Consider the following 144179-nt stretch of genomic DNA (forward strand, 5'->3'; position numbering starts at 1 on the left):
CTAAAACCAGAGGCCGAAGCAGGCATAGAACCAATCATAAAAGATCTGGCTAAAGCAGGGATCATCATAGAATGTCCTGATTCACCCTGTAACACACCTCTGTTTCCAGTCAAAAAGGCAGCACCATCTACAGGATGGCGCATGGTTCAAGACTTGCAGGCTGTCAACAGAGCTGTGATACCAAGGGCGCCCCTAGTGCCAGATCCACATACACTACTAAATGAGTTAAGTCCACAGGCCAAATTCTTCTCAGTTATTGATCTAGCGAATGCTTTCTTCTCTATTCCAGTGCACCCAGACTCACAGTTTTGGTTTGCATTTCAATACAGAGGAAAGAAGTACATTTACACAATCAATCAATCAATCAATCAATCAATCTTTATTTATAAAGCACTTTTCATACACTGAGTGCGCAGCACAAAGTGCTTTACACAAAAATAAAAACAATAAAGTAGACACCTCCCACCCTCCATACGCACACCCACACACCCACGCACCCACATACACACACATGCACAATACCGGCAACAGGGAGACATGGCAAGGCACTGAGAATTGAGGAAGCGCCGTCATTGGGGCCATCCACGCTGGGAGGAGTCACAGACCGTGCCACGGGGGGCGCCAGTGCCAAGGCCCTCCGACCCTGACAGACAACAGCTGGTCAGGCCGAAGGGACCCGAGGACAGCACCCCCAGCAGCAGCCCGGACTCAGCTCCCAGCGTGGAGGACCCCCCTGAGGAAACTCTGGAGTAAAACCTTAAAAACTAAAGACATTAGATAGAATAAAAACCATGACAAAAGATAAATAAATGAAGTGAACGGTTAAAAGGATAAGAATAGGTAAGATAAGAAAGAAAATGAAAAATTGTACCATAGGTAAATAAAACAAATTAAATTATTTAAGATTAATATCGTCGAAAAAAAATAGGCTAGAGGAACGACATAAAATATGACTACATAAGAATGGAATAAAAATGCAAATATTAGTTAAAAGCCTGATTAAAAAGGTGTGTCTTTAACCTGCCTTTAAAAATGTCAACAGTCTCTGCAGACCTGAGGTTCTCCGGCAGGCTGTTCCACAGGTGGGGGCCCTAGTGGCTGAAAGCTGCCTCACCATGGGTTTTGGTTTTTGGTTTTGGTATCGATAAAAGGCCGGTGCCAGAGGACCTCAAGGTCCGCGAGGGTTGATATGGTAAAAGCAGTTCAGATAAGTAAGAGGGTGCAAGGCCATTAAGACATTTAAAAACCAGTAAAAGAACAAGGATCCCTCAGGGATATTGTGAAAGTCCTACCATTTTCTCGCAGGCAATGTCATCAAATCTAGCCAAATTGAACCCACCAAAACAAAGTCAAATTCTGTTGTATGTTGATATGATGATATTTTGATAGCTTCAAAAACTCAAGCTGACTGTAAAACAGACACTCTGGTGCTGCTGAAGTTTTTAGCTGAACAAGGTCACAAAGCAAGTAGAAACAAACTCCAGTTATGGAAACAAACGGTGAAGTATTTGGGTTTTAACATATCTCAGGAAGGAAAACATCTCGATGCAAACGTAAAGAAGCTATTCTGCAAGCTCCAAAACCAAAACCAAAAAAAAGCAAATGATGTCATTCTTAGGCATGACAGGCTTTTGCAGGCAATGGATTGCTAATTACGCTGAATTAGCACAACCACTGCGGAGTGTAATCTATGATCAACCTATGGCAGCCGGGGATAATATAATTTGGACACAAGAGGCAGAACAAGCTTTCAAACAACTAAAACAGGTTTTAGTGAGCACATCAGTATTAGTACTCCCAGACTACAAAAAACCTTTCATCCAAACATGTGACGCGAGACAAGGATTCATGACCAGCGTTCTAACACAGCCTTTTGGACAAAAACTACGACCGATAGCTTACTACTCTTCTAAAATCGACCCCATAGCCAGAGCTATGCCTCCATGCTTACAGGCAGTGCATGCAGCAGCTATTGCTGTACAGAGTTTAGCTTCACTCGTGTTGTTTCATCCATTGACATTGAAGGTTTCACATGTGGTTTCTGTACTTCTGATGCACAACAAAGTAGCTTTCATGTCGCCAGCACGGCATCTCAATTGTATGACAATACTAATGGTGCAGCCACATTTGACGATCGAAAGCTGCAACACATTGAATCCATCTACACTTTTGCCACACGAACAGGACGGTGATAAACATGACTGCTTAGCTAAAACTGAGGAGACTGTTTTGCTGAGAGCAGACCTGACTGATACGCCACTCACACATCCAGACATAACAATGTTTGTTGATGGTTCCTGCAAGAAAAATCCAGATGGCACGAATGCCAGTAGTGTGTGGTGGTGACACAGGGGAGGGTGCTGAAATCCTCACCTTTGCCATCACATTTCTCAGCACAGGCAGCAGAGACGGAGGCATGTAGATTGGGGGAAGGGAAAGCTATCACAGTCTACACAGATAGCCAGTATGCATTCTCCACACTGCATGGAAAAACAGAGGCATGGTAACATCTACAGGCAAAGCTATTCAACACAAAGATTTGATACTAAATTTATTGGATGCTATTCTTCTACCAAAAGCAGTTGCAGTCTGTAAACGTGCAGCGACAGAGGGACGGGGCTGAGATTACATTTGTGTAGCTGATAGCCCATCCTTCCTAAAACCCTTTATAGATTTGCAGCTATTTTGAGCCATGGAATTACCCATGTCTCAACAGGAGGGATGGTGGCAATGATAGGTAAATGTTTTACAACATATGGATTCCAAAAATAACTCTAAAAATGTTTGTGCATCCTGTTTGATTTGCTCCAAGCACAACTCACAAGGTAGAATCAGACCTAAAAGAGGAGCATTCCCGAAAGCTGAATATCCTTTCCAAACAATATGCATGGACTTCATCGAACTAAACAAATCAGAGGGGAAGAAATACTGCCTGGTAATAGTAGAGATGTTTTCAAAATGGATTGAAATCACACCAACAGCAACAAACAACGCTATAATGGTAGCAAAAGTGCTTGCTACTGTTATTGCACCAATATTCGGATTCCCAGAAACCATTTATTGCTATAACGGTCCACATTTCAGAAACCAAGTCATGGCTAAATTATCAGAAATGTCTAATATTCAACTAAAAGTTTCATTGCAGTTATCATTGGTATCACTGGTCATCTCCTCTCTGGGAAGGTCCATATCAGGTTCTGCTATCTACACCGACAGCAGTCCGCATCGCGGAGAGAGGAACGTGGGTTCATCTGACACACTGTAAGAGAGCATACAGCACTCCAGAGGAGACAGATAAGTAACAACACCACACCATGGCCGATAGACCATGGAATCCATACCGAAGGACGGAATGCGGTATGAGAGGAACACTGTGTCTAATCAGTCTGGTAGCATTGATAGTGGTAGTTCCGATACTCTGGGTACACGAACTTCAGTCTCAACAATCGAATGGCAGCTGAATCACAGATTGGAAATTCGACACTAGCCAATACAACACTAGCTAATTCAACACCAGCCAAATTAAGAGCTAAAAGAGAAATCGGACCGCAAATTGTATAACTTTGTGTCTCTACCCGCTGACAGGAACTGCACCACTGTACACCAATTGTTTCCCCCTTTGCCAACTCACACGGGGCCACCCTGGTTTGAGCCATATGATGGCAACTACACCTGTCTGTCTAGAGAAAAAGGTACGGTTAGTGTAGGAACTAGGGGCTCCCTGTAATCTAACCCTGAAGTTATCAGCAGGAGAAGGGGGTGTGCAGGATGCGTGGGTGAGAAGACAACTTGTGACCAGGGCGGACATCTGGTGGTTCTGCGGTTAGACCAACATTAACAATTGATTGGATTAAATATTTGTATTATAGTCAACAGAGGTTCATCAATTACACCAGAGACAGCTGTGACGGCCCTAGGCCTTGGGCCAGTCTTTGTTGTCCTTTTCCTGTCTGTGCTTCTCTGTTCAGGTTCTCCCTGGCATGGCTCCGCCCACCTCGTTGAGGGATTGGTGTCACCTGAGCCTTTAAAAGCCAGGGGATTCCAAGATGGCGCTCTCTCTCTCCCCTGGAAGGCTGGTGCCTGCCCGGGCATTTCATTTGGTTTTGTTTCAAGTTTTGATTATGTTTAGTTTGCCACAGTTAAGTTCCTTTTAATAAATGATTTTGAGTTACTTAAGAAGTTACTGTGTGGATCTCCCTTCCTTGTTGTGTGCCGGTCTGAGCCGGGCATAACAAGTGGGGGCTCGTCCGATTTTGAACCAGAGCCATGTCAATTTCTTGAGTGAGTTTGAGTGGTGTAATGGTGTTGGGAGGCCCACAGTGACAGTTTGGTGGGGGGAAGTTGAGACAGTGTGTGCTGTTAAGTTGCATGTAAGCTGGGTATCCAAGGAGAAAGGTCAGTGTGTGTTATGCAGTATAGGACTGTGGGGATGATTGTAGCTGGATAGCTGTGTCATAGGTGCTGTCTGGCTGGAGCATTTATTGTTTTCCCCAGGTAGGCTGTAGCAGCAGTCATCTCACAAGGAGAGGTTGCTGGGTTTTTGTTTTCAGGGCTGTTTTTGTGTGTGGTCCGTGCGGTTAGTAGCATTTTGCTCGGGAGCACCCCGAAGTATTGGCTGGGACAGTGGGTCTTCCCCAATACAGACGGTTTGTAGGTGCATAAATACCCACCGCCAGTACTCGCATGAAGACTAGGGTGCAGTAAGTCAGTTTGGGCTAGGCAGTTAGGAGGGGGCGCTCCATAATCACTCAATCTCCCTGTGGTTGTGTACTGGGTGACTCAGACTACCTTATATTGTTCCTTTGGATTTATTTAACTCTGGCTGTTTATCATTGCAACAGTATTGAATTGCATAGTAACCATTTGGTCTCGGAGTTCCTAAAACGACCATCTCGTAGCACTCTGACTCAGTTTACAAAGGCAGATTTGGTTGATTTGGCAGTATATTTGGGCTGGTCTGAAATGGAAAAGGTGCCAAAGAAGGCTGAGCTAAGGGCTATTGTGGAGGGGCTAGCCATTTCTGCCAAGCTTTTAGAGGTAGTTCAGACTCCAGGGGCTCAAAGAGGTTCTGAACTTTTTGGTGGGACTTTGTCATTTGAACAGTATATGCAATTAGAGCAAGAAAAAGCAAAAATGGAGAAGGAGAGACTACAGTTTGAGTTGGAGCGTGAGAGATTGAGGGGGGCGGTAGCAATGGAAAAGGAGAGACTAAAAATAGAGGAATTGAAATTAGAGCTGATAAAAGAGGGAAAAGCACAGGAGTCATTGATGGCAATGGGTAGAGGAAGTGAGTCTACATGTGGGCATACTGGGTTTGATGTTGCAGGAAGTTTGCGTCTAATGCCTAGATTTGATGAAAGAGACCCAGACACATTTTTTGCATTATTTGAACGGGTGGCAGAGGTCAGAGAATGGCCAGATAGTCAGAAAACTTTGCTGTTGCAATGTGTTTTTACAGGCAAGGCCCAGAGTTTTTTCTGCCCTTACTTCTGCTGAAAGTGGTGATTATGCTACAGTTAAAGGTACCGTTCTAAAAGCATATGAACTAGTTCCTGAGGCATATAGGCAGAGATTCAGGAATTGGAAGAAAGGGGACAAACAGACCCATGTTGAATATGTACAGGATATCTTGACTCAGTTTACTCGCTGGTGCTCTGCTTCGGAGGTAGGCAATTATGGTCATTTGTGTGATTTAATTGTGTTGGAACAGTTTAAGGGTTCATTGCCGGCCCACCTGGCTACTTACATCAGTGAGAGAAAGGTGAAGACAGCATATGCGGCTGCAGTTCTCGCAGATGAATATCTTCTGACACATGCTAGTGGCTCAGTGTTTGGTCAAGTCTACAGGGAAGGTCAGCAGAGGGAGAATTTTGGGGTTAGGCCTAGGAAGACTCTAGGGGTCACCCAGGAACCCGCTCATTTTGCAGTGAGGCATGTACCAGGGACAAATGGAAGGTATGATCCCACCAGAATATGTCATTCATGTAAAAGGGGAATGTCCGATCTCTAGGGCCGGCAAAGAACCCGCTGATTCCAGTGTGTACATGAAGTCAGCTGGCCTAGTGTCCTCTGCACAATGTAGTGATATGTCCCAGTCTGATTGGCTTAAGACAGCACAAAAAGGTATTGATGAAATCTCCGATGGTTTTGTGTCTTTGGATGGGAAGAACAAGATACCGGTTAAGATTTTGCGGGATACCGGGGCTACGGAGAGCCTCATTGTGGAGAGCATTTTGCCTTTTTCGACCAATACAGCTACTAGTGGAAAATCACATGTGCTTGGCATTGGGTTAGTTCCTCTGTGGGTTCCCTTGCATCATTTTCAGCTTTTTTCAGATCTGGTATGTGGAGAGGTTGAAATGGGTGTTCGTCCCCAGCTGCCAGTTCAAGGGGTTGACATTATCCTAGGGAATGACTTGGCTGGGGCGAGGGTGTGGAAAGAGGGTCCACCTCTATTGTATGTAGGTTCACCCTTACAGGAATCTGAGGAACCAGATGAGTGTGCTAATCAACATCCTGAAGTGTTTTCTTCCTGTGCTGTGACACAGGTAAGGAGTAAAGCGAAGTCAGAACAGTATGAGGTGTCTGAACAGATTCAGCTTTCTCAGGCAGACATTTCTGAGGGCAAGGAGCTGGTTAAATTGTTTGCGGTCCCATTGCTGTCTCTGTCTAGAGAGGAGTGTATCAAAGAGCAAGTTGCAGATCCCATGGTGAAACCCTTGTTTGAGTTGATCCGTCCAGAAAGGGAGCTCAAGGGTGTTCCTAGTGGCTACTTTCTTTATGAAGGATTGCTGTTAAGGAAGTGGGCTCATGTAGTGAACGGTGTGCAGGTGGACAGGGTTGTTAAGGTTGTGGTGCCCTCGAAATTCAGACACCTTGTGTTGAGCACAGCACATAATGGAGTTGCAGGTCATCTTGGGGTGAAGAAAACTTATGACAGAGTGCTCCGCCATTTCTTCTGGCCTCTTCTGAAAAGGGATGTAGCGATGTTTTGTAAAACTTGCAACACCTGTCAGTTAACTGGAAAGCCCAACCAACAGATTAAGCCAGCTCCATTGTATCCGATTCCAGTCGTGGAGAAGCCATTTGAATATCTGCTGCTTGATTGTGTGGGTCCACTTCCAAAAAGTAAGGATGGGAGTAATGTCGGCCACAAACAACACCACCCTGCCGTGGACCGGCTCCGCCATCGCTGGATCGCCGGCACCAGCTGTCGCCGAGTCCCGCTGGCACCACCTGGGAGCCAAGCCGAAGGGAACGGCAGCCTCCACCTCACGCCTCCGCCTGCCGGAATGGCAGTGCTCCATCAGGGAGGATGGAGCGGTGGCCCCAGCACCGGTGAGCTCGACGCCTGTCAAACCGAGGGACCCGTGGTCGGTGGTGGGAAGGGGCGCCGGGGCTCGTCCATCTCCCCCGCCTCCGCCCCCGGAAATCCCGCTCGACAACAGGTACAACATCCTAAGCCTGCAGGACTTCCCTCCAGTTGGCACCTGCTGCAGCCCGCCGCCAGGAACCGACCACCCGGCTCAACGGTCGCGGAACCGGGATCCACCCGCCCGGTCTTCACCATCACCTCCATCCCGCTCGGGACGAGCAGCGGCACAGCGCCGCCACCCGCGGGTTCCCCCCGAGGAGCGCAGCGTCTCCAGGCGCCCGGCGACGGCCGCTCCGGCTCGGCGCACTCCCGAGGTGCTGGTGGTCGGGACCTCGCTGGTGAGGCACGTGTCCGTGCGCAACGCACGGACTTTCTGCCGGCCTGGTGCCTGTGTCACGGAGGTCACATCCTCCGCTCAGCAGGTGAGTGCCCAACATCCCTCGGCCTCCACACTGGTCGTGGAGGCTGGCATCAACGACCTCAAATTTCAGCAGTCGGAGGTGCTCAAAGCGAACTTCGTCGCCATGGTGGATAGCGTGCTGGACACGGGGAAGCGGCTAATTGTTCTGGGTCCGCTTCCCCCGCCCCGCTACGGTGATGTCATCACCAGCCGCATCCGCCAGCTGCACCTGTGGCTAAAGGGATACTGCCTGGGCAACAGTATCCCTTTCGTTGACAACTACGCGGCCTTTTTAAACCGACCTCAACTTTTTAATCGGGACGGCCTTCACCCCAACCAGGAGGGATCCCAGCTTTTATCTGTGAACATTGACCTGACCATCCGCTCATGCACCACACCCACCTCTTGACTAACACACGGACACTCTGCCCCACGCTGTCCCTCCCACCCACATTCACCCCCCACTCCCTGCACCATACATAGCCCACACATCCACCCATCACCACCCCCATCATTTTAACCAGCTGGAGGACCCTGTGAGAACAGTGAGGAAACGCCATCTTACTTCTGAAGTGGCAGCAAATTTTATCCAGATTTTAAAGAACACTCCTGCACAAATTTTACCAGCACCATGTGATTTTATCATTGACAATTTTACTCACAAACTAAGGTCAACACTTGACTCAGTGGCTCCTCTTTTAACTAAAACTATAAAAACAAGACCAATGCCACCATGGAGAAATGAAGAAATCAAAAAACTGAAAAGAACGTGCAGGAGTGCTGAGAGGAGATGGAGAAAATCAAAGCTGACAGTACACTACGACATATTTCGTCAACACCTCAAAACATACAATAAAACCATCAAACTGGCAAGAATTTCACATTTCAAAAATCTAATCTCCGAAAATAAAAATAACCCCAAATTTTTATTCTCCACAATTGAGTTTTTAACCAACGGTGACCGGAACAGGTCACCAATAACACCAACAGACTCCGTTTGTGAGGCGTTTGCTGACCACTTCAGAAGTAAAATCGATAACATTAGATCCAGTCTTTTATCTCACCAAATCTCAACCTCCGACATTCCTGGATCAATGCTTCCACCTGAGGAGACTCTGGACTCTTTTGCCCTGGTTGACGCAAGGACACTTGGTCGAGTCTTCTCCCAAGTGAAGCCCACAACCTGCCTTTTAGACCCAATTCCCACACGCTTTTTTAAAACGTTTTATGACGTTTTTGAGGAACAGCTTTTATACATGGTGAACTGCTCTCTTCAGACGGGTGTCTTCCCCACATCCTTTAAAACGGCGGTGGTGAAGCCCCTTCTGAAGAAGAGTGGCATAGACCCCACCATTTTTAATAATTACCGTCCAATATCCAACCTACCATTTTTAAGCAAAATTTTTGAAAAACTGGTTTTTACACAGATAAATACATTTTTATATTTAAACAATACATTGGAGAAGTATCAGTCTGGTTTTAGGACAAACCACAGCACAGAGACAGCCCTTTTAAAGATTTTAAATGACATCAGGTTAAATTTAGATAATCATAAACTCACAGTCTTGGTTCTGCTAGATCTAACCGCCGCCTTTGATACAGTGGACCATCACATTTTAATAAACCGTTTGAGGAACCTGGTTGGTCTCTCTGGTGCTGTTTTAAATTGGTTCTCCTCTTACCTCACTGACCGAAGCTTCTTCGTAAGTCTGGATACCTGTTCCTCCAAAACACACAACCTTAAGTGCGGGGTTCCCCAGGGGTCAATTTTAGGCCCAACCCTTTTTAATCTCTACATGCTTCCCCTGGGTGATGTCATCAGGAGGCACGGCATCAGCTTCCACAGCTATGCTGACGATACACAACTGTACATCGCTGTGTCTCCTGATGACACAGGGCCTTTAGATGCCCTTTTTAATTCCATTTTAGATATCCAGTCATGGATGGCAGCAAACTTTCTACAACTCAACCAGGACAAAACAGAGGTTTTAGTCATAGGTCCTGAAGGCCAGAGAGAGAAACTTTTACCAAAATTAAATAATTTTAAATCATCGAAATCTCTGAGAAACCTGGGCGTGATTTTAGACTCTGAGCTCAGTTTTATTCCACACATTAAAAATGTAACAAAGGTAGGTTTCTACCACCTGAAGAATATAGCCAGAGTCCGCCCGTTTCTCTCACAGGCCAGTACAGAGGTGCTGATGCATGCTTTTATTTCCAGTCGTCTAGACTATTGTAATGCCCTGCTCTCTGGTCTTCCTAAAAAGAGCATCCATACTCTCCAACTGCTGCAAAACTCAGCCGCACGCGTGCTGACGAGGACCAGAGGGCGGGAGCACATTACACCAGTTTTAAAGTCGCTGCATTGGCTCCCTGTCTGCTTCAGGATCGATTTTAAGATTCTTTTACTTGTTTTTAAATGTCTTAATGGTCTTGGGCCCTCTTATTTATCTGACCTACTCCTATTATATCAACCCTCACGGACCCTGAGGTCCTCTGGCACCGGCCTTTTAACCTTTCCACAAGTCAGATTGAAAACACACGGGGAGGCGGCTTTTAGTTATTATGGTCCCCGACTGTGGAACAGCCTGCCGCAGAACCTCAGGGCCGCAGAGAATGTTGATGTTTTTAAAAAACGGCTCAAGGCTCATCTTTTTAGTCTGGCTTTTAATTAACTTTCTATTATTTTAAGTCTGCTATTTTATTCCCCAAGTTTTAATCTATTATTTTAAGTTTGCTTATTTTAGTAGTTTATACTGATTTTATTATATCCTATTTAGCTATTTAGCTTTTTTATCTAGTTTTTGCTATTTATTTTATTACTGCTATCTTGTTCTATTTTACATTATTTTATCTCTTTTACCGTCGACTGACGGGAACCAGAGTCCCTCATGGTGTGGATGGCCTTTCACTCACCGATGTCTCAGTGCCGAGCCATGTCTCTACAGTTTTAGCCAATGCAGTGCGTGGGGGTGTGTGTGTGTGTGTGTGGTGTCCATACCCGAGTTGCGTGCATGTTAGTGTGAGTGTGCGAGTGTGTTCCGGGTGGGGGGTCGGGTCTTTCTTTCTGTTGTTGTTGTTTTTATTGTTGTTGTTGTTTTGTTCTTATTTTCTAAATTTGTATTTTCTGTACGGCACTTTGTGTTGCATTTACCTGCATGAATGGTGCCATATAAATAAATAAAATTGAATTGAATTGAATTAAGTACTTGTTGACAGTAATGTGTAAAAGTACTCGCTATCCTGCTGCTTTTCCCTTGCGCTCCATTAAAACAAAGCCGGTACTGAAAGCATTGACTACCTTTTTGACTACCTTTGGTATTCCAAAGGTGGTGCAGACTGACCAGGGGAGTAATTTTATGTCTCGCACTTCAACATCAGGTGTCCAGTGCATACCATCCAGAGTCTCAGGGAGCCCTGGAACGTTTTCATCAGACAATGAAGTCTATGTTGCGTTCTTACTGTACAGAACTATCTCAGGATTGGGAGGAGGGCCTGCCATGGTTGATGCTTGCAATACGGGGGGTGTCACAAGAGAGCACAGGTTTCAGTCCTAATGAACTGGTGTTTGGCCACACAGTTCGGGGTCCACTAGCTGTGTTGGGTGATGAGTTAAAGAATGCTGAGCCGCCAGATAATGTTTTGAACTACGTTAATGGTTTTCGCCGCCGACTTCATATAGCCTGTGCCACTGCTCATAGAAACCTTAGTGGTACACAGAAGAAAATGAAGGAGTATTTCGATCGCAAGGCCGAAGCCCGTCTGTTTGAGTCAGGGGACCAAGTTTTGGCTTTGTTGCCTATGATAGGTTCACCATTCCAGGCAAAGTTTAGTGGGCCTTACACAGTAAAAAGCTGTATGTCATACACATATATATATATACACACACACATATATATATATACGTATACATATATATCGTTAGCCTAATAGCATAATTGCCTAAGTCATTTTTTGGCCAAATTGAGATATCTGCCTAACCTTCCTCTCCTACCACTGCTGCATCACCTTGCCTTATTGGCTATGTCCTCAACCTATCAGAACACTTTTTAGAGTCCAAAATCACTATCTGCCCAAGTCATCTTTTTGACTTAGGCATGTTTGCCGGTATAAACAAACATGGCTGATCGCATAAGAAAGTTTAACAGAAGTGAAGCATTAGATCTTCTCTTCAATTCATTTGGTAAGCTGGTTTATTCCTTCAACTTTCTAGACAGTAAATGTACTCTCAGTCAATCAAGGAGATTAGGAACTGTGTGTTTAAACTTTTAATCACAATTCTGCAACAAGATATGATGTAGTGTAAGAGCTAGCTTATGCTAGCAAAGCTTAATTTGAAGTGTTGATTTTAAGTGTTTTGACAAGAAATACAAGAAGTATTCTTGGTAATATGGTCTTTTTCAAGTCTAAGTCTTTTTCACTTTAAGAATGTGGCTGCATTATTTGATTTAATCATCAATCATCATATTTGCATTTTCATTCTCATGATCTGCAAAATACAACTTAGGTAAGGTTAAAAGAACTTAGTTAAGGTGAAAACAACTTAGGTAAGGTTAAAACAACTTAGTTAAGGTTAAAACAACTTAGTTAAGGTGAAAACAACTTAGGTAAGGTTAAAACAACTTAGTTAAGGTTAAAACAACTTAGTTAAGGTGAAAACAACTTAGGTAAGGTTAAAACAACTTAGGCAAGGTTAAACTTTAAAACAACTTTGTTAAGATTATACTTTAAAACACCTTAGATAAGGTTAGACTTGGTTATGTTATCATTATATACATATACTGTAAGAGAAAAAAATGCCTAAGTCATGACATATTCTGCCTAAGTCACTTTTATTTGTAATGGAGTTGATGTTGTGTCTTTTTTTTTTTTTCAAACTTGTTCACAGGTCTGGTTGAACTTGCTGTTACATTATCAATAAAAAATACCAATCTGCTTGCTAGAAATTGTGTTTTTTCTCTTTTTCCGAAAACGTTCAAATATGACTTAGGCAATTATGCTATTAGGCTAACGATATATATATATTAGAGTTGAGCCAGATACTCGGCTGAAACGAGTATCCGGTACGGATAAAGCACTTTTGCCGAGTACGAGTATTATACGAGTAATACGAGTCAATATCTGTGCTCGGATTAAATAAAAATCCTCATTGGGTAGCTGACTGTGTCTGCGTCCTGTGATATACTACAGCCCCTCCCCTACACACTCGCAGATGTGTTGTTGTGTCCGCTCTGATCACTCACACACAGAACAGCTCTCTGTCTCTCCCTCAGTCACTCAGGTTCGCGGGTCGTTTTCCGTTAATGTTTAGGGTTTCTTTCTTCAGCTTCAGGTTTGTTATTACTTAGGTTGGTACTTACTTATGAACTGGTAGAGTTCTGGTACTTCGTTCAGACGTGGTGCCGACTCGCGTTGCGTCTCTGCCTGTCGGAGATTTTTCTTTTTCTTTTTTTAACCGTCATCTGGCTGCCTGGCTCTAACACTTTCTTGCTGTATTTCGTGAAAAAATAAAGCTGGTAGTGGTATAAATATTGGAAATCAAGCTACACACACACACACACACACACACACACACACACACACACACACACACACACACACACACACACACCTGGTGTGGGGAAAACCCCCCCCCCCCAAAAAATATATATATAAAAAAAAAAGATCACACTGATCATAAAAAAAATTAAAGTTAAAAGAAAAAAGTTATTGTTGAGTATGAAAACTCTTGTTCATTACATTTTACTTGATAATTGCAGCCGCATGTGTTGTATTCATTGTTGCAAAACTTGTTCTGTAAATAGTTCGTTTGCTATCGTGATCAAAACCATTGATCTGAAGCTCAATGCTGATGCTGTCCTGTAAATAGTTTTCTAATCAGCAATAAATAACAATTTCTGATCAGCCCATATCAATTGCATGCTTAAAATAACATACCAGTTAAAACCTCGCTCATTTCAAGACAACCAGACCCACTTCCGGGTTAAATCCCGCCCATTTCCGGGTTAGGCCCCGCCCTCTCTGAGTACATGTGTATATACACTCAACAAAAATATAAACGCAACACTTTTGTTTTTGCTCCCATTTTTCATGAGATGGACTTAAAGATCTAAAATTCATTCCAGATACACAATATTACCATTTCTCTCAAACATTGTTCACAAATCTGTCTAAATGTGTGATAGTGAGCACTTCTGCTTTGCTGAGATAATCCATCCCACCTCACAGGTGTGCCACATCAAGATGCTGATCTGACATCATGATCAGTGCACAGGTGTACCTTATACTGCCCACAATAAAAGGCCACTCTGAAATGTGCAGTTTTGTCTCACAGCAAAATGCCACAGATGCCACAAGCATTGAGGGAGCGTGCAATTGGCATGCTGACAGCAGGAATGTCAACCAGATTTGTTGCTCGTGCATTGAATGTTCATTTCTCCACCATAAGCCGTCTCCAAAGGCGTTTCAGAGAATATGGCAGTACATCCAACCGGCCTCACAACCGCAGACCACGTGTAACCACACCAGCCCAGGACCTCCACATCCAGCAGGTTCACCTCCAAGATCGTCTGAGACCAGCCACTCAGACAGCTGCTGAAACAATTGGTTTGCATAACCAAACAATTTCTGCCAGACTGTCAGAAACCGTCTCAGGGAAGCTCAACTGCATGCTCGTCGTCCTCATCGGGGTCTTGACCTGACTCCAGCTCGTCGCCGTAACAGACTTGAGTGGGCAAATGCTCACATTCGATGGCGTCTGGCACGTTGGAGAGGTGTTCTCTTCACAGATGAATCTCGGTTTACATTGTTCAGGGCAGATGGCAGACAGCGTGTGTGGCGTCGTGTGGGTGAGCGCTTTGCTGATGTCAATGTTGTGGATCGAGTGGCCCATGGTGGTGGTGGGGTTATGGTATGGGCAGGCATCTGTTATGGACGAAGAACACAGGTGCATTTTATTGATGGCATTTTGAATGCACAGAGATACCGTGATGAGATCCTGAGGCCCATTGTTGTGCCATACATCCATGAACATCACCTCATGTTTCAGCAAGATAATGCACGGCCCCATGTTGCAAGGATCTGTACACAATTCTTGGAAGCGGACATGTCACCCATTGAGCATGTTTGGGATGTGCTTGACCGGCGTATACGACAGCGTGTACCAGTTCCCACTAATATCCAGCAACTTCGCACAGCCATTGAAGAGGAGTGGACCAACATTCCACAGGCCACAATTGACAATCTGATAAACTCTATGCGAAGAAGATGTGTTGCACTGCATGAGGCAAATGGTGGTCACACCAGATACTGACTGGTTCTGAGTCCCCAGAACGCCAATAAAGCAAAAAAATGCACATTTCAGGGTGGCCTTTTATTGTGGACAGTCTAAGGCACACCTGTGCACTAATCATGATGTCAGATCAGCATCTTGATGTGGCACACCTGTGAGGTGGGATGGATTATCTCAGCAAAGCAGAAGTGCTCACTATCACACATTTAGACTGATTTGTGAACAATGTTTGAGAGAAATGGTAATATTGTGTATCTGGAATGAATTTTAGATCTTTAAGTCCATCTCATGAAAAATGGGAGCAAAAACAAAAGTGTTGCGTTTATATTTTTGTTGAGTGTATATCACTGATTCTTGAGATTAGGGACAAAAGTACTTTTGAAAAGTGACAAACAAAAAATCAATGTCACATTAATTTGAATTGGATATCTTCATAAACACAGGTCTCATCTATCTACCATGAAAAGGAACAGGCAATTTATTTAACACATTTTTATAAAAATTGACATTTACTCAGTGAGTAACTTGACATTTGTCAACTCCGTCGGACACATGAAAATGTTTTTTGTGTGTTTGATCAATTCACCAACACTGTGAAATTTTTAAGTGTGTAGAAATGGTGTGCCTTAACAAGCTTAAGTGATACATTTTAATACTATTTTCCATTGTTTTGAAATGAGCCGATTTAAATTACCTTCATTTCGTTGAGTATTTTTTTCATTTTTATATATACAATCAGTGGTTTTGTGCACAAAAGACACTGATGGATGTAGATAAGTTTGTGTTTTAATATATGAACACAGCCAAATGGGCAACAGAAATATGCATTTTTGTATAAACATGAAAAACCTCCATCTTACGGTGTTGACACACAACTGACGGTGTTGACACACATTTGACGGTGTTGACAAATGAATGGAGAATCAAACTAATTAAGGATATGTAGCATGTTCTGAACATGGCAAAGGGAGAGACTATCAAGGGAAAGGGTATCAAACTTCAAACAAGGAGTACCTGGTCACAGGATCTTTAAGGCACACATGAAAATGTTAAAATGTTCCTGGGGAAATTTTGAACGGACCACAGGGGCCACTGCCGGAGTGTGTACATTATGATGAGATTCTTCAGAGATTTTAAACGAGACAGAGTTGTTTTAGAGGCAAATACAGAGACTGTTTGCTGAAAAACATGAATTTACCTCTAAAACGGCTCCGTCTCGTAACGTTACATTTTCATCACATAGCGTGGTGAATGTGCAGGTCACAACTTGTCCAAGAAAGCATTTTGGAGTTGTTGGATTGTGTATTTGATGAGTTTGATGAGGGAAACCAGGAAATCCCATTAGCCTCCTCAGCATAGCTCTGAGCAGCTAAAAATAGTTTACACCGACAAATAAAGGTAATGAACCTACTGCTGTGAATATAGGGATTATGGCAATGGGCCAATTTGCCAAAATGTTGAACTGTCCCTTTGTTTTTGTTTTGTTCTGGCATAGACACCTTTTATTTAGCAGTGGTCAGAGAGGAAACATGGGAGAGAGAGGGGGATGTGAGATGCAGCAAAGGACCTCCGGTCAGGATTCGAACCAGGGTCCGCTGCATATATCAGGGCTGCCAACTTTTCAACAAACCTTGGAGTGAGATTTGGTGGGCCAACCAAGATTTTACCGCATACACGGCCATATTTTGTTTGGCCCATCCAGCATCATTACCATACAGCAAAAACATTTTTTAATACCGTTTATCAGTGGTTCTCAATGTATTAGCCTAACTCAGAGTACAAATAGAACCTATTGACCCAACAGTAAGATACAAGACACAACATGGCTCATTTTGTGCATGTTTACTTTGGGATTCTGTATAAAAAATAAAGTAATCAAATACCAAAATCAAGTCCTTGAGAGCTGTGTGCTCTGTTGTACTTCTGTACTTGTTCTGGTCTCTGCTCTATTGCTTCTTTTAATACTACCACTACTGCTAATGCTACTACTACTATACTACTTCCAACACCAAATGCAGTTGGAACCCAAGGGCTGCACCAGATTTCTGCCTAAAAGCCTATTAAGGCAGTTTTTTCTGGCCACTGTCGCTGTAACGCTTGCCCCTGGGTGATGTTGGGACTTTGAAAATATATTGACTCTGAACATCATGAGCGTATTCTAGTCCTGCTCAATGTGTTAAGTGTCCTAAGATGACTTCTGTTGTGATATGACACTATAAATAAGATTGAATTAAATTCTGACCATATTGGTTCCAACCAAAGAGTAGGCTGAACAGGGCGAGATCCGAGCTCCACCCCCTATGAACTATGAAATCTGTTTTCATTTTTTCCAGATTCTGTGTTTATTTTTTCCCAAGTTTCGTGTTTTCTGTTTTATTTTTTCTTAATTCTGTGTCTTAAAATGAGCATTCTTTCCATCAAATGGTGTGTAATCATGTGGTTGATGACTACAAATGCAATAAATCAATAAGAAAATATGAGAAATGTTTTGAAGAAAAATTCTAGTAGTCCTTATCCCTTGTGATTCACAGACAAATGTGCATAAAATATGTAAGTGTATGTTCAATCATTTATGGAGGAGTCACAACATACCACCCACTTTTTCAAATCCCCACAAGGACTTTCACCATGTCTTAAGTCTGCGCATGTGAGCTCGACGCCTGTCAAGCCGAGGGCCCCGTGGTCGGTGGTGGGAAGGGGCGCCGGGGCTCGTCCATCTCCCCCGCCTCCGCCCCCGGAAATCCCGCTCGACAACAGGTACAACATCCTAAGCCTGCAGGACTTCCCTCCAGTTGGCACCTCCTACAGCCCGCCTCCAGGAACCGACCACCCGGCTCAACGGTCGCGGAACCGGGATCCACCCGCCCGGTCTTCACCATCACCTCCATCCCACTCGGGACGAGCAGCGGCACAGCGTCGCCACCCGCGGGTTCCCCCCGAGGAGCGCGGCGTCTCCAGGCGCGCGGCGACGGCCGCTCCGGCTCGGCGCACTCCCGAGGTGCTGGTGGTCGGGACCTCGCTGGTGAGGCACGTGTCCGTGCGCAACGCACGGACTTTCTGCCGGCCTGGTGCCTGTGTCACGGAGGTCACATCCTCCGCTCAGCAGGTGAGTGCCCAACATCCCTCGGCCTCCACGCTGGTCGTGGAGGCTCGCATCAACGACCTCAAATTTCAGCAGTCGGAGGTGCTCAAAGCGAACTTCGTCGCCATGGTGGATAGCGTGCTGGACATGGGGAAGCGGCTAATTGTTCTGGGTCCGCTTCCCCCGCCCCGCTACGGTGATGTCATCACCAGCCGCATCCGCCAGCTGCACCTGTGGCTAAAGGGATACTGCCTGGGCAACAGTATCCCTTTCGTTGACAACTACGCGGCCTTTTTAAACCGACCTCAACTTTTTAATCGGGACGGCCTTCACCCCAACCAGGAGGGATCCCGGCTTTTATCTGTGAACATTGACCTGACCATCCGCTCATGCACCACACCCACCTCTTGACTAACACACGGACACTCTGCCCCACGCTGTCCCTCCCACCCACACTCACCCCCCACTCCCTGCACCATACATAGCCCACACATCCACCCATCACCACCCCCATCAGAACCACAGGACATCCATCACATTGAAACACTTATCACTCACAGACATCAACCCAGGACTGTTTTTAGACCGACTTATTGTTTTAATGTCCCCATAAAGAGACATACTGAGCGCACAATCAATGAAGACATCAAGATGGCCCTACTAAATGTGCGCTCGCTGTCTAACAAATCTTTTATTATAAATGATGTAATTTTAGACAGAAAATTAGACGGTATTCTCCTTACTGAGACATGGCTCGGCACTGACGCACGTGTTGTTCTCACAGAGACCTGTCCTCCAGATTTTAACTTTTTATTTTCAACAAGGGTGGGCAGGAAAGGAGGGGGAACTGCCTCGATCACAAGATCAACATTATCACCAAAGGAAGCTCCTTTTAACAACAATTTATCATTTGAATACCACGCCTTTGTTTTTAGCAGCCCTCCTATTCTTTGTTTACAGACCACCCCAGCACCCTACTGCTTTTATCAGCGACTTCTCAGAGTTTTTAACCATCATTCACGCTAAGTATGATAGGATTTTAATAACTGGTGATTTTAATCTACACATCGATAAGACCTCAGACCTAGCATCTAGAGAATTTTTAAACCTCCTTCACTGCTTGGATTTTAAACAGCATGTCTGCCAGCCAACCCACGACAGGGGGCACACCCTGGACCTGGTCATAACCTATGGCCTGTCTGTGGGTGCGCCCTCTGTCGTGGATCTGGCCGTGTCAGACCATTTTTGTGTGTTTTTTAATATCACCAGTGTTAACCAGCTGGAGGACCCTGTGAGAACAGTGAGGAAACGCCATCCTACTTCTGAAGTGGCAGCAAATTTTATCCAGATTTTAAAGAACACTCCTGCACAAATTTGACCAGCACCATGTGATTTTATCATTGACAATTTTATTCACAAACTAAGGTCAACACTTGACTCAGTGGCTCCTCTTTTAACTAAAACTATAAAAACAAGACCAATGCCACCATGGAGAAATGAAGAAATCAAAAAACTGAAAAGAACGTGCAGGAGTGCTGAGAGGAGATGGAGAAAATCAAAGCTGACAGTACACTACGACATATTTCGTCAACACCTCAAAACATACAATAAAACCATCAAACTGGCAAGAATTTCACATTTCAAAAATCTAATCTCCGAAAATAAAAATAACCCCAAATTTTTATTCTCCACAATTGAGTTTTTAACCAACGGTGACCGGAACAGGTCACCAATAACACCAACAGACTCCGTTTGTGAGGCGTTTGCTGACCACTTCAGAAGTAAAATCGATAACATTAGATCCAGTCTTTTATCTCACCAAATCTCAACCTCCGACATTCCTGGATCAATGCTTCCACCTGAGGAGACTCTGGACTCTTTTGCCCTGGTTGACGCAAGGACACTTGGTCGAGTCTTCTCCCAAGTGAAGCCCACAACCTGCCTTTTAGACCCAATTCCCACACGCTTTTTTAAAACGTTTTATGACGTTTTTGAGGAACAGCTTTTATATATGGTGAACTGCTCTCTTCAGACGGGTGTCTTCCCCACATCCTTTAAAACGGCGGTGGTGAAGCCCCTTCTGAAGAAGAGTGGCATAGACCCCACCATTTTTAGTAATTACCGTCCAGTATCCAACTTACCATTTTTAAGCAAAATTTTAGAAAAACTGGTTTTTACACAGATAAATACATTTTTATATTTAAACAATACATTGGAGAAGTATCAGTCTGGTTTTAGGACAAACCACAGCACAGAGACAGCCCTTTTAAAGATTTTAAATGACATCAGGTTCAATTTAGATAATCATAAACTCACAGTCTTGGTTCTGCTAGATCTAACCGCCGCCTTTGATACAGTGGACCATCACATTTTAATAAACCGTTTGAGGAACCTGGTTGGTCTCTCTGGTGCTGTTTTAAATTGGTTCTCCTCTTACCTCACTGACCGAAGCTTCTTCGTAAGTCTGGATACCTGTTCCTCCAAAACACACAACCTTAAGTGCGGGGTTCCCCAGGGGTCAATTTTAGGCCCAACCCTTTTTAATCTCTACATGCTTCCCCTGGGTGATGTCATCAGGAGGCACGGCATCAGCTTCCACAGCTATGCTGATGATACACAACTGTACATCGCTGTGTCTCCTGATGACACAGGGCCTTTAGATGCCCTTTTTAATTCCATTTTAGTTATCCAGTCATGGATGGCAGCAAACTTTCTACAACTCAACCAGGACAAAACAGAGGTTTTAGTCATAGGTCCTGAAGGCCAGAGAGAGAAACTTTTACCAAAATTAAATAATTTTAAATCATCGAAATCTCTGAGAAACCTGGGCGTGATTTTAGACTCTGAGCTCAGTTTTATTCCACACATTAAAAATGTAACAAAGGTAGGTTTCTACCACCTGAAGAATATAGCCAGAGTCCGCCCGTTTCTCTCACAGGCCAGTACAGAGGTGCTGATGCATGCTTTTATTTCCAGTCGTCTAGACTATTGTAATGCCCTGCTCTCTGGTCTTCCTAAAAAGAGCATCCATACTCTCCAACTGCTGCAAAACTCAGCCGCACGCGTGCTGACGAGGACCAGAGGGCGGGAGCACATTACACCAGTTTTAAAGTCGCTGCATTGGCTCCCTGTCCGCTTCAGGATCGATTTTAAGATTCTTTTACTTGTTTTTAAATGTCTTAATGGTCTTGGGCCCTCTTATTTATCTGACCTACTCCTATTATATCAACCCTCACGGACCCTGAGGTCCTCTGGCACCGGCCTTTTAACCTTTCCACAAGTCAGATTGAAAACACACGGGGAGGCGGCCTTTAGTTATTGTGGTCCCCGACTGTGGAACAGCCTGCCGCAGAACCTCAGGGCCGCAGAGAATGTTGATGTTTTTAAAAAACGGCTCAAGACTCATCTTTTTAGTCTGGCTTTTAATTAATTAACTTTCTATTATTTTAAGTCTGCTATTTTATTCCCCAAGTTTTAATCTATTATTTTAAGTTTGCTTATTTTAGTAGTTTATACTGATTTTATTCTATCCTATTTAGCTATTTAGCTTTTTTATCTAGTTTTTGCTATTTATTTTATTACTGCTATCTTGTTCTATTTTACATTATTTTATCTCTTTTACCGTCGACTGACGGGAACCAGAGTCCCTCATGGTGTGGATGGCCTTTCACTCACCGATGTCTCAGTGCCGAGCCATGTCTCTACAGTTTTAGCCAATGCAGTGCGTGGGGGTGTGTGTGTGTGTGTGTGTGGTGTGCCGAGTTGCGTGCATGTTAGTGTGAGTGTGCGAGTGTGTTCCGGGTGGGGGGTCGGGTCTTTCTTTCTGCTGTTGTTGTTTTTATTGTTGTTGTTGTTTTGTTCTTATTTTCTAAATTTGTATTTTCTGTACGGCACTTTGTGTTGCATTTACCTGCATGAATGGTGCCATATAAATAAATAAAATTGAAAAACTGAATTGAATGTGTAGATCCACTCGCCGCTATTTAAGTTTCACTTTCAGTTGTGAATCAGTTCATTTCTGACGACGTGTTTTTTCTTCTCTTTCGGCTGAGGCGCGGTGACAAACACTTATCATGTAGAGAAGACGCTGATGCTCCGAGAAAACAGATAACACAATAGATTTGTTTTGTTGCTGGATGGAAACTTCAGTGTGAGAAACCAGGGTTGTGGCATGAGAGAGTGTGAAATCAATCAAATACGTGTGTCTCACGGCCAATGCGTGAGAGTTGGCAGCCCTGATATATGCGTACATGGCATGTGCTCTAAACACTAGACCACCTGCGTGGCGGTGAACTATCCCTTTCACTGTAGCTGTGGCCTGAGACTCAGTTAAAGGGTTACCGTGGCAACTTGAAGTCCCCACCAGACTAAGGGAGACAGAAACGTGGAGAAAAAGAGCCGTTTTCTGCTTCTGCGCTGGTCTCACATTTGGGCTGTTTCTGACAAAACGGTTGGTCTTATCAGAAAAAAAACACACCATCATCGCTGTAAGGACTTTGTTTCTGCATACAAATACTTGGCAGACATACTGGGTGGATCCCCAAGAAGACATTATGAATGTTCTAATGGATGCAAAGGATGGGGAGGTGGGTCGTGGGCACTGACCTAGAATGGGTGGGAATATTCAAATGTGCCTTATTCCTACATCAGAGTAAGCGCCGAAATTGACAGGCTCATCTGAAAAAAAGGGCGGGGTATTTTCAGAAATCCGTTTCTCAATCAAAGAAGCATGTGCGGTCTTATTTCACCAAAGACCCCAAACAACACCCCAAATCCGAGAAAAAGTGGGTTTTGTCATCATATGTCACCTTTAATTCAATCAAAATGTATACTTAGATTATATTATCATGTTATATAGTTGTTATGCATTAATTAATAAGGATTTGGGAGCACTTTTCCACTCCGTCAGCTCACATGTCAACACCGTCAGACGAAATATCTGACGGAGTTGACGTCTTACGGAGTTGAAAAAATGACATGTTTTTTCAAATTACTCATATCTAGTAAAAGGTAGCCATTTAGATTTTTCTCAGTTGTCAGATGCCACTAAATTAAACCTAAATACCAACTTTTATTTCAAAATTATTGATTGAAATCACTCCTAATTTGAAGACAGTGTTGACACACACTAGCTGTGACCTCAGAGATTTCAACTTGTTTGCTGAATATTTTTAAAAATGTAAAACTTACGAGACCATGGCTGTGTCCGAAATCATTCCCTACTCCCTACTCCCTAGATAGGGTAGTTCTATGGAGGGCACTATATAGTGGACTCAAAGGCAAAATGAAAAAACACTTTCGGACACTACTCGGGGGATTTCTTTCGGCGCCGTTGATGACGTTGTCCTGACGCATAATTAATACGTGTCAGATTCCGCCAACGGCTCTTAAGTCTCACGCAGAGAAATGACCAGGATAATTATTTTTTAATACATATTAGTTGCGAAAATTTACAAAACCAAAAGAACGAGTCCTCCAGCAATAAGGGGATTCCGTGGCCGTCTCATTTCTTGAGAAAAAAATAATTTTCAATAATGAGACGATCACTACATCATACATATAATTTTTATTTTCAACGATCCCGATCGGGTCCAGGTGGACTTCAGGACCAGGTTGCAGCACTACCGGCACCCCACATCTCCGCGATCCACCAGACCTGAACAGGCTGCAGTCCGTCCCGATCCCAAACTCCTCGGCGATCGCTCGCCACAATCTGTCCCTCATCTCCGCATCTTTATAGTTTTCAGACTGTCATACGGCGCTTTGGTTTGAGTGACGGTTTTTGACGGACGAAGACCCCGCCGCCGCCTCTCGTCGGCCGGCCAGCCACCGCAGCCTGTCGCCGGTGTGGAGAAAAATGTAAATACATGAGCTAATCACACATGTTTTAAATTACTACACACACATACACACACACAGGCACAGGCGAGAGAGCAGCAAGGGTGGGGGTCAAACAACATACCAAGGATACATTCCTTAGCGGAAGCCGCACAGGGGAGGAGTATATGATATATGTGCATCTCGACAACATACACACACATACATAGATGACAGCACCCAGAGGGATGGATCGTATGAGCCAGTGTGGGTGGAGATACCCAGCGCTCCAACCAGGCCGCGGCATGCTACAATTACGCTCCGCCTGCATCTATTGACTGAGCCAATCAGACTCATGTGGAGTCTCATGAAATAAGCTGCGCATTCTGTTGTAAGCGCCTTTTGAGTGAATTCAACCCTATGTTGAGTTGACTATTAGGTCCGTGCACGTATAACTGCCGGAATATGTTTTCCTGATTTTTGTGCTAATAAAGCGCTGTTATTGATATAACCCATAGACTCTCCTCGTATATTCAAGCTTACTGTTTTTTTCACAACACCGGCCACTGCAGCCACTGCAGCTTATTCTCAGCCTGCGGTGGCCTGTTGTCGGCCACTGCAGCTTATCGCCGGCCGGCCGGCCGCCACGGCCACTGCCGCCTGTCGCCGGTCACTGCAGCTTATCGCCGGCCGGCCAGCCGCCACGGCCACCGCAGCCTGTTGTCGGCCACTGCAGCTTATCGCCGGCCGGCCGGCCGCCACGGCCACTGCCGCCTGTCGCCGGTCACTGCAGCTTATCGCCGGCCGGCCAGCCGCCACGGCCACCGCCAACTGTCGCCGGCCACTGCAGCTTATCGCCGGCCGGCCGGCCGCCACGGCCGCCGCCAACTGTCACCGCCAACCGCCGCCTATCACCGGCCGCCGCGGCCACCGCCGCCGGCCACCGCCAACTGTCGCCGGCCCCTGCCGCCTGTCGCCGGCGCCGGCCGCCGCTCGCCCAAAGTCTCGTATAAATAATTAATATATATCGCGTTTTTTTTTAAGTAAATAAAGGAAAACGTCACACTTTGGCCGTTTGTGTCGTCTTGTTCTGCTCTGCAATACATATATTAAATATTAACATTTATTATTGTACGATTATTCATATTTCCTCCGCTTTTTCCTGCTCTCTCTCCTCTCGTCCCTTCGCGATTTGTCTTTCAGCGCAATGCATGATGGTAAAATTTGCTCGGCTAGTGACCATCGGCTGTACACTACTTTTCACGATGCATTGTGGGACACTTTGAGTGCACTATATAGGGAATAGTAATGCTCACTACACATTCGGACACCCCTACAAAATGGCGAACTCCCTATATAGTGCACTATATAGGGAGTAGGGAGTGATTTCGGACACATGTGTTGGACTGCTGCATCCATCAGCAGTAAGGAGTCAAAGGGGGTCCTCAGGGTTAAGGCTGACCAAAATATGCCTGATTTATTTAGAATTTGAAAAAATATCTTACGGAGTTGACATGAATTAAGGACATACTTTGAGAGGCTGTTGTAAATGTATAAAATAATGGAATGTCCACTTTAAATGTTTTATGGTATTTTATTTTATTTACAATTAACCTCATATTAATATTTGGACATTTTGGGCATTTTAAAACACTTATTTTCGGCAGTTTGATACTGTGACCTCTACGGAGGACGAGTTCATTTGCATGGGTTTTCATAGTACAGTGCCGGTATTTTATCAAATTACTATGAAATAATATAAATATATAGAAAACTAAGGGTGTACACATACAAAAGTCTTTCATATCCAACTTTTAAAGCCTTTTTAAAATAAATAATTTATTGTTTTTTAAGAAAAATTGCAACATTTTGATGTGGGACATGTTTTGTCCCTTATCTCAAGAATCAGTGATATATATGTGTATATATATATATGTGTATATATATATATGTATATATGTGTATATGTATGTATATGTAGAGGGTCCTGGGTTCGATTCCCGGGTCGGCCCGGGTTCCTTCTGTGTGGAGTTTGCATGTTCTCCCCGTGTAAGCGTGGGTTCTCTCCGGGTTCTCTGGCTTCCTCCCACAGTCCAAAGACATGCAGGATGGGGATAGGTTCATTGATGACTCTAAATTGCCCGTAGGTGTGAATGTGAGCGTGAATGGTTGTCTGTCTCTACATGTCGGCCCTGCGATAGACTGGCGTCCTGTCCAGAGTGTACCCTGCCTTCGCCCAATGACAGCTGGGATTGGCTCCAGCCCCCCCGTGACCCTAAAAATACAGGATAAGCGGTAGAAAATGGATGGATGGATGGATGTATGTATGTATATGTGTATATGTATATATGTATATATGTGTATATGTATATATGTATATATGTATATATGCGTATATGTATATATGTGTATATATGTGTATATGTGTATATATATATATATATGTGTATATGTGTATATATATATATATATATATGTGTATAAATGTGTATATATATATGTGTATATATGTATATATATGTATGTATGTAAATCACATGATGGAAGGAAGTTTTTAATGTTTTATTGTTTTCCACGAGTCCAGGGTGAGATTTCCTAGGCAGGGTCAGGTTCAACTAACGGGATCGATGGGTTGACCAGCCTGCGTTGAACAGTTTTGTTTTAATTTCTATTCTTCCTTCCTATTAAACTTTAAAGTACTAGAGGTTAGATTTACTAGATGTGCTATGTATAACTCTGTTTTGATTCACTGTATCTTCCCAATTGGACTTGAGTACCATAGGGCGGTCGCCTGTAGGCAGAGGGGCCGTGAGAGAATTTCCCTGCCCGAATGTAAAGATGGATACTGAAGTAGTTAAGAAGCTGCCTGACAGGGTTTTCGCTCTCACACTCCACAAAATGTAACTAATGATTATGCTTGAGATAAGCATAAACAGGAGGGAATGTTATAAGAATTTTGTATAACCTGATGTCTTAAAGTTTTCTTTGTTCAGGTTACAGCCTTATGTGTTGAACTGTTTATTACTTTGGTATCCCCATTGCTGACCTAAATGTTATCAGAGGCCTGGTAGTCATGATGTCTTGTTCTGCATGAAGGTTAACTGTCAGTGACGCGTCATCTCCTCTGCCTTTAAAACACTCAAGTCACGACAGTGATTTGAGCACTTCCTCTGTAGCATCCTCACACGTTGTTGCATTGTAACTGCTCCTCTTGTACAAGATTAAAGTCAGACGTCGACTTTACTTATGTCTCCGATCTCCTGCTTGGGTGAATTTATTCGTTTACGGGAAAATTCTTTTAACAAGATTCCCATGAGTTTTGGCGTGACAGGTCAAACAATCAAGCATCGTGGTGTGATTTCTGTGGGGATCTACCAATCCAAGTCTGTAGAATACGATTTATAGGCCTGCACATCTCAGCATCGCCATAATGCTTAATGTGGAATGGCATTTTGATACACATTTTCCTCTCGAAAATATTTGTAGCTTGTAAAATTACGATTCATTTATCAACATTTTACCCCCTCCTGAAACAGATGCTGCTTTAAAAGAACTAAAGAGACATCTCAGTGCATCACACTGTGATGTCGGTATTGACGATGTGGACACCAGCACACCAACAGCAGCCATGGACTGGAAAACCAGGAACGCTTTCTCCTCGGTGAGATGGAAGGAAGCCAGACAGATGCTGTTGGACAACATGCTGAAAGCTGAAAACAGCATTAAACCAAGGCTCTGTCAAAGATGCCTCAGCAAGGAAGCCATCATAAGATGTCAAGAATGCATGCCTATGCAGTATTACTGTTGTGATTGTGACATACACCATGAGTCCCAGGCACTGCACAATCGGCAATCAATGATTCATGGCTTCCACATGCCTCTGCCACCAACAGTTGTGGTTAAGGAAGCTGCAGAAGGGGGCTATTCCCATCACACATGCGGTACTATATATATAAAATCTTTTTCTTTTCTTTACAAAACTGTATTTATTTTTGGCATCTTGAAAAAAGATGCCACACCAGATTTGTGACTGCCCCCCAGAGAACGTTTCTGTCATTCCTGGGAGGCCTGTGGTGTTCATCAACATGAAAGGTAACTCCTTACCATAACCTCTACTTCCCTATGGTTTTACCCCCCCCCCCCCCCCCCCCCCCCTCCAATATAACATGAATTTATGCTTTTTTCCCCCCAGGACGATATGATCTGACCCTCACAGAGCTGCGATGTGGTGGCTGCTGTGCCAGCTGGACCCCCAGGGCTGTATGATGTCCAAGTCAGTGGCTACTGGCCTGTCACCATCCATTTCCATACAATATACGATGTAGCTATTTTTCAAGCTTTTCGGGAGATGAAGTTGGCTGCTCCAGGGATTTCCCGCCTGACCTTCATGAGAATGCTGGAAGCGAAACAACAGCGTATGGCAGGGTGGGCTGGCCTACAGTACACAATATTTACCATTACCTCCTTTTAATTCTGCATGTTAGTATACATTTGTCTTTGATGATTCTTTCAACAGACTGGTAAAGTTTGCTCGGACACATTTTTCAAGAGCTTCATGGAGTGGGTCATCAGCTCCTATGAAGTGGACAAGTTGTGCTCAGAGCAACCATTCGCCGGCACAGCCTGTTCTCCTCAAATGCTGGCTGTGTCTGTGGATGGAAACAGGAAGCACTACCACTTCAAAAAGGATGGACAGTCAGTTTATATTTTATATGTTTCTGGTCTAGGCATGTCCACGTATCAGCTCTCATTTGTTACACCAGTGAGCACATGTTAATTCTTCAGCAAGGCTAACATGAAATGATTGCAATCATCCTTGCAATTTCCATGTCTGATCTTTAGGTCTGAGGAAGGGGGTTATTTTGATGGTGTGCTCATCTGCAAGGATGACGAGGTTGCAGCATTTGTGGACAACCTCCAAAAGAGGGCCAAGCATGTAAGAACATTTATTTATTTTTAATGAAATATATTCTCATTATACTTTGTATACCTTAAGTCAAATTTGATTTTAGGTAAGAACTACTATTGGCTATTATTTACAATTACATGCATTCTGCAGTTTGATGCTGTAGAATTACACCCCAAACTGTTAAATAAATGAAACATTAATGTGACTATTCTCACTTTGTCCTTTTTGTAGTTGCCAGGTAAAGGCGTTTGTGGCAGGTCTCAGCTGAACGCAGCAAGCATCCTTGTGTAAACGGGGCCTCAGTAATATTTAGGACTGCTGTCAGGGTGGGGAGGGGGGTGAGGAGGTAAGAGGGGGGAGTGACGCTGAGGGGGAAATCGTTGAGTAGGGCGGAGGGTAGCTCCCGGAACTCCAAGGGGGTGGAGGGGGGAGAAAGGTTTAGTTGGAGAGAGGGAGAATGACAGAGACCTGGATGGGGGCTTGGGTGGGGTGGGGGAGGGATCCACATTCAGTCCTCCGACGTTTCTGATGATCTGTGTTTTGTCTTCCTTCTTTGTCGGTTCCTCTTGTCTCTTGTCCTTGGCAGTGGTGACAGATGGATGACGCAGGTAGTAAGACATGTTGGTAATGAATAGCTTTGCTCCCATCTTATTTAGGTAAAGTCCGTTTCAGAAAAAGCTGAAATTGTCAATAAAATGCATTGAGCGAGCAAGAGATGCAGTTGAGGGCCATTTGTTGAGCCAAAACAGTCTAGGACCACTGATAAAAAAAACCCTAGCATTCACAGAGCTTACTGTTTCAAAGAGTTTATTGAAGTGCTCTCTCAACTCTCTTGATTGTTGTTTTTCAATGTCATTAAAACCAATGTGCAGAATGATATTTTTCAGTTTACAGTTGGGTGTGCAGCCACAATTTCCACGATTCTTTTTTCCAAGTCAGACACTGTATTGTTCGGAAAGCAGAGTACTTTGGTGTTATTACTGCTTTTCATATCTTTCATACCCACAATCAGATTTTCAGGCCCTGTCGTTAGCTTTCTCTATGGCTTTAAGTCAGCAAGTCTTACCTTGCTGTGTTGTGGTGGGGGGTTATCCAGCCAATCAGAGGGGGATCCATGGTCCTGCAAAAGTGGAGCAAACCAGTTCTTTAGTTGAACAGTTGTTTGCTGGGGAGGTTTCTTGGTAGTTCTCCTCTTCTCAGCTGTCCACTGCTGTGTCCTATGAGGCAGTGGGGTTGAGGAGGCGCTGTGCCTGGATGGAGATGGTAATGCAGGCCAGCCAGTCAGATCACAGATATCGGGGCACTGGGTCCTGCCAGTTATCCGTTCTCCCCTTGTCGCTGGAAGATGGTCTTCTCTTTGGCTTCACACCAAGTATGTTCCAGGGAGGATTATTGCTGGTAGATTTACTACCATGTACAGGGTCCTCCCGTTTCTTCATAGCTTCATTATTGCTAGTTAGCTGGGTTCTAGCATGCTCCTGTCCACTGTTTTGTGAAGGGAGGCATCTTCTGCTAATTACCTTTAGCAATGCAGCTCAGGCTCATCTTGTTTGGTAGGCCTCCTCACGTAGCATTAAGGAAGTCGTAAAAATATTGAAAAATGCCTGTTTTATCTAAAAGAAAATATAATCCCACTGGTTTTGTAAGTATCCAGGAGCTGCTGCACTTTGTTTCCGCAGGCAGAGGTGAGAGCAAAGAGGAAAATCGTCTGCACTGCAAGAAAGCCGGAAGCACGGTACTAGAGCAAATTACTTACTCAGTCAGACTCCAAAAAGAGCTAGGTGAAAAACGATGGCTGAAATGTTAAGCCTATCTGGCCAATGAGTGAGACGGTATGCACGTACTGGGTATGATACTTTGTCTTTTGGATTTACTGATCACCCTAGGACCTTGAATATGGGTAATTGTTCAATGCTTTTTATTTGTCTTTTGTTTTAACTTTCTGTACTAAAAGATCTAAAATGATCTATAAATAAAGAGGTTTTTTTTTTAAAAAGTAACACAAGTGACAAGACCTAGAGACATAGCCTCCCTCAACAATGTAATTACTGCCACATTTTGTACTGAAGGGTTCGGAAGGAACAACTCAACATCAGTGGCAAGAGGACTCTCATTCTCCTTCGCACCATGGGCCAAGATAAATGTGTTCCATCACATATCATAACAGGAATAGAAGTCTCAGGACTCAAAAAAGACAAATTCATCCCCCTGCCAAAAGTATTAACACAGAAAACTATACCACTGACAAAGACTAACATTCCAAAACAGGACTTGGCAAAATAGCCTTATTTAGATAAAGTGCATATTCCAGCTATTGATGCCAAAGTAGAGCTGCTGATTGGAACCAATGTTCCAAAAGCTATGGAACCCTGGGAATTGATCCATAGCTGTGAAGAGGGACCCTATGCTGTGAAAACCATGTTGGGTTGGGTAATTAATGTTCCACTAGGTGTCAGCGATGGCAGCAACAAGTACAGCTGTCCCACTGCACTGTGAACAGAATATCTCTCATAGAAGTGAATGAAATTTTGATCAATCAATATAATCAAGATTTCAAAGAAAAAATCAGATGACAAGCCAGAGATGTCAATAGAAGATAAATTAGTCAACTGTACTGAAAAATGGCCATTACCAGCTAGACTTACCATTTAGAAAGGAAGACACTGTTATGCCAAATAACAGAGTGATCGCAGAACAGCGTCTGGTGAATCTGAAAAGAAAATTAAAAAGAATTAACACTTTCAAAGAGAGTACACTGATTTCCTTTCAGATGTTATTGATCATGGATATGCCGAAGAGTTGTGTTTGACTGCACTGAAACTTACCAAGGAATGTCATTAAACACGGAACTGCTGGAGACACTTCCTCCCCCAGTTGTGCAAGTTTTGCATTAAAAAGAGTCGCAGAGGACAACAAGAACAGTTTCCCCCATGCAATAACCAACACTGTCAAAAGGAATTTCTATGTTGATGACTGCCTAAAAGCCCTACCCTCTGATCAGGAGGCCATATAGACCTCGTAACCATATGCCACAAGGGAGGATTTCACCTCACAAAATGGGTGAGCAACAGCCGAACAGTGTTCCCTGTCATTCCAGAACAATACAGGGCTAAAGGAGTAAAAGAACAGGATTTAGACAAGGATAAACTTCCCACTGAAAGAGCACTTGGTTTGCAGTGGTGTATGGAAAATGCATTCAAGTTTAACATCAAAGTCAAAGAAAAGCCACAAACCCGAAGAGGAATGCTATCTGTAGTGAGCTCAATCTACGACCCTCTTGGGTTCTTGGCCCCCTTAAACACAGCCTGCTAAGTGTTCTCCTCCAAGAACCACCCTCCAAGAGCCACCCATACACAAGATCACAAAGTAAAGTGACTAACTCACAGCAGATGGGAAAGAAGGCTTTAAGAGAACAAAACTATTGATGATCTTGAAATGGCAGAAAAATCTATCATCTGTTTGAGCCAAAATCAAGTATTCCCAGAAGAGATGACCAGGTCTGAAATGGCGCCATCTGGTGTCAAAAGGACAATCCCCTTTACAAGTTGGACCCTGTTTTGGAGGATTCGATTTTGAGAGTGGGAGGTAGACTTGACAGATCAGCCATGCCTCAACAAAGCAAACATCCTATCATCCCGTCAAAGAACATGCACATTTCCTATCTTATCCTTCACCATATACATGAAAATGCAAATGCATGTATGTATGCAGGCGTGGGAGAGGAAGACCAGGAGAACAGAAAATGGCAGGTTTACTTGGAGTCATTCGTCTTCGATTTCTTTTTAAATCCGAAATCTGCGAGTAGGTTTCCCTGTTTTCTTTTAGACATGACTGAAATTGAGCTGCTCCAGCTCAAATGGTCCAGAGCGGGTCTTTTTTTTCTCCGATGTCTGATTTAAAGTTACGTTTAAGACATAGCGCCCCCACGCTTCAATGGTGAGGACAAGAATTGCATGCAGGCCGGTATCTTTATTAAAGTGAAATAGTGATCAATCACCCTCATGCGCAAATCATACATTAAAAATAGCCTAATTTTACACATGATCCATGATTATGACAAAACAAAAAAACAAAAAACAAAACAAAAAGGAAATGCATGGGAAAAACAGCATTTTGCCAATATTTTAGAGACCCCCCCAACTTTCACAAATCATGTTTTCAGAGTAGCTCATGTCTCATTAAGGGGGGCTGAGACCAGGGGCGTAGCCATCATTTCAGAAGTGAGGGGGACAAATTGTTCTGAGGTCTATTGAGTGATTTATCATCATCTCCTTAGTGGCTAAAGAACCAAATAACTAAAAACAGCACAGCACCAGGGGACCGACTTTTAGTTCTTTAGAATTATATACTATCAAAATCTAAAGTCAAAATCTAAAGCTGAGTTGACACAGAATGACTCTCTAACATCTACAGGGTAAGTAGCCAGATAATAATTGTGCGAAGCAACATTTATAAATAGAATTAAGAATAGTAGTGGTGACATAGCTGTGGAAATTAATCGCAAAGTCACTTTTATGCTATCTATATTTTTTCTCAGCTAGTTATATTCTCTTCTCACCTGTGACCCTGCATGATCATCCTGGCTGGCATCTGGTCCACTTTCTCTGCCCTGACGCTGCTCTTTCTATTATATAAAGATTAAAAAAATATGTGCAAAACAATAGTGAGCACAAGTTCTGTGCAGAAATTAAGGAGGAGTGGGTATATTTCTAGGTGGTAGAGTAGCCAAAAATTGTAGTCAAGTAAGAGTGTTGTTACTTCAGAATAATATTGCTCAAGTAAAAGTAAAACGTATTTTGCAGTAAAACAACTCTCAAGAGTACAATGTATCTAAAAAAAGTTACTCAAGTAAATGTAAAGGAGTAAATGTAACTAGTTACTACCACCGCACCTAGCAAGCGATTCAACATAACTAACAGTTAACAATTGTTAACTAGCTTAACTTGATAGGCCTATATTGACATGTATTAATTAGAAATCATTGAGCTAAACATTATCTACATGCAACAGAAATACTCAACTTACATGGTTCGTTTGGAAAAACAGTAAGGTTTTTTGCCTCTTGGCTGCTGGTTTGCTGAACATGGTGAACAAGATCTGAATCAATGTCTGTGTGATTGAAATCACAACACGACAGCGGTGTTTGCCGCCTGGCTCTGCCTGCTCATGGTGCGTTCGAAGGCGGCAATTCAAATGAATTGAAGGGTTGTAATGGCTGTAAAAAGTGCGGGGGACCCGCGTCCGCTACGCCCATGGCGGAGACCCCCCTGGCTCCCCCGTGGTTGGCACCCTGCCCCCAGGACACTTTCGAAAATCAGACCTCTATGCTTGACGTCGCTGGAAACAGATCCAGTATAAAGCAAACTGCTTATAATGGGGTTGGGCAGACTGCCAGGTGTGGCTGACTATACAGCAAAAAGTTTTTCTACAATGGCCCACATTCTGCTCTTTTGTTTGTTTTGAGTATTAGAAGTAGGGCTGCAGCTATCAAATCTTTTTGTAATCGAGTAATCTACCGATTATTCCATCGATTAATCAAGTAATCGGATATAAATTAACATTGTATATAGTTCTTATATATACGGAAGCCCTAAACGGTCATGCATACATACATTTTATTTCCTCTGTTTTCCCGTGATAACGAGATAATTTTCATCCGTTTTCTCGTGATAACGAGATAATATTCATCCGTTTTCTCGTGATAACGAGATCATATCATCCGTTTTCTCCTGATAACAAGATAATAACAAGATAATTTTCCTCTGTTTCCCGTGATAACGAGATAATGAATGAAACGTGATAGGAGAGATTTCAAGTTCGGTAAAGTTGGAAAGATATTCACAGATTAGAACCTCCGGGATCAATAAATCAGAAATTAAACACAAATTCTCCGTTCAGTTCGGAGGACGGCTTATTTATGTAAAAAATCTGGGTTTTGGTCCTTGTAGCTCGTAGTCTATGATATTACAGTGGGACAGAGGCATCATTTGTGTGTCACTTCTGATTTATTGATCCCGGAAGTTCGACTCTGTGAATATCTTTCCAACTTTACCGAACTTCGAAATTATCTCGTTATCACGGAAAAACGGAGGGAAATTATCTCGTTATCAAAGGAAAACGGATGAAAGTGATCTTGTTATCACGGGAAAACGGAGGAAAATTATCTTGTTATCACGGGAAAACAGAGGAAAATGATCTCGTTATCACAAGAAAACGGAGGTATTATCTCGTTATCACGGGAAAACAGGAAATAAAATGTATGTATGCATGGCCGTTTAGGGCTTCCGTACTTATACACTGTTAATTTCATAACACATTCGGTCAATGACTATAAACAGCAATAAAGATAAGAAAAAAGAAAGCAGAGAAAAAAGTTTTTCTTTATTTAAATCTCAACACAAACAAGAAATCAAAATTAAAACTGTGAGCAGTGATGCACGGGCCCTCGCATGGCACGTAACTCGGTTAGTGCTACGACCGCCTTCCGCCACGGCGCGGGTCGTCCCCGGCCACCACCACGCCGCCGGTCGTCCCTTGCCTGAATCCTCTCTTGCCTGAATCGTCGTGTCGATCATTGTATCACACGATTGAAGTCGTCGTGCTCGACTGGGGTGCAAAGTTTCACGACACTGGGACCGTGTATATAATAGTTATAATAGTTTTGATGTTTATGGCGAAGGTTCAACTGAAAGCTGTCTGAGGTGCATGTAAAGTTTGGAACAGATTACACAATGTATAAAGTCATTAGCAGGTGTGGAAAGTTTTATGATAGTTGATCTGGTGGAAAGCAGACTGGAACTGCAGTAAACAGAGACAGAAGCTCCTTCCATTCCCCGTCTGTTTACAGTCACAGAGCTGACAACCTTCTCCATGTCTCACTGATAGACCTCTGCCTCCCCTTAGCGGTTGCTGCCTGTGTGTCTGTCCGCTCTGTACGGATTAGTGAGTGAGGGGAATGAGTGAGTTACGCACTGGGTTTAAAACATTGTTTTTGCCCCCTTCATGTTGACTTTAGGCGGTGGGTCCAAGAGGATTTTTTGTACATCTCCACATGGTCTATCTAGCAAAAAATATTTCATGCACGTACGCCCAACCTAAAGGGCGGGCTGTTACTCAGAAAAAGGGCATACAATCGGTCACATTTCATGTTGGCATTATGTGGCGCTCTGATTGTGAGTCAATATTTCAATGCAGACGCGTTCAGGCTGGCACTCTTATCAAATGAGAGAAGTTTGAACCAGATTGGACAATGGACACTGAAGTTATAACAAGTGTTGTGAAGCATGAAATTCATCCGCATTCGTGGGGTCGTCCTGGTCACGCCCTTTGACTTATGTAAGACCTTTCGATGATTTTTAATCATTGAGGCCTCTAGAACAGGCTCATAAAGTTTGGTAGGAATCGGATCAACGGTCTAGGAGGAGTTCGTTAAAATATACTGCATGAAAGAGGCGAAAAATCGCTTAAAATTTCACATTAAATGCAAAATGGCTGACTTCCTGTTGGGTTTAGGGCATGGGTCCAGGAGGCTTTTTTGTACATCTTTACATGTTCTATGTACCTACAAAGGTTCATGCAGGTACGTCAAAGTTAAAGGTGTTCAATATCCTAAAAGGAGCCGTAAAAGTGTAAAAACCTAATATTTCCAGGTATCATCAGGTGGCACTCTGACCAAAGGTCAATATTACAGTGCATATGTGTTCAGGGTGAGACTCTAATCAAACGTGTCAAGTTTTGAGCAGATTGGACATTGTATCCTGAAGTTACAACAACTTCCTGTACACTGGCCAAAACGCAAGCTCTGGCCACGCCCTTTGACCTATGCAAGACCTTTCGATGATTTTGCATTGTTGATGTCTCTAGAACGGTCTCAGAGAGTTTGGCAGGAATACGCTGTAGGAGGAGTTCGTTAAAATACAAACCCTTCAATGGGAAAAATAGCCTAAAATGGCTGATTAACTGTCAAGCAGATTGGACATTGTATCTTGAAGTTACAACAACTTCCTTTACACTGGCAAAAACGTCACGCACTGGCCACGCCCTTTGACTTATGCAAGACCTTTTGATAACTCTTCATCATTGAAGTCTTGAGAATATGATGACGAAGTTTGAGGTGAATCCGATAAAGCTGCTAGGAAGAGTTCGCTGAAGTATAAAACGTAACACTTTCTATCGCCAGTAGGTGGCGGTCTGAATATCAGTCAATATTGCAGTGCAGATGTGTTCAGGGTGGTACTCTTGACAAACGTGTGAAGTTTTGATCATATCAGACAATGTCCATTGAAGTTATAACAGTTTAGATTTTTGTGGTCGAAGCATGAATTTCGTCCATGTTCAGGACACCGTACCGGCCACGCCCTTTGACTTATGTAAGACCTTTCAATGATTTTGCATCGTTGAGGCCTCTAGAACAGTCTCAGCGAGTTTGGCAGGAATCGGATCAACGGTGTAGGAGGAGTTCGTTAAAATACAAAGCCTACAATTGGCTAAAATGGCCCAAAATGGCTGATTTACTGTAGCGCCCCCGAGTGGTCAATTTCAATAAAACTTCCAGGAAGATATGTCAACATATCCTGCAAGTTTTGTGATGATTGGGTTAAAGATTATGGAGTTATGTGTATTGATTTCTAGAGCCCCGCCCCTCTGATGTTCATTGGCTTATAACTTCTAAACGCAACAATGTTTTACAATGCCCTTGATAGAACTTGATCAGCTAGGTCTACTGATGATACACAGCAATTTTCATGAGAATCGGATTACGGTTTAGGAGAAGTTAGCAAAAACGTGTTTTTCACAAAATTCAAAATGGCGTTTGGTGCTCCACAAGGCTTTTTGTAGAGCACACTTGCCTGCACATGTGTGCCAAATTTTGTGTCAATTGGAGTTACGGTGTGAGGGGCGTGGCCTAAAGTAAGTTGGCGCTAGAGAGACACTTTTTTGTGGCCAACTATGAAACCTTTAAAATATCAAATTTTTCGCCAGTCCCCATCTGCACGCAAATTTGGGTAAGCTAATTATTTTGCTAAGGCTCTCAAAAAGGCCGTCGAACTTGCAAAATAAGAAAAAGAATAAACAACATCATTTCAATAGGGCTTCGCAGCCTGACGTTGTCGGCGCTCAGGCCCTAATGACCTAAATAGTTTAAAAATAAACTTAAAATGCTAGTCTTTGGTGATATAATAAGCACTGTTAAATGATCATGTCTGACTCCTCACTGCTCCGGTTTGTCGCTGTCTGGCGCTGAGACGCTGCGGGGGGGAGGAGGGGGGCTGCTCGGCCAACCATGCACCTTTCCCGGTACCGTTTGTGTTTCTGGTGCTTTTTTAACGATTCTGAACGACGATGCTCCGACAGTAAAGGCAGCATTCCCAGCCTGGCTCTGGCCGTACTGCACAATGTCGGTCTGTCCACGGCGAACCGGAGACCGGATCAAACGACACCGTCTCAGACGGAGACGCATGAAACAGGACCGGTATCTTACAGCGCGAGGGGAGACAAGTGTTACGGGCAGGGCAACTTTCTGTACAAAAAAAACCTTTTAGAGCGGGGTCAGAGCCAATCAGAGATGAAGGCCCGCCCCTACTCGGCCTCTGATTGGCTCAGACCGTGGTGATTCATCTCTGTATGCTGTGGGGGAAAAAACACGACGCTACACACATAAACAGACCAGCTAAATGTTAGGAGCACCGGTGCGACCAAGGATCATACAGGGTTGCCAACTCTCACGCTCCTGGCGTGACACTCACGCTTGCCGTGACAGCGTGAGACTGATCGTTAAAGGGTGTGTGTCACGCCAGGAGCATGAGAGTTGGCAACCCTGATCATATTCAGCTGCACTTCACTGATTTTTGGTCGCATGTGCACCCTAAATGGTCATTGTGGAGCCCTGGCTTCCTCAAAAATGCTCCGTGTGGATGTTCCCTGCTAAGCAGCCGCATAATGCCGAGATAGGAATTTAACGGAGCTTAGACAGGACTTTTTGCCTCAAGCATTTTTTAGAATCGAGTTACTCGAATAACTCAAGTAATTGTTTCAGCCCTAATTAGAAGTCAGTTTTCTTTTGTTAGGCTATAGTTAAATCAAATCACAAGACCTTCTTGCAAACTCAACAAACTTCTGGACATTATATTCTTGGATACCTTATGGCAGGCATCCCCAAATGGCGGACCGCGGTCCGGGTCCAGACCGATTGATTGTTCTGTCCGGACCCATGACCAATCTCTGATGAATTCCCGAGAATAGATCATTTTCATAGAGCATTATCTTCTTTTTTTTCGACGGCTGCGGCTACAGTGGGCGCAGCTACTCCAGTTAATACGACAATGACTTTACTGAATTGAGCCAATCAAATCGTTTGTTTACCCTCAGCGCACCAGAGAGAGCAAGAGAAAAGAGAAAGACAGCAATGGCAGCATTTCTTGCTCCAAGAGAAGGAAGTTTGATATGGAAAACCGTTGTTTTCAAGATGAATGGACGGAGAAAGATATGTTCATTCGTCCGGCAGGCAGTTCCAAACCCATGTGCCTCATATGCTGCGAAAACGTGGCATTAATCAAAAGCAGCAATGTGAAGCGCCACTATGAAACAAAGCACAGATATTTTGAGCAAAGTTATCCACTGAAGTCCGAGCTGAGGGCACGCAAAATAACCAAACTGCAAGGCCAGTATGACAGATCTACCCAACTCATCACGCATTCATTTACAGCCCAGCAACATGCAAACGAATGTTCGCTAAAGGTATCGTGGATTTTGGGGCAACATAAAAAACATTTAGTGATGGGACAATTGTGAAGGAGTGCTTGAACGCTGTTGCCGAGACATTATTTGAGGGGAAACAAAGAGACGAGTTGTGTTCTGTTTTTAAAGGCCTTAAGTTCATTCGCTTAGGACTATTTTTATTTGTGGTAAAATATCTAGTTGATTACTATAGTGTTGCAAAGTGTTGAAAATTGACAATGAATATTGTTGAAACCATATGAAAAAGTGGGGTAGGCTATAAGATATAAGTTGGACTTGTGAGGTTCGGACCTTCACTTGGAGGAAATTTTAGTAACTGGACCTGAGTGACTTTTAATTGAATACCACAGATTTAGGGCTCAAGGGACGTTCACACCAAACTCGTCCGTGTTTGGTCGCAGGATCATTTGTGTTTATTTGCATCGTCTGGGTGGGCTGGACCAACCAGAGAGGAGGCGGGGCTGAACTGAAATAACCACTATTGCTGCTTTGTACATGTTGTGGAAGTCAACACCAGCTTAAAATCGGCATCCTGCCTAAGTTCATAACATCACACAGAGTTGCTTGGTGAATTCCATAGAGCTGTATTCACTGTGAATAGCAAGACACACCTGGTAAACTTCAGCGGTATATGGCAAACTCAAAAAACGTGATTTAACTGCAATAAACGGATAAAGATTATGCCGAAGTTATGATTGGTTAAAAATCAGGAGACAATAAGCAAATAACTTTTAAAATGGTTGTTTTGGCAAAGGCATTCTGATCATTCAGAGTTAGGCTATGCTAACATTGTAGCTGCTCCGTAAACACTGAAAATTACGTTGTCTCGGCATAAATACGGCAGCGACCTTGTTGTTTGTACCACAGACAGCCTCTGGTTTGTACTCTTGTTTGGTTCGGTCTCTGTATGAAACATAAGATACCATGGTATAGCTCCGGGAGACCACAGACAGCTACGCTATGTTTTGCCACCATTACTGATTCACTGACGAGTGACGACATGAGGGGAATCTCAAGCCACAAGTCAATCAGCTTGTGGTCAAAACGTCACATGCATTTTTTTAAATTAAAAATTTCACCTCATTGGTGTCAGTTGTGCTGTTCAAATTTGCAACAAGTCGTCTTTTTGCATTGACTTTATTTGTAATTTGGTCCCGTAAATAATTTGAGTTGCGTTTTCTGTGAATGCCTCTACCAAAAACATTTAAACACAATATAAAAACAAATCATGCACAAATACATATTTGTTGAAAAATGTTGGAAATAACACAATTAATACAAAGAATAACTTGTTTCCATTGTGGTTGTTGTTGTTGTTAAACTCTGGTCTGTGAGCTGGTTATTAAGTGCAGGCGGGAACATTAACGCAGGACTGAATTTGAATTTTGGGTCCTCCATCGGGCGCTGAGCCGCAGTCGGCTTGTGGATTCCCAAAGAATGTTGCCAGCTCCTTCAGACGGCCAATGGTTGGACTGAAAACACACACACACATAATGTTATATATTCTTATAAACGACAAAACCAATGTTAGGTTACGACGGACACAGCATGTGGTGTCCAACATCAGTCTGGTGGTTGAAAGTCCTGTGTTATTTGACTCATCCACCTCCCCACCAAAACTAATTTTCTTCATATGTAATACTACATCAATAGCTGTGGATGTTACATAGTCACATGGACGTGGGTCCACCATGAAAAAGATCATAATTGCATCAGCACTAAACTCACTTGTAGTCACTGTAATCAGGTTTACAGGATCTCTTCCTGAAACGTCTAGAGTTTTGTCCACAGGAGGGATTACACAAACTCCATGGCTCCCAGCCATCCCAGCTGCCCTTCACTAAAACATACAGAAAGATAATAAACTTGATTCATTTCATACAAGGCATGTGATTTGTTGTGGGTGAAAATGATCAATTAAGCCACTCGGTCCCATCTCATCTCTGGAGAGACCTTTTAACATTTATAGGAGGCATTCACCTGACCAATAAAAAAAATGTATCATTACATTGTTGCCTGAATTCTTTCACAACCTAAACACATTTATTCGAGACATTTACCAATACACTACAAAATAATATACAAAAATATATACAGAGAAGCCTGCCAGAAAGCATAACAAATCAAGTCGATATAGCTTAAGATAACTAGTAGCAAGATGCCGCCCTTCTCCACAGATGGTTTCCACAAGCTATTGCAGAAGATTATATTGCTGGAAACCAAAATTCACAGGTTGGAGGTAATTGTGGAGGTTAATTGGCATTGTGGAAATGACAACACTTTACCCTTCACACAAAAAGGCAAACAACAGAATTCTAACAGAAAGCTTATTAGCACTGATAAGACTGCAAAGAGACAGGATGGTTCTGTGTCTTAAAGTCCTCCCTGGACTTTGTCCAGAGTTGGTGGTGGACTTTGGCATGTGCATACACCTCCTGTACCACTGAGCATCAAGGGAATGGACGTTGAGATGAATGTACCTGAACCATGGAGGAACCTCATCCTGACTACACCACCGCCGTGGGCTTGTTTGACTCTTACTGCTAGTATTTTTAAGGCGGCTGACTATTAGCCCCTTTTCTACAGACGATTCCACTGTAATGGCGGAAAGGCGAGTCAAAATGTTGCGAACCGGACCGTTTATTTACAACTTTCTTTGCGGCATAACGCATGGTCACATGGTCTCTCCATTATATAGCACCCCTGTTTTGCAGAACGAGAGGGCGTTATGTACCGCATCAGTGCCTTTGTGATGTTTTAAATAAGCGGTGGACGCCAGCAAACCATAACAACAATGGAAGCGGAACTGAGAGTGGACGTACTTTTCACCTCGGTGAGCGTTCACACTGATGGCAGAAAAAAGGCGTGATACTCCCGCAATGAAAAGGCAGTGTAAAAGGGGCTACTGATTAAAGTAACTAACTCGACTCCTCTCGGGATTACTCCCGGGAGTCTGGCTGTGCTTTCTTTTCCAGCAGACTCTGCTGAGGTCCTGACAAACTGCTAACTGGCCTGATGATGGTAACACCATATTGTAGGTCCACTTTTTTTTTTTTTTTTAGATTATTATTATAATTTTTTTGGCTAGAGCGCCATTGAGCCTTTTATTCATATTTCAGACAGCGTGGAAACGAGGAGAGAGAGAGGGAGATGACATGCAGGAAATGCGTCCCGTGCGGGAGTCGAACCCGGGACCACCGCATCGCGGACATTTAGCCTCTGTACATGGCACAGCCGTGCCCTAACCACTACGCCACCGGCCTCCCCGGTCCACTTGCTGCTGTGATGCTGCTCATCATTGACTGCTATCGGGTCCGCAGCGACATGTTGGAGATGGATCCATCTCAGAGTGGCTGTGCCTGTTAGCATGGACTACTACTGTTAATACTACTACTACTACTGTTAAAACTATTACTACTGTTAAAGTCCCAGTCGGTAGCATTTTTTTGATCATATTCACTGAAGCCGACACTATGCTCCGATAGAACAACATAAATCACCCGGTTTTAGAAAAAAAAGCGCCCCTCTACGCGCCTCTACGTGCACGTAGAGCCTGTTGTTTGTTTTGCAAAATATCAACAAAGCCCGGGTCATCCTGTCCACTCAGCATGCAGGGCTGTGTTCGTGCACACAGAGCCCCTCTTCCCTCGGGTCGTACCACTATCACAGGGTGGAGGCGGAGGGAAGTAGCAACAAGCTTCTAAACCCTCGGTTAAAAACCAGTGGAAAATAAGGGAAAAAAGAAAGATTGCGATTGTGCCCGTGATAAAACGAGAGTCAACATCGGACCCGCGTTTCAATTGTGGCGTGATCTAAGGGATTTCAGCGGTCGAAGGGAAGGAGCTCGGTGGTCGTGGGGGAGGAGCGTGAGAGTTGTAAACGTTCAAAATCTGACAGAGTGCCCTCGATCCGCCAGACTTGCCGACTGGGACTTTAATAGTACTTCTACTGTTAAACCACATGTAGATAGAACCCAAGGGCCTGGTCTGCTCCAGATTTCTACCTAAAAGCATATTAAGGCAGTTTTTTCTCGCCACTTTTGCTGTAAATCTTGTTGATGTTGTGACATTGAAAATGTATTGACTCTGAAAATCATGATTGTGTTCTCGTCCTGCTCTGTGTGTAGTGTTTTGGGTCTATAGTGTCATATCACAGTTTGTGATATGATACTATAAATTAAATTGAGTAATTGAATTGAATCCAGTGGAGGTGGTGGGGGAAAGGAGAATGATGGTGAGCAATCATTCCTGATGAAGAATTTGACACAGGCCCTGCACTGGACATCTTATAGTAAATATTTTGTATTCTGTTTAAGTTCTGTGTAAGTGTTTACTGTAAATCCTCTAATATAGGCCTTTATTTACTCAAGCGCATCGCGGCCCAGGCCTTTATTGGAAGGCCAGAATTAGAGACAGGCCTCTATTTCTATTTGAGCAAAACGGACTACCAGTAGAATTAATAAAAACGAGATTTTGTGTCTATTTGAACCTATAAAATACTTGGTTCATTTATTGAAAAAGTCTCCTCTTGGGCTCCGCAGCTGCCATATTACCGTAAACAACGTTTACCTCTTGCCAGTAGGCGTGTGAATCTTTGGCTTCACAGCCATTCGATTCGATTAACGATACAGTAGTTAGCGATTCGATTCAAGGACGATTTTTTTTTTTTGGAACGATTCGATTAGATTCTGTAAACCACGATTTGATTCAGTAACTTGTAACCAAAATTCTATATCCATGAAATTATCATGCAATAATGCAAGTGAGACTATCTGTATTCTTCAGAATATTCTGAAAAAAATAAACAGACCACAGAATTACTTAAACATATTTGTTCTATAAAACAAGTAGTCCTGCATAATATTTTATGCTGAATACAAAAATGTAATGCTCAGTTATTTTAAACATTTTTCAATAGACTACATGCTGGCAGGGCAGAGAGTGTCTTAAACGTATTAAAACATTAATCATAAGTGAGGATCAAGATTCATCCGATTAAACGCATTCATATCGATTATTGGTGAAGCCAAAACGATTCATTCTATTTATTTATTTTAGCAGATCGATTTAGTTGAATCGGTAGGACTGACAATCGATTCATCGATTAACGAATTAATTAATTAATTAATTAATTAATTAATCGTTACACCTCTACTTGCCAGTATTGCATGCTTTGTGGGCTGCCACTAGGAGGATGATTGACAGGTGCTCTCCTTCATACAATCACGCGCACACTTCATGGCTGCACCTGATTGGACGAACGCTTTCGCTGCTGTCCTTTCTGCTCCCGGAATTCAAACTGACCAGCATGGCGGCTCGTTTGGAAACTTTCTCCTATTTTATGACAATAGTTCACCTAAATGTGTTTCTGAAAAAAATGTTTGCGAGAAATAAGCTGTGCAGTTACTGAATCTGTCTTTATTTTAGATTGACAATGTTCAGTTTAAAAGATTTTTGAGAGCTTGCGGGAGGCGGCGGCGCCCGTCTCTCGAAACTTGCCGCGACGCGAAGGCATTGCATGGCTTCTTACATACTGTAAATCCTCTAATATAGACGATGGGACGCATGGAAATAACGCTGCCTGTGGACACGTACCTTCAGCCCCGGCCTCCATGGAGACCGGCCGTTATTTACCTCAGCCGACAGCGAGACCGGCCAATTTCAGAGACCGGCCGGTAATGAAATACAGGCCAATATTAGAGGATTTACAGAAGTTCAGTAATGTTCAGTGGTAGTCAGTTTCATGAAGTAAACTTATTTAGTGATGTCACCCACAGTAACAGTTGCTGACATCATAGCAGACCCGTCTCTCCGTCAAAGTGTCCCCGCTGCAGATGGACCCATTGTGAGCACGATGAAGACACTGACGCTCTCGAGCCTGACTGCCGCCCAGATGCTTACAGCGGATGTCTCGCCCACCAAAAGGGTATTTACAGGCTGTCCATGGAGACCACTCTGACCACATCCCGTCCACTGCAAATACACAAAAGCCACAATCATATATTCCAATCAAACTGTGGAAAACTTTTCATGCAATGAAACACAAAGACCTGGTTTGTACCTGGACAGTGGACATTGGTCTTACAGATGCTGGTTTGACGTCCTTCTCCAGGACATGGCTGGCCACCATGTTTGGGGGCAGGATTGTCACATTTCCTCTTTGACACCTGAAGCCCCACCCCACAGGTAACTGGACAGGATGAGAAGGGAGACCAAGACCCCCAACCTCCATCCACTGTACCAGAGACAGAAAGGAAGACAGAGAAGGACAAATCGGAGATGTTATCATCTCAAAATCAACATGGATAATGGGAGTATATAACGTCTCTACGAGTCTGTTATCAACTCTATGAGGGCTCTTGCAAGTTGTTATTTTTTTCTAAGAGTACCCCTGGGAGTCATTATCATCTCTACTAGTAGACCTGGGAGTTGAAAGAATTGTCTCTATGTGGACACCTGGGAGTAAGCGCCTCAACGAGGACACCTGGCAGTCATTATCGTCTCTTAAGAGGACACCTGGGAGTCTGTTATTGTGTCTATGTGGACAACTGGGAAACATCATTTCTACAAGGACACCTGTTTGTCTCATACAGCTGTTAAGTTCCATTTTGATTGTTGATAGTTATGGTATTAGAGGTATGGTCAGACAGGTAGACAGAGAAACAGGTGTACCTGGACAGTGAGGCAGCTGGTTGCAATTTTCTGTCCCGCTGTCATCCCCCCGGCAACCTACTCCGGGCGGGCTGGATGAAGGGGCGGGATTAGAACAGGAGCGGTGGCGAGTCCTGATGGGAGCTCGGCCTTGTGGGATACAGAGAGAGGAACACTCACTCCAACTGGACCAGCCAGACCAAAACCCGTCAACTGTCAGAGACAGAGAGAAAGACAGAGAGAGACAAAGGGGTAAATTATATCAAGGCTTAAAGTTATGCATCATTAAGGCCTATTTGAATGCTGCTAGATATCTGCTAGGTGTCACCTCAGCTAATTCAGTCACTGAAGAACCTCGCAGTCATGCTGTGAAGTTAATTGTACGATGGGCTTCCAGCTACCAATTTCGGGCTGTTCGATGATGAGCTGATGCTCGGTGACCTCTGTGCACGCATCAGTTTTCAATACGACATAAAGAACTGTAATGTGAAACTTGGCTTAATCCCGAAATACCGGATGCCGCCATTCAACAGTGAGTCTTTTTTATGTACTGATCTGACAGAACAGAGGAAATGCTGTGTAACCCTGTACAAAAAAAGTAACAAAGCTTAAAAAAAGAATGAACAGTATAATAACATGCTGTGTTAAAAAACTTCATAAATAAATAGACCCTCTGGCCACTATGGCACCCTTTTTGGGCTTTGCAAGACATGTTTTTGCTCTCATTATGGCAATTATTATGCTGAGATGATATTTGACTAAGGTGTTCATTTTTCAATGAATTTTGGAATTTCATCATTAACACTGAAAAAAAAAATTGTGCACTGTCTACACAATTTACTCCCGTTGGGCTGCTAGAAGCCCTTTTTGGGCACATTGACTACCATTAAAACCATTTATTTTCATTCTACTGCCATTGCAATACAGAAATATGAAGTTGTGTTAGTTTCTCTTTTTGTTGTTCCAAGGGTAAAAAGGCAAAAAAAAACAACAGATGGAGCAATTTCCCCAGTGAAGCTGATTTCCCTGTTTGAACTGTTAGGGCATAGCAACTTTAGGGCAGTGGAATAAATTATTTAAACTAAAAATATTTTGGATGTGTTCTAGGGATGTCAGAGTCTGGTGTGTATGTGTATTGAGAAATTTGTGTGTGTGTGTGTGTGTGTGTAGGTGTAGCCAAGACACACACTGAAATCTGTGTTAAAATAAATGCATTTATGAAAACCAAGAAAACACTGTATTTTTGTATCATAGCAATGGTATAAAAAAAACATGCATTTCATTATTTTCGGAATGCATCCTGCTCTTAGGCCTTCAAATAAGTAGTTTTTAGTGTTTTTATATCTGATCCACTCATTTCTCATGTGATTTATTTGGTAAAACATAACACGGTTATCATTTCCATTGGGTTACAATAGGGGTGTCAACAATAATCGATTCGGCGATGGATCACAATGCGGGGCATGCATGATTCAGCATCGATGCGGACACGTGCCATAATCGATTATATCACTGTTTATTTTCTGGCCTCGAGTGGACAATAAAGTTGTGAAGTTGTGACCTCCCCTCTTCCACCGAGCTCCTCCGCTCTTTCCCATCGAGTGCTCGTCAGTGCACGTTCACCAGATTCTGTGAACGCGCCCGTGTCTTCTCTCATCGATAAACGGCATGGAGTACACGCTACACAGAGGTAGGCTGGCTAACTTACTCATAGATAGCAACTGCTAACGTCATTAAGTGTATGCCTAGCTTGAGGCGTGTGCCTGTGATATGGGGGGAGGTGGGCTCTGTGGCGTAGTGCACGAACTGTGAACTGCGCTGAGTGGACGGGATGATACGGGCACAAAACAAACAACAAGCTCTAGGTGCACGTAGAGGCGCAATTTTTTGGATGACTTATGTTGTTCAATCGGAGCATAGTGTTGGTTTCAGTGAATATGGTCAAAAGCAGGGAGATGAGAAACATTTATCATTCAAAGCACTGAAAGCAGTGATTTATGTTTTCTTTTTCAGGTTTGAAAATGCCATATCCAATACCCTGTACCATTCAGTTTTATTTTATTTCATGACATTTGTGTCAAATTTACAGGAGAGCGATAATACACACATAGCAGCCAATAAAATCTGTTGTTCAATATCTGACTGCTTGTATTGCTTCATGACTGATGAAAAATTTGCCTTGTGTGCAGTAGAATTTTGATGCATCGCAATGCATTGTAGAATTGAATCGAATCGTTATAGAGATTTCCAGGTCATTGAAGCGAGTTTATTTTATTTGAAAATTGTGTCTTTGCATTGCTATGGATGTGTAAGGATTGTGTGTTTGTGTATGTGTGTGTGTGTGTGTGTGTGTGGGGGGGGGGGGGGGGTTACAAGACAGATGTGATCTGTAAAATCAATGGTTCTCATGGCATTTTCTTTGATTGAAGTGTTTGAAGTGAAAAGATAAAATCCTCTTATACACCATGGGACCCGTCAAGGTTGCCCCCTCTCCCCCTTTTTGTTGCGATTATCATCAAACCGCTCGCTGCTAGTATCATACAGAGCCCTTTAATCCCCCCCATTAACATGTTTGGCTATAAACACTATCTTCCACTTTATGACGACATTCTCCTATACATTTCCCAACCGCAAGCATCAATACCTCCTGTCCTGGCTCTCAATAATAAATGTGGTGATCTCTCAGGATTTTTCATCAATTGGGAGAAAAGTGAATTTATGCCAGTCTCTGCAGCAGTTAATAAGGAATATTTACAATCCATTCCATTTAAGAAATCCTACAAAGCTTTTATATATTTAGGTGTGACTGTCACCAAAAACCCAAATGAGCTCCTCCGATTAAACTGGCAAAGCAAAATTGAGCAACTCAAAACCAAGTTTTAGAAAACCCTCCCAATATCCATGGTTCGGAAGGTGAATGCAATCAAGATGATCTCCATCTTTTCTAGTCCATTCCATGTTTTATTGCGCTATCATACCTCAAACAGTTAGACTTGATTATTATACCTTTCATTTGGAGTTATAAAACTGTTAGAATCTCTAAAAAACACCTATCAAAGCCAAAGGATATGGGAGGTTTCGCTTTACCAAATTTTAAGTTATATTATTTGGCTGCGCACTTCTTTCATGGTGGAAAAAGGGCCTTCCTTCTGAGGCAGACTCCTGCCCTGCGTGGTTGTGTACAGAAAGAATGCTTTGCAAAAAAACGTCATTATCCGCTCTTCTTAACAGTCCCACTGCTGTTAAAAAGACATACTTTAATAACAATTTTGTAATTGGTAACACCATAAGAATCTGGAAGCAGATAAAACATTACATTGAGGCTCCAAAAACCTACTTAGACACTCCAATATGTGAAAACCATTCTTTTTTGCCAGGTCTGACTGATAGCGTTTTCCTCCTCTGGAAACAGAAAGGCATTTGGAACATAGGTGATTTATACATTAATGGCATTTTTGGATCATACCCACAACTTGTAGCTAAATACGACATTCCTAAATCTGGCCTTTTTCGATTCTTTCAAATCCAAAATTATGTCAGGACACATTTACCCAACTTTGAAATTCTGGTAGAGCATGGGGCCCTTGAGGCAATAAACAAATTTGACCCTGCTGTTAAGGGGGCAGTTTCGTTCTTTTACCAGATTCTGCAAAACAACACTGAACACAGCAAGTATTAGGCAGGCATGGAAAGCTGAACTGAATGTAGAACTGGAAGAAAAAGTATGGGATGAACGTCTGAAAAATATACATGACTGTTCTGTGAATGTCAGGCATTGCCTTATGCAGTTTAAGACACTACATAGACTCTACTATTCTAGAGAAAAACTGCACAGTTTCTTTCCTGATGTTTCACCCATTTGTAACAGATGCAAGTCTGCGACTGGTAATTTAGTACATTCTTTTTGGTTATGCAGTAAACTGTACACATACTGGAAAAGTATTTTTCATTGCTTCTCTATGGCTTATGGGAAATGTTGGGAGCCTGATCCGCTGGTAGCCATTCTCGGGGCAAATACCCCTTTGTCTTCTGCCAATAAATATCAGAAAAAGGCTATTCTATTTGGAACTGTGATTGCAAAAAAGTTAATCCTCCGGACATGGAAGGCGGACACTGCACCCACATACGATTTGTGGCTAAGAGAAATGGTGAATATGCTTCACCTGGAGAGACTGAGACTTTGTAATGAAGACAGAGAAGAAATGTTTAAAAAAATGTGGGACCCTGTTCTGCAATTGTTTCAAAGAAAAGACTAATGTGTCAACGTGAACACCTTGCTGTGTCTACTTCACTTTGTATAGTTTTCTTTAAATATGTTTAGTTTATTGTAATGACTGTGGCCTTTATTATTTTCTTATGAGATGAGCTGATTCTGTTCATGTTTTATTTGTTTCTTTTGGGGTGGGGGGAGGGTTTTGTTTTGTTTGTTTTTTCTGTTTGTCTTGTATTTTTCTTAAACTTTAAAAAGCAATAAACATATATTTAAAAAAAAAATCCTCTTATATCAATATGACCTTTGCCACCATGTCTGCATCATAATAAAAGTTTGGGAACCAACAAGCAGCGACTCCCTGCAGAGCAGAACGTAAAGAAGGCAGCCAACTGCCTCAATTTGTTTATGCAGGTGCAACCAGATAAGTTATACATTTAACCAGGGCCAGAATTGTAAATTCCTGTCTGCAAATATGGAGCAGCATGTCCAACCGCGTTTCAACCTGGAGCAAGCTATAGACCTCATCTCTGCCCCTGTCCCACCTTCCAGAGGCCGCCCCACACAGCTCCGAGCCCGGACTTCCAGGCCTGTACGCTCTGCCACCCCCGGACACTCCGCGACCAGCTTCGCTCAACCTGGCCTTCCAGAACTTCTGCGACTGCGAACAGCCCAGCCCACACCTCCACCTGTTCCTCATCCTCAAGCTCTGTGGAAGAAGACAGCTACTCTGTTACCGTCCAGGAATGGGGGTTACCCCAGGAGGGGCTCTGCTCTACTTGTCTGGTCCCTGGTGATACAGAGGGGGGAAGAAAGGACTTGTTGTCAATACACGGGCTGATTTCATGGGCACCCACCGAGGCCAACACGCTCTGGTACACACCAGCCGCCCGTCTTACTGAGGGGCCAACCGTGCCAGATCCGTGACATCCAATCCTCCCTGGCTTTGTTCGCGACGGATGAAATAATCCAGCTGGTGTTAGGTTACACAAATCTCCACAGCTGGCATACATATGGTGATGACTGAGAAGAGATCAGCGAGATAGAGATGACACCTTACCTCAACCTGCTAATCTTGGCTGGGGTGTACCGGTCACGAAACAAATCCACAAAAAGCCTGTGGGCAGCAGGCACAGGACGAGCCATCTTCCCCGCCACTATGCCTCGAAATAAATTTGATAGAATAACAGCAACCATTTGATTCAACAGCCAGCTGTCAAGACCCAGACGGCTGGCAAACAACAAGCTGGCAGCTATTTTGCCGGTTTGGGAGAGGTGGGCACCACGGCTCCAGCTGTTGTATAACCCCGGTGTGGACATCTGCGTGGACGGAGCGCCGTCACGGTCCGTGCCCAGCGCATGGCGCATGGCGCACGGGGAGCAGCGCGTGGCGCTGAGAGTCGCTGATGCTCGCACACACGCACACACACACACACACACACACACACGCCACACTCGTTTCTTCCCTCTGTTCATCTCAGTTCAGTAAATTATCATGTTAACGATCCTTTTTCCTTCCAGCTCTGTAAGGAGACCATGGGTGCACACTTGGTCTCTGTTGTAACTATTATGCATACACTTACCGGCATCGTAACTCACCGGGGTGGGTGTGTCCTCAGTCAAACCGGGACAAAGGATTTCCCGGTGTTATATACGTCACTGGGCGGGGTTTGTGGTCATGTGACCGGCGGTGATTGTGCCGTTATGGTTTGTTTCATTTTTCATGTTTATATAAGGCATGTGGAGTTGACATTGCATCTGGTAAATCATGGAAATATATTTGGTAAAATAATGAATAACCCTGAATGGTGAAATGGTTTCTCTGATACGAGTATGTGTGATTGATAATTGTTTTCATAAGAATATCCGGCTCAATGGGAGGAGCCTTACCTTTAAAAGAGGGCTGCTTTGGCCCGGCCCGGTCAGTTAGTGTTGGGCTGCTGCTTTAAGCTGTTGCAGAGCTCCTTGTATGTCCTGTATGGTTTATGTTTTGCACTGGGTGAAGCAAATAAATCCACCAAAGGAAATACTTGTCGACTATGCCATCATTTATGTGTCATTTGAACCTGGTTTAAGGACCCCGTGACATATGGTGTCAGGAGTGGTTTCAGCGTCGGTAGAGGCCCCTGAGTCGGTGATAGGTCTCCGTCGGATTCTCACCAGATGGAACTGTTGTGACCTGAAAGCTGCGTTGCTGACGAAGTTTGACATCTCACCAGAGACCTACCGGCAGCAGTTCAGATCCACAACAGTTCCATCTGGTGAGAATCCGACGGAGACCTATCACCGACTCAGGGGCCTCTACCGACGCTGGATCCGACCGGAGCAGCACACCAAGGACGACATCGGGGAGGCCATCATCCTGGAGCAGCTACTGCGTGTGCTTCCACCGGAGGTGAGAACATGGGTGAGGGAGCACGAGCCAGCGGGAGGGCTCGCAGCGGCCAAGCTGGCGTTGCAGTACCTTAATGCCCGGAGAGGAGGTCCAGCTGCCCGGCCCTCCAGTGCACCGCACCGACCGGCACCTTCACCATTCCAGCCTAGACCTGCCAGGCGAGAGAGTAGCCAGGAGCTTCCAGGTAGCAACATGGTCCCAATCCATCGGGCATCGGGTAAGGACTTTGTTTGTTTCTACTGTCAGCAGCCGGGCCATAAAGCTTCTGTGTGTCCCATACGCAAAGCTAAGGTCATTGGGGCCTGCTATGCACCCCGGCCAGAGGGGGCTGCCACTGGAGGCGCCAGATCGCAGCGCTACAAGACTGTGACCATAAATGGCCAGCAGGTTACTGCTCTGTTGGACAGTGGTAGCGTCATGTCCCTGGTTAAGGGCAACCTGGCACCAGTGAGCACAGTGGATTATAACAGACAAGAGAACATTCTATGCGTGCATGGGGATGAACGGCCCTATCCAAAAACTGATTTGACTGTCGTTATCAATGCACAACCTTACCTGTTAACTGTGGGAGTGGTAGAGGGCTTACCAGTGGATGCTGTGCTTGGTTGGGACTTACCTATCCTCCTGGATCTGCTCCTCGAAGCTGAACGGACTGAGGGGATAGACTCTGGGGAGCATGGGGAGGTCAATGTAAATGTTGCTTATCCTGTGATTACCCGAGCCCAGGTGAAAGCCGGTGTCCAACCCCTCCCAGATCTTGACAGTAGTCTGTGTGAGGGTGGCACAAAGGGGCCAAGAAAATCCAGACGCCAGCGGCGTTTTGAGAAGCAGCTTAGGCTACCAGAACCTGAAAATGAAAATGTGTTTTCCAACCACATGTGGAAAATTCCTGAAAATGTTTCTGTGTTGCAAAGGGGGGATGAAACTTTGAAACCATTGTTTGCCAAGGTGTTAGAGGGACCAGAGGGGGAATGTCTGGGGAAGGAAAGATTTGTGGTAGATGACAGTGTGTTGTATGCTGTTGATGAGGAAAACAGACGTCTTGTGGTACCTGCTAGCTGTAGGCCTCTTGTAATGCATTTAGCACACACACTTCCCTGGGCGGGGCACCTCGGCCGTCACAAAACATATCTGCGGGTCAGCGCAAGGTTTTATTGGCCCTCAATGTACACAAACATTCAGAAATATTGCAGTACATGTCCAACCTGTCAGAAAACCGGCACTGCTCAGAAGTCTCACAGAGCTTTCCTGCAACCACTGCCTATTATTTCTATCCCTTTCCGCAGGATTGCCATGGACATTGTGGGCCCTCTGGTGAGAAGCAGTGGTGGTCACCAGTATATTCTGGTTGTGTGTGACTATGCAACCCGTTTCCCCGAAGCGTTCCCCCTCCGGACCATTACCGCTCCTGCTGTTCTGCGGGCCCTGGTGCAGCTGTTTTCCCGAGTTGGCATACCTGATGAAATCCTCACGGACCAGGGAACCAACTTCACATCTCGGCTGATGCAGCTCTTCCAGAAACAACTGGGCATCTCGGCAATCAAGACCACGCCGTACCATCCACAGACTGACGGTCTTGTGGAAAGGTTCAACCAGACGTTGAAGAGGATGCTGCAAAAATTCGTGGATGACACTGGAAAGGACTGGGACCGTTGGTTGCCATTTCTGCTCTTCGCCTACCGGGAGGTTCCACAGGCCTCCACCGGTTTCTCTCCCTTCGAGCTACTCTATGGGTGGGATGTCCAGGGCCCACTGGATTTGCTGAGGAAAACCTGGGAGGTTCCTTCCACCTCTCAGAGTGACAGAAGTGTGGTACAGTATGTGCTGGAGATGAGGAACCGGCTGGCAGGGTACCAGGAAGAAGCAGAAGTCAACCTGCGGGAGGCACAGAGGAAACAGAAGACCTGGTATGACCACCAGGCACGGCACCGTGAGTTTCTGCCCGGACAGAAAGTGCTGCTGTTACTTCCTTCCTCCAGCAGCAAACTCCTAGCGAAATGGCAAGGACCCTACCTTGTTCTTCGCAAAATGGGGCCCGTCACCTATGAGATCCATCACCCTGAAAAGAAGAAACCAAAACAGACTTACCATGTGAACTTGCTGAAGGCATGGAAGGAGCGTCCACCTGAAGTTCCTGGAAGCAGTGCACCAAAGGTCCTGTTGGTGAGACAGGTGGACCTGGAAGAGGAAATGGAGGCCGGGCCAGAGATGCTAACCGAAGCTGCTACTCCTGTGCTGACACATCTAGCACCAGAACAAGCCAGGCAGCTCCTTAAAGTCTTCCAGGGGGTTCCTTCTTTATTCGGTGCATCTCCAGGGAGAACCGACTTCATTGAGCATGTCATCCGTCTCAAAGATAGACAACCCATCCGTCAACGGCCCTATCGTATCCCACACCAGTTGGTGGGGAGGTTGCAGCAGGAGGTGGAGGAGATGTTGAGACTTGGGGTGATTGAGCCTTCCAACTCAGAATGGTGCAGTCCAGTGGTTATCGTCTTTAAGAAGGATGGCTCGTTGCGGATATGTATTGATTTCAGGAAGCTCAATTCTGTCTCAGAGTTTGACGCTTATCCCATGCCGAGGATTGACGATCTGCTGGAGAAGATTGGAGCTGCCAAGTACATCAGTACTCTGGATCTGTGTAAGGGGTACTGGCAGGTACCACTGGAGAAGTCTTCTCGCCCCTACACAGCGTTCCGGACACCGGCGGGACTTTTCCAGTTTACTGTGATGCCCTTTGGCTTGCATGGTGCCCCCGCTACCATCCAGAGGCTAATGGACAAAGTCCTCCGGGGTTGTGAAAGCTACAGTGCAGCCTACCTGGACGACGTGGTGATATACAGCAAAACCTGGGAGGAGCACGTTCACCAGCTGTCCATGGTTCTCGGAAGGATCCAGGAGGCGGGGTTGACCCTAAACCCTGGCAAGTGTGAGTGGGCACGACAGGAGACACGGTACCTGGGATACCAGCTGGGAAGAGGAATGGTCCGGCCACAAGTGGATAAAGTGGAAGCCATCAGGAACTGCGCTCGACCCAGTACCAAGAAGGAGGTACGGTCTTTCCTGGGATTAGTTGGCTGGTATCGACGGTTTGTCCCCCAGTTTGCCACCATTGCCGCCCCTCTCACAGCTTTGACCTGCAAGGACCAGAGGAACCCGGTCACCTGGACAGATGAATGTGAGGAGGCTTTTAACACCCTGAAAGCTCGCCTGTGCTCTTCGCCTGTCCTTAGGAGCCCAGACTTCACCCAAAGGTTTCTGGTCCAGGTGGATGCCTCTGGAGTGGGCCTTGGAGCAGTGCTGGCACAAGGAAATCCTGGAGAAGAACAACCAATTCTGTACCTGAGCCGAAAACTGCAGCCCCGTGAAACCAGGTATTCGACGGTGGAGAAAGAGGGGTTAGCCATTAAGTGGGCTCTGGAGAGCCTGCGGTATTACTTGCTGGGGCGGGAGTTCGACCTCGAGACTGATCATCGAGCTCTCACATGGATTTACTCCATGAGGGATCACAACAGTCGCCTGACCAGGTGGTACCTCTCGCTCCAACCATTTAGGTTCATGATCCGACACCGGTCGGGCAAGACCAACGTGGTTGCCGATTACCTTTCCAGGCTGACACATTCTCAGCCTCTGGGAGGAGAGGGATGATGTGACGGAGCGCCGTCACGGTCCGTGCCCAGCGCATGGCGCACGGGGAGCAGCGCGTGGCGCTGAGAGTCGCTGATGCTCGCACACACGCACACACACACACACACACACACACACACACACGCCACACTCGTTTCTTCCCTCTGTTCATCTCAGTTCAGTAAATTATCATGTTAACGATCCTTTTTCCTTCCAGCTCTGTAAGGAGACCATGGGTGCACACTTGGTCTCTGTTGTAACTATTATGCATACACTTACCGGCATCGTAACTCACCGGGGTGGGTGTGTCCTCAGTCAAACCGGGACAAAGGATTTCCCGGTGTTATATACGTCACTGGGCGGGGTTTGTGGTCATGTGACCGGCGGTGATTGTGCCGTTATGGTTTGTTTCATTTTTCATGTTTATATAAGGCATGTGGAGTTAACATTGCATCTGGTAAATGATGGAAATATATTTGGTAAAATAATGAATAACCCTGAATGGTGAAATGGTTTCTCTGATACGAGTATGTGTGATTGATAATTGTTTTCATAAGAATATCCGGCTCAATGGGAGGAGCCTTACCTTTAAAAGAGGGCTGCTTTGGCCCGGCCCGGTCAGTTAGTGTTGGGCTGCTGCTTTAAGCTGTTGCAGAGCTCCTTGTATGTCCTGTATGGTTTATGTTTTGCACTGGGTGAAGCAAATAAATCCACCAAAGGAAATACTTGTCGACTATGCCATCATTTATGTGTCATTTGAACCTGGTTTAAGGACCCCGTGACAGGGGTCGCTGCTGCTTCAGACAGTTCATCCCCAGCAAACCGGCCTGGTATGGTCTGAAGCTGTGGGTCACCTGTGACGCCCGGACCTCTTATGCATGGAGGATGGAATATACACGGGGAAGGAAGACAGAGCCAGCCAAGAGGTGAACCAGGGGAAAAGAGTTGTGCTGGAGCTTGCCCAGCAGGTGTTGCGGACTCTCATTTGGCAAGGATGGCACTGTCGAACTTCCCACGGGCTTTCACTGGTGGCCTGTCTGCTCCCGGATTTCAAACCGACCAACATGGCGGCTCGTTTGGAAACGTTCTCTTATTTTACGAAAATAGTTCACCGAAATGTGTTTCCGAAAACATTTTATGTGAGAAATAAACTATGCAGTTGCTGAATCTGTCTTTATTTTAGATCGACAACGGTCAGTTTAAAAGATTTTCGAGTGTTTCGTGAGGCAGCAAGTCCAGCCGGGCGCCTCTGATTTGCATAGAGTAGACTCGACCTCAACTTTATGCAAATGAGGAGCGGCCAACTCGACGTGCTGTCTCTTGAAATTTGCCGCAATGCTACCAGAATGCATTGCACGGTTTCTCACATAGACATGAATGGGAAGCGTGGAAACAACGCTGCCTGTGGACATGTACCTAGAGAGACATGTTTCTGATGGCCGTGTCCTGTCCTGCTGTGCCGTGTTTTCTTCCTTGTGACATCGCAACCGTGCCTTTGCCCACGCGTGTGCTTGGATTGTGACTGCCACTGCCATTGCCATTATCATCGTGAGACTCTGATCCCCCATTCCCCTTCTACCCATACTAATAACACCCTGGATTTGTGAGTACTAATATATACATGCACATAATTTTATTTTGTGCTCAGCTTGTGCTGTGCTCATTTAACGTGTGTTTCATATGAATGTGTGGGCCCACAGGTAAACTATTGAGTTTTGAGTTGTTGTAAATGAAAGAATACTGTTTTGAAGGTAACTTTAAGATTCTGATAGGGATTAAATAATATGTATTTTCAAGTATGAAAACAAAAGGTTTTCTTTTGGAGAGTGAAGTGTTTTTTGCTTGTAACACAAGTATTAAAAAAGTACTGAAGATATTTTATTTTTAAAGGATCTAACTAAAAGGGTTTTCTTTAAAGGAGGTGTGAAACCAAAAAAAAGAAACTGAAGTTTATTTTGAAAATCTCTTATTTCATTTTGTGTGAATAAATACTCATGAAGGGATTTCTGCATTTAAAGTACAGTTGTGGTGGTCATTATTAAAATAGCAAACCTTATTAAGGGTACACATTCTTAAAGTAACGAGCCCAGGCCCATTGTATTAACCACTCTAGCTTTAATTTTAACTACATGGGACCTGGGTTACAGTTGCCTTATGGTTAATAACATTAATCCTAATGCACAAATTAAAGGACAATTAAAAAGAGTGATCGAAGAAGTCTGTGCTCCAGTATTGTTGGTGAGTAAAATTCTGAAGTTAGTATTATTGTATTTATGTTAGCACCGGAACACAGGGTTAACGTTAGACGATTAGCAACACAAAGTTGCATATAGCCTCTTATCGTAGCTTAGCTTGTCAGCCTAGTTTGGTAGCTAGATGAGAATGTTTGTCTGTGGGTGTTTCTGTGTGTGTGTGTGTGTGTGTGTGTGTGTGTGTGTGTGTGTGTTAGTTACCACGACAGGGTCTCTGACAGATGCTGCTTTGAGTGCTTGGTCCGACACAGAATTGACCGCCATATTTAGGGGCAGGACTATCACACATCCTGATTGACAGCTGAAGCCCCTCCCCACAGGAGGTGGAGCACAGCCCGGGCAGAGACCACGCCCCCCAGCTTCCGTCCACTGCAAAGACAGCCAATTGGAATACACATCAGGTTTCCAATTTCAGACTTCACCTTTTTAATTTGGTATGTTAATTTTCTCACCTGGACAGTTGGGGAGTTCGCTGCAGTCCTGGTCCTGGAACTTGTCTCCAGGGCAACTGTTGCCAGGTGGCACTGTGTCATTGGAAGGGGTGGGGCTAGAGCAAGAACGATATCGCAATCGGGAGGGGATGATAACATCACGGCTCTGGCCATTGATACATGAACCAGAACACTGAGACCAATCGGACCAACCAGACCAACCACCATGAACTGAGAGACAGACAGTTGGACAGAGAGAGAGATGGTGGAAAAAACGATGTGGGGACCGATCAGAGAGAAAGTCGTTAAGACAGGGAGAGTGAAACACTCACACAAAGGTGGAAAGAGACACAGTCAGACAGACAGGTGGACAGAAAGAGTGATAGACAGGCAGGTGGAGAGAGGAACAGAGAAAGGTTTAGTCAAAAAGACAAACAGGAGGAGAAAGGGAGACACAGTAAGAAAAATAGGTGGACAGAGACAGAAAGTCACGCAGGTTAAGAAAGATGATAAGCAAGATGATCAAGGGGACAGAGAGAGAGATAGAAAGACAGACAGGTGGTGAGAGAGACAGTCAGGCAGAGTGATAGTTACCTGGACAGGTGATGTGTTTTGGACACTTTTCTGTCTCCTCTGAAGGACCACTGCAGGCCGAGCGACACTCAGGAGGGCTGGAGCAGACTCTCTCTCTCCTCCTGACTCCACCTCCTCCACAGGTCACTGAGCAAGGCGACCAAGTGAGCCACAAGTCCCAGCCCTCACCTGCACACACACACACGTGCACACACACACACAGACACACACACAATTACCACATTCAAACTCAACTTGTATGTGACTGTGTGTCTGGGTGTGTGGGGGTGTGTGTACCAATGCAGCAGGTGCCATTGCAGGGTTTCGTCTGTAGATTGTCCAAAGGATTCTCACATTCTGATTGGCCGATGCCAAAACACTTCCTGCTTCTCTGTGTCACTCCCTCTCCACACGGTACATTACACTGTGACCATGGTGACCAAGGAGAACTCACTGGAGGACTGAAGACACACCAACACATACTGGTTAAAATGCTTTGGCTAGCTGGACACCTGGGATGTGTTTCAGAAGGCAGGCTCAACCAACTCTGAACCTAACCCTGAACTCTGCGTCGACCAACTCTGAGATAGGCAACTCTGAGTTTTCGGTTCCAGAACAGCTGTGTTTATGGAGAAAACAAGCTAATCCTTAGAAAGCTGAGCAACATAACAGCATCAAAGTAGAGATAGTTGGCGTGGCACACAATAACTGCCCGACTGAATGCGTATAACTCAATGAAACAGTTGATTAAACTAAAGGTGATATCGCTTTATTTTCAAGTTCACAGTGTAACACTGTGGTGTAATGGTGACTGGTTCAACTCCTGTTGGTCGTGAAGTAGCAGAATGTAGAAATAGAAATTTTGATATAGGTGTAATCTCACAGGCACAAAAAGAAAGTGGTTTCAGATGAGGAGGTATTAGGATATTGCACAAATACGTAGACAAAGGCATATGGTTTTAATCATATTTCACATATTAAACAGAGTAAATATAAGCATCTATTTCATCACAGAAATGTCCTTAAACATTTCAGAAAACCCCCGTTAGCAAAAAATCCAAAAGAGCTCTGCAAAGAATCTGGTCGCGGATTATGTCCGGGATAAAATGTTGGAGAACATTGTTTAGATATGTGATCGGTAGGAAAAATGGTAATCAAAATCCTCTCCCGGCATAAAGCTGATAGAATCACTTTTATTTCCATATTGATGAGGTTGACGAGGAAAAGACGGCAAATATTTCTGGTTCAGATTCCAGAAAAAGGTTGGAGATATGTAGAGAAAAGCTCAGGGTTTGTTGTAGAAACCCTGCCAGCGAGCAGGTTAGTTTCACAGTTTGTATGCAACTATGGTAACTGACTCAGAGTTATGCTGAACAGGCTTTGTGAAACCAAAAATCCCGTTTCCCTTATCCCAGGGTTAACTAAATCAGGGTTTTCACTAAACCTGCTTTCTGACACAGTCCCCTGGTAGTAGTTATAATTATTATTATTGTTATCATTATATCCTCTACAAGGGCACCTGTACATCTTTATTGTATCTACCAGGACACCAGAGGCCTGTACTACGAAGCAGGATTTGGGGTTAAAGTGATGGTTCGGAGTGAAATGCACCCTAGGTAATTTCCACCATGACATCCAGCCAAATACCCCCTCGGAAGCATTTTTAGCGATGGTTAGCATTGGTCAAGATAGCCGCTATCAGCCAAATGGCTTAGTACTAGCGCTATGGTACTGGGGGTATATCTCGTAAATTACCCCACTAATAATGCATGGAATGTTACCAAACTTCTGCAGTAGTACACATAGGTCTGTACTCACAAAACGAGGCATTTGAAAGTTTGTAAGTTTATTTAAAAGAACACTTGCCTGATAGCTTCTATCCTCGGCTGCTATGCTACCTCAGCGTAGATGCCACTTCCGTGTTTACCCAGCCGATGCCGTGACGCGAGTTTCACGCGAGAGTATGAAAAAGTTTTGCTGAGTTTTTATAAATGCTTGTAAACTCGCGTCACGGCATTCCAGCTATCAGCTCCTCCGTCTGAAGTAAGCTGAATAAATCGCCAAGCCGCGATTATATTGCCGCCCGCGGAAGAAAGAAACACAAACTGTTTTCTTTATTCGAGTTTGATCAACCAGGGGAAACACGCTCCGCTCTCGTCTGGACTAAGCCGACTCATCACGTCCCCCGCTGACGCCGGGGCCCACGAACTACCGCCGCGTTAAGGAACGCCGTCGTCGCCAGGACGGACTCGCAACCTACGCAACAACACCAGTAAGAGGCTATCAGTCTGGGCAGAGACATAAGTTTGATAGTGTAGGATATGCTTGTAATTCTTGTTAACGTGTTTTAAGTTTTGATCACGGACCGCCGAGTCCGTTGCTTTCCGTGTTGTATTTGAATGCTGATTGTGTACCCACGCCGCTGGGTTGATTTCTGTAACGGTGTTTCTGACTAAACCTCAGCCATATTCGCGAGCCCAGTAAGCGTCTACTATAAGTTAAGAGACCGGTCCCGCTGAATGGACGCCAGTTCATTCACGAGCCCCATGTGATAGTAACACGCCTCCTGAGCCTCAGAATATTGCGCGCGCATTCTCCCCCTCTCTTTGTTTGTGTCCCGCTAACACACACACGCACACATACGCCGCCCCACACGTGTCCTACGCCAGCTGTTTCTGGCTAACGCTGAGGACGCTCCATCCGGTGGCTATACCCGGCCATCGCTCGCTCTCTCTCTCTCGCGATCCTATTGGACGTCAGTTACTCCGCCCCTGAACGCTGTGAGGAATAGCTCCATCTGGTGGCTGCACCTGGCCATCTCTCCCTCTCTCGCTACTCCATCTGGCGTCAGTGGCTCCACCCCTGAACGCTGTGAGGGATAGCTCCATCTGGTGGTCGCGCCCGGCCATATCTCTCTCTCTCTCTCTCTCTCTACACACACGCACACACACTCCACGTGTGTCTCTTTCGTTGTTTTGCTTAGCTTTGTGTGTTAGGTAGTTAGGTAATAAGGCTTTGTTTATTGCAGTGTTATTGATTGTGATCATTATTACTGATTTTAATAAATCTTATTATATTATAACTAGCGGTCTCTTGTGCTTGTTGTGTATATGTCACTGGATAACAGCAGGTTGTGAAGGCTAGTGCTCGAACTTCACGCCTTTTTAATTGTTCGATTGGTTTTGTACTTCTATGCCAATGATCACGATGATTGGCATGTGAGTATAAAACCTTTTATATTGAGACTGAATATAGTTTTAGGTTATCTTTTCCCTGATCCCAGGGTGGTGCCCCGTTTATTCATGGTTATATCATGATGATATATTAAATATAATTATTAATATTGATAATCATATTGACATTAGTAATTAGCTGTTGATAACCAAATCTGCTCCTGCTACTACCCCAACAGCTGCAATCCCGGCGGTGTAAAACGGACTTGGGAGCAAATCAAATACATTTAAAAACATAATTCAAAGTGGTAAGTAGGCTGTACGCTGACAAAGAAAAGTATTTCCCTCCGATGAGAATCTGTATCTCTCATATAAAAATCGTCAGGGACAGAACACTCTAGTTCTCCTACAAGACCCTCTCACGATCCACCGAGCTTCTTTTTTTTTTTATATCCGCGCACCAAGACAGCTGATTGGTCAGTAGGCGGTGTGTTTCTCCACGTTGATCTCAGGAACATAACCTGCTCCGGAGCAGGTTAGCTACACAGCGTAAGTTACCATGGGGATCTACCCCGGTAAGAAGTGAAACAGCGTTGTAGGACGGAAAACCTAGAGTTAACGCTTAAGTTACCTCGCTAAGCACAAATCCTGCTTCGTAGTACAGGCCCCTGGTATGTTGAACTCACTGAATAGTATCAGCCTCAGGGGTGTGTTCCAGAAAGCAGGTTTTGCTGAAACTGAGTATGTCAGAAAGAGAGGGAACCTAACCTGCTCGCTGGCAGGTTTTCTTCTACAAACACTGAATTTCTATGTCTTTGCCTTTTCCGGAATCTGAACCAAATTTGGAGAGATGTGATGACGTTTCCTCGTCAACCTCATAGATATGGAAGTAAAAGAGATTCTAGCAGCTCCGACTCACGTTTTCAACATTTCATATCGTGGACATAATCCGTGACCAGAGTCTTTGCAAAGCGCTTTAGATTTTTTTTGCGAACGGGAGTTTTCTGAAATGTTTAAGGACATTTCTGTTTTGAAATAGCCGCTTATATTTACTCTGTTTAATATGTGAAATATGATTAAACCCAAATGCCTTAGTGCTTAATTTTCAGCCGCAGCCACTTTCTTTTTGTGCCTGTGGGATAACACCTATATTAAAATCCAATCCAATCCACTTTATTTATATAGTATGATTTTAACAAATACAGGGTTTCCAAAGTGACAAGATAAAACACAATAGAAACACAAAAAGATGAAGTACATAATAGAAAGCTAATACTAATAAATGCATGTATACACATAAAATCATAAAAGCAACATCCTACATGGTGATAGAAGTCAAAGAAAAGAGGTGAGTTTTAAGAAGAGTTCTAAAATGAGACAGTGAGGAGGCCTGTGTAATGTGCAGCGGCAAAGTTTTGGAGCCGCAACAGAAAATGTTTGCTCCACTCTGAGCTTAAGTTTAGCTTTAGGCATCGTCAGGAGCAGCTGGTCAGCTGACCTGAGATAGCGGCTGAGAGTGTAGGGGTGTAGTAGCTCAGAGAGGTAAGGTGGGGCAAGGCCATTCGAGGCTTTAAAAGCAAATAATATCATTTTAAAACTAGAAAATGCATTTCCTGCGGAAAATGCGTGGAAATGCTTTAATGCTGAAGCAACACTGAAAAAAAAGCTGAATATTTGAAGAAAATATTAAAAAAGCTGAATATTTGAAGAGAATATTAAAAAAAGCTGAATATGTGCAAAAGTATGAAAAAGCTGAATATTTGAAAAGAATATTAAAAAAGCTGAATATGTGCAAAAGTATGAAAAAGCTGAATAGCTGAAGAGAATATTGAAAAAGCTGAATATGCAAAAAGTTTGAAAAAGCTGAATAGCTGAAGAGAATATTCCAAAAGCTGAATATGTGCAAAAGTATGAAAAAGCTGAATATCAAAGAGAATATTAAAAAAGCTGAATATGTGCAAAAGTATGAAAAAGCTGAATAGCTGAAGAGACTATTCAAAAAGCTGAATATGCAAACAGTTTGTAAAAGCTGAATAGCTGAAGAGAATATTCAAAAAGCTGAATATGCAAAAAGTTTGAAAAAACTGAATATTTGAAGAGAATATTCAAAAAGCTGAATATGTGCAAAAGTATAAAAAGCTGAATATGTGCAAAATTATGAAAAAAGCTAAATATTTGAAAATAATATTAAGAAAGCTTAATATCTGCAAACGTATGAAATAAGCTAAAAAGCTGAACAAATATGAAAAACCTGAATATTTGAAAAGAATATGAAAGGCAAAAATGTTGAAGACAAGTTGAAATGTCCTTAAAAAGCTGAACATTTTAATATTTGAATGTTCTTTTTGTTTGTAGTATTAGTAGGGTACTAATAGAAGTAGTAGGAGTAGTATCAGTAGTAGTAGTAGTAGTAGTAGTAGTTGCAGTAGTACTAGTAGTATTAGTAGAAGTAGTAGTGGTAGTAGCAGTAGTATTAGCAGTAGTACTAGTAATATTAGTACAAGTAGTAGTAGAAGTAGAAGTACTAGTAGTAGTAGTACTAGTACTACTACAAGTAGTGGAGGTAGTATGAGTAGTAAACTATTAGTAGTATTAGTACTAGTACAAGTACAAGTAGTGACAAGTCACTGACAGACAAGAGAGAGAGAGGGACAGACAGAGAGAGACAGAGAGAAAGAGAGTGAGTGAGAGATAGAGACAGAGGGCCCTAGTTTCGTGGCGCAGCGCAGGGTGGCGCAGGGTGTCAGTTTGGCAGTTTGGTGGATCGCCTGCGCCAAGATGGGTGTGGCGGCGCAGCAGGGGGAGGCGTCACAGATTCAGCTTGGCGTAGCGGAAGTTTCGTGGCAAAAAGCCTCGCAGAGACTGCGCTGAAAGCTCGCCAGCTCCGACCTTGTCTACTCTCGGCGCAAGGCGTAAATAAAGTCCATTCATTCAAGGCGAATCACAGCTGGCGGAGTGGAAGTTTGGCTGACGGCGCGCAGTGCGCACACGTCACCGAGACTTCACAGGCAGGTTTCCACAGTTCCAGGCACATTTAAATGCAATACATAATCACAACAAACACTATTTAATGCAACTAAGTGAATCAATACGTGAATTTATATCTATATAGATTGTCCCGTCACATCTGACGTCAGATCAAAGGCGGATGGCACGCGTAACGGAAACTCAGCCTCTCGGACCAAAACATCTCCCTCTCTCTCTCCTGGTTTTTATAATATCGGCATTGTTATTATTATGATACGCACACACAGAACGTGATGCGCGTGGTGGGAGCGGCGGCGCTGCTTCTGTCATCGGGTCACTATGGAGGATGCCATATATTATGCTGTCATCTGTGATGCCGCACCAGACATTTCCCATATGGAGCAAAATGTGGTGCTACTACGGTATGTTAAATATGACAAAGAAAAAGATGAGTGGGAAATTACGGAGAGGTTCCTTGAATTCAGGGATTTTCACAAAAAGACAGGGAGTGAGATAGCAGAGATGATTGATGCAGTTCTCTGTGACCATGGGATAGACATCGGTGATTGCAGAGGGCAGGAATATGACAACGGGGCTAACATGTCAGGGAAAATAAAGGGAGTCCAAGCACAAATACTGAAGAAAAACAAGCTGGCTACTTATTCACCATGTGCCTCCCACACATTAAATCTTGTTGGTGTGCATGCTGCACAGTAAAGCCCAGAGGTATCCACATTTTCCGGCTGCATAAATCGCCTGTACACATTTGTAAGTGGCAGCCCAGAGCGTTGGGCCATCTTTAAAGAGCAAACAGGTTGATCATTGCATCGCCTATCTGATACCCGCTGGAGTGCAAGGATTGAGGCTGTTAAATCTGTGGCAAAGCACCTACCTTCTGTCCTCAAATCACTTGATAGCATAGTTATGACATGCAGTCTCACCAGTGAAGCAAGATCAGAAGCTAATGGTTTGAGGAAATACTTTATGTCATTTGATGCTGTTGTTCTTCTCACTGTCTGGCTAAAGGTACTGCAACAGGAATGTTATTCTCCAGTCAGGAAAAATATCACTTGACATAGAAGCAGCCAATATCAGAGACTTGACAGAAGAGATGCAGTCTCTTAGAGATGCATGGGACTCTCTCCTAGCTGAGGCAAAGTTGATAGCTGGGGAAATTAATGTTACACCTCAGTTAAGCAAGGAGTCCAGCCGCCAGAAGAAAAGGCGGAGATTCTATGATGAAACCTCTGAAGAGGAGACAACTCAGGAGAGTTCAGGAGTGTTTCGGAACACAGTGTTTTTATGATACTACCAGTATCACCAGTGACTTGGACACTAGGTTCCAGGGCACTGCACATATTGTCAACGAGTTTTCTGCTGTTCTGAAAGTTGGGCAGATTAGTGAGGACAAAATCTCTTCTGTGTGCCAACCACTGATCACAAAGTATTCTAGTGATCTTACTCCTGATTTTGAAAATCAAGTAAGACACCTAAACAGTTTATATGCTTCCAACTTCCCCCCTAACCTGTAAGCTGCAGCTGCAAAGCATCTTTGGAGAAGTATGCATCGCCTTGCGCATATTTTGCACCCTGCCAGTTACTGTTGCTGGTGGTGAGAGAAAGCGTTCAGTAAACTAAAAATGGTAAAAAAAAAACTATTTGAGGTCCACAATGTCTCAGGAAAGACTTTGCAGTCTTGCCATGCTGTCAATTGAGAGTCAGTTGGCTAGAAAGCTGGACTTCAAAGACCTGATAAGTGATTTTGCACGTGAGAAGGCTCGGCATTGGGCTTTTGGTGAGAAAAGTTGAGCAAGGACCAGTGATTGAAAGGTTGCAAAAGGAAGCTTGACTCAGTCGGCAACATTATATTATATATATATTTGCCATTCTTTCATATATTAAGTTCTACCTAACCTCTTAAGCCCTGGCCATATTTTCAGAAAAAATTACGAAAAATACATACCCAAAGTAAATGAAGAATTACTCCACTTTAAAAACGTTCATATGCATGTTCTTGGTGTCCTTTGACATCTAGGGACTTCAGAGAATGTATTCCCAGTGTAAAAAATTCACCAAAACCAAATTTGATAGAATTTGAGCAAAGGGCTAAGCCTCCACAAAGGTTTTAGTAAGGATACAACCAGGCGGACACTCATTTTGGCACAGTTTGGCATAGTTTGTGCCAAACTGTGCCAAATGGATTACTTTCCACTTTCCATGGAAACTGGCTAGAAAATACAACGTATGTCCATTAGACTAGTGTTATGCCATCTACTGGAGCTTTTGGATATAACATTTACCTTGTGCTTCATCAATTTTTACCATTGTGCATAATATATGTATAATTAAAATCAATGAAAACAACAACAAAATGTATCATTTTGTCTCCACATGGGAGTTGTTTTATGAAAACAGTAACAACTATTAGCAGCAATAATGTAATAAAACAACTGTAGCAACAATTGGAACAAGAACAGAGTAAAAAGAGAGTGCAGCAAATGCAACTATTTACATGGCCAAGAATGTCAATGTGCAAGAACGTTGATGTGCAAGTAAACAAAACAATAGACCACAGCCACGACCACGACTGGAGGATGCAGATCGGCGCTTGGAGGAACTGCGTGGTGGGGGGGCATAATCCACATCCTCATCTCCTTCATGATCACTGTTGCATAAAAACAGAGCAATAGATTTTGAAAGAAATATATTCAGAGGACTGACGAATCACATGCATTTCTAACAGCAGAAAAGCATGTAAATGTATCATTGAAGCAGTAAGAGACAAAACCTACTCAAATAATCAGTACACAAACCTTGATAGGAGATATGACGCCTCAGATGGAGACACGGGTGGCTGAGTGTCTGGGGGGGGGGGGGCTGAGGAGATGATGGGCCTGAAGCCTCACTCTCATCTTCTTGTTGGCTATGAAAATGATGATAATAATTAGTATTTTGGACAAAATATGTAATGATGTATGTACAATCGACCAAAGGAGACAAAGGTAGTGGAAATGTGTAAAAATATTCAATATAATTGAGTAGCCCTGACCTATACTATATTGTGTTTGCACTTGTATGTACTCTCTCTCTCTCTCTCTCTCTCTCTCTCTCTCTCTCTCTCTATATATATATATATATATATATATATATATATATATATATATATATATATATATATATATATTGTATACAGTATTTGGGACGACAGACATAATCCAATGTGTGAAATATCTACAAAAAAAAATGTATTGAATTGAATTGCCCTGCTTTACTCTATTTACATATAAATCCTCTTCAGCGTATTATGTACAGTACAGAGCACAGCCTGTCCAAAAAGGCTGCTAGTTTGGTTACCTGTTAGTATCTGTTAGCATGACGTGGTGAATGTCGTTTGTTAAGTTAGCATCTGTTAGCAGGACGCAGTGAAATGAGAAGTGGCAGAAAAGTGGACATGCGCCATTTTCGCGTTTTTGTTACATGCCAACATAACGTTACATGCTTGGGGTTTGAGGTGTGTTTCGTTAGGATGGGCTTTTAGCACAAAAATGAGCCATTAGAAAGAAATACAAATACTTACGCGTGAATGGGATCCACGCGCAGTGTAACTGCTTCTTCCTCGGAGCCGTCAGATGAGTCCGACGAGTCCGAAAAATCAACGTCCGACCCTCTCTGTATCTCAGCCAAAATTTCAGCAATGTCCTTGTACTTTTTTGCCATTGTCACATTTGCCACAAGAATCACGTAATACAAAAAACAACAACAACAAAATCACTTACTACCGACTAAACCTACCGAGTTTACACTACAACAACAGGTGGTGACGCTGGTGACAGAGAGTTGGCGCCACCCTACGTGCACTGTTCGTAATGGCGCACTGCAAGGCATATGAGATATTACTTTTGTGTGGGGTTTCAATCTCTGCTGGGTATTGTAGTCCATAGAAGGCTTGGTCTCATTCAATTCAGGTGCCCCTCCCCTTTCAAAGGACTACAAACATGGTTGCACCACATTGTGTTCTACGATGATGCAAGGCATTTATTTCCTCGGATCACACTTATTAAATGTCGTGGATTTCACACCAACAAGGTTTAAAATCATCTCTAAATACTAACGTTTTCACTAAAATGCACGTCCGACCTTGTTTTGTGTACAATAGAGTATAAACTTTGATCAACAATTGAAAGTACACATCGTTGTCCTGTCTAACTACTTTTTTTTACTGTGTTTATTACTGTCGGGTTTTTTCGGCCCGCCCGCGGGCCCCTGATGTCACCCACTCTAGCACGCGCAATACACACCCATTATAAACTCTGATGAGATCTGAAAAAAACAAAACATAAACTGTGATTATAGAAAAACTGTAAAAGATATCAAAAAACTGAATAAGAGTTTAATAGTTCAAAGTCTTGTAGATTGTTTAAAGTTCAAATGGAGTCTGTAGGTGGAAGTATGTGAAACTAGTCGGAGTTCAAAGAGGAGGATGTTAAAGAGGTTTTAAAGCATTGAAAAAAATTATGGAAAAGGCTGAATATATGAAAAAGTATGAAAGGCAGAAAAAAAGTTAAGGTGAGCAAAAAAGAGCTGAAAGAGCTGAACATTTTGATAGTTGAATGGTTTTTGTAGCTGAAAGTATGCAGAAGCTAGAGACGACTGAAAAAGGTACGGAATAATAATAATAATAATAAAAAATAACTAGAAAATGCATTTCCTGCGGAAAATGCGTGGAAATGCTTTAATGCTGAAGCAACACTGAAAAAAGCTAAATATTTGAAGAAAATGTAAAAAAAGCAGAATATTTGAAGAAAATATTAAAAAAGCTGAATATTTGAAGAGAATATTAAAAAAGCTGAATATGTGCAAAAGTATGAAAAGGCTGAATATTTGAAGAGAATGTTAAAAAAGCTGAATATGTGCAAAAATATGAAAAAGCTGAATATTTGAAGAGAATATTAAAAAAGCTGAATATGTGCAAAAGAATGAATACCTGAAGAGAATATTGAAAAAGCTGAATATGTGCAAAATAATGAAAAAGCTGAATAGCTGAAGAGAATATTCAAAAAGCTGAATATGCAAAAAGTTTGAAAAGCTGAATAGCTGAAGAGAATATTCAAAAAGATGATTATGTGAAAAGTATGAAAAAGCTGAATATGTGCAAAATTATGAAAAAAGCGAAATTTTTGAAAATAATATTAAGAAAGCTTAATATCTGCAAATGTATGAAATAAGCTAAATAGCTGAACAAATATGAAAAACCTGAATATTTGAAAAGAATATGAAAGGGAAAAAAATGTTGAAGACACGTTGAAATGTCCTTAAAGAGCTGAACATTTTAATATTTGAATGTTCTTTTTGTTTGTAGTATTAGTAGGGTACTAATAGAAGTAGTAGTAGTAGTAGTAGCAGTAGTACTAGTAGTATTAGTAGAAGTAGTATTAGTAGTAGCAGTAGTAGTACTAGTAATATTAGTACAAGTATAAGTAGTATTAGTAGTAGTAGAAGTAGAAGTACTAGTAGTAGTAGTCCTAGTACTACTACAAGTAGTGGAGATAGTATCAGTAGTAAACTAGTAGTAGTACTAGTACTAGTACAAGTACAAGTAGTGGGCATGGTATCAGTAGTAGGCTAGTAGCAAAGGAGTAGTAGTACTAGTACAAGTTCAAGTAGTGGACGTAGTATCAGTAGTAGAAGAAGTAGTAGTAATCCTAAAGGTGCGTGTCCACAGGCAGCGGTGTTTCCCCGCGTCCCATTCATTGTCTATGTGAAAAGCCGTGCAATGCATTCTGGTAGCGTCGGGGTGCGCGAGTTGGCCGCTCCTCATTTGCCTAAAGTTGAAGTCGAATCTACTTTATGCTAATCAGTGGCGCCGGGCTCGACTCGCCGCCTCAGGAACGCTCGGGAACGCTCGCAAAAATGTGTTGTTTAAAGGAGAGCGCCTGTCAATCATCCTCTAGTGGCAGCCTGCCAAGCGTGCAATACTGGGAAGCAGCGCGTCCACTCGCGTTTAAAATCGCCCCTGTGGACACGTACCTTAAGACTACTACAAGTAGTGGAGGTAGTATCAGTAGTAGGCTAGTAGTAGAAGTATTAGAAGTAGTATCAGTAGTAGGCTAGTAGTAGAAGTAGTAGTAGCAGTAGTACTAGTACTACTACAAGTAGTGGAGGTAGTATCAGTAGTAGTATTAGTACAAGTACGAGCAGTGGACGTAGTATCACTAGTAGGCTAGTAGTAGAAGCAGTTGTAGTACTAGTACAAGTCGTGGACGTAGTATCAGTAGTAGGCTAGTAGTAGAAGTAGTAGTAGTAGTAGTCAGACAGACAGAGAGTGAGTGTGTGTGACTGTCTAAAGCCTGTCTCTATCTCTCCATTTCGGCTTGGCGTACAGTCCGAACAAAAGCTTCCCACACTCACACCGAAACTCCTATCGCCAAAATGTTCGCACCGTTAGCGCCACAAGACTTTGCTGAAGACACTGATCACTTTTATTTTTTCCCAGTGTCAGAAATGTGGACGCTAGGGGGAGTTAGAAATGGGGGTGATTTCAGCTTTTGTTTGAAAATCTGTTTCTCAATTTGTATTGCAGTGGATGGGGAGAAAAAAAGACGCTTAGAGGTTGCTACACTGCAAAAATGAACTAATATAAGAAATAAATACTTGATTTGAGAAGGTACAGACTACAAACAAGTGAATTTATCTGCCAGTGCAGTAAGATAATTACACTTGGTAAGATTTATTGAAATAAGAAAAAATATCTAGGCTTTAAAAAAGTGAAAAATCTCTTGAAATAAGTGGTAAAACACTCATTCCAAGCACTGTATTAAGTCAAATAAACTCAAACTCACTTGTTGCTTCTCAAAATAGTAACAGTTAATTAAAACTTCACTGAAGCATGGCAACATAAAACATCCATAGAGATATTAATGCAAGTAATGTGGTTACATTATTCACTGTGTCATCATTATTGAACATCGAGTAAGATTCCCTGACACTCAGTTACAGGGTACAGTAGTGCATTACTTTTGTGTTCCTCCCACAACTGGTAACATGTTTCTAAACTGAATTAACTGTCCTTAACATTTAAAACTACTGAAACCCATTTAATAGGGCAGAACATTTGTGGCACAGAAGATGCTTTTTATGGTTGAGAAAAAAAAGCTATCAGTAAACACTTTGTATTGGATAAACTAAAAAGGAAGAATTTAAACTTACAATTCAATATTCCTTTTTAACAATACTTCTAACCTGGTACCCCTGAACAGCTCTACTTCCCAATAAAGCCTTTCCAGTCTGCCATGGCTCTTTTGTATGAGGCTGTGGTGTCTCGCTCATGGATAGCGTCCTGTAATATTTCTGTCTGAATGACGGAGAGCAGGGTTGCCACACACTTTGGATATGTAAGATGCAGGGTGTAGTAGTAAGCCAGGAGATAAAGCAGACCTTCACTGAGGTCTTCCTTGGCAAATGTGGTGATGGGAGTGGTTCCAATTGCGACAAGACAGCGGGACCCATCAAAGAGCAAAACAGGGCTGGAGAACGATCTCTTCTGGAGGTAGAGGGTGGGATCTTCTGTTGGCTAAAGAAAAAGAAGAAAGAAGAAAAAAAAAACGCACATTTCTTTAGGGTACAACAGAAAAACTACCAGACCAGTCCTACTACTAAAACTGTTATACAGCCTTATGTACATGCATCTATCCATGATGAGACTATACTAGCATGCATGTGGTATATGAAAGCAGACTGTCTTCTGTTTTAAAGACAGGACCACTGATAGAAACATGCCATGAGATCATGCACCTGAAAAAAAGCTAAAAATGCACTTTATTCATTCTTATCAATTTGTATCTGTGAATTTTACTCATCACTTAATGATTTTGTTGAGTACTTGTGATTTTTATCTCAATGAGTTATTTTTATTTACCATTATTTTCATTAATGTTTCCTGGGGAAATGACCTTGCGGCACATCACCTCCTCTGTACCTCCTAAGTTTCTGTAGCCCCCATCACAGTGTCGTTTTGCATTGCTGAGACTAAATTGTGTGGAAAAATGCCACTTGTGTTACGGCAGACCACCCTGAGTCATGTGACCAACGTAGCACTTTAGAGACTTTAGCATCCATTTCCTAGTGTCAATTCTGTTATTTTGCATGTTGAGGAGCAGGGGTGTAGAAAAAGACCAGAAGGCAATTAATGGGTTATATTGTCTTCTGCAGGAGCAGATAAATGCTGGAAAACAATCCCTTGAGTCGTCCCTTTCCATGCCCTACCCACATCCATTACACACCATTAAGGACTAGAGATAAAGTACAAAGTATTAGCCCTTGCAGACAAACTAGCAGACAAACATTAAGTGTTGACAAAATGTGAACAAACTCTCACCTGAAGGACATGAAGCAATGCCTCACTGGCATGTCCCAGCTTCTTAGGCGGTGCACTTGGTGAGGGAAAGAGTGTGGGGAGTGCCCTGAATTCCACTAGAACACAACAAATCAAATTTTAGTTCAAAGTTACCCTGCCTAAACATGACTATTATCAGTTTCATGTTGTGGTCACAGAAAATTCTTACTTTGTAACCATGACGAGTACTATTATCCTGGGTTTATTTAATCAGTGTTACATATTGGCAACATACACAATCCTATTCACACCCATGTCTGTGGAAACAGCTACACAGTATATTAGAGAGATAGCAAAATGACTTACCTCCATCCAGGGTCATGGGTGGCTTCATCACTTTCTTCCAAACACCGTAAAACTGCAACTTGGCGCAAAAGTCGTCCCATCTCTTCTTTACTTCATCTATGAATTGGCGGTTGCCCATATCCAGGATCCGCTGCAGCTCACCCATCACCTATAATGCAAGTAAGTGTTAAAACCTGCAACAATGATTGCTTTGTGGATACGCCAAAATAACAAGTAAATTGCTTACATTATGAAGCTCCTTGAAACATGGATATGCATCCAGGATCTTTGTTGCCCTGTCCTCTTCTTTCAGGGCATCACTGTCGATGAAAGCTCTTCTTGCTTGAAACTCGAGGTCAAGGATTTGGGAGATGGCAGCTTGGTTGGGTTTTGGTTTCTTGTACATCTCCTGCAGAGTCTTGTAATGTCTGGCCTGTGTCGTCAGACTATCCTTGTCTACTAAAATGGAGAACACAAATCAGTAATGGGTATGATACATGTCAATCTGAATGATACTAGCAACCAGGGCCGTAGCCAGCTATGAGGTCACCGAGGTCCGGACCTCGGTAAAAAAATTCTGAGAAAAAAAAAAGTGGGCCCCGAACAGCATATTAACACACCGTCACCGGACAGCTTTTATTTTGAAACCACAGGAAGTTATCTATCTGCGGAAGTCGCGGGAAATTTACAGAAGAGATGACCACAGACAACACTGCGAGTTGACAGGTGAGTGACAGCTTTTAAATATTATGCTACAAGCAGAACAAGTTAAACCAATGATCGAAGCGATCCAACAGTGTAAACTTGCAGTATTGATCCACTATTTTCGGTCTTAGTCGACACAGTAGGCTAAGTAGCCGAACGTATGAGGAGCGTTCAGATGGAGTCCGGCAGACAGCAGTCAGACCGGGTGACATTCAAGTAGACGAGAGAGCGACGGTAAAACTTGGGGGAGGTCGGCAAAATATATTGTGGACGGTCACGGGAACGCTAAACGTCCGACTCCCGAGATAAAACATTTTGCCGGCTGCCCTGGCGGTATCTCACCGCGAGTTGGTAACCATGACAACAGAGGCTCATAGCGTAGCAAGTGTGTGTATGTGTGTGTGTGTGTGTAAACAATAAGATAATAAGCGATCATGATGAGAACAGTCTCTCTCTCATAGGCCATAGGCTTATAATGTTAGGCCTATGTATATAATCAATAAGGTCTAATCAACCTCTTTTGATTTCCCCCTACAGAAGAAAAAACAAAACAAATCAGTGACTGTCTGAAGAGTGAAAAATGTCAAAAAGAAAAAAAATTCAACAAAGTATGTTGGATTAATTTGTTCAAAAGAAAAACAGGCCGTGTGAAAATGAGGACAGAGAAGAGGAGAATGAGCAGAGGAAACAGGATAGAAAGAAGTGCGGAGCTACTGTAAAGAGTGGAGAAGAGACAGGACAGAGCAAAGAACTATGTGGAAAGACAGAAGAGACGAGAGATAGTGGAGAGAGCAGAGGAGAAGAGATAGGGCAGAGTGGAAAACCAAGTGGAATGGATGAACAGAGAGAATGGAGTGGAGAATCAGGAGGACCAGTTCAGTCAGAACAACAGAGGGGACCAGAAACACAGACGGGAGAACAAATAGGACCAGAAACACAGACAGGAGAACAAATAGGACCAGAAACACAGACAGGAGAACACAGACAACCAGCAGCACAGACAGGAGAGAGAGCTCAGACAGAAAAACAGAGAGAGGAAAATCCAGAGAGGACCAGGACATAGAGAAAACAGTCAGAATGAAACAGTTGCCTTCGATGCTCTGGATCCTGTGAACTACAAAAATTAAAATGTAATCGGGGTGATCATTTTAACTTATGTTTGTGTATTCTATGTCATTTCAGAGGGCCAATGCAGAGAGAGGAGCATGTGGAGGATGACTGACTGACACACACACACACACACTGCTAGCACAATAAAAACATTTTCTTTTTGCCAACAAGTATATCAGTGTACTTATTTTTGTAGGTGACATTTTGGTATGGTTTGTGCAAAAACTGGTAAAAGGGGTGTCTTTCCTGGGACGGACCTCACTAATTTTGAAATCCTGGCTACGGCCCTGCTAGCAACCAAATTTCACAGTCTTAGAAAACTGTCTGCTATGGCTAATGACTGTAAAGATAATCTGACAATTAAAAGTGCAAAATATATGTATATGAACCCCCTCCACACACAGAGTAATGTTATGTATGTTATAGATTCAGCAACATGTGCTCTTTATGTTCTTTAGAAAGCCAAATGAATGAAAACAAATGGAGATATCACCAGTCACATCACAATATATCAAGACCCAATCAGAATTGAAATGTAAAATATCAATGACTGTAATATATCATGATATCTAAAACTATCATAATATTGCGTAGCATCATGCCAAAATTACGTTTCCACTTACATGAGCTGTGGCCATCATCAGAACTGCTCTCAGGTGTTTGATGCAAAATAATTGTTGATCCACCACTTGAGTCTGCATCATAATCTTCTCCCTGGTCACTTGTTGAGAAGTCAATGCGATGCCTTTTGTTTGGGTGGCCCCTCTCTGGTGTGGGCCCCTGCCTCTTTTGTGGGGTCTTCACATTCTGAAGCCTCTTCTGAAGATAACTGTAAATGCTCATCTGTGGTAAATAAAATGTCACTCATTGAGAGAACAATTAAAAATGAAAACTGTTCTTTTTTTTTATGTCACAGATAAACAATGTCAGTCAAAAATAAATACATACATACTTCATAATGCCAGTGCAAGAAGATACTATACCACAAATTGTAATCACTTACATGTTTCATAGTTTCGTCTTTATCCTGTAGCATAGGATAATACTCCACTACTCTCCTAGCCATTGCAGTGACTTCATGCTTGGAAGGGTACCGGACCTCCTCTCCTTGCTGACTTGCTCTTAAGATGGAAATCATGCTGGTGACAGTGTTCCTCACCAGCCTGCATCTCAGCTCTTTGGACATGACACAATCCCCCTCTCTACGAGTGCGGGCCATCTCAAAGTAGTGCTTACGAGCTTGCTCCAACTCACTGTCTGTATAGACCACATATTCTGGAGGACTGGGAAGCTATAGGGTCTTCTTTGGGGTTTTCTTCACCAAAGGAGTGGATGTCTTGGGGCAGATTGGAGGCGTTCCTCTAGGTGAAGACAAAGTTTCTGTTTCACCAGGGCCAGCTTTGTCTGGTAAGGTGGTATTTTCATCCTAAAGAAGCAGATCAAAAAATAATTTTAAACAACAGACCCAATCAGAAACGTCTTGTGCTAGGTGTTTTCAGAGCAAAGTAAGTAACCAGTTACCTCTTGGCTAATAAGAGACCACACTCGTTTCCTCCTGAGAAAGTGTTCCGGCCCAGGAAAAAGGTCTCTCAGATCATCACGACTGAGTGTGTGGAGCAAGGCCTCATCAATGTTGGCAGCTATAAAGACCATGAACAAACCTTCTACAATTAAAAACTTTTCAAATTATACATTTAACAGTATTTAACTTGACAGGGCAAATCTTCTCGTCATTTTATCTCTTGTGTAAATAGAATACAATTTAGACGTTTGTGTCTTGAAATAGTAAAATAGTTTAAATCAAATTTTGTTTTTGAGATCAGTGTCAGCATGTACAGTCATTTAATAAGTTAGCTAACAATTTACAATAATATGTAGCTTTTTTAACACCTAAACATGACATACCATTTAAAATCGATACAGTAACTTCATCCAGTTCATCCATGATTGTCCCCTTCTTGCAGTCCCTTTTATTACTCCTTTACCTGGCAGGCACGAAAACGTTTTTTTATAACTCAAAGTGCAGCTGCAGACCCTCCGGCAGTTAAAATTCATATAACGGGCGTCAAAAGTGTCCGGGACGAAAAGGTCCATAAAAAACACTTTGTAATATTCCTCCATACTGCTCGTCCGCTGCAATCCAAGTGTCCTGAAGTGGCGACATCCAGAGTTTACTCGAAACGACGTCATTTAGTACATTTTTACAGCCTAAAAACAGTCACTATACTATATTTGCCCAGAGGCGCACTCATGCGTGCACGCAAATCTCCCTCGCACCCGCTCGCAAATGCCTTACAAGAGGTGACAGAAGTGAAAACTTCTCACTGCACTGTGCAGCAGCAAAACCGCAAAGTCAGCTAACGTTAGGTATGTGCCAGTGTTGCCAGGTGAGAAATGTAGGATTATCGTACCAGAGACATAAAATGATCGTATTTTGAGGGAAATTATCGTACACCCGTCATAACCAAAATAACAAGTCTAGTGATGCGCTGTAGTCACTCTAGTGTTGAATAGCGTCTAACATGTTCACTCATTTTCAGCGCTTCTTCTTCATTTCTTTTTTTTTTTTTTTTTTCCTCACTCATGGGGCGGGCGCAGCGGACTATTCAGCCAATCACGGTCGTTGTTCTGAGGCAAACGCATACACGTCACTCGTAGCTCACATTTAGAATTTCCAGCCAATCGTGAAACAGATGCCTTCAGATTCACAAAAAAACTCCGACAGACAGTTGCGACAGGCTGATTACAACCAATTACAACCACACATTCACGGAATGCTCAAATTATCGTATATTTGGTCTTTTTTGGGATTATTGATCGTACATCGTACAGAGGGCAAAATTGTCGTACAAATACGATAATTATCGTACATCTGGCAACACTGGTATGTGCTGGCCTATCAGCTAAAGAGGCCAAATTATTGCTGGACCAGACCGCAGCTTTCGCATTGACTATAACTGCAGTAATGTAGAATTTCCCAGAAAAATACATGGTTTGTTGACAGTTCAATGTAACGTTACTTTTTAATGAAAAAGTTTACCTTTCCTTGGCAGAATTCAATCGGAAGTGGCTGTTAGCTGAGCTCTTCTTCTTCCAACCTTAACGTGACAGACGTGACCATAGGAGTACAGTGAGGGGAAGTATGTGCATAACATATCAGTCTAAGCGTAAATAGTGATAATAATATAATAATGAAATAATTTGTGGATATAAGAACTATAAAATATATGTTCATTGTTAAACCTGTTTTTGTCCCTTTTGAATTGCATTACTTTGCAAGTTAAATTAGGTCTTAGAATGAACCCCCCCTGCCCTTCCTGATTTGGTATTGACCACTGTCGCCTGCATTCGTGAGCCCACCAACATAGCAGGAAGTGAGAACGTTTCCAGTCTAGGCTTTGAACTTTGTTTCTTTGTGGTACTTACGGTTTGCTAGTATAATTCATTTTTGTGTCGCTATATGCTAAGACTTGATTTTGCCATTAGTGAAGCTTTTCATTAGGCTAAAACTTTTACAGTTAGCTTTCATCTGCCCGCACTGATTTTTTTTTTGGCAGAACAACATGGCCTGTTGGAGGTGTGTGATATGCTTCGTTTTTGTTGCCTTAACATTGAAGTCTCTCTTGAGCCATATTAACACAGCACATAGTCGCAATCCAGATTTCCGTGTTATATTTTTTTTTATTTTTTTTATTTTGCCTTTATTTAACCAGGTCGGTCCCATTGAGACACAATGGCCTCTTTTTCAAGGGAAGCCTGGCCAAGACAGCAGCAGAAAAGTTACTACACATACATGACACAGAAATCACAAAAAACACAGATAAAATACAACACAAGATAAAAGCAACAGGACTAAAAGTTCGGATTCACATTAAAACAAGAACAAGTGCGGTATGAAGCTGCTCCAATTTCTCTCACACGAGTTTTCAAAGATCCAAGGTTGATCAGCTCCTTTAGCTTTAGAGTTTTCTGCAGTGCATTCCAAGCAGCAGGTGCAGCGTACTTAAAACAGTGCTTACCAAGTTCAGTGTTAACTTTGGGCACGTTTAATAAATAAAACTCATTTGAACGTAGGCGGTAATTGCTTTGAGATTTGGAGAGATAATTACATAAATAGAGGGGGAGCAGACCCAAAATGACTTTATAAATAAAAATATGCCAATGTATAAGGCAGCGTGCTGCCAGAGATGGCCACTCAACTCGGGCGTATAAAGTGCAGTGGTGAGTGAGGGCTTTACATCCAGTGACAAACCTTAAGGCACCATGATACACGGTGTCCAGAGAGCGCAGACAGTTTGCAGGGGCATACATATACAAGAGGTCCCCATAATCAAGTACAGGGAGGAAAGTGGCAGCAACCAACTTTTTCCTGGTAGAAAAAGAAAAACAAGATCTGTGACGGAAAAAGAATCCCAGTTTCAGTCTTAATTTTTTTACCAGGTTTTCTACATGTGGTATAAAAGAAAGCCGGTCATCGATTAAAATGCCGAGATACTTGTAACAGGTCAGAAGTTCAATCTCACAACCTTGTAATGACGAAATGCTGGGAGGAGACACAGGTACTTCCCTGCCATTAGAAAATATCATCAGTTTAGTTTTGACAGCGTTTAAGACAAGTCTTAGCTCAATGAGCTGACTTTCCACAAGGTTAAAAGCAATCTGTAAGTTGCCAAGGGCCTCAGCAAGAGTGGAGCCACAACAATAGATAACCGTGTCATCAGCATAAAAATGAAATTTGGCATTTGGAATGTTTCTGCCCAATGTATTTACATAAATAACAAACAAAATTGGTCCCAGAACTGAGCCCTGAGGCACACCGGTAGAAACATTTAGCAGATTGGATGAACTGCCTTCAAAGTGAACACATTGTTTTCTATTTAACAAATAATTATCAAACCAACCAACGGCCTGCTCAGATAAACCTATGTTGAGCAGTCGTCGCTTCAGAATAGAATGATCGACTGTGTCGAAGGCCTTAGAAAGGTCAACAAAAAGAGCTGTGCAAAATTTCTTATGATCCAGCCAGTCTATTATGTCATTGGTGAGTTTGAGGGTGGCCGTAATTGTGCTGTGTTGTTTCCTGAAGCCGGATTGATATGGAGAGAGAATGTTGTAAGTATGAAGGAAATCCTTCAACTGGTCATTTACTAGACCTTCAAGGACCTTCGACAGGATGGACAACTTGGAGATAGGTCGATAATTATTCAAACAAGTAGGGTCCCCCCCTTTCAAAAGGGGAAGGACGTAAGCAACTTTCCAAATTTCAGGAATACAATTCGTAGTGATAGACAGGTTAAAAAGATATTGAAGAGGCTTGGCAATAAAATCAGCTGCAAGCTTTAAAAAATATGGTTCCAGGTGATCTGGGCCTGCAGATTTAGTAATGTCAAGAGAGAGAAGAGCTCTAAGGACCTCTTCCACTGAGAACAACCTAAAAACAAGGGAAGGTTGACCAGCAGAAATATGGCCTAGAGATGTGTTACCAACATCTAGGGCAGAGGACACAGGATTAAGGGCAGGCATAGCAATCGTGGAAGAAGACCTAGAAAATAACGAACCCGAGGCAGAAAAATGATTATTAAAACAATCAAGTATTGTAGCCCTGTCAGTTACAGTGGTAGCGTCATTAGCAATACAGGATGGGAGTTCACTATGATTATCAGTGGCTGAGATAGATTTGATCACTTTCCAAAATTTCTTAGGGTCGTTTAGATTTTTCGTTATTGTAGAGAGATAAAAACTGGACTTTGCTTTTTTGATAAGAAAGGTAAAACGATTTCTGAGTTGCCTAAATATAAGTTTATCAGCCTCAGACTGAGTCTTTCTGGCCTTAGCCCAGGCAAGATTTCTATGATGCAGTAAATCGGCTAAATCAGGCGTGAACCAGGGATTATCCCTACCCTTAACCCTATATCTTCTGAAGGGAGCATGCTTATCAAGCAGGGAAGAGAAACCCTCAGAGAAGAATTGCCATGCAGTCTCTACATCATCAATCAATTCAATACGGTCCCAGTTAAAATTATATAAATCATGGAAGAACCCCTGTTCAACAAAGGCCTTCATATTACGTTTTATCAAAATACGAGGTTTGGATTTTGGAATTTTGGCATTTCTGACTGCAGCAATCACACAGTGGTCACTTATATCATTTGCAAAGACACCTGACATAGAGTACTTGTGTGGAGCATTAGTCAAAAACAGGTCAATTAAAGATGATTTTTCTGGACACTTCAAGTTAGGGTGTGTGGTGCTTTCAATGAGCTGTGTAAGATTTAATGAAACACAGGAATCCTTGAAGGCATCGGATTTAGAATTTAACCAATCCCAATTTAGATCACCAGTTAATATTATTTCCTTGTAATTCAGGTCAGCTAAAAGCTGATTCAGAGAAGTTAGTGCTTCAGCAGTAGCTGATGGGGGTCTATAACAGCCCGCAACAGTAATAAAAAACCCATTTGAAATTTCAAGATTTATGGCGAAGAACTCAAACTGTTTACTGATTGATTTGGACTGCAGGACATTTACATTAAATTTTGATTTACAATAAATTGCAACCCCGCCCCCTTTCTTGGGGCGGTCGGCCCTAAATACATTATACCCTTTGATGGAGATGGCTTTGTCAGAATAAGATTTGCTAAGCCACGTTTCAGACAGAACAATGACATCTGCATCAGTTGATTTTGCCCAGATGTGCAGCATATCAATCTTTGATGGCAGACTACGAATATTCAAATGGATTACACCTAGCCCGGTTCTATCCTTAAATTCAGCAGGTGTGTTACAGATAGCAGTACCAGGACCAGGGTTTGGCTGAATACCAGAGATCAAAAGTAAAATAAACAACAGAAATCTTTTCCTAGTAATTTCAAGGTTGCTAGGTGTTTCTGTTTTGGAGTGTAGTCTAGCATGCAACATGACAAGAGACTTATCAGACAATATGAAGTTTGATTCTAAGACAGAGGTGCAAACAAGACATAACCATTGTGCAAAGATAAAAGAATCCATATAAAAATGAATCAGCACTTGTTCACTTCGTTCACTAAGCAAATTATTGGTTTCAGGGTTTGGAATAATTGGAGGAGAAAGCACAATAGCTGATGTGCACTCCCCATGGTGGCTGGTTAACCCAAAGACCAAGAGAGTCACAGTAGCGATGAGGACCGTGAATAAAGAATGCATAGTACCTGCACAGAGTCTAGTCCCAAGAAAGAAATACGACGTGCAAGGAAGCGGTGTATCGCAGAGCAGGGTGGATGGAGCAGGCCGCAGGCTGCAGAGCAGGGTGGATGGAACAGGCCGCAGGCTGCAGAGCAGGGTGATGAACCAGGCTTCAAGCTGCAGAGCAGGATGGTGAAGCAGGCCGCAGGCTGCAGAGCAGGGTGATGAAGCAGGCTGCAGAGCAGGGTGATGAAGCAGGCCGCAGGCTGCAGAGCAGGGTGGATGGAAAGGCCTCAGGCTGCAGAGCAGGGTGATGAACCAGGCTTCAGGCTGCAGAGCAGGGTGGATGGAACAGGCTGCAGGGCAGGGTGGATGGAAAGGCCTCAGGCTGCAGAGCAGGGTGGATGGAACAGGCCGCAGGCTGCAGGGCAGGGTGGATGGAAAGGCCTCAGGCTGCAGAGCAGGGTGATGAACCAGGCTGCAGAGCAGGGTGGATGGAGCAGGCTTCAGGCTGCAGAGCAGGGTGGATGGAAAGGCCTCAGGCTGCAGAGCAGGGAGGATGTAACAGGCCTCAGGCTGCAGAGCAGGGTGGATGGAAAGGCCTCAGGCTGCAGAGCAGGGAGGATGTAACAGGCCTCAAGCTGCAGAGCAGGGAGGATGTAACAGGCCGCAGGCTGTAGAGCAGGGAGGATGTAACAGGCCGCAGGCTGTAGAGCAGGATGATGAAGCAAGCTTCAGGCTTCAGGCTGCAGAGCAGGCCGCAGGATACAGAGCAGGGTGACTGGATGGAAAGGCCTTAGGCTATAGAGCAGGATGGATGGAGCAGGCCTCTAAAGCAGTGCAGGATGGGTGAGGTGGATCCCAAGCCCCAAAGCAGTGTATAAGAAACTGCTGTGTGCTGCTGTGATTTAGGACCAATCTCAAGCCCCACTACAGCAGCTCCAGGCAGAAAGTCAATCGCACCTCACAGTTTCAAAGAGCTCGGAACAAGCCACGGCTAGCAACCAGTCCACAAGCAAAAGGAGCAGGCCAGAGCATAAGGCAGAGCAGCCTTCCAAAGCAGACAAAACATGAACAATCCACAGACCTTTGAGAGTTGGCCATTTATCGGCGCAAAATCCTGAGATAAAAATCCTTAAAATCCACAAAAAACACTAAAACAGACAGACACCTGACAGAGACAAAGGACATGCTGCCATCTTGGAAGGGGGAGGAGCTGCAGAATTGATGGTTGTACCGAAGAATACAGAGTCTTCAACTCCTTCTACTACCATATCAGACGCACACATGCTCTGTATCTTGCAACTGGGCACCCACCCACTGGATGGATGACAGCAACTACATCTGAGCCATCTAGGGTTGGAGGTGAACATTTTGATATACCAATATTTTCTGACTGTGCCACTCAAACAAGAGGAATGCAAAGGACCAGCAGTGAAGCCAATACACCTGTCACCCCAAATGAAACGTTGCAGCAGGAGCTTGAGGATTTCCAGATTCAACGTCCTAATCATCAGGTAAGATGTAACGTTATGTTGGCTATCTTGATAGTGATAGACAGCTAACACTTGATGTGGACCAGTCTGAACTCTAATCACTGCATGAAAAGTGGGATTTTCGTCAGTTAGCAGCCCTGTAAATTGACGTGGAAGTTCAGGTTTACGACTGCAAACGGCAATTTGCAGGAAACACCGAAAACTGACGTAAATTGCCGGGAATTGACGTGGGCCTTGCTTGGCAGTTGTCCCCCCATGACCCCCCTCCCCGTAATCCTAGGGGAGGCTTTAACATGTAAATGAAAATGCTGTGAGCTATACAAATGCAAATCAGGGTAGCAGGGGGAGTTTTCCCCCAGGTGACATTTTTCTGAAAGGTGTTAACTTCATTTCATCTTCATTCAAAGATATAACTTAATTTCATCTTCATTCAAAGATACACAAAACAATTTGCTTCAACAATTACTTTTAATCAGGCTTTGCCACAAAGGTAAAATGTACATTTATGCAAACAACATCACAGTCTCCTAGAGCTCAACCACTGTGCATAGTGGTATGACTACAGTGACCGTTTCTTTGGTCTTGCTTAAATGCACAGTGGATGTGTTAACCACACATCTCCCAGCAATGCGCTCAACAGGCAGAAATGATGCTGGGTATGACGTGTCTGTTCCCTGCAAGCTCCAAACTTCTATTGGCTTTCCATAAAAATGTCTGTCCGGATGGGGATGAAGCCAGGAAACTTGCGCAGTAACATGTTTAAATGCAGTACCTTTTGACACAACATTAACAACTATAAACTGCTTTATAATGGCTGGTCGTAGTTCTGCTAGAGGGTCAAGGATGGGTTCATAGATCATAGGCTTGTGTTAGAAATGCCATACTAACGTCCTACTCGTACTTAATTGTGACGTAAATTTGAGTACGTAGTGCGTTCACATACAATAGTATGTGAATTTGTGCACGCGAGAAATGCCCGGATGTATACTGCATTGGCAAGAATTTCTGAGTACAGCGGACCTTGCTAAATCTACTCAACTTCCCAAAATGCATTGCGGCTCGTCTGACTTCACAAGTTTTGGATAATGGCGGACGACTGCGGTGATTCTGGCGAGGAGCCCGACACAAACCGCGTACACATGTAAGTATACTGTAACATGACTTTTACGTTTCCAGCTGACTTTTAAATCGTATTGATAATGAACGTTACTTTATTGTTGTTGGCATTGTACGTTAACGTTACGAATCGAAGGTCCTTCCAGCCGGCTAGCCTACTGACGCTAATTTACCATTTAGGGGTTAGCGAGCGCAAGCGAAGCGGAAAATGTGCCGTTTTTACCGACGTTAACTAATAATATAGTGCTTATGTTAAACCGTGGTTATATATTTACTTACGGTGATTAATAACGCCGTGCACCGTTGTCCGTTAAAGGGACTGATGCAGACACCGGGCGCCTCATTCAGTGGGGGGAACGATGACGAGACGTTCACGTTCACCGGCAGCAGGGATGCTGCTCTGAGAGGCTTCACTTAAGAAAATGTGGTTTAAATGTTATAATTCTTATATCCAGGACTGCTGGAGACTCTCAGGATGTCCCAGGACTGCTGGAGACTCTCAGGATGATTGCGGTAAGAATATGTTCGGTGACTGCTAGCTAAGCTAAAATTAGCAAAGCAAGCCCAAGCTAAAAGTAGCTTAAAAGCTAATAGTCCAAGCTAAAAGTAGCATAGTAGCCTTGTAAAAGAACAAGAGAGAGGAACCAGTGCAACGTTAAGTTGCTTTGTTAAGTGTACGTTGTTGGTCTTTTACAGGAAGCAGTACGCCGTCTTCACAACTCGGAGACGAATTGTAGGCGCTACGAACCGGAGTAAGGGTACGATTTAAAGAATATGCTTTCATTCTGCTGTATAAGGAAATAGATGCGTTAACAGTAGATACCGATCTTAACTGTTCATTTTGTTTTCACAGACGAACCTCGCCTCATAACGAAGCTGTGACCTCTTACTTGCTCGGAGCTTTGTCCGGATTTCTATGACGCTGAATTACGACGCCATTGTGTGTAAGTAACTTTTACTGTTTTCTTCTTCCTTGTTTTAATTTTACTGTGACTTAAGTTTTCTTATTCATACCACTCATTTAATTGTTTTCCAGCTGCCTGTAAGACATACTATTAAACGGTACGCAGGAGCTTCAGACACACACAGCCTGATCTCGCATCGCAGGCGGAAGCTGTGAAGACGTCAGCTCGGAGTCGTTCCAGGAGAAAGAGGGTAAGACTTATTAGATCCGTTTTTGGTCAATGTGACCAAACCTACCTAAACCTATTTTCAGGTGCATTAATAGATGTGTTGTGTCCATGCGCAGTGCATCGCGCAGTACTGATTGTCTTTATTGATTGTTTTACAGCTGCTGGAAGCGAGACGGAGTGTGCTTGCTGGCGATGAGGCGGACCGTTGGAAGTGCGCCACCACAGACATCATGTCTGATGAGGAGGACGGCGTCGTTGGCGGGGTGTCTGGATGGATTGTGCGACCTCCATCCTCTCGTAGCCAGGAGCTCACCGAGCTCTGTGCGACTCTACAGTCGCGATTAGAGAAGACTCCCAAGTACAGGGCCACGCACCGCAGGCGGCTGTAAAATTGACCAAATTCGGACAGAATGTCGCCAGTTCATTTGTGTGTTGTGTTGTCAATAAAGCTCTTTCTTTGAATACTTCCTCCTGGCAATTTTTCCTTTCCTCAATAAATTCATTAATATTTATATTTATAAATATATAAATAAATAAAAATAAATGTGTATATATATGTATAAATATACATATATATATATATATATAAACATATGTATATATATATATATGTGTGTGTGTGTATATATATATATATATGTATATATGTATATATATATATATAGTGATAGATCTGCTAACCAATCACTAGTGATTATTCTTGTTTAAAAGACCCAGTGTGACCAATAGTAACACATCTGCCAACGGGGGTGGGGTTTACATTTATAATGACTCATCAGGTTGACCAATAGTGACAGATCTACCAACGTGGGTTGGCTTTACATTTATAATGACCAGATCTGCCAACCAATCACGAGCGATTATACTTGTTTAAAACTAGTGGTTTCATCCAATCCTGAGTGAGGATATTCAAGCCATCTCTGGCCAGGCGGGGTTTCGCCGCTATTCATATGCTAATTAGAGCCTTCGCTGTGGTTCGTTTCCGACAATTTTCGGCACAGACGAACGCGGCGTTCGCAGCCTGTAAATTGTCGTTAACTCCCGAAAATTAGGGAGATTTTCGGGCGTTTACAGGGACGAAAATCCGACTTTTCATGCAGTGAATGGTATATTAACATATCGGGCCCTAGTTTCGTAGACCAGGCGCAGTCAGCTCTCAGCGCACCTGCGCCACGCCGACGGGGTGGGTCCGCCTGGACTTTGCAAGTTTCGTGCACCGCGCAGGCTCGCGCAGGCTCACCTCCCGTCACTCCCACCCGCGCAAGTGGGAAAGAGGGAGGAGAAGAAGGCGTGAGTGGGAGACGAGGCGTGGACTGGGATTAATACAGCCGATTCAGATCTTCACCAATCAAATGAGCTCCTCTCCTCACCTTTAATGCGTTAGGGGAGGTTCAGTGCAAGTTCCGTCACTTGACAACCCGATGACAGAAGCAGCGCCGCCGCTCCCACCACGCGCATCACGCGCTGTGCGTGCGTATCATAATAATAACAATGCCGATATTATAAAAAAACAGGAGAGAGAGAGGGAGATGTTTTGGTCCGAGAGGCTGAGTTTCCGTTACGCGTGCCATCCGCCTTTGATCTGACGTCAGATGTGATGGGACAATCTATATAGATATAAATTCACGTATTGATTCAATTAGTTGCATTAAATAGTGTTTGTTGTGATTATGTATTGCATTTAAATGTGCCTGGAACTGTGGAAACCTGCCTGTGAGGTCTCGGTGACGTGTGCGCACTGCGCGCTGTCAGCCAAACTTCCACTCCGCCAGCTGTGATTCGCCTTGAATGAATGGACTTTATTTACGCCTTGCGCTGAGAGTAGACCAGGTCGGAGCTGGCGAGCTTTCAGCGAAGTCTCGGCGAGGCTTTTTTCCAAGAAACTTCCGCTACGCCAAGCTGAATCTGTGACGCCTCCCCCTGCTGCGCCGCCACACCCATCTTGGCGCAGGCGATCCACCAAACTGCCAAACTGACCGTGCGCAAGGCTGCGCGGGTCAAAACTTGCATTGCGCCGGCTCTGCCACCCTGCGCCGCCCTGCACTGCGCCACGAAACTAGGGCCCAACATGTTTACAGGAAGGAGCTGGTGCATCAAGTGAGAATCTTACTAGACGTGCAGCTGTATTTGCCATCAATGTCCGGGAAAGATGCCACCTGTCCCAGGTATTCCACTACCATAACTCAGTGTCATTAATATTATGTTAACATTTTTTGAATTGTATATAAACACCCTTTCCAATGCACCAGACTGAATACAGTTTAAATAATATACATATTCATTAGTAAATTTAAATCAAACAATTTATGTAAATCTGCTCATGCAATCCTTTCTACAGTATGAAAACTGACAATTCTATAACTGGATAATTTTAGAATCAATCCCATTGTCAGAGCAACAGCAGTCCCATATTTTGTAACAGCTAGATTATACACACACAAAAGTGTGAAGACCTTCTATTTCTTTTAGCAATACATGGTCATGTCGTGTCCCAATTACAGCAAGGGTCCATCAAAAGAAATCACTAACTATATATTTGTAATATATGTATGTATATGTACTGTATGTGTGTGTGCATATACAGTATATATATATATATATATATATATATATATATATATATATATGTGTGTGTGTGTGTGTGTGTGTATATATGGATGTACACATATATATGTATATATGTATATATATGTGTATATATGTATGTATATATATATATATGTATATGTATATGTATATATATATATAATTTTGGCGTGGGTGAGGGAAAAACGAGGGATCAAATCAATTTCCATTGCTTGAGCTTCTATTACTCTTTGAGTGGTACCTAATGTATGCCGACCCTTTAACAATAAAATCCCTGTGGTTGTAGGACAGTGACCATTTTGGTATGAAATCTTGTTCAGGGGATTATTGAGAAGGGCTATGCTAATTCTTGGTGATGGACAAACAGGATGTGTCTTATATTTTGTTTCTTGTTTGTGTTTCAGAGGAGTGTCAACAGTATTGTCTCTGGAGTCCAGCAGTATCAAACTGCTCTTCTGAATACCTTGAGGGAAACAATGAAGAGGATCTTCGAAAGACATTCAGACAGTATGGAGCAGCTCCAAGAGGAGGCACTGGCGATGTTGGACAATTTTCAGGATCCTTTCTCCATGATGGCCACTACATACATTCAGGACAGCACCATTCAAAAGCTTTTTAACCTAGTTAAACCAGAGGAGATAGTGATGTCTCAAAGGGTTTGTAGAGTTAAGAAAGGACAATCAAGGGTTCTTGCAATCAAAAACAAAAGTTTTTACTATATACCCCTAATTAAGAGTCTTGAACAGTTGTTGTCAAATTCCAGGATTTTTGATGTGATCAACAGCACACCACAGAGCTGCCACAAAGATGGGTTTTTGTATGACATTATTGATGGGAGCCTTTTCAAATGCCACCCACTGTTTTCAGTAAAACCTTTTGCTTTGCAGGTGATTTTGTACAGTGATGAAATAGAGATATGCTATCCCCTGGGGTCACACGCTTCGGTAAATAAATTACTGATAGTTTATTATACTTTAGGAAACATAGACCCCAAGTTTAGGTCAAAGCTTGCTGCTATCAGACTCCTTGCTATAGCGAAAGCTAAGGATATTGACGAGTGTGGTGTTGATGTTGTATTACAAAGAATTGATGAAGACTTACAGTTGCTATATAATGGTGTTAAAATCCAAACACAGAATGGTGAAATGCATTTATTTGGTGCTGTAGTTTCAGTCTGTGGGGATACACTTGCACAACATGAGCTTGCTGGTTTCAAGGAAGGAGTTGGTTTTGCTTACAGTATGTGTAGGCATTGTGAATGTACCTTTGAGGAAATGCAAAGTAATTTTGAAGAACAAAGTTTTACTAAAAGGACAATGGAAAAACACATTCGACAGTGCCTTGAAATAGAAAGGGCTAGCACAGACTTCTTGAAATCAGCCCTCAAAACCACCTATGGAATAAACCGAAGGAGCAAGTAGGTTGATTTTCCAGCCTTTGACCTCATTCAGCAAACTCCACAGGATCTAATGCACATCATTCTTGAGGTTGTTGCACCCATGGAAATCAAGTGTGTGTTAAAATACCTTGTTCTGTCTGGACAGATGGAGTTGGACATGTTCAATTCAGCAATGCAGAGTTTTCATTTGTCACCAGTAGATGTACGTGACAAACCCTGTCCTATCAGTGTCAGTACCTTGGCATCTAATGGTAACAAACTTAAATAGTCCTCTGGCCAAATGCTGATATTGTTGAAGATCATGCCTTTTCTTTTGAACAGTATAGAGAAAAATGTATATGTTCAGTTTGTTTTGGACTTGATTGAGATAGTTCAGATACTTTTTGCCCCTGTTTTGTCTGTGCAAACTGTATTAAGACTGAAAAATATGATTGAACAGCATCTGAAACAGTTTAAGCAACTTTTCCTGGGAATAATGTAATTCCTAAGCAACGTTACATACTGCATCTCCCTACTCAAATTATTTCTCTGGGCCCTTTGATAAGGCATATGTGCATGAGATTTGAGTCAAAGCACTGTTATTTCAAACAGTGGTCATCTAAATTGAACTTCAAAAATGTCTGTAAGTCACTTGTGAACCATAATCAGCTTTTTGAATGTTGTCAAAATGAAATGGGCACTGAGCATCCCATTTTTGTACATGAGAAGGAATTGGGTCCTGTCTCAGAAGTGACAAATATGGAGTACATTACAGCAAAGATGAGAGATTTTTTGGGGATTGACGGCATGCAACATGCAGTCACAGTAAAGTGGCTTGTTCTCAATGGTAACAAGTACGTCAGTGAAAGGTCTCTGATAATCACCAATGCAAATGAGACGGTACCTGTCTTTGGACTTATAAAAAACATTTATGTGGTAGACAGTTCATTGTATTATTTAGAATATCAGCTTTATGAGACTCTGGGTTTGAATGGAGATCTTTTGGCATATGAAGTTGCTGTACCTAATCTTGCCCAGGCAACAGAGTTGATAGATGCTGAAAAGCTAGTTGATCATACATCATATTATCCAGTCAGTTTCAAAAACAGGGTGTATGTTTTGACAAAATATAACCTTGATGATGCCATTGCACTTAAAAATGGAAATTAATAACCACATTGGATCAATGTGGTGAGTTGATACTGCTGATATCTGTGGTTTGTTATTGCCTATTTTGTAGTGATTGTAGGAATGATTTGTTACTACCTATGATTACTCACTTTGTTACTGCTTTGTAAATAAATGTGTTGATGTTGACACAACACCAGTATTTGGAATAATTAAAATAATGTGAATTAACCCTAAATGTGATTATTAAGCAGTTACTGGGCAGTCTTGAAACAAGTTCTCACAGCTAAAAAACAGTCTTAAAAGACACAATGTGGCCTCAAACAATGTCTCTGACAGTAATTTAGCTTAATATGCATGTAAAATAACTAACTTTAAGATTTACTAACTAAGTAAGAAAAAAAAGACATATATTCTTAAAACAATATTGATAATCTTACACAATCTGCTCTTGCATAGTATATTACTCTCATAACAAGATCAATAAGATTTAACAGCTAGATATAAGATTGCAAGTCTTGGTTAGATCAGGAGTTTTTGCAGTGTAGTTCAAATTCTGTAAATCTCACAGAGTTTTTGAGCACATTGTGAGTAACAGGACAAGTTTGTCTACAAAATTGGAAAATATCACGTGTGTAGAGGAAAAAGGTGGCTTGCTCCCTCCAGGTCGGGGGGGAGTTCCTGCCTCAAGTGGAGGAGTTTAAGTATCTTGGGGTCTTGTTCACGAGTGAGGGAAGGATGGAACGTGAGATTGACAGGTGGATCGGTGCAGCGGCTGCAGTAATGCGGTCGTTGTATCGGTCCGTCATGGTGAAGAGAGAGCTGAGCCAAAAGGCAAAGCTCTTGATTTACCGGTCAATCTACGTTCCTACCCTCACCTATGGTCATGAACTTTGGGTCGTGACCGAAAGAATAAGATCCCGGATACAAGCGGCCGAAATGAGCTTCCTCCGCAGGGTGGCGGGGCGCTCCTTTAGAGATAGGGTGAGGAGCTCCGTCACACGGGAGGAGCTCGGAGTAGAGGCGCTGCTCCTCCACATCGAGAGGAGCCAGTTGAGGTGGCTCGGGCATCTGTATCGGATGCCCCCTGGACGCCTCCCTCGGGAGGTGTTCCAGGCATGCCCCACCAGGAGGAGACCCAGAGGAAGACCCAGGACACACTGGAGTGACTATGTCACCCGGCTGGCCTGGGAACGCCTTGGGGTCCTCCCGGAGGAGCTAGGGGAAGTGTCCGGGGAGAGGGAAGTCTGGGCGCCCCTGCTCAGGCAGCTGCCCCCGCGACCTGGTCCCGGATAAGCGGAAGAAAATGGATGAATAGATGGACGTGTGTATACCTATTCAAAAAGCTGAATATGTGAAAAGTGTGAAAAAGCTGAATATGTGCAAAATTATGAAAAAAGCTAAATAGCTGAACAAATATGAAAAACCTGAATATTTGAAAAGAATATGAAAGGGAAAAAATGTTGAAGACACGTTGAAATGTCCTTAAAGAGCTGAACATTTTAATATTTGAATGTTCTTTTTGTTTGTAGTATTAGTAGGGTACTAATAGAAGTAGTAGGAGTAGTATCAGTAGTAGTAGTATTAGCAGTAGTACTAGTAATATTAGTACAAGTATTAGTAGTAGTAGTAGTAGAAGTAGAAGTACTACTCCTATCGCCAAAATTTTACCGTTAGCGCCACAAGACTCTGCTGAAGACACTGATCACTTTTATTTTTTCCTAGTGTCAGAAATGTGGGCGCTAGGGCGAGTTAGAAATGGACCTGGTTTCAGGTTTCTTTGAAAATCTGCTTCTCAATTTGTATTGCAGTCGATTGGGAGAAACGTGGCCACGCTTAGAGGTTGCTAGTTCAAATTCTGTAAATGTCACAGAGTTTTTGAGCACATTGTGAGAGACAGGACAAGTTTGTCTACAAAATTGGAAAATATCACGTGTGTAGAGTGTAAATTGTGGCCGGGAGGAGTTTGGAAAGAAAAAAAATCTGAAGTACTTTGGGCTGCTCTGCCACTCTGACGATGACGTCACCCACTCTAGCACGCGCAATACACACCCATTATAAACTCTGATCAGGTCTGAAAAAAACATAAAACATAAACTGTGATTATAGAAAAACTGTAAAAGATATAAAAAAACCGAACAAGAGTTTTATAGTTCAAAGTCTTGTAGATTGTTTAAAGTTTAAATGGAGTCTGTAGGTGGAAGTATGTGAAACAAGTCGGAGTTCAAAGAGGAAGATGTCAAAGAGGTTTTTAGGCTGATCTCCATAGGAATGCATTGAAAAAAAAATATGGAAAAGGCTGAATATATGAAAAAGTATGAAAGGCAGAAAAAAAGGTTGAAGGTGAGCATGAAAGAGCTGAAAGAGCTAAACATTTTGATAGTTGAATGGTTTTTGTAGCAGAAAGTATGCAGAAGTTAGAGGCGACTGAAAAACGTACGGAAGAAGAATAATATTATTTAAAAAAATAAAGATTAGGATAACATAGGTTGGAAATGCTTCAAAGCATTTCCACCAATAAACAAAATGGCCGAACAGGATAACATAGGTTGGAAATGCTTGAAAGCATTTCCACCAATAAAGATTAGGATAACATAGGTTGGAAATGCTTAAAAGCATTTCCACCAATGAATCCTTGAGTGGACGGGCAGCCAGTGGAGTGAAGCTAAAATAGAGGGAAATATGCTCATATTTGCTTGTGCCAGTTAAAAGATGTGCAGCAGCATTCTGTACCAGTTGGAGACAGGCAATGGAGGAGACAGGCAATGGAGGACCCACTAACCCCCATATGAAGTGCATTACAGTAATCCAGCCGAGTGGTCACAAAGGCGTTACTGTCTCAATGTGCTGTCTGTGAAGGACTGGTGTAATTTTTGCCAGCTGCCTCAACTGGAACAGCTTGCCTTCACTACAGCTTTAATCTGGCTGGCAAATTTAAGGTCTGCGTCCACTTTTACCCCCAGGTTAATCACAACTGCCTTATGATACTGTGCTAAAGAATGCAGATCAACTAGGGGGGTCACAGAAGTGCCACCAAAGACCATGACTTCTGTCATTTTTTCATAAAAATTTTTTATAGACATCCACGGTTTAAGGTTGTGTAAACACTTTAGCAGTGGCTGTGTCATGACTGTGGGTTTTGTTGTTTTGATTTCCTCATGTCTTGTATTTCCTGGTCCTTGTTGTTTCTGCTGTCTTGACTTCCCCACCCTTTCGTGTTGATTACCCTACCTGCCCTAATGTGTTTCACCTGTCCCTCGTCAGCTCCCTGCCTCCCTGTGTATTTAGTCAGTGGGTGCAGTCGAATAGTCAAAAAATAAGGTCCTAACTCCTATTCCTATCTCCTATTCCTTGACCTCTGGGGAAAACGTCACGGGGTTAAGGAAAGACGATAGGAGAACGCAAAAAGACTTGGGACTTAGGAATAGCCTAGTCGACCGCGGTGCTCAGAGAATCCGACCGGACTTTCACTAAAATACGTCATTATAACGCGGCCGCTGATGATTGACAGCTGATGATCGGCACCGGAGATTGACGTGCGTCTGCGCTGGAGAAACTACAATAATGGACTACAAAGAGCGCATCGTCCACTTCTCCCCATGTTGGTTTTATAAACAGCTGGTTCACTGACCGGCTTCAGGTCCAGCAGCTCCTCCTTCCTGTTTGACCGTTGTTTTATTTACTTTTCATTTGTGGTTTTAGTTTCGTTTTTGTCAAACATTTGTAACATGATTGAAATAAATAAAAAAAAACATTCAATTATTATCACTGTACACACACATTTATTATCACTATTCCAATTACTATATGTCTGCATGAAAGTCATTGTTAAATATGTAAATGCACATATCGTTTGTTTTCATGAACGGCCAAGGTGTGCGGCACTTTAAATGCACTCTCGCAAAGAATTGTGGGTCGGCGTAATCTCCTTTCCTATCGCATAGGAAGGTCCGTTGCATCCTATGCTAAAGGAGCTCTGAAAGGAAGCATTGGAGCTCCTTTCCTATGCATTTAGAGAATTCGAACAGCTCTTATCATGGCGGCCACTTGTTTACTTCCGGGTCACTTCTTCAGTTAGGAACCTTCCTAAGCAAAAAAGACTATTCGACTGCACCCAGTGTCTTCCCCTCACTCCTTGTCCGGTCATTAGGGCAATCGCACCGAGCACTGGCCCCTACAGCTATGAAATAGCCAGGGGACCAATAGGTTATTGTTATCCTGTGGATTTCTTCCTAGTTAGGGCCACGGGGAGTTGCAAAAACATTTCTGACACTGGGAAAAAATAAAAGTGATCAGTGTCTTCAGCAAAGTCTTGTGGCGCTAACGGTGTAAAAATGTTGGGGATAGAAGTTTCGGTGTGAGTGTGGGAAGCTTTTGTTTGGAGGCTGCGTCGATCGCAGAGAAATCTGACAGGCTTTAGAGAGTCACACAGACACACAGAGGGCTGTCACCATAGAAACGGCCCTGTGGCTTTGATCTTGAGAAGTGACAGCAGGTGCGCTCTGATTGGCGGACAGGAGCAGTCAGTAGGAGTCAGTACTTGAGTGACAGCTGAGCTCGGTGACATGTACTGTCAGTACACTACAGTACATAGTACTTAGTAGTACTCAGTACTTGAGTCTCAGTATCACTCAGTACTTGAGTCTCAGTAGTACTCAGTACTTGAGTGACAGCTGAGCTCAGTGACATGTACTGGCAAACAGTTGAGTGCAAAGCAGTACATAGTACTCAGTAGTCCTCAGTACTTGAGTCTCAGTAGTACTCTGTACTTGAGTCTCAGAATCGTCAGTACTTGAGTCTCAGTTCCAGGGCATGAAATTGGCACACGCCAAATGCGGGTAGCAAGTGTTTTGTTGTTGATCAATCAGGTAGCCTATGTGTGTTGTTGAGTGTTGTTAGGCACCCGCGCCTCCCCCCCCTCAGCTGGCGAGTTTGACAGTGCGTGCGCGTATAGCCCCATTCACATACGCCACTACTACTACTCGCTGGCAAAAAAAAATTCACTGCCGCCAGCGGCGAGTTCAAGCGGCCACTCTCTGTGGAACTCTCTGTTGACTTCAACTGTCAATCATCTCTATTCTACATTCTGATTGGTACTCGCTTGGTACTCGCTTCACTCGCATCGCAGAAAGTTAAATTGATTATATCTCCGTACCCGGCCACATCGCATCGCCTGTCCTGGACACATTCCGCATTAGAACACATTCACATTCATTGACAGCTGTCGCTCAGAGATGGGCGAGTGGCGACGTATGTGAACGGGGCTTTAGTCAAAACCAAAACACCAAGGAAGGCTGAGGAATAGTCACCCAATTATATAATTATTATTGTTAATAATAATAGTCATAATAAACTAATAGTATAAAGGCTCACTGTGTTTTAGTCATTTTTGTTTTCATCTTTTCTTGAATGCTTAAACTCCTCAACCCCATTTAGTATGTCAACATTTGTATCAGTACCAGCAGTTTGGCAGAAATTGGTCAGTATGTTATATTTTGTCATGTTTTGGTTCTCAAAATTCACCAAATTGATGCATTAAAATGAAATTATTCCAAATTTTCTCCCATGTTTCCTCTCTGTCCACTGCTAAATAACAGGCGTCTATGCCAGAAAAAAAACAAAGGGATAGTTCAACACTTTGGCAAATTGGCCCATTGCCATAATCCCTATAGTCACAGCAGTAGGTTCATTACCTTTATTTGTTGGTGTAAGCTATTTTTAGCTGCTCAGAGCTATGCTTTTTCAGCAAGCAGTCTCTGTATTTGCCTCTAAAACAACTCTGTCTCATTTGAAATATCTGAAGAATCTCATCATAATGTATATGCACTCCGGCAGTAGTCCCCGTGGCCCTTTCAAAATTTCCCCAGAGGGAATTTTCTAATTGTATCTGTTGGCCTCTGTTCACGTCTGTTCATGCCTCTTGTCCACATCTGATCCTGCTCATGTTCCTACCCCTTTCAAGTCCCTTTGTGGTATGTTTTGGTTTTCAGTTTTCCGTGTTTGATTAGAACTTTGCCTTTTTCTTTGTACTTTGTCCTGCCTTTTGTGTTGCTACTTTGCCTTGCTGGTTTTTTGCTACTTTGCCTTTTGTCCCCTTTGACAGTTATTTCTTTGTACCTGACTCCCTGGATTTTGTGTTCAGCTCTAATAAAGCGCGCTTTTTGTTTCTCCCTATCTCGCCCCCTTGTCTCAGTAACTGCATTTGGGTCCTCCTCCCATTTCCATAGTTTTCCCTTTTTACCCCATCATGACAGGCTGAAAAGAGTAGTTGTCAGACTTTTTAAGAGGGACATAGATCTGACTGTCATCCGCATAGCAATGAAAAGAAATGCCATGTTCCCCTGGAACCCAGTGGGAGTAAATAGAGAGAAAATTAAAGAGGGCCAAGCACAGAGCCCTGTGGGACCCCACATGAGAGAGGAGCAGTGGAGTACACAGAGTCATCAAGGCTGACACAGAAAGTCCAATGTGAAAGGAAGGACTTGAACCATTCAAGTGCTGTGCCACTGATGCCCACATACTGCTCTAAACGAGCAATCAGGATTTCATGATCCACTATATCAAATGCTACAGTCAAATCTAAAAATACAAGGACAACACAGTGACCAGAGTCAGTAGCTAAAATTATATAATTAAAAAACTCTTAAAAGTGCTGATTCTGTGCTGTGTAATGTTTTATAATCGGATTGGAAAATCTCAAGAATATTTTGTTCCTTTAAAAAGCCCAAGAGCTGAGAATAAACAATCTTCTCCAAGATTTTAGACAGGAAAGACAATTAAGAGATGGGCCTGAAATTTGCCAAAACAGTAGGATCTAGCCCAGGTTTTTTTTTAACAAAGGCTGCACAACTGCATGTTTAAAATGTACAGGGAGCACTCCAGAGGACAGAATGCTGTTCATAACTGTGAAAAGAGATGGCCCAACAGTGGGGGAAACCTCTTTGAAAAGTCAGGGAGGGACAGTATTATCAGGAGAACCTGAGGGCTTCAAATGACCAACAGTCTCCTGCACAAAGGACGGGGTCACAGGCTCAAACGTGTCCAAAACAGCAGAGCTGGGGAGGTGAAATAAGTGCTCTGGTAGAAGTAGCTTTATCAATGAAGAAGTGAAGATACACACACGGCAGGGGAAGGCTCAAATCCAACAGTCTGTGGTGCGATCAGAGCTGAGTTGACTTTAAACACAACACACGAGGCTTGTGAGAGTTTAACAGAATAATATCAGAATAATAATTTCTTTTAGCCTCTTTCACAGCGGATTGGTAATGACGCCAGCAATCTCTCAACATTTGAAAAGACACTTGCAATTTTGTCACTTTTGCTCAGCTCTACGACACTCCTGTCTGGCAGTGCGGGTTGTTTCATTTAGCCAAGACTCTGGTTTAGTTTTCTGCTACCTGGTCGTTAATGGAGCTTCAATGTCTATAGCAGTTTGACAGGTGTCTAGAAACAATGAGGTAAGAGCCTCTGTATCCTCACACACAGAATCAGGAATGACGCAGTTCTGACTGAAAACAGCTGAGAAGTTCGCAGCAGTGGACGGGTTAATAACTCAACATCTGCGAGCAGCAGTGCAAGGATTAACTGTGTGACAGCGAACAGCAGCTTCAAAGAGTACAGGCATGAGATCCGAGAAAAAAGTGTCACAGACCTCCAGGTTAAAAATAGGCAAACCATAGGATAAAATGAGATCAAGTGTGTGACCACGTTCATGTGAATGCCCAAGTGCAGACTGCACAAGATTAAAAGAATGAATGATGTTTAAAAAGTCTCGCGCCAGAGGGTTTTCAAGGCAACACACATGAATATTATAAGCTCCAACAATAAGGACCCGGTCATATTGGGCATAATATCAGCCAGACGTCCGAGGAGAGTTAAAATAGTAGCACTCATCAGGTAAGAGTTCTGTGAAGACACTGAACTCACCAACACTCAGCCATGTCTCGGAGATAAAGAGGAAATCCAGTTCCCTGGATGAGAAGAAATCCTTAAGGATAAAAGATTTATTTGCAGTGAGCCTGACACAGAGGCTGCAGGTTCCACAGATTCACTCCACGCCAGCAGAGACAAGGAGAGCAGGGTCTGTGGGGCTGGAACACCACATCCAAGCCCGGCATCGGTACCAACCAGGCAGCGAAAGGGTCCAGCGATCGTCGAGAGATACACGGGCGGGTCCCAGCTACAAATCCACCACGATCAGGATGGACGAACCGGGCCCTCAGCCTCACCAGACAGCCGCTACGCTTGTCCATAATAAGTTATAATGAGTTGACAAGATTTTTAGCAGAGATTCTCAGCTCGAGCAGCAGAAACACACACAACAGTCAGAGCAGCTGACGGCTCGCTTGACACACTGGCACCATCTTCACTCCTTAGGATGACTATTTATACATTCCGGTACTTGAACGTGGTACGTTAACCACAGGAGTTGAACCCGTTACCTGCACCGTAGGGAGCGTTGTTAACCATTACATCACCATGCGGTCTGGAGTCACTACACTCACATTCCTATGCTGTTTCTCTCAGGAGTTTGCATCGTGTTATTCACACTGGCCTGCGCAAATTCACGTCTTTGCATTGATTTTGTAAGCAATAGCGTGTGTGTATGTGTATGCACATACTAACCCACAGTACAGACACACGCCATTTGTTGCCTGATAACCATGCTGAGGGTTCTGACAGCAGTCGTCTTCATCCACCTCACCGATCGATTCATCACACTGACCTAGGATCAGGTTGAAACGTGCAAAACATTGCACACACTCTGCACACACACACATACACACACGAATAAAAGAAAAGAAGGGAAATGTCAATATGTGAATGATGATTATTACATTTTGATTGCTAACATGCATCAGTCAAAACTGAAGTCACATCCTCCACAGTCTTCACACAGTCAGTGGCAGTGTTGGGTATAGTTACTTTGGAAAGTAGTTAATTAGGTTAAAACGTTACCAATTAACGTTATCGTTATCAATTAAAAGTAATCAGTTACGTTACAGCGTTACCTGTGAATAAAAGTAACACGTTAGAGTACTCATGCGTTACCAAAAATTAAAAGCCGTTTGCAGTGCCTCGCACATGCTGCAACTTAACTGACACACACACAGCCTCCTTTAAATGCACCGAGAAGTTGTGACAATGATGAATAATGTCAGTCATCCAACCAAATTAACTCTGCAGGATAACAAAAAAGACAGTTAGCAATATGCCACATATTAATTAATATTTTTTTTGATCACACAACATATGAATCAAAATGCACACCTACCCAGCCCAGGTAGCCTATGAGCACCAAAAAGGTAACTCCTGAATATTTTTAACCCGAATGCAGTTATGAAAGTGCATAAAGTGCGCTTACTTGTAAACACGATCTGAGGTAAATAGGTAGCAGATTCAGATCCAAATTAACAACCAGTCAACGATCTAACAGAAATTTTAACAGCTGCCTCTATGTCAAACAAAAATTATAACGGGCCGAATAAAATTGCTCACTGGCACACAGGCAAATGACAAATAGCCCAATAGCCGAACTAAAATACTATTCAAGTGTCACAGGCCTAAATTCACTTAACCATCGTCCACTTACATTTACTCTTCAAAGTAGTGATTAAAACGTAGCAGAAGAAGATTTTCAAAGCGTCTGTCCGACAGTTGATTTCTCCTGGGAGTAAGAACGAGACTCCCGAGGCTGAAAAGCCTCTCCACGGGTGCGCTGGAGGGTGGAGGGGTATTGAAGCGCAGAAATACTGTCTTGATCCTGGGGAACTTGTTTAACATATCGATCTCGACACCTGACTTAAGATACTCAGCAATTTCAGTGTCCACTGACTGAGACCTGTCTGTCCTCTGTAAATGAAAAAAGTTGGACTCAGCATCTCCTCCGCTGACAGGTGCAGGTGGCAGTTCCTCCGGCAGTGGATGCCCCAGCGCACGGCACTCGGCAGCAAGCAGCACCTTGGCAGCGTCTTTTTTTAGTCTCATCCTTTACCCAGCGCAGTTTGAATTTAGGAATGCAGCCAGCAGGGCCTCCTTGCTGTCCAGCTTGGATGCAAAGAATGTCTTATCCGGAGAAATTCTCCAAATAACGGATTACTTAAAAAAAAAAATTACTTATTTATTAAGTTACTGATTGCTTGACGCACGAAACTAACGTGTTACATTACACATTACACGAAAAAAGTAATTAGAGTACTCTAACGCGTTACTTTGCAACGCGTTACCCACAACACTGGTCAGTGGAACATAAGCCTATGTTGACCAAACTGTGAATCAGTTTTCTTTGCTTTCACACAAAATACATTAAATTACCACATTGAACTATTTTCTCATTCACACTCACCCACCTGCTTAATTTTTGTTAAATCCAATTTTATTTATAGTGTCGTATAACAAAAGTTATTTATAGAGCAAGACTAGAACAAACTCAGTATTTTCAGAGTCAATACATTTCCCAACATCACAAGGAGCACTTTTATCACACTTTTGTATAACACACAGCACAGCAAATTTTTCAATAAAACAGATTATAAAACTGTTGAAAAGACATTCAAAACAGAATAATGGTAAATGTCTCGATTGCAATTTTAGCTGAAAGGCTCCCAGGTGTCCTGTTTTTAGTCTAATTACGAAAACAGTCAAATGGCTTCAGAATAATCACGTTTGAAAACACTTGGTGGGAAAGAAGCGTGGCAGGCCGGGACAATGTGTGAGGACAAAGAAGAGGAATGTGCATCCTTCATTGATAACTGTACATCACCAGAGAAAACATAAGGAGATGTTGACAATTTGTGGCCTAGACTATAACCCTCACAGTACTGTACAGTATAAGCATTTAACATGTTGTTTTTCTTTCAACTTTTTTTAAATTACTATATTAGTTCAAACAACTTTATTGATCCCAAAAGGGCAATTCATTCGTAGCTTAACCCATCCACAGATAAGCACATAGACAACACTGTCATACATATCAACAGCAGGAATAAGAATAAGATGTACTGTATGTCAGAAAAACATCAGATCAGCATCACGTGCAAGGGGCAGCAACAGGACAAGTGTTCAACACAGCAATCGCCTGCCCAGGGTCCCCTGGGATACAGCTGTGGGGTATAAAGGTCAGCGACCACCTTAAAACGCCCTCTCTCAACCATAGCATACCGCTACAACAGGAGATGAACTTTCAACGTCTGCAGCTTTTCCTTTGTCCTAGGCCACAGCCTTTCCCCAAACTTGGCGGACGAGATACAGTCCGTTTTTCACTCCTTTTTTCCTCTCCTCGTCTTTTTCTTTTTTTTTTGTATTTTGGATCCCGAGAAGATCGGGATTTGCTTGCAGGAGGAATAGCTCCACCTAGTGGTTGCCGCCCTGCCATCTCTCTCTCGGATTTCACGCCTTTGATTGTTTGTTTTTTACTCCTATGCCAATGATCACAATGGCTGGCATGTGAGTATAAAAACCCCTTTACTTTGAGATTGGTTGAGATTTAGTTTTGGTTATCTTTTCCCTGGTGGTAAAATACATACAATACAATACGTACATTAATAATCATCTATAATTATATTGATAGTAATAATTAGCTGTTAATAACTGAATCTGCTCCTGCTAGTACCCCAACACTGTATAGGATGGGGGTACAGACATGAAAAGAGTTGAGTTTCCTGAGTAAGTGGACTCTTTGTTGCCCATGTTTGTCAATCGAGTCAGTGTTGGCGTCAAACTTAAGTTCTGAGTCGAACACAGTGCCCAGGTACTTACTGTATATCTGTTGACTATTTGTACCTCCTCATCATGGATAATGCTTGCCTTTTGTTTGCTACTAAAGGTTCTAAAGTCAATGACTATCTCCTTTGTTTTTGTTACATTCAGGTTAAGGTAGTTATTATCACACAATTTCACAACAATTTCAAACATTTTCATAACCAAGGATCTGAGCGCTACAGGTCTTAAGTCCTCGAGTTCCCTAGAGTTTTTCACTTTGGGGATAGGAATTATTGTAGAGGTTTTCCAGACTGTTGGTATCTGGCCTGAGTCAACACATCTTTCGAAGAGGTTAGAAAAAACCCCACTCAGCTGGTCTGCACAGTATCTTACACTTGATGTCAACAATAGCATTTGCTGCTCATTTGAACATATCCATCCTCTTCCTCCTGTTGGGGGCCTTTGGGTCCAATTTTAAAAATATATTTTACAATAAAAACTGTTGGTATATAACATTCTAGAATTACAATACAGAATTCAGTTCCTGTAACGTTTACATTTTTTTGTAAGGATGCAACTCTCAGCTGTTTGTTGGGTGGAAAAACTGGATTTTACCCTCCCCCCAATCTCTCAATGAGGGACCAGGGTTGACCACGTGGTCTAGAAATGTGGCCTTTATTTCATCAGAAGTTACAGTTCTTTGTCTTCTTCTAGGTCTTCCTCCACCAACCTGTCTCCCTGCTACTCTTCTCCCTCCATCAACCTTTCTCCCTGTCACACTTCTTCCTTCACCAACCTGTCTCCCTGCTACTCTTCTCCCTCCATCAACCTTTCTCCCTGTCACACTTTTTCCTTCACCAACCTGTCTCCCTGCCACTCTTCTCCCTTCACCAACCTGTCTCCCTGCCACTCTTCTCCCTCCACCAACCTGTCTCCCTGCCATTCTTTTCCCTCCACCAACCTGTCTCCCTGCCATTCTTCTCCCTCCACCAACCTGTCTCCCTGCCACTCTTATCCCTCCACAAACCTGTCTCCATTTCCTAACAGTCTTTCTCCTCTTTCCCTATATCTATATCTATGTTGGGACCTCACCAAAGAGAACAAAGAACGGCCTACACGGAGGCCAGAAGCCTTCACATGCGGTCAGAACAAAGGAGACAAAGAACTACACCCCAAAACCTCCATCTTGCTTCACACCTCTCACCAAGGTGTGAAGTCTGATGTCATACCAACTCTGGTGCCCTATTGGCTGACAGCCCCAGGGGCCCCTTGGATACGGCCGTGGGGTATAAAGGTCAGTGCCACCTTTCAACACTCTCTCTCTCCACCGTAGCACACCGCTACAACAGGAGATCACCGCACCGTGCAATCTCCTGTTTCCCACTCTCGTCTGAAGTCAACCGACCAAATCGCCGCACTGCGCAATCTTTTGTTTGCCTGCAGGAGGAAGAAACACAAGCTGTTTCTTCATCCAAGCTACCAGCGAGAAGGATAACTGCTAAGCCCCGCTCTTGTCTGGATTCAATCGACCCGCTGCATCCTCCACTGCCAGCTGGCGGCGCACCAAGAAACCCGCACAGGACGGACTCACGCACATCGACCAAGTAAGAGGCTGTTGTCTGGGCAGAGGCATAGGTTTGATAGTGTAGGATATGCTTGTAATACTTGTTAATGTGTTTTAAGTTTTGACCACGGACCGCCGATTCCGTTGCTTTCTATATTGCTGTTCTCGAGTGCTGATTGTGTACCCACGCAGCTGGGTTTATTCCTGTAAAGTGTTTGGTTCAACCTCGGACACACATACGAGTTCCATAAGCGAGCTACTATCAGTTAAAAGACCGGAATCCCGCCAGACGAATGCCAGTTTACTCGCCGAGCTACCGTGTGATGGTAACACGCTTACTGACCTTTGTGTGTTGTGGGGACCGATCTCTTTCGCGTGCATTCCCTGCTCCTCTCTTTGTCTCTGCTAACACATACATACACACAAATCGCCCCCACACGTATCCTATGTTCAGCTGTTCCGTCTCTGAACTCTAAGAGGAATAGCTCCACCTAGTGGCTCTTCCAGGCACGACAGGCGGACTTCTCGGCTCTGGAGGAGTTCCACAAACTGCCTGACCCCTGCTGAGTCCATACTGGCCAGTGCTTTATGTCCGGCTTGGGCAAGGAGGGAGGACTCAGATGGAGGGCAGAGACAAACAACAGAACGCAAAAATACCAATTTGACTTAGCTTGGAATGAGACGAGAGACAAAAGACAAAACGCACTGGCACAAGACAAGGGGAGACGCAGACTTAAATACAGAGAGGGATAATGGGCAACAGGTGAAAACAATCAGGGATGACGTCAGACTGGGGACACATGAGGAAGGGCAAGTGACCTGAAACGAGAGGGGAGTTACTCTTTAAAAGTAAAACAGGAAGTTCACAAGACAAAAACCAAGACAAACCTCACTGGCGTGACAAATACAGGTTCGGTTATCTTTTCCCTGATTCCAGGGTGGTGCCCTGTACATTAATAATCATATTAATTGAGTAATATATTAATTAATATATTAATATATATCCCCTCTGTGGAAGAAAAACTCTCCAGGTCCAATTCTGTGGCTGGTTCAAATGAGGTTTAATCACTGACAGTGGAGAAAAGAAATTCACAGTGTATCCATGAAGATCCATTCTCCCGAATGGCCTGGCCGAGGTGGATTTATACAGAACATTCGGGAGAACAAAAGGGAAGGCGTCATGAGTGGATTTGCATTGAATCAACACATGTCTCTCTGCAGAGGAAGAGACATCTGTGGATGTCTACAAGGTGTGACTGTTCTCGGGACAGCTAGACAATGTCACTACAGGGTTCATCCTTCGGGCCTTGATCAATGTATGTGAGACAAATGTTACGGAGACAGTTCAGGAAGAAGGAAAGATCAAAGAGTCTTTTCATCAAGACGGCAAGGGTTAAACACAATAAAAAAACAGCTCAGCAGGACATTTGATGTTCCGAGAGAAAGGAACATTATATGAGATACAAATAAGAATTGTAAGGTAACACATATTCTTCTACACCTCACTGCTGGATATTTATGGAACCGCCTTACCCGTTAAGCAACCAGCATTGTGGGTGACCCCAACCACCCCTCACACAACCTCTTCAGCCTCCTGCCATCTGGGAGGAGGTACAGGAGCCTCCAAGCCTCTACTACCAGACTGGCAAACAGCTTCATCCACCAGGCTGTAAGGAAGCTCAACACCCTCCCCTCTCTCCCTCCACTCCCCTCTGCCCCCAAGAACTCTGGACTTTGACACCCCCAATCAGGAACAGCACCAGTCACTTTCCACTTCATCAATGCCTTTAATTGTTTAAATTTCATCTATATTTATTTGGTTTATATATTGTACAGTGTATTTTCTTTTGTCCATTACATTGCACATTTTCATCTCCTGTTTTTCTACTTATTTGCACTATTCAGTTTTTTTGTGTTTTTCTATTTCTCTTGCACTACTTGGAATTTATTTTATTTATTGTACATATATTTTGTTTTGTTACATTGCACCGTGGGTTGGAGAGAAACGCAATTTCGATTCCTCTGTATGTCTGGCACATATTGCAGAATTGACAATAAAGCTTACTTTGACTTTGAATTATTAATATCAATAATTATATTGATAGTGATAATTATCTGTTAATAACCAAATCTGCTCCTGCTAGTACCCCAACATCTATATGTGTTCACTACCAAGTATGAAACCAGACACCTGCTGAAGCTTTCAGCTGAAAGTACAATCATCAGTGTTTGAAAGTCACCAGGCTGAAATCATCTTGTTTTTAATGTGAGGTTTACAGTTTTGGCAGCAGTGTGTTTAGCATGTGAACAAAGTGCTGCAAATCCACAGTGTTGTGCAGGTTGTGGTTACAGTTTTTTTTTTGTTATTGTTAATCTCACCTCAACCACCAAAACACTTCATACCTGTCTCAAAATAAGCTTATTCCACCTCAACACCACAGTTGTTCTGACAGCAAAATGACAGCGGGCACTACTGAAGTCACATGTGCAAAACTAACTACAGTCTGCACAGCAGCAGTTCATGTCATCTGTTGTGTAGGACTGGATGTTGATATCCCTTCATGCATACTTTCAGCGATGAGACTCTGTGGGATGGTCAATTGAGGGATGGCACACTTTGGGTTGTAAATTGGGCGCCCTCCTTCATGGGTCTTTCGCTGAAAGGCCCACGACACCTCCAGAGGGTTCAGCAGTGGATCCTAGCGTCCCAGGTTCACTCCCTAGATGCCATCGCCCTCACTTGAAGGCCCAGGTGGAGTCCTTTCTCTTCATCCACAGCCACTGGCTCCCCTTTTCAGCCTGGAGAGATCTTTGACTGCCTGCCGGTTGGCTTTCCCTCACACTCCCATCTCTCTGAGTAGCCTGGATGTTGAGGTGGCTATGAACCCTCTACAGCCTACTTCCACTGGGCGTACCTTTGCACTCCAGCCTTGTTGTTGTGCATCAGCTGCAAGTTCAGCGTACCTCAGCTTCTTCCGCTCATAGCCCTCCTCCACTGCACTCTCCCAGGGCATGTTGAGCTCAATGATGTAAACAGACTTGAGCGAGGCTGGCCAGAGAACAAGGTCTGGTCGCAGGTTGGTGGCTGCAATCTCAGCTGGGAAGCAGAACTTCTTGCCCAGGTCTGCCAACAGCTTCCAGTCCTGTGCTTTGCCCAGCTTTCCGGTGTCTGGTCGAATGGTGGTGAGGCTGGTTTGACCCTCACCCTCCCGAACAAACGGTGTTGGCTACCAGCAGGCTGACGAGGGTGGAAGGGTATTCACCCTCTTCCGTTGACTTTCCAGCACATCTGCAAGACACTTTAACACCTGGTTGTGCCGCAAGGTTTAACGGCCTTGAGTGAGGCTGGTCTTGCATCCCACCAAGATGTGCTTCAGTGTTGCTGGACTTGGGCATAGTGGGCACTTGGGGTCTTTGGCATACCACTGGTTAAGGTTTGCGGGAGAAGGTAGGACATCGTATGCAGCTCTGATGGTAAAGCTTGCCCTGAATGCCTCCAGCTCCCACAGCTCTTTCCAGGTAATTTTCCTCTTCTCCACTCCTTCCCATGCCATCCACTGCCCTTGCTTTGCCTGCGCCACAGCTTGGGCACACCTTCTCGCTTCCTCTTCCTGACGTACCTCCTGGACCACCAGCTTGCATCTCTCAGATGTAGTGGGCTTGCTCCACGTGTACTGGCGCCAAGGCCAAGACCGCTCCTCCCCTCCTGCACTCGGCCCACAATACCTTGTGCCTGAGTGCTGCCTTTGCTTGTTCAGTTGCAGCCAGTGGGGTTCACTTCCCCCAGTGGCCAGGATGGGGGCAGCTTGGGGTACTTGACTTTGGCGCACTTGTACTCCTCTGCCAGACTGTAAATGGACAGATGTAACATCCCTCTCCCTGCGGTAGAGCCCAACACTGCTTAGACACCTGGGAAGGCCAAGCAACTCCTTCACATATGAGCTGACTATTCTCTCCAGCTTTTCCACCTTTGAGAGCAGGACTTCATATAAGGTTAGTGGCCACAGGAGTCATAGAAGTAGTCCATACGGCATGCACCAGAGCTTGCCAGCGATCAGTTGTTCTTGTTGTCGATGTTCTCCAGGCCGCTTGCCACCTCCTTCCTGAGCTGCTCTACTTGCACTTTATCTTTGACGGAGGCATCATACCAACGACCTAGGCTCTTCACAGGCTTCTCTGAGACTGGAATGGGTTCCTCGCCAATGTAGTGGTCTGAAAGGTTCCCCTTGACAATGGAGATACTTCTGGACTTGCTCGGCTTGATCTTCATGCGAGCCAGCTCAATGTTTTACTGGAGCTTTCTTACAGTCGTGCAGTGCAAGCCTTGGTCGTGGTGAGCGTTGGGAGGTCATCCATGTAGGCTCTGACCGGAGATAGCCTCAACCCAGGTCTTATTCGCTGTCTGCCAACCACCCATCGAGAGGCCCGGATGATGACCTCCATGGCCAGGGTGTAGGCCAACGGGGAGATGGTGCACCCGACCATGATTCCCACTTCCAGGTGTTGCCATGCTGTGGTGTACTCTGCTGTTGTCACACAGAGTTGGACGTCCTGGAAGTAGGCCCTGACAAAGGTTGTGAGAGCAGAGGGACCTTGTGAGGGACTGAGCCAAAGGTGTTCGCTAAGTCCAGGAACACCACGTGAAGATCTCTTCCCTCCTTTTTGGCAACCTGGATCTGATGCCAGATGACACTAGCGTGTTTTACACATCTGGAGAAGCCAGAGATGCCTGCTTTCCGGATTGACGTGTCAATCAGGTTGTTTCTTCACAGGTATCCTGCCAGTCTGCGAGCGACCATGCTGATTAAGATCTTTCCCTCGACGTTTAGAAGGCTGATCTGTCGGAACTGCCCAATCTCTGATGAGTACCATTAAATTGTATTTTATTTGACATTTATGTCAAAGATACAGGAGAGTGATAATACACACAAAGCAGCCAATGAAATCTGTTATTCAATATCTGATTGCTTGTATTGCCTCATGACTGATGAAAAATTTGCCTTGTTGTGTGCAGTAGAATTTTGATGCATCGTAGAATTGAATTGAATCGAATTTAATCATTATCTGGTGAATCGTAATCAAATCGAATTGTGAGGGCAGTGCCAATGCACACCCCTATCTATCTCTGTCTGCCTTAGTGGGGATTGCCGGAGCAGCTCGTTTGCCTTGGACTACTCCAAACTGTTCCACCCCATAGGCATAGATGAGATTACCCATTTTCTCTAACTACTTAATGGTGATGCCTCTGATCCCTTCCAGTATGCTGCAGAGATCCATGTTGACCTCCTTCCACAGCGTCTTGTCGCAGGACTTTGGCCACTTGACCAATGGCCTCCGCCCCTGGATCTTCTTTTCTGCTGTTGGTCGTGGTGGGTTGGGTTATCGGTCATCTGTGCAGGAATTTTGCAGATGTTCTTCCAGGTCGGCCTTTGTCACTGAGAGACTTCCGCTCTTCTCCTTTGTGGACAAAACTCTAGCTCCTTTTTCATTGCTTGAACACAGTTTTCAAAACTCTCCACACTTCTCTCCTGACTTTAACCACAACCTGCACAACACTGGATTTACAGCACTTTGTTCAAATATCAACACACCGCTGTCAAAAATGTAAACCTCACATTCAACACAGGATGATTTCAAACACTGGTGGTTGTAACTTCAGCTGAAAGCCTCAGCAGGTGTCTTGTTTTAGACGAGTTAGTGAACACATATAGATATATTTTTTTAGGAAATGGACCAATGAAGATGTTGGAGGGAGAAGAGTGGCAGTGAGAGTGCTGCGTGGAGGAAGATCTAGAAGAAAACAAAGAGCTGTAACTTCTGATGAAATAAGGGCCACAATTCTAGACCATGTTGTGGATCATGTTTGCATATTATTGAGAGGGGGGGTGAGGGTGTGACCCAAACTCAATATATTTTTACAATAGAACCCAAAATCCCAACAGGAGGTAGAGGAAGGATATGTTCGGATGAAGGAAGATGTCTTAGTAAATGCCTACAGAGAAAATACAAATATATATCTATTGAAGCAAACTGCTAATTTTCATTCCTTCTTGTTTACCTAAAAGAAAATGTAATATGTAATGTATAATATAAAATAAAAATGTTCATGTGAAAAAATGTCACTCTTTTTTTTAAAGAAAGCTATTGATTTGCGTGAAGTCACTCAAATTATTCAACTGTAAAGATGAAAAGTGTCTAACTTGTGTGTTGATGTCTGGTGTTATTGTTTTCTTCTCACTATGTTCTGAGTGACAGTGTGTGTTGTCGCAATGAGGAGTGTTTTCGCGGCACTGAGCCGGTTTTGCAGCTGATGTGAACTGTTAAACTCAGATGACTGTTGGTGACACAGACTGTGTTAGAGTTTTGGACATGTAGCTGCAGTTGTACCCACTTTCGTTTAGCAATCAAATGCGCGTGCGTGCGTATGTGTGTGCGCGTGTGTGTTTGTGTGTGTGTGCATGTGTGTGAATTTGCCTGTCAATGGTTTTCCAGATTTCAACATAGTTTGTTCTTGACAAGAGTTACATCATTTTCAGGGCAATTTCCGAGAATCAGTATCATTTTGTTTCGTTTTTCGAGACTGTGACTGTTTTGTCTTGTTTAATCTTCTCCTTCCACCGTTAGCTGTTTCGACCATCTTCCCTTTTTGATTGAAATTACATGTTGTGTGAATTTTTCTACACATTCTCCACAACAGTTTGGCCAGATCTCCAAACTTCATACTGACCCTCTTCTTACCCAAGTTTTGTTGGACATGACCAGCAATCCCCTGTCTTGTGTTTGTTTGACTACTCCACCTCCCTATCCTGTGTGGACTACCAAGCTGTTATAACACACCAGTTTTTCTGCCCATGATGCAATGGAGTGGGTGATTTTGTCAAAACTAAATGAGCAGCGGTGTCAGACGACGAAGACAACCTGGAGTGAGAATGGGTTGGACATTCAGCCTGAGAAGTCTTAAGACAGATTGAGACATCATTGTTTCCAATCACACTGTGACAACGTGTTGTTGGCTGCCAGGACTAAAACACCCCGTACTTCTAATAAAGCTAAAGTTTGTTCCTCATCAAGACAACGAGAAGACTGATAAGCACACGAAAGGACAAATGTCCCAGTGAGACTCCATGTGATGACCCACTTTAAGTTAGGACAAAGACGGTTGACCTGACTGATCTAATATGTGATTTTCACACCTGATAAATGTGTCACTTTGTATTCTGCTATACCTCCTGTTTATTATTTCACTACATCTTGTTTCCATTACACTTCATTTACACACACACACTTTTATATATTCTGGGGGGAGGGGGGGTTTAATTATCCCGGTAATTTGTCTGCGTGAGAAACACTAGATGTGGCGTGTGCTGCTTTGTCCTCTGACAATGTAAACAGACTGGTCTGACTTCACAGCAGAATATTTCCTTGTTCATTTTTCTAGATTTGCATGTTCTATTGTGGATCTTTTTGAAATGTTCTGTTAGTGCATATAAGAAATATGCCTTTTTCAAGCTGACAGTTAATTTTGATGGCCTTGATGGTTTCTTTGGAAATCTGTAGTTCACATGAGAGAATCTGTGCTTAAAGTTAAAAAAGCTGCTATTTAACAAGTATTTCTTTGAAGTATTATTTGAATTTAAAAACTTCCTTTGTGTTGATTCTACATAAATTCCATCATTTTACATTTAAATATCCATTATAACATACTTTATTCTTAAGAAGAAAGAAAGCGATTAAGTACGGCAAATTGTGATCAATTGACAGCACTAATTATATATATATTCAGAAAAAAATAAAATTTTCTCTGTATATTGTTGGAACAGAAAGATAAATGACAGAAGGTGTATATGAACAGGAATATGAAGCCTCTACAAATACAGATGCACCGATACCACTTTATATCAGACTGAGTCTAAATATTTAAATGTCAGTACTTGCTGATACCACGTACTGATATGAGTACTTAATAGTACCATTGCTCTAACAATAAATAACTTTGAAAACATTCAACGTTGTGTTTTTCTGATGCAAACAGAAGAGTTTGCAGTAGAGATACAAATAATTTACTGTTTTACATGCTGTCAGTTACACAGTTCAAATAAATATTGTAATATATACATATAAGATAAAAAAGCTCAGAGACTCAGAAGTCAATCGTTCTAGTTAGCATGGCATTAAAAACACTCATACCGACTCCACAGTGCACCCGAGGCAAATCAATTGTAACGGCAGACTATCGATGTACATATCTGTGTTGATAGAATGTTTGAAATAAAACCAACCTTGCATTTCTAAGGATTTATGTCTCAGCAGCAGCAGCGTGTCATACTTCCTAGTAGGCTATGTCAGCGGCGGACTGATATCACCTAGCACTTATAAGTTACCGGTTCTATAATAGTTTGTTTACCTGCTGTCATTGCTACAGACGCAGAGTAGCCTGCAGTGCTAGTTTCTTCAATCTCACAGAAATGGCCACTTTTGGAGAATATACTGAAACTTTTGAAGACTCTGATGAGGAGTTTTTTTCCACCCAAACCCAACGGTACCTGTACGAGCCTGAATATACAGAGGAAGAATTACGCAAGAGGGATGCTCAAAGGGCAGAACGCGAGCGTCTGTGGAGACCGAGATAGCCCCCGCTGGAGCTGAGAACCGGGACTGAATAAACGGAGACTGGTGGTGCCAGGAGGGAATCCCCCGCAACGCGTCCGAGGGTTTACGGTTCTCCGGACGGAGCAGAGGTTCGGGTTAGCGGTGCGTAATTGTGGGTTGGCTGGGCCTTGGGCTGCCCGGTGTTTGCCTGAGCTCCAAGCGCTTTTCACTCAGGTCTGAGGGCATGAGGCCCGACAATTCGGCCCGATTTCGATTGCCTATTTACGGGCAGTATTTTGGGCGGCGCATCTTAGAGTTTTGAGTCTGACGGAGAGTCCGCATGTGTGGATTTGCGTTGGCGTGTGCTGCCCGGTGTTTGTGTGAGGTCCAAGTGCTTTTCAGACAGCCTCTTGGGGGCTTAAGGGCCGACAAATCGGCGGTGTTCAGGTGTGTATTTACCGGCTGGATTCCGAGCAGCACGTCTTAGAGTTTTGAGTCCGACGGAGCAAAGTAAAATTCCGCTGCTGCTGAGAAACTAGTCCCTCAAAAAATGGATGATTCATGCGATGCGAGGTTATTTTTGTTTCAAATATTATTCTATCAACACAGATATGTATAGTACATCGACAGTCTAGTGTTTTAATTGATTTGCCTCGGGTGCACTGTGGAGTCGGTATGAGTGTTTTTAATGCCATGCTAGCTAGAACGATTGACTTGCGCTAGCCATAGCACAAGCGAACTCGGCAACTAGAAGAACTGAATGAAATTTCTTGAAAACGTCTCCAGACGTCTCGAACACACCGGCTGAGTTGGAAAATAGGTCTTATGTCCAAAATTCTGAACTATGCCTTTAACATCACGTTGCTGCAGGGGTGTCAGTGCTAACAGATCTTAGTAGTTTTATGAGGCTGCTTGTTTACTGATTGTTCCATATTTGTATTTTTTATACTCAAATCATGTTTTACATAATCATGACAACCCTGATAGATAGATAGATAGATAGATAGATAGATAGATAGATAGATAGATAGATAGATAGATAGATAGATAGATAGATAGATAGATCCTTATTTTATGTTAATATTTGTTATGCTGTGTTCACATGATAATACATTAATGGAAATGTTAAATTCCATTTACACCACCAGACAAACAAACCAGACTGACCTGAATGCTCCACAGAAACCAGCAGCAGAACCAGGACCCTGAGGATCATCTGAACCTCCATCCTGCAGACTGAGATCCGTCTGTGTGAGCAGCAGTCCTCCCTCTTACCAGTCTGTTTCTGCCACGTTGTGTGGACAAAAAGGAAGTCCATATAAGGTAAACCACTAGTTAGTTTGAGGTCAGACACAGAGGTTATGAAAACAAGTTGGTGTGCATTTGTGAGTTAATGCAGGATTTCCTGTACACACACACACACACCCACATACACCCACCCACACACTCACTCTCTCTCTCTCTCTCTCTCTCTCTCTCTCTCTCTCTCTCTCTCACACACACACACACACGCACACATTCAAAGTACTTGTAGTTCTTCACTGCATCTCAGAGGTAAATTTTGTACATTTTCAAGCCATAAATAAATGTTTGTTTTTTCAACTGAATGTTAACATGTAAAGTATAAAACACATAGACTCACGTGAGGTGTCCTTGTTGTTCTAATAGGGGAAACATAAAAGACGTAAAATTCCTGTTATAAATGAATAACCACTGAGGGTTGTCTTCAAAATTTTTAACAAGGACACTATTTCGTACGATGCCGAAGAAGTTGAAGCCACCTTTTTTAGAGAAGGTGATGCCACCTTAAGTTATGCCAAGAAGTCGAAGCCACCTTTTTTAGAGAAGGTGAGTGATGCCACCTTAAGTGATGCCTAAGAAGCCGAAGCCAACTTTTTTAGAGAAGGTGAGTGATGCCACCTTAAGTGATGCCTAAGAAGCCGAAGCCAACTTTTTTAGAGAAGGTGATGAGGCCGCATTGTTGTCATGTTGAACAATTTAATAAACAACTCTGCATGTGGCATAGAGGAAGAAAATCTCCAGTTGAGGCTGTAGAGTTAAATGGTAAATAGCCTCATTTATATAGCGCTTTTGTCCAAAGCGCTTTACAGCAAGAGTCAACCACGCAGGGCGACAAGCCACCATGTTAACACTGGACATTACTGACTCACCTGGAGAGATGGAACAAACATTGAACAAGGCATTCAAAAAGATCGCTGACCTTCTCAAAGATTTTCAACGGATGTCAAACGAGCTGCAGAGGAAGGATTCCCTGCTGAGCACCCTCAGGTCCCATTTCCCGGCATTGACCAGCTGGCTGGAGACCTCACAGGCCGGCGAGTTAGCACTGCAGAACACCACCTCTGCACTCGGGCACACAGTTCTCTGGTGCCCCTTTTCCACCGAGGCATTTTGAGGGCCGGTTCGGAGCCGGTGCCCAATCGCAAACCATTTCTTCCTGTTTCCACAGCCAAAGAGCCGAGACTCGGCCAGGAAAACTGGTTCCAGAGCGGCCCCAACTCTTTGCTGGGCTGGAACCGGCCCCGCAAGAAGGTCTTGCTTACGTTAGGGGCTGGGGGGCCGTTAACGCCGAGGCAACGGGGGAAAATACGCTGCTGCGGAGTTTTACTAACGTTACTGTTCCCGGTAAGTTTCATTTTTAAATTGTTTCACCTCGTTGCAAACCAACGACACATTTCTGTTTAGTTTACCAAGCTAGTGATTACCTGTGTAACAGCAGCAACTAGTGGCTATGCTTCCTCGGGTAATGTAAGCTGACCGGCTAGCTAGCCAGCTAGCGTGATATTGCTAACAACAACGTTAGCATGCCACTTTCTGACTGCTGTTGGCTCACTAAACGTTACCAACTACCAATGTAACATAACATCTGTGTTCGCAGCGTCGTGGACACGTTTGTGATTTAACTGCTGTTCTCTGGTTTGTGTTTGTAGAGCTGTCGGACATCGGCGATATTGAACGGAGGTCCAACCTGCAGATGACTAAACATCAAACACTCTGATCTATTGATCACACACTGTTCTACACTTTAAAAAAATGTTGTGACTTTAGTATTTTGTGTATTTTATTGTTATTGTATTATTTGCCAAAATAAACACTTTTTCTGAAGAGAATTGTCTGCTATGCTTGAAATTAGCGCTGCGGGGAAACCTCAGACGTATACAGTGACGTAATGACGTTGCTCTCTGGGCTCTCTAGCCGGTGGAAACGCAAACAGGTTCTCAGAAGGTTCGCAAGTTGAACCAACTGCGAACCAGCACGGGCACCGGCCTGGTTCTTGAACTAGGTTCGCGTTGGTGGAAAAGGGGTATGGGAGCCGTCCTCCTCCGGTCGACGGCCCGCTTGCTCCACTCCAAATAGGGGGACCCCCTGGACCGAAGTGGTCGTCCGCGGGCGGGCGAGGGCTCCGAGTGGGATTCATGCCGTGGCTCCTTCTACCACGAGCCTACAGCTCTCCAACAAGTACGCGCCAAGTCACTACTTCTGAAATTTTACCTGCACCCTGTAACGTTATCGTTGATAATTTTAACAGTAGACTGAAGTCAACTCTGGACTCAGTAGCTCCAATTTTAACAAAAACAATAAAAAGAAAACCTACACCCCATGGAGAAAAAACAATGAAATCAGTGAACTAAAAAGAAAATGCAGGAGTGCTAAGAGAAGATGGAGAAAAAGTAAATGAACAGTCCACTATGACATTTTACGTCAACAACTCAAAACCTACAATAATGCAGTCAGAAAGGCACAAATTTACCATTTCTCAAAACTCATCACCAACCATAAAAATAATCCCCGGTTCCTCTTCTCCACCTAAGATATTTTAACAGGTTCTAACTCTAATAAAGTTTTTAAGACACCCACAGATGATCTTTGCGAGAACTTTGCAGACCACTTCAGAACCAAAATCAAGGACATCAGATCCTGCCTCTTATCCCATCAAGTTTTATCTGTTACACCTGAACTGATGTCCTTACCTGAGGTAACACTGGAGAGTTTTGCCCTGGTTGATGCAAGGACACTTGGTCGAGTATTCTCCCAAGTAAACCCAACAACCTGCCTTTTAGATCCGATTCCCACATCACTCTTAAAATCATTTTATGGATTCTTTGAGGAACAGTATTTAAACATCATGAACTGCTCTCTTCAGACGGGTGTCTTTCCCACCGCCTTCAAAACAGCGGTGGTGAAGCCCCTTCTTATGAAAAACAACTTAGACCTGAACGTTTTTGATAACTACCGACCTGTATCCAACTTACCGTTTTTAAGTAACATTTTAGAAAAACTGGTTTTTAACCAAGTTAATGACTTTTTAAACATAAATTAGATCTTGGAGAGACATCAGTCTGGTTTTAGGAGAAACCACAGTACCAAGACAGCACTTTTAAAGATTGAAAACGAAATCAGATGGAATTTAGATAACAAAAAGCTCACAGTGTTGGTTCTACTGGATCTAAGTGCCGCTTTTGATACAGTAGATCATCATAAAAGAGGACCATTACAATCAAACTTTATTAAACAGACTCAGTCATCTGGTCAGCCTCTCTGGTATTGTCCTTAACTGGTTTTGTTCTTATCTCACACTCATGTAAGTATGGATACATGTTCCTCAGGAACCCATGAAAGTGGATGTGGGGTTCCCCAAGGGTCAATTTTAGGTCCACTTCTTTTTAATCTTTACATGCTTCCTCTTGGGGATGTCAGCTGGGCGTGATTTTTGATTCTGAGCTGAATTTTATCCCACATATGAGAAATATGACAAAATAAGTTTTTATCATCTTAAGAACATAGCCAGAGTCCGCCCGTTTCTCTCCCAGGCCAGTACGGAGGTGCTAATGCATGCTTTTATTTCCTATCGCCTAGATTATTGTAATGCCCTGGGCCCAGTTTCCCGAAGCCTTCTTAAAGCCTTCTTAACGCTACGTCATTCGTAACCCCTACTTAGAGTTCCTACTTAACATTTTGCGTGTTTCCCGAAACGTTCTTTGCTACGAATCTCTTTCGTACGTCATACGTTGGTAAGAGTAGTCTGGAACACTCTTAGAGCCTTCTTAGCTCTACCGTAGTGATGGTTCAGCCCCTGACGCTAGTCGGCGCCATTGTACAGTAATCCAGAAATCCCCGCTGCGCATGGAATTGCACATTGCCAATGTTGTGTTTCACCAGTGGTTTTAAGTAATTCATGAAGAAAATAAAAATAAAATGCGCATGCATTTCATCACAAGGCTAAGCTTTACCTCAACCTCAGAAGTAGCCTAGGTATATTACAGTGTCATTTAATTAGTCCATTAGGCCTAGTCAATGTCATGCATGCACAATCCTGCAAGCAATTTGGGAAATTGGCACATCGTCAAATAATTAAAAAATGTCATAAATGGACGCCGGTGACGCTTGTGAACGGTGGCAAAACTGTGGCAGCGATACAACGTATCCTCGTGCTGAACCAAAGACGTCGCCGTCCTTGGAGCCGTTGGAATACATAATTTCATAAGGATCAACTTCAATCCCATGGATATATTGACCGACGCGGCTATATTGCATTCGACTACAACGGCAACAAATACGCATGTAATTAAGGATGTAATTTGCTCAATCTCCTCCGCTGTTTCTATATTTATTATATCTTTTTTTAAATCAGTATAGGCTATGGTAGTATGTTCGACCATGGTTAAATAAATGTTTAGGCCTAGAAGGATTTCTAGCAATGTTTTATTCGCAAACACTGCAATAGCCTACATTTTATAATATAGTGCTGTCATGCACCTGCGCATGAAATGGAAAATCGAACTCGAGCAATCGATTTCAGCACTCTCTTTCTGGACAGCGCTGTGTACGTACGACATAAGGAGTGTTTCTTAAGAAGACTCCTAAGAGACCGTTCGGGAACCACAACTATAGAGGTAAACAACTTTGGTAAGTCATAACGTAGGAGTCTTCGTAGCGCGCTAAGAGTGGACGTTATCGGGAAACTGCTCTCTGGTCTTCCCAAAAAGAGTACTCTAAATCTCCAATTATTACAAAACTCAGCCGCACGCGTGCTGACGAGGACCAGAGGGCAGGAGCACATTACACCAGTTTTTGTCAGGCCTGGGCTAGAGAGAGGACTCAGATGCAGAATGGACAGTATTCAACCCGGTCTTTATTGAGATGTTCACTTTTCAAATCTTAAATCAGAGTAATAAAACAAAGGGCTATGAAACTCTGACTAAGAAATAACACAAGAAACATAAACTCACAAAAGGAGAAACAGAAAATCACTCCAAAAGGAGGAAACAGAAAATCACTCCGAAAGGAGGAAAACTAAAAGGACAGAACTCTAACTACTCTAGCGAACTCTACGACTATGAACTCGGACAACGAAAGGCGCTCCCGAGGGAGGAAAAAACAAGGGCTACAACTCTTTAAGTATACGGCTACTGATTTGACAAAACTATAAACTAAGGGATCTACTCTAGCAAGGTCTTCGACTAAGAACTCGGACAACAAAAGGCGCTCCCGAGGGAGGGGAAAAACAAGGGCTATAAATCTATAAATATACAGCTTTTAATCTAATGACCCTAAAACAGAGGGTCACTCAAAACTGAGGAAAAGGAAAAGGCTGTAAAAAACGAATCTCTCACTAACTACTGAAAAAACTGGTACAAACAAAAATTACTCTCTTTAAGAGGCGAAAAGGGAAAATCAAAATACCAACTTGAAACTTGGATTCCTGGCAAGACAATACACGATTTGAACAAAGCTTGAACAAGGGGGCTGGAGATGTGCACGAGGCAACGAGACATTCTGGCACAGGACAAACGGAACCAGCGGGCTTTCCTTGACTGGCTTCACTTGGCTGACGTGGAAGGTCGGGTGTATGCGAAGGGACCGAGGCAGCCGGAGTCGTACCGCTGAAGGCCCGACGATCCTGGTGATGGGGAACGGACCCACGAATCGTGGCGCTAGCTTCTTGGAGGGAACCTTGAGTCGAATGTCCTTGGCAGAGAGCCACACTTTCTGCCCTGGCACATAAGCGGGGGCAGGTCGCCTCCTGCGGTCCGCTGCCTTCTTCACCCGATCTCCCTGTCGGACCAGCACCTGGCGAGCCGCCGCCCAGATGCGGCAACGTCGGACCATGGCATGTGCAGAGGGGACCACTACCTCAGGCTCATTGTCTGGAAAGACTGGAGGTTGAAAACCATAAGCACACTTAAAAAGGAGAGAATCCTGTGGCAGATGTAGGTAATGAATTGTGTGCATACTCGACCCAGACCAGGCGTTTGCTCCATGTAGAGGGATTTTGGGACACCAGGCACCGCAGGCCGGTTTCCAGTTGTTGGTTGAGGCGTTCGGTCTGGCCGTTGGCCTCCGGGTGATAACCTGAGGTCAGGCGGGCCTTAGCTCCGATGAGCCTGCAGAACTCCCTCCAGAACCGTGACACAAACTGGGGCCCCCGGTCAGAGACAATGTCCCTTGGAAAACCGTGAATCTTGAAAACATTGTTCATCACTATTTCTGCCGTCTCCTTGGCGGAGGGCAGCTTAGGCATGGCAATGAATCTCACCATCTTGGTGAAACGATCCACCATCGTGAGGACGGTGGTGTTACCTTGAGAGACCGGGAGCCCTGTGACGAAGTCCATGGAGATGTCCGACCACGGTCTGGAGGGGATGGGTAGAGGCTGCAATAGACCCATACGGGACCCGGAGGACGTCTTGTTTCGAGCACAGACCGAACATGCCTCCACGTACTCCCGTACCTCCGGCTCCATGGATGGCCACCAAAACCACCGGGAGATGACGAACATGGTTCGCCGAACTCCCGGATGGCATGAAAGCAGGGAGGTGGGAGCCCAATGGATCACCTGTGGGCGCAAATCAGCAGGGACAAACAAGCGATTATCTGGGCACCCACTAGGAGGAAGAGCTCCACCATTAGCCTGCTTCACCTCATCCTCTATCTGCCAAGTGACCAATCCAACCACACGGTCCAGTGGAAGGATAGTTCCTGGTTCCTCGGCAACAGGCTCGGGGTCGAACAGTCGAGACAGGACGTCTGGTTTGACGTTTCGGGACCCCGGCCTGTAAGAGAGAGAAAAAGAAAAGCGGTTAAAGAAGAGCGCCCACCTGGCCTGGCGAGAATTGAGTCTTTTAGCTTTCCTGATGTACTCAAGGTTCTTATGGTCAGTCCAGACAATGAACGGGAGGCTGGCCCCCTCTAGCCAGTGCCTCCACTCTTCTAGGGCTAGCTTGACCGCCAACAACTCACGGTTACCGACGTCATAATTCTTCTCAGCCTTGGACAGACGTTTCGACAGGAAGGCGCAGGGATGCATTTTACCATCCTTCTCCGAGCGTTGTGAGAGGACGGCTCCGATTCCCTCGTTAGACGCATCCACTTCCACCACGAACTGGCGCTGTGGATCAGGCATGATGAGAATAGGAGCCGAAGTGAAGCGATGCTTGAGGTTCTGGAACGCCCTTTCAGCCTCTGGAGACCAACGGAACTGCACCTGAGTGGATGTGAGGGCATGGAGCGGGGCAGCTATTGCGCTAAAGCCTCTGATAAACCGCCTGTAAAAGTTAGCAAATCCCAAGAATTGCTGAACCCTTTTGCGGCTATCAGGGGTAGGCCAGTCGGCTACAGCGCTAATTTTAGCCGGGTCCATCTGAACTCTTCCAGGGGCTACGATAAAGCCCAGGAAGGAGATGGTGTCGGCATGGAACTCACTCTTTTCTGCTTTGACAAAGAGCTGATTCTCCAGTAACCTTTTAAGGACCTTGGTCACGTGGACCTTGTGAGACTCAATATCTGGTGAATAGATTAAAATGTCATCCAAGTACACATACACAAACAGGTCAAGGAAGTCTCTTAGCACGTCATTTATCATGGCTTGGAACACAGCGGGAGCATTGGTGAGTCCGAATGGCATGACAAGATACTCATAGTGTCCCCAGGGGGTGTTGAATCCAGTCTTCCACTCATCCCCCTCCCTTATGCGGACCAAATGATAGGCATTACGAAGATCGAGTTTAGTAAATACCTTGGCTTGCTGGAGTTGGTCAAACACCGAGGTCATGAGAGGGAGGGGGTACCGGTTCTTGATGGTGATGTCGTTTAGTGGGCTGTAGTCAATGCAGGGCCTCAGGGATCCATCCTTTTTGCCCACGAAGAAAAATCCGGCGCCCGCCGGAGATGAGGAGGGGCGAATCAGGCCTGCTTCTAATGAGGCTGTCAGATAGTCTTTCATGGCCATCTTCTCAGGTCCGGAAACCGAATAAAGGCGCCCCTTGGGTATGGTGGATCCTGGGACCAATTCAATGGCGCAGTCTTACGGTTACGGTGAGGAGGGAGAGACATGGCCTTGGTCTTACTAAAAACCTCTCGTAGGTGGTGGTAGCACGGGGGCACCGAGTTCAGGTTCGGGTACTCGGCTTCTGTGGTGGGGTTATCAGAAAACAGGTTAAATTGCGCTTCTTTGCACTGGATAGAAGCAGTAAAGCAGTTTGTAACACAGTCCTTTCCCCACGCTTTAATTTCACCCGTCCTCCAGTCTATTTGGGGGTTGTGGTGAAAAAGCAACGGTTGTCCCAAAATCAGAGTATGAGAGGAGGCATTAAACAGATACAGGCAAATCTTTTCTTCGTGGTTATTTATACACAGGTGGATGGGTTCTGTGGTGTGGGAGATGAGAAACAGCTCCTTCCCATCGAGGGCTCTCGCTCTGATGGGTCGGGCTAGTGGCTCAGACTTGATGCCCAGTCCAGCAGCCAAACCCCAGTCCATTAAACTCTCATCCGCCCCCGAGTCGATAAGTGCCCCAATGTCTGTGTCAGTGTGATGTTTTACCTGCACCTTGGTGAGAGTGCGCGTAATGAGGTTAGGAGCGGCGAGTTGACTCACTCCCATGGATCGTTTAGCCGGACAGGTGGCGACGAGGTGACCCGGTTCTCCGCAGTAAAAACATCTTCCTTCGCGCTGCCATTTCTGTCGTTCCTCCTGCGTCAGCCGCGCTCTTCCCAGCTGCATGGGGTCTTCTCCTTCCTCCGTAGGATGATGACTTAGCCCGGGGGATGCGTGATAGAACCCCGGTCCGCTCTGCGTCTGAAAGTGCGCGGCGTCAGTTGTTGCTCTTCCGCCCCGATGTCGTCTGAGCTGAGTGAGCCTTAGAGTTCTCAACGGGCCTGAAAATTACAGCCCGACCCGACCCGGCCCGCGGGTTTTTAAACCCGAACCCGACGCAGCCCGACACACCAGCATGAATTGTCGGCCCGAACCCGACCCGAACCCGACCCCCCGCGCGCCTGCATTGTTTTCCTCATACACTTGTTATCACGATCAGACAGACAGCAGACGTGAATTCAAATGAAACTTTATTTAAAATTAAAAGATTTAACACAAACAACCGAAACTTTAAATAGCCTATATAAATATGCCGTAAATAAATATTAAATTAAACACAATATAAAAAGAACTCAAACACTTCAATCAGGCAACTATTTCACACCACACCGTAAACACTAAAATGGACACACAATAGGCATCTAAGTGGAGGTTTATAAGGCATCGTGGAGGAACAGTAGTGCGTCCACAGTGGATGGACTGAGGCGCGTCCTCCTCTCCTCAATGGTACGGCCAGCCACACTGAACACTCTCTCGCTGCTGCTGCTGCTGGCTGGCACACAGAGCACCTGCCGCGCCAACTGAGCCAGTTTAGGATAGACACTGCTATTGGTCTTCCACCAGCCCAGCAGGTCCTGGTCGTCACTCATTGTTGGCCTTTGACGGACGTAGCTGTCCACCTCATCCTCGTCTGTTCCCGTCTCACCCAATATATTCTCCCACTGGTCGAAGCGCGGTGTCTTCTTTGCAGCGGGAGCGGGTGCTGCTGCTGATGTTGACGCATCATCTGTCTCCTGGCTCGCGTCACCTGGGCCCTCCGGAACCGGCTGCTGCGCAGCTAACAGGCGGGACTTTATGTACAGCTGTACATCTGCCCTTTGGCCTGCGGGCAGCATCCGCAACTGGTTGAATTTCGGCCAAAGGAACGTTGCGGCTTTGTGGAGATCAGTGATGCACTTTGCCAGTTTTTCCTCCAACCGGTGCGCATGCCGTTGACGCACGGCTGCCAGCTGTGCCGTGTCGTCTGCATGTTGCTGGCAGTGACGTCTGAGTCGTTCTGCCCATAGCAGCACAAGATGCAGAGTGGGATATTTGTCCCCCTCCAGTTCACGCTGAGCATCATAAAAGGGCTCCAAAAATGACACTAACATGCCCAGAGTGTCGGGGGTTATTTTTTCTGTTCGCTCACTCTCTCCACGCGCGTCCAGTTTCTCCTGCAGCTCCGCGTAAATGTCTTTAATAGATTTAAGGGTCAAATACACGGTGCTGAAACGCGTATCCACCATCTGCAGGAGTGTCTTGGAAAGCTGCGCTGCCATTCCCGACTGCTTCACATATCTATATAGAGAGAATATAATTAATTCAAACTGAGGGGGGAAGAGCGTGCTCTTACACAAATGAGTAGTAACTGTCACTGTGTAACAAACCATCACAAACTAAAGACTCAGATGGACTATAGTAATTTATTAATGGGAACATGTGATGGATTATCAGGATAATAATATCGTTATAACAGTATACAACTAGTGTAGCCAACATGTGTAGTTTACCTTACAAGCTCCTTTGCTGAAGTCACTGTTTCACCGAAGTCAGGGGCCACCCGCATCAGTGTGGCGTTGTCAAGACCATGACGGAGGACAGTGTTTAGGACATGGTCCATGCAGTCAAGTCTACTGTATGACCTGAGAGCATTCACGATGTTTGTTCCCTGGTCTGTCACCCAAACAATGTCCTTTAAGGATAGTGGATCAAACCCGAACTTTGTCACCAAGAGCTTGGCGAGTTCTCTCCTGATGTTTTCGCCCGTCTTCTTCTCCTCCACGGGAAACTTTGCTGTGGTCAGATTCTTCCCAATTAAGGCGAAATCTTCCGTAACGTAGTGGCATGTTATTGAAAGATAGTGAATCTTTCTGAAATCATCCGTCCACATGTCTGTTGACATTCCCACTTTTCCTCCATTCTTCAGGATGTCTTTTACCTGCTTGGCAAATGCGTCTCTTTTTTCCTCAGCCAGATCCTTACAGCGTTTTGCCACTGTGTTAGGGGATGGGAGGACAGAATTAGCTGGAACTCTGCCGTGAGTTGCACCGACATTGATAAGTTCCTGCGCCAGTTCTAAAAAGCCTTCTCCCTGCACAAAGTAAAACGGCCTAATGTCCTTGGCGCACATGTGCACGCATTTCACGGTCACTGCCTGTTTGGCTGTGAGAGGAATATTTCTGGCCACGAACTTTGTCATCGATGGCTGTTGTGGCTGCGTTGGCGTAGTGGTGGAAGGCAAGCAGTTCAATGCATGGCGGCTAAGGCTGGACGATCCTGTTTTTTTGCTGTCGTACTTCATCAGCACTTTACATTTTGTGCATTGTACATAACCTGTTTGGTTTCCATCCGAATCCACCACCATTGCAAATGTTTTCCAGACCTCTGATTTCCCCACTCCTCGAGTGGCAAGGATGAATTCGCCTGTGGCAAGTTTACTTTTGACCAGCTCCATCTTCTCCAGCCAGGCTATAGCCGCTATAGGCGTGAGTGCGTCACGCAGCGTCGTCAGGTGTGCGTCCGCCCCATGAAGCAGGCAGCCAGATTGACCAAACGTGAACAGCGATGATTCACAGCAAACAATATATAATTTACAACCTACAATTTTTTTTTTTTTTTATTTGTTATTTTTTATTTTTTAATGAAATGTGTTTTATAAAAAAAGGAAGCCCGAGGCCCGACCCGACCCGGCTCATTTGCGTATTTTTCGGCCCGGACCCGGCCCGAAACTTCGGGTCCCGTCGGGTTTGTCGGGCTGGCCCGACCCGTTGAGAACTCTAGTGAGCCTGTTGTCGGTCCGAATGGCAAGCGCGATAAGCTCGTCCAATCCAGCGGGTAAATCCAATGGGACGAGGAGATCCTGGATAGGTGCGGCCAGTCCTTTCAGAAACACATCGTAAAGGGCTGTGGAGTTCCACCCGCTCTCCGCTGATAATGTGCGGAACCGGATGGCGTAGTCACATACCGAGTCTCGGCCTTGTCTCAGTCTGCTCAGCTCCTGCGCTTTCTCCCGGTCGTCTGTGACTGGATCAAAAGTCTTTCTTAAAGCCGCCTGGAAATCCGTGAGAGAGTCGCAGATAGCTGAGCGACGGCCCCATTCGGCAGAAGCCCAGGCCTTGGCTCTCCCAGTCAGATGGGAGATCATGAAGGCTATCTTGGCTCGATCAGAAGGGAAGGCGTGAGGGCTTAGTTCAAAATGGATCGAGCAGTCTATGATAAAAGTCCTACAAAGTCCTGGTTCACCTGAATATTGAGCTGGTGGGGCCAATTTGCTTCCGGCTCCAGCGTGTGACGTAGGCGGAGCGGGTACGGGAGTCGGAGCGGTGGTTTGAGGAAGTCGCACGACCATCTCCTGTAGCTGGGAGGTCAGACGGCCCATATACTCGGCCATTGCCGTCTGAAACTCCTCCTGGCGGGAAAGGCGGGCCTCCTGATCTCGCAGGATCGCTGACCACTGTCCTGCCTCTGCTGGGTCCATACTGGCCAGAATGTACTGTCAGGCCTGGGCTAGAGAGAGGACTCAGATGCAGAGTGGACAGTATTTAACCCGGTCTTTATTGAGATGTTCACTTTTCAAATCTTAAATCAGAGTAATAAAACAAAGGGCTATGAAACTCTGACTAAGAAATAACACGAGAAACATAAACTCACAAAAGGAGAAACAGAAAATCACTCCAAAAGGAGGAAAGAGAAAATCACTCCGAAAGGAGGAAAACTAAAAGGACAGAACTCTAACTACTCTAGCGAACTCTACGACTATGAACTCGGACAACGAAAGGCGCTCCCGAGGGAGGGGAAAAACAAGGGCTATAAATCTATAAATATACAGCTTTTAATCTAATGACCCTAAAACAGAGGGTCACTCAAAACTGAGGAAAAGGAAAAGGCTGTAAAAAACGAATCTCTCACTAACTACTGAAAAAACTGGTACAAACAAAAATTACTCTCTTTAAGAGGCGAAAAGGGAAAATCAAAATACCAACTTGAAACTTGGATTCCTGGCAAGACAATACACGATTTGAACAAAGCTTGAACAAGGGGGCTGGAGATGTGCACGAGGCAACGAGACATTCTGGCACAGGACAAAGGGACACGCAGACTATAAAACACATGGGGGTAATGGGGAACAGGTGGAAACAATCAGGGATCAGGGATGACGTCAGACTGATGACACAGGAGGAAGGGTAAGTGACCTGAAACGAGAGGAGAGTTACTTTTCAAAATAAAACATGAAAATTCACAAGACAAAAAACCAAGACAAGACATCCCTCACCGCGGTGTGACAGTTTTAGAGTCACTGCATTGGCTCCCCGTCCGCATCATGATCGATTTTAAGGTTCTTTTACTGGTTGTTAAATGTCTTAATGGCCTTGCACCCTCCTACTTATCTGAACTGCTTTTACCATATCAACCCTCTCGGACCTTGAGGTCCTCCGGCACTGGCCTTTTATCGATACCAAAACCAAGAACTAAAACCCACGGTGAGGCAGCATTCAGCCACTATGGCCCCCATGCCCCACTATGCCTCTTCTCCATGCAGATTGATTCTACCTTAGTCGCACACAGCATCTGTTTTCATTTTCATTTTCAGTTTAATTTATTATTCGTATACTTTATGTGCAGCTCAGCAGCAGGTTACAGTGGTGACAGTTCAGCCGGCCTTCACTTATCTGTGTGTAATTGTGTATACCATATTTAAAGTAATTATTCAGTTGGGAATGTGCATGAATTTGTCTAGAGTTAAATGTTGATGTTTATGTTTGTAAAACTAACTTTGTGTTGTTGTACCCCCTTCCTTTTCTAGGCAATGTTTTACATTGTCGAATTTTACGAGACCCAAGAGGTTGAGGTGGTGCCAGCAGCTTGGGTGTCTGATGACATTTGTCAGTGGCCCTCTTACTACAAGCCTGAAGAACTGGTAAAGGCCGTAAAAAATGCAGAGCAGCCGGGATTGTCATGGGAAGAATTCGGAGTTAGGATGTTAGCAGGTATACACATCACCACATATTTACCTGAATTCAGTCATTTAAAAACATACACTCTATTAATTATGATGTCTGAATTTCTTTATTTACAGCAAACTACACAACTGCCCGCCTCAAACTTCCCCGGGCAGAAACCCAAACTGACCTACAGACAGCAGAAGAAGATGGTGACATACCAAAGAGAAAGCGAAAAAGACTGTAAGGATTCAAAACTACTACAGTACTATATTTGTGAGACATTAAGAATTATTACTACATTATCCGCTGTCAATAACTACCACCTCACTTAGAGTGAATTCTACTTCAGTTTAGAAAGTTAATCTTTAGCTGATGCAATTCATATAAATTCATACATTGTTATACATACATTGATATAATAATATCATTACTTATATGATATTGATGACTCAAGGTGCAAACACTGGAGCTGTAAACACCTACTACACAGTATGCCATGTTTTGAGGCTGGAGTAAAACATTTAGCTCTGAAAACTGAATCTCTTTAGTCATTCACATTATGTTGGAGAAAAATCACTCAATAGGGGAGACCAGGGTAAGTTGAGCATAGGGACAAGTTGAGCCACCCATTGTTGCTAGGATACCATAAGGAAAACAATTAACATGTGACCAAAAATTCAGGATAAAGGCATCATTTCATGGAGTATGTGAAGGCAAGAACAATATAAAAGTGGTTTGACATTTACTCTATGTCCAAAAATTAGAAAAAAAAAAAAATTTCACTCGAGAGTGAATTCAGTCAATCATCAAGTGTTATGAAAATTGTGTTTAGACCAAAAGACATCATTATAAATTTGTTTAATACATGAGTTGTGGTATCTATGAGCTACAATATGAGGTAGTAAACCTGTGTGAAAATGCACCATTTTAGCTGTGGGGAGGAATAAAGTCCATAAGGTAGCTGTGGGATGAGGTGAGCCACCTGCCCTATACACTTAATGAGTGTATTTTAGCTGTTTATGTCTTATTACATCAAGATTCTGGATGTTTATGATTACAGTATGTACCTGAAAACAGGAAAATTTGTTCATGGTAAGCCAAGCTTTACTTTCAAAGAGAAAGAGGATGGATTCTTCCATGCAAAGTAATGTCAAAATTACCCAAATCTCAGTGAGTTGGTAGCTCAGCAACAGGTCCCTGGTTTTGGGTTCACCTGCAACCTGGACAGGTGGAATATTGAGAAAAGTGGGGGGTGGGAGATGGATGAAGGGAAGGAGGGGGTAGCTCAACACACCCTGCTCACTATGCTCAACTTATCCCATACGTGGGGTAAGTTGTGCCACCAGACCACTTTTTTTGGACAGGCTATATTATCTACAATGTTACACTCAGGTTACAGGTAGCACTCCTATTTGTTTGTAGGGATGTACAACACCCTGAAATGTATACAGTTGCATTAGTTTGCAGTGACTACAATTGTCTTAATGTAGTGATCCTGAATATGAGAAGAGCTCCACTTACACCAGTCTCCCTATAGTTCAGAGTTTGATGTAGTGGTCTGAGATTAATGTCTATCATCAGATGCAGTTATCTTCCTCCTCATATGGTTTTTTACTCATGCCTAGTCAATCGTTATGGCAGGCACATTCTCCTGCCCATGCTAACAAAAGTAATAGGGCTAAGTAGTCTGATGTGTGCTATATCTTAAGCAATACAAGTTCAGTGCAACAACTTACCAATGACAAATGCTTTATACTTTTAATTTCTTCCTCTTCCCATCCCAATCCCCTATATGCACACACAAGACCAAACATTCGCTTTCAAAGCGATAGTGACAGCGACTCAACTGTACAAAAATCATCACTGCCAGCAGCCCCAAAAATTCAACGGCCAGAGAAGGGCCCCTGGCCCCCAACGACCTGCATCAGTGGCAACTGCCAGCCCACAATAGCCAGTGACCAGTCGGGGCAATGAACGGCCGTCAGCTTCAGGTGCTTCAAACCTTGCTCATTGTGAATATATTTGCACACTAATGCACATACTCTCTCTGTCTCACTATCTTTTTCTCTGTCTCTGTATAAAATCAACCTCCAATGCCTTTTTGGTTTTAATTATTTTACTGTATATTGTTATTTTTAGCTCTTCTGCGTAGGCTTCTGACGAACCAGGAGCTTATCATGGAGCAGCTGAAAATTATTACCTTGACCCTGAATAAGATATAAGGACAGCCTGTTGGTGGGCAGGAGGTCCTTGAGAAGGATGTCTTCCCACTTTAGAACATCAGCTCTTTACTGGCTGTGGAAAAGCGGGTCAGGGAGGAGGCAGACTTTAAACAGAAAATGGTAACAATGCATTTCTCACTCTAGAACTATTTTGTGTATGTCAGTGTTTATGTTAGATTTTTTTTATTGGAGTGAGGACTATTCTAAAGTAAAGAGTGTTTGGATACATGTTTTGTACATCTGTGGGAAACAAAATTCCTCCTGCACAGCCAAAATGAAGATCAGCTGGTTACATGGACATCTCAGGTGAAAAATAAAGATAAACCACAGCACACTGAAATTACTTTACTGAAATGTATTGATTTATTTAAATAAATCTTTATTGACAGCTGTCAATAGACAGAGCAGTCAGTCTTTGGGTATTTTTCACCCGTAAAGTGTGAGCACTGCGGTTGCGTTCGATGATCAGACTGTACAGTTTTCAAAAATCATACATTGTATGCCCGGTTTAATACTGCTCGTATAAATCATGTATGTTCTTTTTTTGCCAAGATTACTGCTTTGAGTGTCATCGGTGGGGTCGATATCAAGGACACCGTGTGACGGATCATGAAAAATGTATTCACCAACTCCCTGGCCAAACAACTGAACTGGCGTGGCATGAATGGGAAGACGGCATTCCACAGCCTCCAGTTAAAAGATGTAATTACTGGTGAGTGTTAATTGTGGGTTATATTTCTTAGTGATGTGTCTTATGAATCCTTTCTTCCTTTTCTTTCATGCTAGATAGGGGAGCTGAAATTAATCATATAATCAATTTATCAAGATGCAGATGTAATGATTATGCATCAGTGTGGCAGACAATATTCTATTCTATTCTAATAGAATGCCATTGCTTGTTGATTTTCTTGCTGCAGCTACAAAACCAAGTCCCACAGTGACAGGCAAATAGTGAAGGCTGTTTGATCATGTTCCATGTGTATTCAAGTGCATGACTACATGAGTTTTAGTAATGGCTGGCAGGGAAAAGATACTGGAGGACACGGTCAGTTTTAGAAGTTTTTATTACAGTTCCGGTTGCTGACATTTCTGCACGAGTAAGTCTTCTTCGGGGCATATTAACTAGGGTGCCAGCTCAGTGAAGCATGTCTGATTGGAGGAGCAGGTAAGCTGCATCATATAAAACAGCTCATATGTCACAACACATCACTTAAAGCTATCGTCTACGATTTGGAAGATTGGTAATTATTATTAACATCGTTTTTATACGGCGATTATGGTCCTGTAGTCCGATCTACACAATATGAATCACTGCATGAAAAGTCGGATTTTCGTCCCTGTAAACGCCCGGAAATCTCCCTAATTTTCGGGAGTTAATGACAATTTACAGGCTGCGAACGCCGCGTTCGTCTGTGCCGAAAATTGTCGGAAACGAACCACAGCGAAGGCTCTAATTAGCATATGAATAGCAGCGAAACCGCGCCTGGCCAGAGATGGCTTGAATATCCTCACTCAGGATTGGATGAAACCACTAGTTTTAAACAAGTATATTCGCTCGTGATTGGTTGGCAGATCTGGTCATTATAAATGTAAAGCCAACCCACGTTGGCAGATCTATCACTATTGGTCAACCTGATGAGTCATTATAAATGTAAACCCCACCCCCGTTGGCAGATGTGTTACTATTGGTCACACTGGGTCTTTTAAACAAGAATAATCACTAGTGATTGGTTAGCAGATCTATCACTATATATACATATATATATATACATATATAAACATATATATATATATATATGTTTATATATGTATATATATATATGTATATTTATACATATATATATATACACACACATTTATTTATTTATATATTTATAAATATAAATATGAATGAATTTATTGAGGAAAGGAAAAATTGCCAGGAGGAAGTATTCAAAGAAAGAGCTTTATTGACAACACAACACACAACTGTACAAATTTGCCCACACAACAAACAAATGAACTGGCGACATTCTGTCCGAATTTGGTCAATTTTACAGCCGCCTGCGGTGCGTGGCCCTGTACTTGGGAGTCTTCTCTAATCGCGACTGTAGAGTCGCACAGAGCTCGGTGAGCTCCTGGCTGTCGCACAATCCATCCAGACACCCCGCCAACGACGCCGTCCTCCTCATCAGACATAATGTCTGTGGTGGCGCACTTCCAACGGTCCGCCTCATCGCCAGCAAGCACACTCCGTCTCGCTTCCAGCAGCTGTAAAACAATCAATAAAGACAATCAGTACTGCGCGATGCACTGCGCATGGACACAACACATCTATTAATGCACCTGAAAAATAGGTTTAGGTAGGTTTGGTCACATTGACCAAAAACGGATCTAATAAATCTAATAAGTCTTACCCTCTTTCTCCTGGAACGACTCCGAGCTGACCTCTTCACAGCTTCCGCCTGCGATGAGAGATCAGGCTGTGTGTGTCTGAAGCTCCTGCGTACCGTTTCATAGTACGTCTTACAGGCAGCTGGAAAACAATTAAATGAGTGGTATGAATAAGAAAACTTAAGTCACAGTCAAATTAAAACAAGGAAGAAGAAAACAGTAAAAGTTACTTACACACAATGGCGTCACTATCGGCGTCATAGAAATCCGGACTTGCGGACAAAGCTCCGAGCAAGTAAGCGGTCACAGCTTCGTTATGAGGCGAGGTTCGTCTGTGAAAACAAAATGAACAGTTAAGATACTGTTAACGCATCTATTTCCTTATACAGCAGAATGAAAGCATATTCTTTAAATCGTACCCTTGCTCCGGTTCGTAGCGCCTACAATTCGTCTCCGAGTTGTGAAGACGGCGTACTGCTTCCTGTAAAAGACCAACAACGTACACTTAACAAAGCAACTTAACGTTACACTGGTTCCTCTCTCTTGTTCTTTTACAAGGCTACTATGCTACTTTTAGCTTGGACTATTAGCTTTTAAGCTACTTTTAGCTTGGGCTTGCTTTGCTAATTTTAGCTTAGCTAGCAGTCACCGAACATATTCTTACCGCAATCATCCTGAGTCTCCAGCAGTCCTGGGACATCCTCAGAGTCTCCAGCAGTCCTGGATATAAGAATTATAACATTTAAACCACATTTTCTTAAGTGAAGCCTCTCAGAGCAGCATTCCTGCTGCCGGTGAACGTGAACGTCTCCTCATCGTTCCCTCCACTGAATGAGGCGCCCGGTGTCTGCATCCTTCCCTTTAACGGACAACGGTGCACGGCGTTATTAATCACCGTTAGTAAATATATAACCACGGTTTAACATAAGCACTATATTATTAGTTAACGTCGGTAAAAACGGCACATTTTCCGCTTCGCTTGCGCTCGCTAACCTCTGTGGTAAATTAGCGTCAGTAGGCTAGCCGGCTGCCAGGACCTTCGATTCGTAACGTTAACGTACAATGCCAACAACAATAAAGTAACGTTCATTATCAATACGATTTAAAAGTCAGCTGGAAACATAAAAGTCATGTTACAGTATACTTACATGTGTACGCGGTTTGTGTCGGGCTGTCGCCAGAATCACCGCAGTCGTCCGCCATTATCCAAAACTTGTGAAGTCAGACGAGCCGCAATGTATTTTGGGAAGTTGAGTAGATTTAGCAAGGTCCGCTGTATACTCTGAAATTCTTGCCAATGCAGTATACATCCAGGCATTTCTCGCGTACACAAATTCACATACTATTGTATGTGAACGCACTACGTACTCAAATTTACGTCACAATTAAGTACGAGTAGGACGTTAGTATGGCATTTCGAACACAGCCGAGATCTATGATCTATGAACCCATCCTTGACCCTCTAGCAGAACTACGACCAGCCATTATAAAGCAGTTTATAGTTGTTAATGTTGTGTCAAAAGGTACTGCATTTAAACATGTTATTGCGCAAGTTTCCTGGCTTCATCCTCATCCGGACAGACATTTTTATGGAAAGCCAATAGAAGTTTGGAGCTTGCAGGGAACAGACACGTCATACCCAGCATCATTTCTGTCTGTTGAGCGCATTGCTGGGAGATGTGTGGTTAACACATCCACTGTGCATTTAAGCAAGACCAAAGAAACGGTCACTGTAGTCATACCACTATGCACAGTGGTTGAGCTCTAGGAGACTGTGATGTTGTTTGCATGAATGTACATTTTACCTTTGTGGCAAAGCCTGATTAAAAGTAATTGTTGAAGCAAATTGTTTTGTGTATCTTTGAATGAAGATGAAATGAAGTTATATCTTTGAATGAAGATGAAATGAAGTTAACACCTTTCAGAAAAATGTCGCCTGGGGGAAAACTCCCCCTGCTACCCTGATTTGCATTTGTATAGCTCACAGCATTTTCATTTACATGTTAAAGCCTCCCCTAGGATTACAGGGAGGGGGGTCATGGGGGGACAACTGCCAAGCAAGGCCCACGTCAATTCCCGGCAATTTACGTCAGTTTTCGGTGTTTCCTGCAAATTGCCGTTTGCAGTCGTAAACCTGAACTTCCACGGGAATTTACAGGGCCGCTAACTGACGAAAATCCCACTTTTCATGCAGTGAATAGCAAAAAGAACCAAAAAAATCCATTCAGTGTATCAGCCGTGGCCCTCAGTGTTAATTTTGGCGGCTATTTTAGTTTTAGTCACATTTTAGTCATTGTTTACCTTCATAGTTTTAGTCGACGAAAAGTAAAAACATTTTAGTCAACTTTTAGTCATTACTTTTAGTCACATTTTAGCACTGCCGCCCCCATGCGTCTGCTTTAAGCTGCCGGTCCATAACTTGGCCTATGTTGAATCTGTTGTCTCATTCTTTTCCTATAGGCTGCATGTGGCGAGCTATTACAACAGGACAATTCCATTCCATCAAGCTTCCTGCTGCTTCTGTCTATGAAATATTGATATTATTTTGGGTAGTGTCCATGGGCGGTTTTGTTGCCAGGAATGGTCCTTTCCACTCCCTGCCCTAAATATGTGTGTATATAGTGTAGTTCTTCTGTGCCATTTATGTATTTAACTTTCTCTATCACTACAATAACTCTTTGATACGGCGATTATGGTCCATTTGCTCTGCTGTGAACTCCTCCGTGTCTCCCGTTTGGGCAAACACAACAACTCACGGCCAAGCGTAAATCAGGCTTTCAGATTGGCTGTAAAAGCCGCTATGGGAGCCAATACGAGCGTCCGATGCATAAACGTAACTCTATATGTCACTAGCAAGATGGCGAATGAAAATAATGATCGATATACATAAACAATTGACCAATGCTATCCAACCGTCACGGTAAACTTGCATTGGCTCGTAACCTCCATCCAATTCCCGTGTCTCCCCTTCTCCTCGTCCCGACTCGACCTGCCTCATCCCCACCCCCTTCCGCTTAGAAACTAAAAATAGTTGTAACCGCCCTGAGCTGCTCAGCCACAGACTCATGAACCCATGAATTCAGCGCCTGCTGGCCCCCCTACCCTGGCCGGTCTGTCACTGAAAGCCCCACTAGGATTCAGAGAAGCGCAGAAAGTGTTGCCGCCGTTATTACTGTTACCGGTGCTGCGTCGAGTCTCCCTGATCCTCTACCCGACTTCCAGCCGCAGCTGATCAATGACAGGCAAACACCGGGGAACACCGTCCACTGGCCGAGGTAGACAGGCTCGCCTACCTGTGCCACAGCAGGACCAAGGAGAGCAGCGAGACCAAGACACCCAGGGCCCTAGTTTCGTGGCGCAGCGCAGGGCGGCGCAGGGTGGCGGAGCCGGCGCAATGCAAGTTTCGACCCGCGCAGCCTTGCGCACGGTCAGTTTGGCAGTTTGGTGGATCGCCTGCGCCAAGATGGGTGTGGCGGCGCAGCAGGGGGAGGCGTCACAGATTCAGCTTGGCGTAGCGGAAGTTTAGTGGAAAAAAGCTTAGCCGGCGCTGAAAGCTCGCCAGCTCCAACCTGGTCTACTCTCGGCGCAAGGCGTAAATAAAGTCCATTCGTTCAAGGCGAATCACAGCTGGCGGAGTGGAAGTTTGGCTGACGGCGCGCAGTGCGCACACGTCACCGAGACCTCACAGGCAGGTTTCCACAGTTCCAGGCACATTTAAATGCAATACATAATCACAACAAACACTATTTAATGCAACTAATTGAATCAACACGTGAATTTATATCTATATAGATTGTCCCGTCACATCTGACGTCAGATCAAAGGCGGATGGCACGCGTAACGGAAACTCAGCCTCTCGGACCAAAACATCTCCCTCTCTCTCTCCTGTTTTTTACAATATCGGCATTGTTATTATTATGATACGCACGCACAGCGCGTGATGCGCGTGGTGGGAGCGGCGGCGCTGCTTCTGTCATCGGGTTGTCAAGTGACGGAACTTGCACTGAACCTCCCCTAACGCATTAAAGGTGAGGAGAGGAGCTCATTTGATTGGTGAAGATCTGAATCGGCTGTATGAATCCCAGTCCACGCCTCGTCTCCTCCTCGTCTCCCACTCACGCCTTCTTCTCCTCCCTCTTTCCCACTTGCGCGGGTGGGAGTGACAGGAGGTGTGCCTGCGCGAGCCTGCGCGGTGCACGAAACTTGCAAAGTCCAGGCGGACACACCCCGTCGGCGCGGCGCAGGTGCGCTGAAAGCTGACTGCGCCTGGTCTACGAAACTAGGGCCCCCAGAGTCTGCTCTTGTTTGGCCCAAATACTGCGAGTCAAGCAGAGCACTTGGTTGCTACAGCCAGTCTTTCCACTCCTTTCACCTCACACTTCAGCACCCGTCCTGGGCTGTCGGCTCGGCTCGTCCCTTTTTTTTTTAGAATGATCAGAACAGTACTTATTAGGCTACTTTTAAAAATAACAGGACAGCAGACTGACAGAGTGAGCCGAGCCGATCTGTAGCACCGTGCATAATCAAAATAACATGTTTGAGAAGAAATCTTAGTTTTAGCTGCTGTTTTAAAAGGTTTTTCACAGGGGGGGCATGAACGACTGCGTTTCAGCTTCCATACTGCAGAAGTGGGCTAAACTGGGTTGGAAAAACGATACACGAAAAACGATACACGATAAAAAAAAGTTTTCTTCCTGGTCGGGGTAGAGAGGAGGATTGTATTATTCAGACTGAATTTTTGGATTGGTCAGACTTTTCTCAGAATTATATGAAAATGCAATAATGATGAGTTTTTATCCCTGATGAATTTCTCTTACATTTTAGTGAGTCATTAGATTATTAATAGCATTTTAGCTTTAAACAAAAAAATGTGTAAAAGTTCCAGAAGAAGGTAAGAATTGCTTTAATACCTATTTTCAGATGTGTTAAAAGGCCCCTCATGCAGGTTGTGCATGTCCACTGGTGCTCTGCTCCCCAGCTCCAGAACCAGGACAGAGAGACCCTACTTTTATCCCAACTCTCTCCTCTTGTGAGGGCTTTTAGATCCGAGTATGGCCCCAGTGTTCTGCCAGAGCACCTTGCCATAGCACACAGACCTCTGGTCCAGTAAATGTCAAGTTTTGTGGATACCTATTACGCACCACCAGATTGTCAGCTATCTTGGGGGTCCCCATGAAGAGTCATTAAAGAGGAAAATATTCAAGATTTTTACCTACTTTTTACTTAAAGCAGAAGTAAACGATCCGGTCGTTTTGGCTAACTTCCTGTCAGCCGATGGAGTTAGTAGTCCCCGCCCTCGTCCCTATGTCACCACATGCACGCGCATCCCTTGGCTGCACACACAGAGAGGACCGCCCCTTCATGCTGTTCTATCTCCTCATTGGATAAAGGTTGTAGGATAAAGGAAAGTTTTCTCCTCGGCTTACAGCAGAGCAGAGTGACTGACAGACCCGTGTTTCAGACCAAACACTCTATATAAGTGATTGCTGTCGGAAGATATAACTATTTAAGACTTAAATTAACACAAACATTCCACTTACTTCTGCTTTAATGAAACAGCTTCAGAGTAATGTTGCTGGCTTGTTCCAGGGAGAATGGAGGCTCTCTGCCTTCCACCTAGCGTCACTTGGCTGAAAACCAACCTTGTAAGATCAGACCCTCCGACCCAGTATCCCAGCTCTCGTGTTGGCAGCATCATGACACACCAAAACACCCTGTATCCATTATTTTTTTATGACAGCTAGAACCACACAAATACACACATTGCAACATGTATATGATATGCTCCATTAATTGCATTATGGCTGGCTTCATTGAACCAACAAATGCTGAGGTAAGTGTAGCAGGATGAGATCATTTTCCCCTGCTCCAGGTGAGTGAGTGTTTTGCTTGGCTTTTATTGTCCAATTGCTACACCAGACACAGTATAAAAGAGGAGGTGGGTTATCTTCTCTCCCTTTTTGCTCTTTGGCTCGCAGGCCCTCCCACTTCCTGTTCGCCTCGTTCCCTTCCTCCCGCGGCTGCGTGCAGGTAAGCCGGTAGTAGCCATGCTATTGCTATTGTGCTATTGCTATTGTGCTGTCTGTGTAGCGTTAGCCATCCGATTTGCTTTTTCGTCTAAGTGGTGTTTCGAACTTGTAGACGTTCGCGGACCCCCCCCCCCCCGGTCGCGGTAAATGTATTGCCGATGTGGATCGGTATGTATGCCTAATGGCAACGTTTATATCATGCACTCCATCTCAGTGTTATAAATCTATTAATGTACTGTTTGTGTGACAGGAACTCTTGGTCGGCGTGTTGGGGCATCCTGTGGAACGGCGGCCCCACTGACGACAATTTGGAGCCCCGCTGTTTTGCCTATCAGCTGTTTCGCTGCTCGTGTTTTGCCTAGCGGCTGTGTTACTGCTGCTGTTTTGCCTAGCGGCTGTGTTGCTGTTTTGCCTAGCGTCTGTGTTACTGCTGCTATTTTGCTTAGCGACCGTTTTGATTAGCGCTGCCTTGCGCTGTTCTGCTTGCGCTGTTACACCTTGCTCTGATTTGCGCTGTTTTAGCCTGGCGCTATTCTACTGCTCTGGCTGCGTGGCTACACCTGTGCTGCTTCGCCTTGCATTGAGCTTCGCTGCGTTACTGCTAATTACACTTGGACATCCGCACGTTTTAAATGTGTGCCTGAGCTGTGGGGTGCATTCCCTCGTTTTGATTAGTTTAGGTTATGCAACATTAATTTGTACATTTGAATATATATGTGGTTGATATTGTTTGTTTAACTTTATTTATTTTGGTTAATTATTTATTAGATTATTTTGTTTAATATTGGCAGCTTATATGGTTTTTGTTTAATTTGATTTATAAACTGGTGGCTGCCAACCGCATAAGGTTCTTATATATTTTGTTGTTTTGTGTATTTGGTTTTGAGTGTGGATGAACCCCATTAACCGTTCCCCACTTGTCCTTCCAGGTGCTGAGTGCCACCGGTGGTGTCCCTGGTGCCTTTGGTGATGGTTCCCCTCTTTTTGTGTGTTGTGTGACCCCCAGTTTGATTTCCTTTTTTTTTTTGTATGTGACTTGTGTGTTGCGGGTGTCTTCCGTGGATCCCTCTCACCCCTCACTGACCCACTTAATCGTCACTGGTCCATCTCAGCCCTGGTAAGGTCTTCCCCTTTCTGAATACTGAATGAGTGATGTTTACTGGTTTTTAATTAGACTTTATAATAAAATTGTTTTAATGGAACTACGTCTCTAGCTGCATCTATATATACGAACCTGAGTGCCTTGGTAATTGCACTACAAATTAATTCCTTGGGTGAAATTCCCAAGGTGGCGTTGTTGGAACTGTAAAGTTGGTGATAAGATCTCTCCAATCTGTAACTGTTAATATCCTCATCGTGCGCTCCGCGCCGCGGCTGCCACAAAAGGTTAGCAAAATAGCAAAAAATCAAATGGCTGTGCACTATTCCCCTTTAAGATGAAGACAAACTCAAATATACATTATGTTTTATTACTGTAACTTCAGGTTAAATGTCAAGTTTGTTAGAGTGTTTGATGAAGCTGCTTTACTCCAGTTCACTTTGCTTGTTATCAGTACCATCTTTCATTGTTGTCTGAACAGAATGAGGTTGAGTAAGCAGATATAGGGTCAGTGATCAAACACTATCAATTATAGCTTCAGATTAATTGTAATTAAAAACAGACTATGGATTTAAGTATTGAAAGACATCAACACAATATTGTATAACTTTATATCACTTTACAGGGCCTTTTTTGTTTGGTCTTCTGATAAGGTTTTGAGTTTTGCACTGCAACCATATACAGTATCCACAGTACTGCTCACACTGTCAACACAATATGTTCTTTTGTGCATTTCGTAAAGGGCCAGATGAAGACGAGACGATGTTGGGGCCATGAATGAGCGTGTTTCGCAACAGTGTTCTGCAGTTATTCTGAATTTTCATGTTCATCTTCATGTTTGTTTTGTTTGTGTTGTGTTGTTGTTTGTGGCACAGGTAAACAAAATAAAAGTTCTCTACTGTTCACAAGTTGTTTCTCGTGTCTAGTTATTTCTTCAATTCTTCAGTAGGTATCTTCATCTATGTGGGATGTGGGCCAGAATAAAAATGTACAGTGGTGGCCCACATTTGGGTGAGTGCTGGTTTATTTGGTGTCCGCTGACATTTGGCACTGTGTTGGTTTGGTTGTGGCCCACTTCTGGCAAACAACTGTGGACCACCCTTGTACCATCTTCCTATGCTGTACTTGGGCCAGAATAAAATTGTACAGTGGCCCACATTCAGTTGAGTGCTGGTTTATTTGGCCTGTTTTTGGTTGACATCTGGCATTGTGATGGCTTGGTTGTGGCCCACTTTTGGCAAACAGGAGCGGACCTCCCAAATGCCATCATTCCATGCGGTATGTGGACCGGATGAACATGTCAGGTGTGGGCCAGATATGGGCCAAAAGAATTTTGCTATCTGGGTTAGCACAGTACTTCAGAGTTTGGCCACAGATCTTATTGGGTCCAGGTGCAGTGTTGACTTTGGTCCTCTTCAGGACTCTCACCACCTCTTCAGTACAAATATTCAGAGCAGAACCACCAGTTTTCAGTGAAGTGATGGTCGTTTCCAGCTGGGTGCTGTTGTCAGTCTCAAATCTAGTAAAAAATAAATTGAGGTCATTAGGCAGTGACGCTGGACTGCTGCCTTCAACATGGATGGCCTTTTGGGAGGTGGAAGTTGTATTCACAGCTGCCATGTTTTTAAGGCCTTGCCAGGCTGCGTGCAGGTTCCCACTCTTGAACTTTTGCTGAACTTTGTCTCTGTACCTCAGCTTAGCAATTTGTATGGCCCGCTTCACCTCTTTATTGATCTCCTTTTTCTCTCCTTCAGAACCAGTGAAGAATATTCTCCTTTTCCTGTTGAGAAGGGCTTTGAGTTCTTTTGTCACCCATGGTTTATTGTCAGGAAAAATGGTGATATTTTTGGTGGGAATGATGTTGTCCACACAGAAGGAAATATATGATGTTACAGTGTCCACCTGCTCATTGATGTTACTAGAGGGTGCTATTAGGTTGGTCCAATCAGTGGCTTCGACGCATCCTTGTAGCCTCTCAATGCTGTCACTTGTCCATTGCTTGATATCCTTAATGACCTTATCTGCTCTCCTCACAACAGGTTAGTATGATGTGTAGTAGGGGTGAGTAGCCTTTTTCTTAGTACTTGTTTTCTCCTGTTTATTGGCTAGGAAGTGAGGTAAGACAACATGTATTTTAGGAAAGCTAGTTTTACCACCCAGCTCTTTTGTTTGTTGTTTTAGGTATCGCTCACCCTGAAGCCTTTTTTGTTTGGGTTAATAAATCCCCATTATTTTGGACTGCATCCGTTCTGGTTTTGTGTTTTATTCTGGGAGTGGGAAAAGAGAGGGGTCACGTGTGTTATGTCCTGCCAACCCCTAGGCCAGGCGTAACACTGTCATTGCTACTGAGCCAGGTTTCCGTTAATTCCAAAATTGCGGCTGTCCTGTGCTCAGACATGTATGTCACATTAGCTTGTAGTTCGTCTGTCTTTGTCTTTTGTTTGTTGTTTTAGGTATCGCTCACCCTGAAGCCTTTTTTGTTTGGGTTAATAAATCCCCATTATTTTGGACTGCATCCACAGCCTCTCTACGTGTTTCGTAATGAGCGCACATTGGCTAAGATAACAGAGGGAAGCGGCTGGTGTTTACCTCTTTCCCGTTTCAGTCTGGCTCTCACTCCGCTCTTTTTCTTCCTTCCCCGCCGGGTTCTTTTCCCTTTGTTAGTATCCAGGGTGAGCTGGATCGAGGGACGTGGAGTAACTCCTCTGGAAGCGTCTCTGTTCCAGGCGCTTGACTGGCGTGAAACCGAAGCTGCAGTAGGAAGTCTCTGGAGTACACAACTCGCTGGTTGAGTTCCGTACCCGACGAGTCTTTGTATGCCAACTGCCAACGCATTGTCTTAAAAACTATGTTATCGGAAACATAAAATGTATGCATTTTACTCACCAAGTATTTGTTGGATGCCTCACCAGAGTGCATGGGCGCAGTCAACAATAGCGGCAGGCAGACTCACTCGACAGCCAGAGGCGAGATTGTGTGGTGACGTCAACTGGGCCGTTACGTGGTGTACGTAAATTACTTTGAAAAATTCTCTCTTTTTTTGGTTCAATTTGTTAAGTGGCATGTTTCCCTCCCTCTCTCTCTCTCTCTCTCTCTCTTGCGTCCAGATTTGATAATTGTATTTTCTTT

At 43.7% G+C, this 144179-nt stretch overlaps 2 protein-coding genes across 3 annotated transcripts; both read right to left on the reverse strand.

Annotated features, from left to right (window-relative positions):
- Nucleotides 1–35236: 35236 nt before the first annotated feature.
- LOC311028974 (properdin-like) lies at nucleotides 35237–115511 on the reverse strand. 2 transcript variants are annotated; one of them, XR_014598817.1, is made up of 12 exons: nucleotides 115397–115511; nucleotides 101002–101140; nucleotides 60047–60210; nucleotides 59771–59938; nucleotides 59198–59407; nucleotides 58947–59114; nucleotides 46283–46474; nucleotides 45672–45845; nucleotides 45386–45583; nucleotides 41340–41451; nucleotides 36923–41083; nucleotides 35237–36693 (listed from the first exon to the last, which is right to left on the reverse strand). XR_014598817.1 is itself a non-coding variant. In XM_084033815.1 (11 exons), the coding sequence occupies exons 1-11, from the start codon at nucleotides 115455–115457 to the stop codon at nucleotides 40954–40956; spliced, it is 1716 nt and encodes a 571-aa protein (XP_083889941.1). In that variant the 5' UTR covers nucleotides 115458–115511; the 3' UTR covers nucleotides 35237–40953. The 2 variants fall into 2 exon arrangements, 1 of the variants encoding a protein (XP_083889941.1); XM_084033815.1 differs by having other exon boundaries at nucleotides 35237–41083.
- LOC311028843 (uncharacterized protein) lies at nucleotides 73148–77075 on the reverse strand (the record flags this gene model as incomplete). Its single annotated transcript, XM_084033640.1, has 5 exons — nucleotides 77005–77075; nucleotides 74814–75025; nucleotides 74588–74735; nucleotides 74264–74358; nucleotides 73148–73459 (listed from the first exon to the last, which is right to left on the reverse strand). Exons 2-5 carry the CDS (start codon nucleotides 74970–74972, stop codon nucleotides 73148–73150), a joined length of 714 nt encoding a protein of 237 aa, XP_083889766.1. The 5' UTR covers nucleotides 74973–75025; nucleotides 77005–77075.
- Nucleotides 115512–144179: the final 28668 nt, after the last annotated feature.

The sequence above is a fragment of the Eutrigla gurnardus genome (assembly GCF_963514095.1).
Source record: "Eutrigla gurnardus genome assembly, chromosome: 18".
Lineage (NCBI taxonomy): Eukaryota > Metazoa > Chordata > Actinopteri > Perciformes > Triglidae > Eutrigla > Eutrigla gurnardus.

Bases quoted from the DNA above. Each gene is read 5' to 3' on its own strand.
- LOC311028974 (XM_084033815.1), bottom strand. From the start codon at position 115,457: ATGGAGGTTCAGATGATCCTCAGGGTCCTGGTTCTGCTGCTGGTTTCT. The intron at 59,408-59,770 runs GTAACTATCACT...TCTGTCTCTCAG, and splicing joins AAAACACATCACCTGTCCAG to TTCATGGTGGTTGGTCTGGT. The intron at 46,475-58,946 runs GTAACTAACACA...TGTCTCTGACAG, and splicing joins CTGTCAGAGACCCTGTCGTG to TTGACGGGTTTTGGTCTGGC.